This window comes from Panthera tigris, chromosome B4, assembly GCF_018350195.1.
Source record: "Panthera tigris isolate Pti1 chromosome B4, P.tigris_Pti1_mat1.1, whole genome shotgun sequence".
Taxonomy (NCBI): Eukaryota; Metazoa; Chordata; class Mammalia; order Carnivora; family Felidae; genus Panthera; species Panthera tigris.
The window spans coordinates 42,746,360-42,865,216 of NC_056666.1; the positions used below are offsets into that span (position 1 = coordinate 42,746,360).

General features: G+C 43.1%; 3 protein-coding genes and 1 long non-coding RNA gene across 9 annotated transcripts; 2 read left to right on the forward strand and 2 right to left on the reverse strand.

Annotated features, from left to right (window-relative positions):
• Nucleotides 1–2,185: 2,185 nt before the first annotated feature.
• Nucleotides 2,186–8,087, reverse strand: LOC122240293. The gene is made up of 4 exons (XR_006219777.1): nt 8,020–8,087; nt 5,377–5,482; nt 2,314–2,410; nt 2,186–2,224 (listed from the first exon to the last, which is right to left on the reverse strand). It is a non-coding gene; the product is annotated as an uncharacterized LOC122240293 (long non-coding RNA).
• An 11,218-nt stretch (nt 8,088–19,305) lies between these two features.
• PHC1 (polyhomeotic homolog 1) lies at nt 19,306–40,125 on the forward strand. Its single transcript, XM_042991736.1, is given in 14 exon segments — nt 19,306–19,463; nt 20,902–21,012; nt 21,806–21,883; nt 22,419–22,568; nt 23,171–23,326; nt 29,876–30,371; nt 32,212–33,014; nt 34,046–34,193; nt 34,447–34,676; nt 35,236–35,350; nt 36,696–36,804; nt 37,038–37,188; nt 37,638–37,869; nt 38,991–40,125. Coding segments are annotated over 14 exon segments (3,048 nt in total). The 5' UTR covers nt 19,306–19,349; the 3' UTR covers nt 39,146–40,125.
• A 106-nt stretch (nt 40,126–40,231) lies between these two features.
• M6PR (mannose-6-phosphate receptor, cation dependent) lies at nt 40,232–54,183 on the reverse strand. Of its 5 annotated transcripts, none has more exons than XM_042991738.1 (7): nt 54,124–54,183; nt 46,143–46,322; nt 45,195–45,361; nt 43,249–43,358; nt 42,837–42,967; nt 42,164–42,290; nt 40,232–41,684 (listed from the first exon to the last, which is right to left on the reverse strand). In XM_042991738.1, the coding sequence occupies exons 2-7, from the start codon at nt 46,319–46,321 to the stop codon at nt 41,562–41,564; spliced, it is 837 nt and encodes a 278-aa protein (XP_042847672.1). In that variant the 5' UTR covers nt 46,322; nt 54,124–54,183; the 3' UTR covers nt 40,232–41,561. The 5 variants fall into 5 exon arrangements, with proteins under 5 accessions (XP_042847672.1, XP_042847671.1, XP_007089605.3 ...); XM_042991737.1 differs by lacking the exon at nt 54,124–54,183 and adding an exon at nt 51,270–51,769; XM_007089543.3 differs by lacking the exon at nt 54,124–54,183 and adding an exon at nt 50,735–50,913.
• On the forward strand, nt 51,157–86,229 carry KLRG1 (killer cell lectin like receptor G1). 2 transcript variants are annotated; one of them, XM_042991739.1, is made up of 6 exons: nt 51,157–51,170; nt 68,898–68,946; nt 72,514–72,618; nt 75,030–75,190; nt 84,568–84,668; nt 85,260–86,229. In XM_042991739.1, exons 3-6 carry the CDS (start codon nt 72,582–72,584, stop codon nt 85,369–85,371), a joined length of 411 nt encoding a protein of 136 aa, XP_042847673.1. In that variant the 5' UTR covers nt 51,157–51,170; nt 68,898–68,946; nt 72,514–72,581; the 3' UTR covers nt 85,372–86,229. The 2 variants fall into 2 exon arrangements, with proteins under 2 accessions (XP_042847673.1, XP_007089601.2); XM_007089539.3 differs by lacking the exon at nt 51,157–51,170 and having other exon boundaries at nt 68,739–68,946.
• Nucleotides 86,230–118,857: the final 32,628 nt, after the last annotated feature.

Here is a 118,857-nt window from a genome sequence, read left to right on the forward strand (position 1 = left end):
AGCAGGCTTCTCACTGTCAGCACAGAGCCCTATGTGGGGCTGCAAGATCATGACCTGAGCCGAAACCAAGAGTCAGATGCTTAACGCACTGAGCCACTCAGGCACCCCATCAAGAGATCAAGAGATAGGATTTTTTTTTTTAAGTTTATTTATTTTTGAGACAGAGAGAGACAGAGCATGAACGGGGGAGGGGCAGAGAGAGAAGGAGACACAGAATCGGAAGCAGGCTCCAGGCTCTGAGCCATCAGCCCAGAGCCCGACGCGGGGCTCGAACTCACGGACTGCGAGATCGTGACCTGAGCTGAAGTCGGACGCTTAACCGACTGAGCCACCCAGGCGCCCCGAGATAGGATTTTTTAAAAAAAATAAATGTTTATTCATTTTTGGGAGAGTGTGAGTGGGGGAGGGGCAGAGAGAGGGGGACAAAATCTGAAACGGGCTCTGTACTGACAGCATTAAGCCTGATGCGGGCCTCAAATTCACGAACTGTGAGATCATGACCTGAGTTGAAGTCGGATGGGCAACCGACTGAGTCACCCAGGAGCCCCAAGAGATAGGATCGTTCAAGAGTTTCCCTCCGATTCCTTCATATTCTGATCAAACCCTACTCCAGACATCATTTGTCCCTTTCTCATAGGAAGGACAACTCTTTGGACACCAGACTGGGGGGGACATCAGTACCCTTGAGTATGCAAAATCTTAGAGTCCTTATCACAACCTGCTTTACACTCTAGTCGTTAATATTAACAATTACAATATTTTTTTAATGCTTACAAGGACAATCAGCGGGTTATCTGAATTCTGCTCATTACTCAGTTTTCACAGCAACCGTGAAAGGGAGGTGAATCTCTCCTTTCACAGATAAGGAAAATGAGACTTACAGAGGTTCTGTTACACGACCATGTGCGTGGCAGAGATAGCTAGTAGCAGTCAGAATCTGAACCCAGATCTCAAAATTCATGTTCTTAACTGAAACACCAGATTTAAATAATATATATACCTGACAATGTTTCCCAATTATATTAAGTTCCTTGAAAGGAATCAATTTTGAGGCACCTGGGTGGCTCAGTCGGTTAAGCATTCGACTTTGGCCCAGGTCATGATCTCGGGGTTCGTGAGTTCAAGCTCCGCATCGGGCTCTGTGCTGACAGCTTCAGAGCCTGGCACCTGCTTCGGATTCTGTGTCTCCCTCTCTCTCTGCCCCTTCCCTGCTTGCACTCTGTCTCTCTCTTAAAAATAAACATTAAAAAAAATTAAAAAGCAAAGGAATCAATATTTTTGTTCGCCTCAGTATGTCCATAACGTTTAGCACAATACCTTGAACAAAGCAAATAATAAATCATGGGCAATATCTATTAATCCTTTAGAGGTTGTTATATTTGTGCAAAGAAGTACAGATCCAGGTATATGAATTCAGGTTTCATGAGGGATGCATTTGAACGTCATCAGAATAGACCACTACAAAATATGCCACTTTGGCCTAAGAATTATTTTGAGCTGATGGCCGTTTAGAAACAGCTGATGCAGAGCGCCTGGGTGGCTCAGTTGGTTAAGTGTCCCAGTCTTGATTTTGGCTCAGGTCATGATCTCATGTTTGTCAGGTTGAGCCCTGAGTCGGGCTCTGCATTGGCAGCATGAAGCCTGCTTGGGAATCTCTCAATCTCAATCTCAATCTCTCTCTTTCCCTCTCTCTCTCTGTAAACAAACTTAAAATAAAAAGGAAAGAAACAGCAGATGCCAGAAAAGCTCTCTATCCTTCCCCTCTCCCTATCTGCCTAAAATTAGGGCATCAATTTCCCTTTGTGAAGGTGTCCTCCTCCCCTCTCCCATACCAGGAAAAGGACAACAGACTTTTAATCACTGGACACCGTAAGAGGGGTACAGCACCGAGATGGGTCTGCACAAACAAACCTGACTAAAGTAACCCTTATTCGCCATTAGTTTCCCCCATACGTTTACCTTCTCACAATTTACCACTCCTAGAAACTCAAGCCCTTTTTTTCCTTTGTTTTATCCTTTCTTCACAAATTAATCGCCCTTTGGGGCATCTGGGTGGCTCCCTCGGTGAAGCATCCGACTTCCTCTCAGGTCTTGATCTCACTGTTCCTGAGTTCGAGCCCTGCGTCGGGCTCTGTGCTGACAGCTTGGACGGAGCCTGGAGGCTGCTTCGGATTCTGTGTCTCCCTCTCTCTCTGCCCCTCTCCCGTTCATGCTCTGTCTCTCTCTGTCTCAAAAATAAATAAACGTTAAAAAAAAATTTAAAAAAAAGTTAAAAAATGAGACTACCTTGGTGATAGATAGTAAAATAATCACCTTTGCCAAGACTCTCAAGCTGTTAGGCGACAGAAGCCATAGCCGCTTAGGACCACTGTTGTTGCTTTCTCTACTTGAGTTATCATTGCAAATCGTTCTCGGTACAAAAATGAAAGAACCATGAGTAATCACGTGACATCATAGTTGATGGCTTCAAAAAACTTAAACTTCTCTTGTTTTTAAACACTTTTTTTAATGTTTTTTATTTATTTCTGAGACAGAGAGAGACAGAGCATGAGCAGGGGAGGGGCAGAGAGAGAGGGAGACACAGAATCTGAAACAGGCTCCGGGCTCTGAGCTGTCAGCACAGAGCTGGACGCGGGGCTCGAACTCACAGACTGTGAGATCGTGACCTGAGCCGAAGTCGGACGCTTAACCTGCTGAGCCACCCAGGCGCCCCAAAACTTCTCTTTACTTACAGTTTAAACCTTTTGGGAAAATGGTTGAATCTAGCATAAAGTGGAGAATTACTAAAGCTAAACACACCTAGATACTTCTTAGGGGCAACACTTTCAAATGTCCCACGAACAGTCTTGATGCTAGAATCCACCAGTCTTGCTTTTTCATTCCATAATTTTGGTTTATGTGCAGAAAGCTCATTTATGGTCGAATAATCGATTTCTAACCCTAACCATCGTCTTGTAAATATATGATGTTGCTGTCAGTTCAGCGTAAATGTATTGCGACAAACCAAAAACATCAAACGTGTCTATTCAATTGATCATAGATCATCTTTCTATGGGAATTATAGCTTATCTTTAGTTAACAAGTGTCCATAGGAGAAATGTATGTTTCCTGTGTGTGTGTGTGTGTGTATTAATGGATGTGCATACGGATGGTTGGAAAGGCAGAAAGAAAAAATTTGAAAGATAGAAAAAGACAACTATAAAATTACAAGGCTTAGATAAGAAGTCATCAAAAGCACAGGTTTTTAACCATTTTGTCGCCACATTATGAATGAGGTGACATTTTCACATGCCATCCCTACCCTGACTTATCTCTATAAAGGGACCCAGGAATATGCCCAATTCTGGCATTAGACATTAATGTACCCACCTAAGAAAATACAGGGGCAGGGGCACCTGGGTGGCTCAGTCAATTAAGCATCTGACTCTGGTTTTGGCTCAGGTCATGATCTCACGGTTTTGTGAGTTTGAGCCTTGCATTGGGCTCTGCATGGGCAGCACGAAGCCTGCTTGGGATTCTCTCTTTCTCCTGCTCTCTCTCTGTCCCTCCCCCACCTGCACTGTCTCTGTCTCTCCCAAACTAAATAAATAAACTTAAAAAAAAAAAAAGAAAGAGAAAAAGAAAACACAGGGGCAAAAAAGCAAAAAAGAAAAAAAGGGAAAGAGAAGGAAAAAAGAAAAAAGAAAATACAAGAGTGCCTAGCTGGCTCAGCTGTAGAGTGTGTGACTCTTGAACTTGGGGTTTTGAATTAGAGCCCCATGTTGGATGTAGGGATTACTTTAAAAAATAAAATAAAATTGTAAAAAAGGAGGAAAAGAAAATAGAGACAACTTCTTTAGGTAGCAATTTTGCTATAGTTACTGAAATACCAAACATACGTGTATTTTGACCTACCAGTGACACTTTTTAAAAAAAATTTTTTTTAACGTTTATTTATTTTTGAGACAGAGAGAGAGCATGAATGGGGGAGCGGCAGAGAGAGGGAGACACAGAATCTGAAACAGGCTCCAGGCTCTGAGCTGTCAGCACAGAGCCCGATGCAGGGCTCGAACTCACGGACCGTGAGATCATGATCTGAGCCGAAGTCGGACGCTTAACCGACCAAGCCACCCAGGCGCCCCTACCAGTGACACTTTAAGGAACTTCTTTTATAGTTATGATTGCATCTGTGTGCACTGATACACGTTTAAGGATATTGTGATTATACAATGGTACAAATAACAAAAATGTTCATCAGTGTGTCTATATTGTATAATAACAAAAATGTCCATTCAATATCTCTACACAAGGGAATACTGTGCAATTGTTAAAAAAGAATATGGCAGCTCTACATATTCTCTTACAGGATAATCGCTAAAGTCTATTCTTATGTCAAAAAGCTTGGAGGTGGGGCACCTGGGTGGCTCAGTCAGTTAAGCGTCTGATCTCGGCTCGGGTCATGATCTCACAGTTTGTGGGTTCGAGCCCCGCATCAGGCTCTGTGATGACAGCTAGGAGCCTGGAGTCTGCTTTGGATTTTGTGTCTCCTTCTCTCTCTGTCCCTCTCCCACTCGTGCTCTGTCTCTGTCTCTGTCTCTCAAAAAAATAAATAAACATTAAAAAAGAAAAAGCTTGGAGGCACTTACGTTTTCTTTCTTTTTCTTATATCCTACATCTGTTATGTCAGTAAATTTGGTTGGCTTTAGCTTCAAAATATATTCAGGGGCACCTGGCTGGCTCAGTCAGTAGAGAAAATGACTGTTGACCTTGAAGTCATAAGTTGAAGCCCCACATTTGGGTGTAGAGCTTACTTTTAAAAAAGTACACACACACACACACACACACACACTTTTTAATATCTATATCTTCAATATCTGACCACTTCTCATCATTTCTACTGTTATCACTCTGGTCTATTGCAAATGCCTCCTAAAGGATCTACCAGCTTCTATCCTTGTTTCCCATGCCTATTCTCTTTAAAAAATTTTTTTTTAATATTTATTTATTTTTGAAAGAGAGAGACAGAATGTGAGCAGGGGAGGGCAGAGAGAGAGGGAGACACAGAATCCGAAGCAGGCTCCAGGCTGCCAGCACAGAGCCCCATTCGGAGGTTGAAATCACAAATTGTGGGATCATGACTTGAGCCCAAGTCGGATGCTTAACCAACTGAGCCACTCAGGCTCCCCTCTCATGCCTATTCTTAACACAAACAGCCAGGGTGATCCTGTTAAAAAGGTAAATCAGATCACATTACTCCTCTACTCAAATTCTCCCAATATTTCTCCATCAGAGTAAAAGCCAGAGTCAGATCTAATAATCTTTATTCCATTCCTCCCTCCCTCCTCCTCCCTCCCTGGCGCTCTCACACTTCTTTATCCCTCGTCTCCCGTTCCTCACCTCTGGTCTCCTTCTGGTCCACACACACTATGCTTGCTGTTCCGGTAGGGGAGGAAAGTGTTCTCTTTGACCCTCGTAGGGTCTCTGGCTGGGTCTGAAAGCCAAACTGACAAAGACAGAGTAACAAAGGAGAAGCATATAAATGTTCTGAATATAATTTTGATTATATATTATATATATATATATTATATATATATTATAAATGTTCATATATATTATAAATGTTCTGATATAATTTTGACAAGGGAGCCTTCATAAGGAAACGAAGACCCAAAGGAATGGTTACCCCTGAGGATTTTTATGCCAGGTGGGATGACAAGCTGACGGTCGAGGAGAAATATGATATGTCTGAGAGTATGATGTAATTGTAGTAAACTGGAGGGAACTCAGTAAGTCCTGTTCAGATTCCTCACAGCATCCCTTTGTCTTTGGAGATAGGGGTGTTCCTTTCCTTCAGGTATCGGGAAGGTGCCTCTGCCATGAGGCTTCTAAGACCTATTTCAAGGAAGAAGGCTCAGGAGAAGGTCAGAATGACATTCTTGTTTCTCTGGTTCTAACTCCTTCAGCTGAAAATAATCAATATGCCAAGGCGCCCTATTTTGGGGTAGTGCGCCCTGAACCCCATCGTTCTTCTAACACACTGGCACATAATCCTTGTGCCTGGAGCCCATATACGCATGACTGCCTCTGTCACTCCCTCTGGATCCCTTCTTAATGGCCATCTTGCCTATGAGGTATTCCCTCACAACTCTCCTTACATTCTAAGCCCCGCCCCCTAATTTTCCCGACCCCTTTCCATGAAGAGTGTTTTCTCCGTTGCCCTAGTCATCATATGACATTCTACAGATTGTGGATTTTACTCCTTTGTTGATCGCTCTTCTCCCCCACGAGAATGCAAGTTCCACGAGGGTAAGAATTTTTGTCCATTTTGTCTACCAATGGATGTCCGTGACAGAAGGAAATGGCTGTAAGTGGCTGTCTCATAGTAGGCCCTCAAACTGGTTTTGGTGCATACTGAATATGTGGATGAATTAGAGGTCAGTATGAACTAAAGAGAGCCGTCAAGGATAATTCTAAGGTGTGTTGCCTACATAAGTGGGATTGCCATTTTCTCAGCTGGGAAGGCTAAGCCAAGCAGATTTGCTGTAATGATTGGTCGTCTGTCACACACGCCTCTAGAATGCAGTCAGGAAGGAGACTCAGGGGCGCCTCAGTTGGCTAAGCATTTGACTTCGGCTCAGGTCATGATCTCACAGTTCATGAATTCCAACCCCGCGTTGGGTTCTCTGCTGTCAGCGTAGAGCCTGCTTCAGATCCTCTGTCCTCCTCTCTCTTTGCCTCTCCCTCGCTAGCGCTCTTTCTCTCAAAAATAAATAAAACTTTAAAAAAAACAAAAAAGAAGGAAACTCAGGCAGAGTGCTTTGACAGGGAGATCTATCTCCCCTATTCTGGTAACTCTAACAATTTCTTTACTCAGATTTATAGACGCAAATGCTCCCTGTCTGGGTGGTGGAAAAGATAATCCTTTTTTTTTTTTTTTAAGGTTTTATTTATTGAAGTAATCTCTATACCCAGTATGGGGCTCGAACTCATGACCCCCGAGATCAAGAGTCACTTGCTCCACTGACTGAGCCAGCCAGGTGCTCCTAGAAAAGATAATCAATCCTTAAGGTTACGGTTGGTGGTTCAGTAGGATATCAAGCAGTTTTGTATCCAACCCAGCAATCTTTTCTAGCATTCCTGTATTAAATTGACTGTAAACATCGAGCATCTCAAATGCACTTTGAGCTGATTTTAATGTCTCAGTGGTTCTCTCATTACTTAACAAGTTATAGAAAACATTTGACACGTGTTCATTTTATATTTGCATGAGAGTTATGATTCTACCTTTTTGAAAATTATCCTTTACTATCATTTTCACAGACCTGCAAAGCCACCACTCAAAATGATTCCTGGGCACTTTATTCACCGATTAGCCCAAGCACGTGATACAATAGATTCTCTTGTTGTTAGCAAAGAGGTAATGAAGTTGGCAGTTGGCTGGACTCCAGGCAGCAGAAAAGGTCTACCGTTAGCCACCGCATTTGACATACTGGTTAGTGGGTGTTAGTTCTCTACTGCTGCTGTAACAATTTACCACAACTTAGTGGTTTAAAGCAACACAAATTTATTACCTCCCAGTTCTATAGATCAAAGTGTGATATGCGTCTCACTGGGTGAAAACGGAGGTGTCATAGGGCTGTCTTTTCTGGAGGCTGTGGAAGAAAATCCATTGCCTTGTTTTTTCCCCCACTTCTAGAGGCTTCCTGCATTGCTCAGTTCACGGTCCCCCTTCCATCTTCAGAGCCAGCAATGGCAGGATGAGTCCTCTGTCTGTTCTGCCTGTCTCTTCTACCTCCCGCTTACACGTTTAAAGACCCTATTATTTGGCTCATTCAGATAATAGAGAACATTCAGATAATAGAGAATGATCTCCTTATTGTTAGGTCAACTGATTAGCAAGTTTAATTCCATCTGCAACTTTAATGTCCTTTTGCCATAGCATAACACATTCACAGGTGTCACGGACGAGGACATCTCTGGGATCATTATCTGCTTATCATTGGGAGAAGGGAGAAAACAATTTAGGGAAATAATACATACATCTCTCTTCTTTATTTTTTTGCTGAGACATCTCCCCAGTATCTTTGTGGATCAGAGCTGTATCCCTGGTTAACAAAGGCAAAGCAGGTCTTCCACTATATGTATTTACAGTAGCAAATGCCAAGTATCTTCATGCAAACATTTATGTGTGTTAAGCATTTTATTTATTTATAACATACATGTATTTTAATTTAAATCTTAGTTAGCTAACATACAGTGCAATAATGGTTTCAGGAGTAGAATTCAGTGATTCATCACTTACATACGCCACGCTAAGCATTTTATTTATTTATTTATTTATTTATTTAATGTTTATTCATTTATTGAGAGACAGAGAGAGACAGAGCATGAGCGGGGAAGGGGCAGAGAGAGGAAGACAGAATCTGAAACAGGCTCCAGGCTCTCAGCTGTCAGCACAGAGCCCGACGCGGGGCTCGAACTCACAAACTGCAAGATCCTGACCTGAGGTGAAGTTGGACGCTCAACCGACTGAGCCACTCAGGCGTCCCACGCTAAGTGTTTTAAATAGATCTTTTGCACTACTTTATTTTCATGTAAAAGATGTGATGAAGTCAGACAGACCTGAATTTAAATTCCATATACATATACATATATATATATATATATATACTTTTTTTTTAACATTTATTTATTTTTTGAGAGACAGAGAGAGACAGAGCATGAGCAGAGGAGGTGCAGAGAGAGGGAGACACAGAATCGGAAGCAGGCTCCAGGCTCTGAGCTGTCAGCCCAGAGCCAGCTGACGTGGGGCTTGAACCCACGAACTGTGAGATCGTGACCTGAGCTGAAGTTGGTCGCTTAACCAACTGAGCCACCCAGGCGCCCCTGAATTTAAATTCTAACTCTATTACCTACTATCTTCATGAACATTGAGCAATTTTCCTCACCTTCCTGAGCATTAATTTCCTCACCTGCCAGTTAAAGATTAATAGGAGGTAGCAAAAAAAGGTTTTTGAGAGGGTTGGACACAATAATGTATATGAAGCCATGAACAGAGGCTCTGGAGTATATTTTATTTTATTTTATTTTATTTTATTTTATTTTATTTATTTTATTTATTACTTTTTTTTAATCCCCTGCCCCTTCTAAGTATATTTTAAATCACTTTTTCCTTTTAGACTTCTTCCCAGGGGGATTACTCTCTTGGCCTAGGGTACATAACCCCAAAAGGAAATAAATCTAGTGCTTATTGTCAACATGGATTTGTACCCAAATCCTAGAAAAGTAGACCAAAAGGCACACTGGAAGCCCCAAAGGAAGTAATTTTTTTTTTAAGTAATCTGTACACCCAACTTGGGGCTCTAACTCACAACCCTGAGATCAAGAGTCACAAGCTCTTCTGACTGAGCAGCCAGGCAGCCCCCCAAGGAGGTAAATCTTGTACATAAGGAAGGGAATACTGTTTCCATATAAAATGTTAGTAATAAAGGGGATCAGAATATGCCACCACAAAATATACCACATTGGCATAAAGATTATTTGGAGCTGAAGGCAATTGAGAATTAACAGATGCCCTACAAGTTTTCTGCCTAAGATCCCCTCTGCACCCAAATTTATCATTCCTGAAAGCCCAAACCCTCTTTCATTTATTTATTACAAATTTTTTTTTTTTTAATTTTCTTTTTTTTTTCAACTTTTTTTTTTTTTTTTTTTTTTTTGGGACAGAGAGAGACAGAGCATGAACGGGGGAGGGGCAGAGAGAGAGGGAGACACAGAATCGGAAACAGGCTCCAGGCTCCGAGCCATCAGCCCAGAGCCTGACGCGGGGCTCAAACTCACGGACCGCGAGATCGTGACCTGGCTGAAGTCGGACGCTTAACCGACTGCGCCACCCAGGCGCCCCAATTACAAATTTTTTTTTAATGTTTATTTATTTTTGAGAGAGGGAGAGACAGAGCATGAGCTGGGGGGGGGGGGGGCAGAGAGAGAGGGAGACAGAGGATCCAAAGCGTGCTCTGTGCTAACAGCAGAGAGCCCGATGCGGGGCTCAAACCCATGAACCAACCGGGAGATCATGACCTGAGCTGAAGTCAGGTAGGTTCTTAACCGACTGAGCCACACAGTCACCCCTCTTTCATTTAAGAAGGGTATAGAAGCTCCTGAGTCTAACAGCTCCCTTGAGTTTTACTTCTTTTCTGTGAACTCTCATACAAATAAATATTAATAAAACTTTGTGCCTCTCCTCCTGTTTATCTTTTGTTCGTTTAATTCATGGACCCCCATTAAGAGAGTAAACATTTTTCCTCCTCAACGATAAATTCATTAAAGTCATTAGCATATAAACTCAATAACTCAATCGTGAGTTAATAAAGATGTGATGTATGCTGAATAAAAAAAAATAGTGATTTAGATGCATCTGATGATGGCAAAAATATGCTGGAAACTAATAATAATAGATCATACTCTGTGCCTGACATCATATGAAATAATTTATAAATGTTGCATTCATTTCCAACAACTACTGACTGCTATCCCCATTTTACAAAAAGAAAGTCAAGGCTGAGAGAAGGTACAATATTTGAGCCCAACTGCACGCTAATCATCTAAACTGGTGACTTTTATGTTATTGCCCACTCTATGCTACTCAAGGATGTGGGGGGGGGGGGAAGGTGTATCCATTTCTTCTGATGGAAATGCTGGACGGAATACTGAGCAGAACCAATCAATATGGTAATTTTAAATGTGTACTCTAAAGAAAGGAAGTAGGGTGGGTGTACTAGAGGAAAAAGTTTTCTTTAACCCTTTTAGGGGCCCTTGGCTGAGCCTAAAAATTAAATCGACAAAGACAGATTAACAGGAGAAGAGCATACAAGTTGTTTAAAAATGATCAGAGGAGGGGCGCCTGGGTGGCTCAGTCGGTTGGGCGTCCGACTTCAGCTCAGGTCACGATCTCACGGTCCGTGAGTTCAAGCCCCGCGTCGGGCTCTGGGCTGTTGGCTCAGAGCCTGGAGCCTGTTTCAGATTCTGTGTCTCCCTCTCTCTCTGCCCCTCCCCCGTTCATGCTCTGTCTTTCTCTGTCTCAAAAATAAATATACGTTAAAAAAAAAATTAAAAAAAAATAAAAATGATCAGAGGGGGCTCCTGGGTGGTGGCTCAGTCGGTTGAATGTCTGACTTCGGCTCGGGTTATGATCTCACAGTTCATGGGTTCGAGCTCCGTGTCGGGCTTTGGGCTGACAGCCTGGAAGAGCCTGCTTTGGGTTCTGTGTCTTCTTCTCTCTCTGCCCCTCCCCAACTTGCACTCTGTCTTTCTGTCTCCCCAAAATAAACATTTAAAAAATTAAAAAAAAAAGATTAAAAAAGACAATTTAGGTGATACAAACAGACTTTATTTAACACTTTGCGAAGTGGACAGAGAACTGCAAAATGGGGGCAGAAGGCAGCAAGATTTTAGAGGATAAAGAAGAAAAGAACAAGGAAGTAAGTATAGAGCCCAGAGTTGGTCTGGTGTTTGGGGATTGGCTGATTGGATATCCTGAGCTTTTGGCCTAGTGAAGCATTTACAGGGACATGAAATTTACCTAAATTTCAATCTGCTGACCCAACATCCCGGGCAGAAGAGACTCCATCTTGCCTAGAGATTTCTTTCAACAAAATTTATTTCTTTAATATAATTTCAATGTGACACGGGAGCCTTCATCAGAAAATGAAGATCTAAGGAAATAGAACAGTGTCTTTATGCTAGATTTGATCAAGAGTGAACAGTTGTAGAGGAATAGCATAAGGAGTGTGAGGTAATTGTTATAACTTGGGAGAAATTTTTTTAATGTTTTATTTATTTTTGAGACAGAGAGAGAGAGACAGAGCATGAGTAGGGGAGGGGCAGAGAGAGAGGGAGACACAGAATCAGAAGCAGGCTCCAGGCTCCGTGCTGTCAGCACAGCCCGACGCGGGGCTCGAACTCACGAACCGTGAGATCATGACCTGAGCCGAAGTCGGATGCTCAACCGACTGAGCCACCCAGGCGTCCCCAACTTGGGAGAAATTTAACAAGGCTTGTTCTTGGTGTCCTTTGTCCTCAGACAAGGATGCTCCTTTTGGCTCAGGGCACCTCTCACATGAGGGTTTTACCACCTGTTTTAGAGAAGGAAGAGGGAAGGAGGAGTTTAGAATGACTTTCCTGCTTCCTCCATTTTTCTCAAACTCCTTCCATTTGAAAACTCAGTGTATCAAGGTGCAATATTTTGGGGCAGTGTGGGTACTGGTGGTGAGGAATAAGAGATATTTTTATCTTTTAATTTCGTATATTTTTTTCAGTTGGGAGAAGGGCAACCATCTAGGAAATTAATTCAGTTAACCAATATTTATCGGACATCTTCTTTTTGGTAGGGATTATGAAATGTCCCTCTTCTACATTCAACTTTCAGCCTCCAGTTTTCTCCAATTAAAGCTGAGGAGCTTGGATAATTTTATTTTATTTATTTAAAAACAATTTTTTTTAACGTTTTATTTATGAGACAGGGAGAGACAGAGCATGAACGGGGGAGGGGCAGAGAGAGAGGGAGACACAGAATCTGAAACGGGCTCCAGGCTCTGAGCGGTCAGCACAGAGCCCGACGTGGGGCTCGAACTCACGAACAGTGAGATCGTGACCTGAGCCGAAGTCAGACGCTTAACCGACTGAGCCACCCAGGCGCCCCACTTGGGTAATTTTAAAGTTCTTTTTCGTTTTATAAATCTAAGAGTCCATAAATTCTTTTAACCTTCATTTCATCTTCTCCCCATTCGACTGTACTTATTGTTGTTTTTTTGGCTGTAGGTCACCAAGGACCATTTATTTTTTCACTTAGTAACACTTCCTGCAGGTTAAAAAGTCACATGTGACATGGTAAAAGCCTTCCTCTCTGCCTTATGATCTTTTTTTTTCCCTTTTCAAATTTTCACTTAAATTCTACTTAGTTAACCTGTAATGTAATACTGGTTTCAGGAGTAGAATTTAGTGATTCATCACTTACGTAGAACACCCAGTGCTCAACACCAGTGCCCTCCTTCATAGGCAGCACCCGTCTAGCCCATCCCCCCCCCTTTCCTCCCATCAACCCTCACCTCCCAACTAGACCTTAAAGTGGCATATAGAATGGTGGCGGGCTGGGAGGGGGGGTGTGATGTGTATATGGTGGTTCACATCTGCAAGTGGTGGTGTTTAGAGTAAAAGTTACGATTCCCTTTTCCCCCTACTTCCTCCAGTCCACGTTTGCATAGAAGCTGAGCGCACGGGCTTCCTTGCCTGGTGGCTTGTAAATAGATACATTCCAATGAGGCTAACACCTCCAGGGTTAAGGGCCTTCTCTTCCTCCACAATTCATGGCGCAAAGCTGGGTTTAGAAGGGTTGGAGGATGCTTAGTCTATGTTCAGTTGATATGCAAAATTAAATCGGCCTGCCTACTATTCTGTTGGCTTTAAGTTGTTGCCAAAGAGGTGAGTGAGTGCCTTTCACAACCTGATCTTCCTTATTTAGGTGAGTTTTCAGGGGGGAGGGCGTCTGCTTCGACCCGACAGATAGAACGCATTTCCTTTTCACCTGTTTAGGCTAATGACTTGCAGTGTTATGCAGAGTAAAGAAATTACTCAGCCTCTATTCAGGAGAACTGTTTGGTTTGAAAAAGAAAACACTAATTCCAGCAGAATCATTAAATGAAAATGAGAAAGCTTAGCAAAATAATAAAAAAAAAAAAAAAAAAAGAAGAGCCCGTTAAGGATTTTCTAGGGATTAACAGATTGTTTTGCTCCCTTTAGGTAGAGGCAAATTCTTCAGTACCGGTTCCCAAGTGGACTTAGTCCGTGAGAATGGTTTTCATATGGATGGAGGTTTTCCTTAATACCTCACTTTATCATTAATACATTTCTTTTTTTTTTTTTTAACCCTGAAATTTCCTTTGGAACATTGCTTAGACCCGCGCCTCGGGAAGACTGGTCCGTCTCAGAGGGAAATGAAGTTGAAAACGATTGTTGTGAAATATGGGGCACAAGCCTTCACATCAGAAGATGAAACTTCGGGCTCATAATCAATAACACATGGGCTGCGCTAGAGGATTCCCAGGCTAGATTTATAGCATTCCCCCAAATTACACATCATCACTACCTTATTCCCTAAGATCTTCAAAATGCGTAACTTTTAGGAGATGTAGGGGCTGGTGACCAGGAATACAAAAAATCTTTAGAGGCGGAATGCATCGATAAGCAGTAGGGGTGATTCTGTTTCACCTCCACTGGTGAAAATACTTGGGATATATCACAGGCCTTCTTTAGACACTTAACGGCACCGGTTCTCCCACGGAACCCACGGGAGCACTTGAGTAATGTTTCTTGACCCGAACGTCGTATCAGCTGAAAGTTGTCCACGGATACCACTTTTTCATTGGTGCCAGGAGACTCCGTTCAGGCTCAATATATCCACTGTTAAGCCTCCGCAAGAAAGCTTTAAACTTCTTTGACGTGCCAACAATCTAAGTTTGAATTAAATGACTAATGCTTTACCTAGTTTCTACCACTAGCGCTCTGCCAGCATCTTTTCAATTCATCCTCAGCCAAAGCCTGTCAACCATCCTGGCAACACACCCTTTCACCTCCCCACACCTCACGTCTTTGCTTTTCCAGTCCTTTGGCTGCCCTCCGGTTCCTTCCCTCACATACTTGTCTGGCTGGTTCCTAGAAGCCTGGCAGAGATTCGTCTCTGACATAAATCTGGCTGCCACGGATTAAGAGCCGGAGTCCAAACCACCTCCCCGAGCGCAGATCTAAATGGATCTCATTTATAAACAAAGAGAACACCTCTATTTTTTTTTTCTCGAAAAACAAATCATGCACTGGCTTTCAAAGGCGAGAATTAAGAGCGGGTGGACAGAGAGAAGGACAGACTAGACCAGAGGCTGGGGAAAAACTAGGAGGTAAAAATTGTTCCTGGATGAAGATAACCCCAGAGAAGGCAGCAGCCTTCCTTATCTATCCACCAGGGGTCCCCCAGCCTGCTGTAAAGGTAAGCGAGGGCAGTTATCTTTGTTCTGTGCCCTGAAGTAACCCAAGTTTCCAAAACGGGAGGTGGCACATAGTAGGTGCTCGATTAATATTTGCTGAATGTTCCCAAGGCTAAGAGGATTAAAAGCCCACCAACTGCTCTCATAAATAAACTGGCAAAGGCCACTGCCTCATCAAATGTTTAGCATCCCCAAATACAGCCCCATTGTTCTACTCTATACCCTCTCTTTATGCCTCATCCCTGATTTTTGTCGTTCTTTTGCATACACACTTGCACCCAAGAACACACGCGCGCGCAAAATCCCTGAAATGCCAGACTTAAATGTGTTGTTCAAAGCAAGGCTTATTGGGTTGCCGCTTTTAAATGAATGTCAACTCCTAATGGGTTCAGTTTCTGGGCAGCATTCTTTCCCGCCTTCTCGGAGTTGAGGTGAGGATTTAACAATCAACATTCTCTCTCCAGTGCCTCAATCTTTTTCTTTCCTGTTCTCTCCTCTCCTCGGCTCTATTTCCTTCCCCAGTCTGTCGTTTCTCTCGGGTGGTTGCCTCGCTTTCTCCCTCTTTGCCTGTTCGCCCCTTTGATCCTTTCTTTCTATCCCTTATTCCCAGAAGCTCCAGAAAATACCTCCTTTTTTCCCCCCTTTGCACGTCACTTCCCTCCCTTCTCCCATCTCCTTCTCCTAGTCGGTGAGAGTGAGTTCCCCACTAGAGGCCAGCACTTTCTCAGTTTCGTCCCTCCAACCGGCGCGCAGAACTCGGAGAGAAAGAAGGGAAAAAAAGAGGAGAAAGAGAGAGCGAGGGGGGGTTGGGGGGGGGGAAACAACAACCCCGGGGCCTAGAGCGCAGAGGCCCGGGAGCGGCGTCGTCATGGCAACGGGCGCCGGCAGGAAACGAGGGACGCGCGGGAGGGAGGAGGGGTGGGAGGAGGGCGCCGAGGGGAGGGGAGGGACGGGGGAGGGGTCCGGCTGCCCCGGAAGCACCTCCCCGCCAGCCCCCTCCTCCAGCCCGGCCCGCAGCCCCGGCCTGCAGCCCCCACCCTCTCGGCCCGGCAGGAAGTGACAGGCCCGGAGCGAGCCCCGGAGGCCTGGCAGAGCCGCGGCCGGGCCCGCACCCGGAGCGGCGGGAGGGGCGGGGAGCCGCGGCCGCGCCGGGCACCTCCCACCCCGCCCTCGGCGCCCCCGCCCCTCCAGGAAGGGGAGGAGGCGAGGGGAGCCCGCCGCGGAGGCCGAGCGAGCCCCCCGCCCGGCCCGGCGACTGGGGACCCCGGCACATGAGGTGGACGCCCCCCGGGAGCACTTCGGTGCGGAGCCGGGCGCGAAGGTAACCGGGCGGCCGCGGGCTGGGGAGGGGCAGGACCTCTGGGGGCTTGGCTGCGCGGGGATGTTTCTTCAGCCACCTCCGTCTGTGTAACGCCCCAGGTACCTCCCCCAGTTTCTTTCCCTGCCTACCTCTAGCGCTGAGCTCTGCGGTCCTTCGGCTCTGTCTGTCCAAGTCTTCTTGCTATTCATTGCGCTGCGCTTCACGCCGTGTGTCCGTCACCCTAGTTGCTTCTGACTGCTCATTTTCTCATTCATTTTTTCCTTCTCTGACTTTGGTTCTCCCATCCAAGCCTGCTGTCTAGTAATCTCCCTGCTTTGGATGGTCCGCTTGGTGCCTCGGTCTCCCAGTTCCTTGACTTCTGTCTGTCCTTCTCCTGCTTGGCTCCCTGCTATCAGTAAGCACATCTCCCAGCTCACTTGGGTCAGTTCACGCCTGGCACCGCTCTATCTGCCCCCTTCCCTCGGTGTCTTTGATTCCTCTTTGGAACCTCATTTTCATCAGGGTTCTGTATACAGCGAGCACCCGTGGGCGCTTACTTATTATCCCTGTTCTTCAGATCACTTCCATTTCTTTGGCACAGCCTTCTCCCAACCACCCCCTTCTCCTGCCGCCCTTCCTATGCCCGGTACTTTCTACAAGACGGAGTTTTATGTTTAGGGAAATTTATTCCCTCCAACTCTTGGCTCAATGGGCCCAGGATCCGGTCCACTTCACTATCCTTTTCTAGCTCCCCGCCAGAGGTCCGTCCTAAACCAACCCAACCCAATCCAGTCCATACACACCCAACTACTACGGTTCAGGGTGACCACAGTTGAGCTATTGTGGGGACCTCCGTGGATCAGCTTCTTGCTCTTTCTCTTCTGGCATGATTCTGAAAATGTAAATTCACTGTGCTTCCCAAACTTTTGGTTGTTTTCATTTTCTCTACTTAATTTTGCAGTCCCAACATTGATCACAGATGAACAGATTTACGTGGCTGAGATCCAGGAATCCTACTCTTGATGTCAGTTTCTCCTGATTTTATTCCCTAAGCTGGTCCCTTTCCATCTCTATTTTCCTCTCACACTCTGAAAAAAAATTACTCCGACTTCCATTTTAGGATCCTGCAGTTTATTAGCACTTCCCCCTATGAATGTAGGAATTAATGTATCCTCCAGCTAGTAAAGGGGACTCCTGTCTCTGAGTCCAGTGAACTAAGTCCATCATTGATCTCTATATACAACTCTGCCATGCTGCCTCTAATCCTTACCCACTTTTTTTTCTTCACATGCTGATAATGAGGATTCATGGGTCTGTATCTGTTGAGTGCTTTGATATTTTGGCGAAAGATGTGGGAGAAGGTAACCGGAGTTGAGTTGAGGCTGATAGGATTTCCCCTGTGTACTTCGTGGGTTATATCCATGTTTGCAGTGACATTTGCCACACCTACAGAGATGGGTAGAGTACTTGGGGGATGATGATGCGATCAGATGATGCCCTGAATGGAATACTGAGAAATCTCCCTAACTCTGTTTCCGGGGCCAAACGGTTTGATTTTGTCTCCCTTGTTTTGTTTTGGATGTAATCATTATGATCAGTCCATTTTAATAAAACTGTTGACAGGCCTTAGCAGAAATTCTGGTTTGATGTTTACATTCCTAAACCAAATAGTGCTTTGCTGACCTAACGTTTCTAGTGGCCCCGTGCCTCAGAGGTAGAGAATATAGTGTCCAGGCTTAACAAAAGAGAGAGAGAGAAAAAAAATAAGAATGAACCAAAAAAAGCCATATGGTCATTTAGTGCTGTTTAGAGGCCTATTTCTTATTTCTCATCTCCTGTCTCGTTGCTTGGTTCTTAGCACTGTTTTCATGTCTGTTTGCAAATTTTATCGTAGACCTCCCCCCTCACCCCTCCCCCCGCAGCGTAAATTCTGACTGCTTAATTAAGTGCACCAAAAAGTTGAATCTTACTTTTTTGAAGATTTTCATTGCTGTGTATTTAATCTGTTTCATACGTGGGAGTCCATTTGTGAAAATGATACAGTACATTCAACTGTGAAGATTTTTCTACAAATGGGGAAACTGAGGTATAAGCAGAGAAAGTGACATGCCCAGTGTGTGATTAATAGTAGCCTGAGCCGGAACCAGGAAGCTATTTGGGCTGTAGCCCAGTTCTACCTGCTGGTTTGTTTGTTTGTTTGTTTCAAGTTTTATTTATTTAAGTAATCTCTGCACCCATCCTTAAGCTCCGAACTCATGGCTTGACTCATGACTCAAGAGTCTGCATGGTCTTCTGAGTGAGCCAGCCAAGGGCCCCTCTGCCTTCCAGTTTTCTGACCTTCCATGATGCATTTAACATATCTGTATCTCAAGCCCCTCCTCCATAAAATGAGGACAATAAATATCAAACCCAATGACACTGCCTTAAGCACAGATTTTTTTGTTTGAGGAGGTAGCATGTGTTCATGTAAAAGACCTGATACTTCCTAGCACAACTTTAACCTCAGAAAACCTCCTTTCTGCAGTGATAATATGGGGATAATCCTGTTTACCTTAAAGCTCTGTGAAAAATAATGGAGATGAAGAGCTAGTCAGTGAGAGGAGGCACCTGGCGGCTTCTCAGTGCCTGGTGACCATTGTTAAGATGATGCTGATAATGACGTTGAGGATCCAGGCAAAAAGGAGATAACTGTTAAGTGGCTTGCGGGAATGTAAGGTAGCCTTAGCCTTAGGAGTCTTGAATTCTAGCCATTTGGTAGTTAGTGACAGTCCCAAGGGACTATGTAAAGGTTTCTTTTGAGACATCGCGTAGCTTCAAACGATGGTATGGGGAACATATGGTTGTGTATGTTGTAGATTTGGTAATTCTCAAAAACCCAAGGAATCATGGCTACTGGAAAGAAGAGGAAGAGTCTTCGATAGCTTGAATAATAACAAGAAATAATAGCGTGAGATCTGGTGTAAATTTTAATCCTTCGCTACTTTCCTCTAGGTCTTGAGTTAGAGCGCCGGCTTTGGGGACCCTGGGCCAGTATCATGGAGACGGAGAGCGAGCAGAACTCTAACTCCACCAATGGGAGCTCCAGCTCTGGGGGCAGCTCTCGGCCCCAGATAGCTCAGATGTCGCTGTATGAACGGCAAGCAGTGCAGGTGAGGCTCAACTCGGAGGGGCTGTGATCTGTGAGTCTGGGCTTGGGGTAGGCACGGGTGCTGGGGGGAGAATTGCTCTTAGCTCCTTTTCAGCAAACCGGGGCAGTTGGATTAGGTGACGACTAATGCCCCTTCCAGCCCTGAGAATCTTAGGGGTTTATAACAGTTTGACCAAGCAACCAGCGAATGAAATTCAGTCTTTAAACCATGGATTTGTATATCACTCAGTTCATGTAGCTAGATTCTGACTACCCACTTCTCTTTGTGGACTGTCAGGTTTTTAATATTTGGTCTTTCTTGTCAATCACCCTGAGTAATGGAAGTTTGAGACTCAGAGTTTTATTTTTTGATAAATAGTAGAATTCCACATTAAAAAAAAAATCTGCCTGGGAACGGGGCATTTTACGTAAAAGAGCTTGGTTGCTAGAATAACTATGCACATCATAAGAATAGTTCTAATTATTAAAGAATAAGAATACGGTAATATCCCAAAGTCAATACTAAAACTGCATTACCAGTAACATCCTTATAATGCCAGCTGTTGGAAAATTGTACTAATAGAATCTTTCACAAGCCCCCGTTTGCTCTCTTTTTCATCATTTTCAACTGCTTGGGGCTCTCTCACCGTTATTGTATCCCTAGCGTATGGTCTCTTATTTTTTTTTGTTCTCTTTAGTTTTTCTTCTTATTTTTGTTTTATTTATTTATTTATTTATTTATCTATTTATTTATTTATTTAAGTTTATTTATTTATTTTGAGAGAGAGAGGGTGGGAGAGAACTGGGGAGGGGCAGAGAGAGAGAGAGAGAGGGAGGGAGGGAATCCCAAGCAGGCTCTGCGCTGCCCGTGCAGAGCCCGACGCGGGGCTGCATCTCACGAACCGTGAGATCGTGACCTGAGCCGAAACCAAGAGTCAGATGTTCAGCCCACTGAGCCACCCAGGTGCCCCTTTGTTTATTTATTTGTTTCAATAAGCTCCACGTCCCAATCTGGGGCTTGAACTCGCAACCCTGAGACCGAGAGTTGCATGCTCTATACCTACTGAGCCAGGCTGATGCCTCTTCTTTTCTTTTCATTAATTGTTTTCAACTTGTCCAACCCTCGCTCTTTTCCTTACTACATCGCATGCTTCTCCACATTCCATTCTGGGAATTAAGAGTCCATGTGAGTTACACTGCTTTGCTTGTCTTTACCTACAAGACTAGAGCATGACAGAATTAATTGTTTCTCTATTTTTTGAAGACTGTGTGAACTTCCTAGTTCTCCTGTAAAAAGGGGCAACTCCGAAGGTTGTTGATTTCGCCACACTCCCCCTCTTCTTTTGTTTCTCTCCTCCTTAAACCTCCCTTTCCGAGGATCGCAGTCATTTGCATAGAATAGGAGTTCCAAGGGATTCTTTTCTGAGTGGGTTGGGTTGATCCTCTCTTTTTCCTCTTAGGCTCTGCAGGCCCTGCAGCGTCAGCCCAACGCGGCTCAGTATTTCCACCAGTTCATGCTCCAGCAGCAGCTCAGCAATGCCCAGCTGCATAGCCTGGCCGCCGTCCAGCAGGTGAGAGGTCAGCAGCCGGCTGGCCCAAGAGGGAGGGGGTAGGCGCTCCAGGTGGGTAGGGGCGTACCGCCTCCTCCACTAAGTCCGGGTGGCAACAGTGTCTTTTCTGCCTCCTGCCCTCCGGGAGGAGGACGAAGGGATCTCAGTCTCTGGGGTTGCAGTAGGAGCTGGGAGATAGAATGGCTGTGTTCTCGAACTGCGCTGTCCCGTATGGCGGCCACCAGCCGTGTGTAGCTAGTGAGCCCTTGACAACAGGACTAGTCCAAATGGTAACATTATGGATCGCAAGGTCTTCGAGTGGAAAAAAAATAAAGTAAACTGTCTGAGTGGTTTGTTTCTCTTGGTTATACGTTGAAATGAGAGATAGCAGCTTAAGTAAAATCAAAGCTTATTTTGTATCTTTTCGCTTTTCGAAAAGCATGCGTCCTAGAAAATTATATATGTGGCTCGCATTATATTTGTGTGGGACAGCCGCGGACCAGACCTGCGAGTGACTCTTGATACGATCTGATCACAGGTTCTTCCACCTAAGAGAAAGTGGGAGGAGGAGGAAGACAGATTACCGGATCTCCCCCCCCCCCCCGCCCCCGGGGGGAGTTACGTGGGAGTTATTAGGCTAGCGGTTGTGGTAATGCCAGCGTTATTGGGATAGCGAATATACTCTTCCTTGCTCTGTGGTAGTCTCTGGGTTCTTACCCGAAGTCTCGATTCCATTTTGCGCTGGCGCATAGAAGATTCCGAGTCTTCTCCTTCGTTGTCTCTGCTCTTTCTTGTTTCCTTTCCCCTCTAACAGGCCACGATCGCTGCCAGTCGGCAGGCCAGCTCCCCAAACAGCACTACACAGCAGCAGACTACCACCACCCAGGCCTCAGTGAGTACTGCCTCCTCCCACCAAGTAGCACCCTGTCCTGGGTCTTTGTCTCTGGGGTAAACAGCTTTGGGCAGCAAGTGGGGAGTGCTTATTGAGCCATTAATAGTATTCATCGCTCTGACGTAGAGAATGTCAGTAAAAGGGAAATAACTGACTTGAATCTATATAGGACCCTTAACAAGGAGGTCTAAGAGAGGAGGAAGAAAATCCCCGGGGGGAGAAGAGGAGATAACAAAGGGAAGGGACCGATCTCTGGACCCTTTCCTGAGACGTGAAGTCTGCTCCATTTTTGTTCCTTTTCCCTCCCAGCCGTTAATGCCAGTGGGTAGGGACTGGTTTCTTTACTTTGGTAATACCCTACAGTAGCTGGGATGACGGTTATGGATGGGAAAGTGTTATTCATTCCCGCCCCCCCCCTCCGTTCTGAAAATGAGATATTCTGCTCTTGACTGTGTCACTCTGAATTTGTCCATGGTGTGTGTTTCCTTTGACCCCCTCCCAAAGCCTTAGCCTGGTTCCTCTCTGTACCATGCAGATCAATCTGGCCACCACGTCGGCTGCCCAGCTCATCAGCCGATCGCAGAGTGTGAGCTCTCCCAGTGCTACCACTTTGACCCAATCTGTGCTACTGGGGAACACCACCTCCCCACCTCTCAACCAGTCTCAGGCCCAGATGTATCTACGGGTAAGCCACCAACACGACCACCATCTTTCCGGGGCATAACTGTGAGTGGCCCTGGCAAACAAAGACTTGAGTGAAAGCTATTTTACTTAATTACGGTTACCCCGATATGTTAAGACACACTGATCTGCCTCCTAGGCCTTACTTATGTGTAGAATTGATGCTCAGTATCCACGGGTAGCCTGCAGATTACATCGAGATCCTAAGTTAGATGTTCGCCTTAACATTTGACTCAAGGAGCGTCACGTGTAGTCCAGTCGTTAAACCTGTGGCTCAAGTACACAAACTAAGTGTTATCTCTTAGCCTGTCTACCTACTATATACATAAATACTTGTTCTGAAATCCTCATTGTCTCAACGTCTTTGATGTTTGACTCTTTGATATCAATCTGTAGTTTTATGTACATTCTAGGTTTCCTTCTGGATGACTCATCGCATATGGAGAATAAGGGTCTCCTGGGTTGGTGTGGAAAGGGGCAGGGCTTAGCAGTTTCGTATCTTCTGTTTATTTTGTCTTGTGGTCCTTCCCTTCCGTTTCTTCTGTCTTTCTTCTTTCCCTCTTGTTCTCTTTCCTTTGCTCTTCCTCTTCCTCCTCTCCTTGCCAGCCACAGCTGGGAAACCTATTGCAGGTAAACCGGACCCTGGGCCGGAATGTGCCTCTAGCCTCCCAGCTCATCCTGATGCCTAACGGGGCGGTGGCTGCAGTCCAGCAGGAGGTGCCATCGGCTCAGTCTCCGGGAGTCCATGCAGATGCAGATCAGGTCAGTGGCAACCACTTGACCTGGGGATGGGCACTGGGGAGGATGAAGGGAACGACCGCAGACCAGGGCCTGCCCTGCTACCCCATTACTACTTCTCAGGATTCTTTTCTCCTCCCCTTTTCTTAGTTTCTATAGAACTTGAATCCCTTATAGCCGATGAGTTACTCGAGTTAGGAAGGGAAGTAGATTTGACTGAAAACAGCCCTGTGGATCTGGGAAGCCTGTTCTCATCCCAGGGTAGATTTCCTTACATTCTTTTAGCCCTCTGTGGCTCAGTTTTATTCAGGAAGTCTTAATTCTCTTTCTTTGCAGTATTCTCTTCAAGATAAGAGAATCCTGCAGTTAGCTAGATGTGAAGCCAGCCTGGCTGAGTTGCTGAAAGAACGTTTGATTCCTTCTCTTCATGAGTTACGGTAGCTGCCCACTTTCGGCAGTGTGTTTCTACTCGCTGTGTGCCCAGTAAAGTCTTCCTCACCCTTGCTCCCCGTGCCTTATCCCCAAAATACGTATATTTATTTCGAGCATGAAGCTTTTGCTTCTTATGGATGGGATACCCACTGGGATCTCACAATCACTTTTTTCTTTCTCTTAGTTTGTCAGCAAGTAAATAGTGAGCTTGAGCTCTTTCTACTGATGTGCTCAGAAATATACTAGAGACTTTGGAAGATTGGAAAGCAATACAAGTCAAGTCTTCAAAGATCTTAGAGAACAAAGAAGTGCGAAGTAGATGGTACTAACTTGGAGGGACACATGAGTTTAGAGAAGAGTTGGCCGCATTCCTTCTCGGGGACTCTGGGGATACCTGAGTAGATTCTTAAAGGATGGATAGGATTTGATTCAGAGCAAGAAGAAAACTGAGAGAGAACAGGGTGTGTAAAGGCATAACTCCTATATGTGCCTGAGTTGGGGATGAGTGGATAAAGTGGAGACAACAGACCTGATGGCAGAAAAGGTCAATGGCAGGGAGAAGTCTGAAAAGTACCTTCATAGGTAGCAGGGGTCATGGCTGGCTGTTGAACAGCAGATTAATAGGATAAGGACAGTATTTTGGAAAGAATTTTCTAGGAACATGTACCTGGAGAAGAAAGAGAAATTAAGGAACCTAGGAAGAGGGGCGCCTGGGTGGCTCAGTCGGTTAAGCGTCCGACTTCGGCTCAGGTCAGGATCTTATGGTCCATGAGTTCGAGCCCCACGTTGGGCTCTGTGCTGACAGCGTGGAGCCTGGAGCCTGCTTTGGGTTCTGTGTCTCCCTCTCTCTCTGCCCCTCCCCCATTCATGGTCTGTCTTTCTCTGTCTCAAAAATAAATAAACATTAAAAAAAAAAAATTAAAAAAAAAAAGGAACCTAGGAAGAGATTCTTGGGAGTCAGTCACTAGGGTAAGACCTTTGTTTTAGACTATGGTAACAGCAGGGGGGTCCGAGGCTGAGGTTGTGACTTCGTATCCAGTTTTTTCATTTATCCGTCTATTTATTCATCAGATATTTGAGTGTCAGTATGTGGGGGGACAGAGTAGTGGTTGAAGACGTGAATCTGATATTTGGGTCAGAATGCAAGTCCATGACTTACTGTGTGACCCAGGCAAATGACCTAATACATTTTTGCCAGTTTCTTCTTCCATAAAATAGCTGTTGTTAAATACCTACCTCAGGTTGTGTTGAGGGTTTAAATGAGTTGTCGGTGTAAGTGCTCGAGCAGTGCCTGGATGCCGTGAGTGTTGAGACTGTTGGCTGTCATTACTATGTATCAGATATCCCCTGCCTTGTATGCCCAAGAAGATCATGAACATTGGACTGTTAGGGATCGCAAATCACTGAAGCACCAGACATTATAAACAAAGAATCACCTGGATGGTTTAATAAATAATTGATTCATGAGAAAAGCACGGAGTGCTCCGCAAACACAGGAAGAGACCTAATTTAGCCTTGGGATTGGGGTGGAAAGCAAGAAAGCCACCCTTGAGGGAGGTGTCTACCTGGAAGGAGAGTGGTGAAGACATGGGACACCTCATGTCCAAAGACCCTTTAAATCCAAAGAGGAGGGAAGGAGCTTTATACATGGGAGGAATTAAAAAAGATGGTGGGGACAGCGTTTGGGGTTTTTGGCTTTCTGCGAAGGGCGAGAGGACGCTGTGGAAGGATTTGAAATTTGCAAGTGACGTGGAGCGATTTGAGGTTTGTTCATTTGTGTGTTTCGAGATTATGTTGGCTCCTCACTGGTGAATAGACGGAGGTGGTGTCAGTGTGAATGTAAGGAGAACGACAGCGTTAGAACAGTCGGGGGGAAAGGTGGTGCTTGGATTGGGCAGTAACAAGGGAGAGGGACAGAAACGAACATATTGGAGAAAAACTTGGAAGGTCTTTGAAAACGGAAAACTGATTGCGTGGATGGGGGAGTCGAGGGAATGCCAGAGATGAGGTCTGACACTGCAGTGAGGTGGCTGCTCGGGCTACTTAGGGGATGAAGAATGTTGGAGAAGGGGATTGAGGGTGAAGTTCACCCTTTTGGATATGCCGACTTCGGATGTGTTTGTGAGTCACTGGGTCACGAGGAGGTCAGCAGTTTTGTATATCTGGTGCTGGAGCTTGGAGGGGAGGTCTGTGAGTTGGAGATAAACGTTCAGGAGTAGTAGGCGCATAGAACATTTGGGATTGTTGGGGAAAGGTATGGGTTGACAAGAGAAAAGCGTTCAAAGATGGAGCCCTGAGGGTTAGGACAGTGCCTTAGAAAGTGGAGCAGGTCACGGTCGAGTAGAGGGTGATGGACTGGCAAAGGGGAATAGGAGAGAGTGGCAGAGAAATAAGAAAATTTGGATTGTGTAGTGTCATTAAGACGGGAGCACAATGTTGGAAGAAGTGGTGAGAAGTCCTCTGTCAAGTGCAGTAGAGAGGGCAAGAAAGATAGAATCACTAATAGGGATCGAGAACCATTTCAGTGGAGTTGGTGGGGGGTGGAAGTCAAAGTAGTATGACTTGAGGGATGGCTGGATAGTGAGAACAGGCACAGCGCATGTGAACAGTTACTACCGGGTTGGCAATAACAGGAAAGGAAGATGAAGCCAGGGTTGGGACAGTGGGGTTCGGTTGTGACGGGAGGCAACCGTTAGTGGAAAGGTTGAAGAGACTGGAAGGAATTGATAGACTAATCTCCTTGAGAAGGATGAGGGGTGGGGCCCTGACTGTGGGATTTGATAGGAGGGAGGAAGGGAGAGCAGGGAAAAAGGAAGTGGTGGGTGTTTATGAGGGGGACGTATAGGTTTGGTGATGGAGCTCATGGAGGGTGCTCGTAATGGTTTTATTGTCTCTGCAGGGGTGATGAGGAAGAGGGGGACGAGCAAGTGGTTCTGAGGTGTATAGGGAGACTAGGACAGTTTTATTTATTTATTATTTATTTATTTATTTTTGATTTTTTTTCCCAACATTTATTTATTTTTGAGAGACAGAGAGAGACAGAGCACAAGCAGGGGAGGAGCAGAGAGAGAGAGGGAGACACAGAATCCGAAGCAGGCTCCAGGCTCTGAGCTGTCAGCACAGAGCCTGACGTGGGGCTCGAACTCCCGGACCGCGAGATCATGACCTGAGCTGAAGTCAGCCGCTTAACCAACTGCGCCACCCAGGCGCCCCAGACTAGGACGGTTTTAAGCAACCGTTATGGAAAGCTGGTTAGAAAAAAACTGTAGAATTGCCAGATCATATTAAGTGCCCCAGCGCCCAATCCTGATGATTCTTCTAAATCTCTTAAAATCTATCACTTCTTTACTGCTTGCCTGAACTCAGGTTCTTATTATTTTTTACCTGAATTACTGTACTAATTTTCTAATTGGTCTCTTGACTTCAGCCTTATCTACCTCTAAGCATCTTCCGTATTACTATCAGAATAAGGTTTTTTTTTGAGAGAGAGAGCGCATGCATGTGCGTGGGGGAGGGGCAGAGGGAGAGAGGATCTTAAGCAGGCTCCTTGCACAGCATGGAGCTTGACGCGGGACTCTATCTCATGGCGCTGAGATCATGACCTGAGCTGAAATCAAAGAGTAGGATGCTTAACCGACTGAACCACCCAGGTGCCCCCAGAATGAGTTTTTTTTTTTTTTTTAAGTTTATTTATTTTGAGATTTATTTATTTTGCACAAACAGGTGAGGGGCAGATAGAAGGAGAGACAGAATCCCAAGCAGGCTCCGTGCCATCAGCACAGAGCCCAGTGCGGGGCTTGAACTCATGAACTGTGAGATCATGACCTGAGCTGAGATCAAGAGTCAGTCGTTTAACCTACTGAGCCACCCCAGAATAAATTTTTTAAATAAGAAAATGTGTGTTGTTACTAACGTTATTTTAAATTGTCCTTCTGGTGTATCAGATTTGATAAATCACAATCCTTGGTTCATGATATACTGTCAGCAATGGTCCATTCATGGTCCACTTTTATGTATTTTCTCAGTATGTTTTCATGATGTAATAAGCAATCCCCAGTTCCACCCACTGCCTGCCCCTACCCATGGTCACAATCGTTCTGATTCCTAGGTCCATCCTTCCCTGTGTCCCTTTTCTTAATAGTTTTATTGTGCTTCCATTTCTCAGAAGTACTTGTTATTATGGAAAATTTCACACTTCGGGAAAAATAGTAAAAAACATGGAGCCCTATGTACCTACCAACCAGCTGCAACATTTGTCAACACATGGCCATTCTAGCCAGGCCCCTTCCCTCCACCTGTGGATTATTTAGAAGCAAATTCCAGATACCATATCTGATATATATATATATATATAATATATATATTTTTATATATATAATATATATATTTTTATATTTATATATATATCAGATAATATACATATATATTTGAGATATATATATATATATATATCATATATATATATTTACTTTGTAATTAAATTTAGAAAGTCTTTGGGTTGTATATAATTTTGGGGGAATACTTGTCCAGATCCGTCCATACTGTTGCATGCTGTTGTGTTTTATTAATATTGATTTCTATGTAGTATTCCATTGTGTGCATATACGACAGTTCATTCATCTTCTCTTCTGATAACGGTCACTTGGGTTGTGTCCAGGCTTTTGTTACCTGCGAAGAGTGCTGCTGTGAACATTCTTAGACATCAGCAAGCGTTTCTCCTGCGGAATTCCTGGATTAGGGGCTGTGTGAATGTTCAACTTTATTTTTTATTTATTTATTTTCTTCCCAATTTTTACTTAAATTCTGGTTAGTTTTAACATATAGTGTAATACTGGTTTCAGGAGTTGAAGAATGTTCAACTACAGGATATGATGCCAAACTGTTTTCCAAAGTGTTTGTGCTGACTTACACTTCTATCAGCACCATTTATTTTATTTTTTTATTTTTAAATTTTGTTTTTACGTTTATTCATTTTTGAGAGACAGAGAGACAGAACACAAGTGGGGGAGGGGCAGAGAGAGAGGGAGACGCAGAATCCGAAGCAGGCTCCAGGCTCTGAGCTGTCCGCCCAGAGCCCGACGCGGGGCTCTACCCCATGAACCGCGAGATTGTGACCTGAGCCGAAGTCGGACGCTCAACTGAATGAGCCACCCAGGTGCCTTATGTCGGCACCATTTAAAAGAATGGTTTCAACTGTAGATTTGTGTCTGTGTATTCTGCTTAATATTCTTCAGTGGCTTCCTGTAATCTGTTAGGTGCTCATCATTCCTCTCTTCATATTTTGGAGTACTTACTATGTCAGGCACTGTGCTAGGTGCTAGAAATGGAACAGTGGAGGAGACAGATCAACTTTGCGAACCGAAGTTCAGACTCTCCTAATTTTAATATACCAAGCCCTTCATAATCTGGTACCTTTCTACCTTGCCAGCCTGAGCCTACCTTCCTAGCTTCATTTCTTGTCACTCCTTCTAACTCCCCCCGCACATAACGAAATATTTATAATTTCCAGAAATGCTGTGCTCTTTCTTGGCTTGATGGTTTTCCAAATGTTGTTACCTATATCTTCAAACCTCCGCCTTCACTCTTACCTGTCGAGTCTCAGGTCAAACAAAAGACTTTTAGGAAGTCTTCCCTGATTTCCCTGGTCTGACTCAGTCTTCCTTCTCTGTGTTCCCATGGCAGTTTGTGCATATCTCTGCATAGTATCCTATGGCTATTGGTGATTTTCTGGTCTTTTCTGGTGGAAAGTACTCATTAAGAGGAGGGATCGTGTGTCTTTCGTCCCTGCGTTTCCAGTATCCAACGTAGTACCTGAAGCATAGTAGGTATTTGGTAGATGTTGAAGGAATGAATGGAGAGCAAAGGGAAAATCTGAGACATTTTGAAGGAATAAATGAGTGAACTTGCTGATGGGTTTGATAGTGGATGAAGGAAACCGAAAATCAAATGTGATTTGAGTCCCTCCCTGAGTGACTGGAAGGACTTTCGTGTATGTAATTGACAAGGTGGGGGGTACGAGTTTTGAGGGGGTTGGGGAATATCGGTGGCTATCCTCACTGCTACTGAATCATCATAGAAATCTTGACCTTAGTCCCTCCTGTCCCTCCCTTTTCAGTATATCTCTTTCTTCTTATCTTTCAGGTGCAGAATTTGGCAGTGAGGAACCAACAGGCCTCAGCCCAAGGACCCCAAATGCAAGGCTCTACTCAGAAGGCCGTTCCTCCTGGAGCCTCCCCTGTGTCTAGCCTCTCCCAGGCCTCTAGCCAGGCCCTAGCTGTGGCTCAGGCATCCTCTGGGGCTTCAGGCCAGTCCCTGAACCTCAGTCAAGCTGGTGGAGGCAGCGGAAGTAGCATCCCAGGGTCCATGGGTCCAGGTGGAGGTGGCCAGGCACCTGGGGGCTTGGGTCAGTTGCCTTCCTCAGGAATGGGTGGTGGTGGGAGCTGTCCCAGGAAGGGCACAGGAGTGGTGCAGCCCTTGCCTGCAGCCCAGACAGTGACTGTGAGTCAGGGAAGCCAGACGGAAGCAGAAAGTGCAGCGGCCAAGAAGGCAGAAGCAGATGGGGCTGGTCAGCAGAACGTGGGCATGAACCTGACACGGACAGCTACACCTGCTCCCAGCCAGACCCTCATTAGCTCAGGTAAGCTTGTCCCCTCTCGTAACGGCATCATTCTCTCAGAACTTGTTTGAAATCTTCAGAGTACGTTTCTTTGCCTTTTTTCCTGCTTCTCTTGGTCCTGGAGTAGTGGAAGGAAAGAAAATCGCATCAGTCTCGATCATATTCGTCCAGGGAGAGAGGGGGACTGGTAATAGAGCTAGATCGCGCCCTGTTTTCCACCAGGCAGCAATCAGTTTACAAACAATTGCTTCCTTCCCTTCTTAGGCCCTGAGTTTACCCACCCTACCCATTCATTTCCCCCGTTCTTACTGAATTGCCTCCTGTGTTGTAGGAGGTGTTAGGGATGTGTCTTTTTTTTTTTTAAGTTTATTTATTTTGAGAGAGAGAGCAAGAGCGCTAGCAGGGGAGGGGCAGAGAGAGGGGGAGAAAGAGGATCCCAAGCAGGCTCCGCGCTGGCAGTGCAGAGCCCGACTTAGGGCTCATTTACGAACCGTGAGATCACGACCTGAAACCGAAATCAAGAGTTGGACGCTTAACCGACTGACCCACCCAGGTGCTTCAGGGATGCATCTTTGAAAAACAGAGGCCTTGTCCTCGTGGAGCTTAGGATTTAGCTTAAGGGATGACTTCTCCTCGCACTGTTTAATGATGATTAGTTGGACCAGCCAGGGTAGAGCGGAGCACTTCGGACTAGCAAGCAGAGCACAGTTTAATATAGTCACCTTGTGATCATCTGTATCAATGATAAGGGTAAAAAAAGAATAAATAATATTAACCCCAAATGGTTTATACTTCTTTTATTTTTTAAGTTTTTTTTTTTTTCACTTTTTAAAAGATATTTGAGATAGTGCGCCCGCAGGGGCATGTGAGTGGGGGAGGGGCGGAGAGAGACTCCCAAGCAGGCTCTGCCCGACGTGGGGTTCGATCTCATGACAGTGAGATCACGATCTGAGCCGGTATCAAGGGTCGGACGCTTAACTGAGCCACCCGGGTGCCCCTGTACTTGCTTTTAGACTGTGGTTAGATAGAGTTAGATGTGTGCACCTTACTTGGTAAGGTTTATGTTTGCCTGCTTTGTTTCTAGCACTTTGGTTGTTGCTGTGTTGGGATGATTTACTTACAAAAAGTCAGGAGTTAATTATCGGCTGTATTACTAATATCTAGGTATTTACGTACCATAGCGCTTCTATTTCTAAAGGGCTTTTGTCTCACATACGCTCTCTGGACAATCTGGGAGAATATGGGGGTGGGGGGGTGGGATTGTCAGCTCCACTTGCAGGGGAGGAAACTGGGTAAAGTCAGAGATTATAGCTGCGACTCTTAAAGACCCCCACAGGTGGTGACCTAAACTGATGAGTCTGGAAAACCGAGGCATTCACCGGAAAATGTTGGTAATCTTTACCTCTGAGGACCTCCGTTCTTTCAGCGACTATTACGTCTTTCTCATGTGCCGGGCACTGGGCTGGGCTCTAGGGATGTAAAAAAAGTGAAGAAAGCGGGGACTCAACCCTTGAGGAGTCCAGTCCAGTTGCACAGAAGATGGGCCAGCCATTCTCCTTTGCTGGGTCCCACTAGCAGGATTTAGCATAGCAAAGGGAATAAAAGTTAGATGGATACAAGAACTTACCGAGGGCTCTCGAGTTCCTTCCTTGAGGTCCTTCATCCTAGACAGAGGTGGTAATGTCTGCCTCAGACGAAAGAGCGTGACCGAAGCGCTGTCTCGGGCCCGCCGCAGGTTAGATTTGCAGTCGCCGCGCGATACCAAGAGCAAGCGCGCTTTGGAAGGGTGGTTTTACTCTTCGTTGGTAACGAGGGTGATTTTCTGCTCCTCCTCTCCGTCCCGTTCGGGCGGTTCCTGCAGCCACCTACACGCAGATCCAGCCCCACTCCCTGATCCAGCAGCAGCAGCAGATCCACCTCCAGCAGAAACAGGTGGTGATCCAGCAGCAGATCGCCATCCACCACCAGCAGCAGTTCCAGCACCGCCAGTCCCAGCTCCTTCACACCGCCACGCACCTCCAGTTGGCCCAGCAGCAGCAGCAACAGCAGCAGCAGCCGCCGCCGCCCCCGCCGCCGCCGCCACCCCCGCCGCCGGCCACGACTCTCACTGCCCCTCAGCCACCGCCGGTCCCGCCTACTCAGCAGGTCCCGCCTTCCCAGTCCCAGCAGCAAGCCCAGACCCTGGTGGTTCAGCCCATGCTTCAGTCTTCACCCTTGTCCCTCCCGCCCGACCCGACCCCCAAGCCGCCCATCCCCATCCAGTCCAAGCCGCCGGGAGCACCTATCAAGCCTCCTCAGTTAGGGGCTGCGAAGATGGCAGCCACCCAGCAACCACCACCCCATATCCCCGTGCAAGTCGTGGGCACCCGGCAGCCGGGGACAGCCCAGGCGCAGGCTCTGGGGTTGGCACAGCTGGCGGCCGCCGTACCTACTTCCCGGGGGATGCCCAGCACAGCGCAGCCTGGTCAGGCCCACTTGGCCTCCTCGCCACCTTCGTCGCAGGCTCCTGGCGCGCCGCAAGAGTGCCCTCCGGCCTTGGCCTCCGGGATGACCCTTGCTCCTGTGCAGGGGACGGCACACGTGGTAAAGGGTGGGGCTACCACCTCCTCACCTGTCGTAGCCCAGGTACCTGCCGCCTTCTACATGCAGTCCGTGCACCTGCCGGTGAGTGCCATCTGATGGTTTTGAGGGCACGGTCACCTTCCAGTGGGCCTGGGGCTCAGTGGAAACAGAGCTTAACTTAGGAGGGGAATGAAGAGAAGAAGGGAGCCTGGGTGGCTCAGTGGGTTGAGCATCCGACTCTTGTTTCGGCTCGGGTCACAATCCTCGGGTTGTGGGATCGAGCCCCGTGACGGGCTCTGCACTGAGCATGGAGCCTGCTTGGGACCCTCTCCCTCCCTCACTCTGCCCCCCGACCCCACTCGCACTCCCTCTCTCTCTCTCTCTTAAAAAAAAAAAAAAAAGTTGGAAAAGTTAAGATACTGATATTTATCATTTAACCTTAACTTCTTCATTGGAAGCTCCATCTCCCAATACAGCCACACTGGGGTTAGGACTTATGAATTGGGAAGGAGGAGACCACAAACATTCAGTCCATAACAAATCCATAATTCATACGTGTGAGTGAGTGAGTGCACGTGTGTGAATAAGTTACTGCATCAGTTGCTCTGTTAATCATCATCTTGTTTCATCGGTGACCCTTATTTGTTACAAACCCTAAAACTGAAAAGGATACTGGTATTTGCTTCTTTTGTAAGGGAGACATTAATAGAAGGTTAAGGTACTGGTATTTATTCGTTCCTTTTGTAAGAGAGAGACATTAATGTATGTAATAGTCTGTACTTCATACTCCTGAGTTTGCTACCGAATTCATTCTGGGTTTTTGGATCTCTACTAAGTTAGATCAAGATAGCCTTGATCACTTAAATGGATCTTTGGAAAAACAGTAGTTCTCGGGCCAGAATGGATCCAGGGTTCTGAGGTCTAGGTCAGGGCTAAATGTGACGTTTTCTTTTGTCCTGATGTAGAAGATACACTTCTTGGGAATGACCAGGAATCTTAGTGTACCGTGGGGAGTATACCAATTGGGGAATCTGGAAATGAGAAAATTTTCGCCGGTATTATGGGAGTAATGGAGGTTCTTTATGCTCCTTCACTCATATATCTTGATTTCTTTCCTGTTCTTCACTTGATAGAGCAAACCCCAGACGTTGGCTGTCAAACGGAAGGCAGAATCTGAGGAGGAGAGAGACGATGTCTCCACATTGGGTTCAATGCTTCCTGCCAAGGCATCTCCAGCAGCAGAGAGCCCAAAGGCCCTGGAGGAGAAGAGCAGTCTTGGAGGTGAGTAGCTGACTTGTGCAGTGCAGAGATTAGAGAAATGTTCGGAGTGGGCCGAAAGATAAATCTGGTTCAGGAGAATACGGGAATACGGGCCTGAACTTGGATGAATGAGTGGATCCAAAAACAGGGACACCAGGGTGAATGCTCAGAGGTGAATGTGTATCATTGTGGAAGATCACACTGGCTTGGCGAACAGATGGGCCAGTTATGTCATCCCGGTCTGCTCCTTAGTCTGTCTGTGTTTGTTTTCCAGAGAAAGCTGAACCAGTGACCGGTGTGAATGCTAATACTCCAAGCAGTGAACTGGTGGCCTTGGCTCCTGCCCCGTCAGCACCCCCTCCTACACTAGCCATGGTGTCCAGACAGATGGGTGACTCAAAACCCCCACAGGCCATCGTGAAGCCCCAGATTCTCACCCACATCATTGAAGGCTTCGTTATCCAGGAAGGAGCAGAGCCTTTCCGGTGAGGGCAGGGCCATAAGGTGGGACTTTCAAGTGGAGACGTGGTCTGATTACTGTCTTTCCAAAGTCCGCTAAATTCAACGGTCTCAGAACTGTTTAATTACTAGAGAATGGTCCAGTTGTGTTGTGCGCATAGTGAGTTGTGAAGGAAAAGAAGGAAGGGAAGTGGGAAGATTATGTGTAGACCAGAAAAAATGACAATGTTGGGAGAGGAGAAGAAAAGGAAAAAGCTGTTCATGTTTAGCTCCACAAACTGGGTTGTATGAGAACGAAGAGACGTGTGGTGGAGAAGTTAAGGGACTTTTTCTAGGTTGCCAGCCCTTGCAGAACCAGGACCAGGATGCCGGTGTTCTGCGACTTTGGAAGGCAGAGGACAGCCGAGGTAGAAACCTGTCTCCCAGGGGCTTATGGGAGAAGAGCCAGTTAGGCACTCCTGATTGTCCTCTTGAACAGGTTTCCTTGCACCAGGGTTGGGTTAACTCAGAAAACCAGGCAGAGACGGCTGAGAAACGCTGGGGAAAGCTATCGAGAAGCAGAAGGGAGTCGGGCTGACTTCCCTGTAAACTTTGTCTGGCACAGGTGGGTTGTTCTCAGTTACTGAAAGAGTCTGAGAAGCCGCTGCAGACCGGCCTCCCGACGGGGCTGAATGAGAATCAGTCAGGTGGCCCCTTGGGAGGGGACAGCCCATCGGCTGGTGAGTATTAATTTAGAGACCCATCTGGGGAAGGAGGCTCACGGAGTTGTGTTTGACTCAGTGTAAAATAGTAATTATTTAAGGTGGGAATTATGTGAAGTCCATTCACACACAGCAACTATATTAAATACCAGAATGTGTAGAATCATACAAGAGGAGTTCCAGAGGATTAGGGTAGTTTTTTCCAGCTAACCTCTTGAATTATTTACTGTAAGGATATATTTTTCAAAAGATCTCAAAGAGGAGACTTCTCCGACTTTGGCTCAGGTCATGAGCTCATGGTTTGTGAGCTCAAGCCCCGTGTGGGGCTCTGTGCCGACAGCTCAGAGCCTGGAGCTGCTTCAGATTCCGTGTTTCCCTCTCTCTCTGCCCCATCCCGGCTTGTTCTCTCTCTCTCTCTCTCTCTCTCTCTCTCTCAGAAATAAATAATAAAAACATTAAAAAAAATAAAATAGGATACTTTTTGTAAAAAAAATTTTTATGTTTACTTTTGAGAGACATAGAGAGCGTGAGCGTGGAGTGGGGGAAGGGCAGAGAGAGCGAGAGAGAGGGAGAGAGAGGATCTGAAGCAGGCTCTGCACTGATAGCAGGGAGCCCGATGTTGGGCTCGAACTCCGGAACCGTGAGGTCGTGACCTGAGCTGAAGTTGGATGCTTAACCGACTGAGTCACCCACAGGCACCTCTAGTTCTCCTTGGTCTAGATTTTATACATTAAGTACATTAAGGACTCTGTTTACATTTCCCCCACGGCTTTTGTAAACTGTTGTTGGGAGAGGGATCTTGTATCTTTGTAGTTAGTAATTAGTTCCTCTGTCCTGCTCGCTAATGCAGTCTTATCTGAAATCTGAGAGTATGAATTAGGATAAAGTTTGTCTTCGGGGCACCTGGGTGGCTCAGTTGGTTAAGCGTCCGACTCTTGGTTTAGGCTCAGGTCTTGATCACACGGTTCCTGAGTTCGAGCCCCGAATCGGGCTCTGCGCCGGTGGCATGGAGCTCGCGTGGGATTCTCTCTCTCCTCTCTCTCTGCTTCTCCCCCACTCTTAAGCGCACTCTCTTTCTCAAAATAAATAAAGAAACGTTAAAAAAAACATTACAAGGAAAAAAAGGCCAAAGCTAGTCATCGAAAACGGAAACAGTCTGCCTTAAGTCCGAAGCCCAGGGACGTTCCTGAGGGACATACCTTTATGGTTTTGGATTCTGAACTTCAGGTTGTAGGGATTCTGACTTAGGTCGTGTAGCTCCGTGGGGGCAAACCCTGAGAGTGATTAGTCAACTGTGGGCCGCACGACGGTCTGAGCGGCAGCGGAACCGGTGACCGCTCTCCAGCGAGGCCTTGTTTTCCAGAGCTGGATAAGAAGGCGAATCTCCTGAAGTGTGAGTACTGTGGGAAGTATGCTCCCGCAGAGCAGTTTCGCGGCTCCAAGAGGTTCTGCTCCATGACTTGCGCTAAGAGGTACCACGGGCACCCCTTCCTCACCTTCTGCACCCGTTCCTCCGTCTAACAGGGCGCCCCCCCCTTCCTTCCCTGGGATCATCTCACAGCTGATCGTTCAATGAGTCTCCTTGCCTGTCTGCTGGCCCGTTCGTCCCCGAGTCGGTTCTTAAGACACCGATTCACGTTTAGCGAAAGGTAGCAGGGTAGTCTTTGTAGCACCTTTGACGTCCGGCGCGTGCCCTGACCTGTAGGTATAACGTGAGCTGTAGTCACCAGTTCCGGCTGAAGAGGAAAAAAATGAAAGAGTTCCAAGAAGCCAACTATGCTCGTGTTCGTCGGCGTGGACCCCGCCGTAGCTCCTCTGACATCGCCCGCGCCAAGATCCAGGGCAAGCGCCACCGGGTGAGCTGCCGGTGCAGAGCCGGCTCCCTTTCAAGTGGTCCTTTTTCCTTGGTCCTCCCCTACCGGGCGATTCCTTTGCCCAGGTGAAAGACAGCAGGAGACCAGAACTCATTTTTGCATTGATTGCATCACTTGAAATTCCAAGAGATCCTGACCTCTGGTCTCCTTTCACCTGATGACTGGTTCACGTATCCATTAATCTCGACATTACATTTGGGAAAACCCAAATTGTTGGAAGAAGGGAGAATCGAGGAAGTTATAGCATATACTTGAAAGCGACTTGAGAGTGGGCTAGTGACTGGGCATTTGCAAACCAAGTGCTGTTTTTTCACTCGCGGTGATGCTAGGTTTTCCTCTCTGCCCAATTATTGGCTCAAACCCCAAATGGGGCAGGGGGACACCTCACGCCCCGTATTCATGATCTCACTGCTTTGGGATTCTCTCCTTAGGGTCAAGAGGACTCTAGCAGGGGTTCAGATAATTCCAGTTACGATGAAGCACTCTCTCCGACATCTCCTGGGCCTTTATCTGTGAGAACTGGGCATGGAGAACGTGACCTGGGGACCCCCAATACGGTACCACCGACGCCAGAATTACATGGCATCAACCCTGTGTTCCTGTCCAGCAATCCGAGCCGTTGGAGCGTAGAAGAGGTGTATGAGTTCATCGCTTCTCTACAAGGTACTGAGGATCTATCTGGCAGAACCCGGATCCCATATAGGTTTAGTTTCCTTAGGTCACCCAGTGTGGGCCTTCGTGACAGGGAACGTGACTGACTCTTAAGCAGTAGGGACTGAAGTACGGTATGATGAAGGCTCTACTCTTGATCGTTGCCCAAGTTACTTGTCCACAGCCTGGTTTCTTAATTTCCTTCTGGGTTGATTGTCCTCAACTGTGTCAGCAGTCTTGCAGTGTTTGATTTTCACCTTCATGTTTCTTACCGATAATTTTTGGATAAAGTATATTTTTTGTGTGTGACTGTGATACCTGTCACGGATAGAAGACTTTTTCCCACTAAAGGGACTAGGAAATAAGGGGCCATTGTTAACTCCACACTCTTCAAGGCAGGATTGTTTATAAGCTACTCTGGAAAAAGGATGGTTTTCTCCAGAAAACAAAATCACTGTACCCGTTTTGCCATTTGTGTGAATTATGGGTCCTTAAGCAAAACTGCCACAAAGGCTCCGAACTTTGTTTTTTGCTATTATGAAAGAAAACAGGTCGATCTTGCTCCTTCCTTTTCCTCCTTGCTCAAGCTATTTGAATGAAGTTATTTCTATGATTGGACAACTTTGTCATTCTTCTTTTATCTGGGCTTTTTTAAATGTTCATTTTTGGGAGAGAAAGAGCGTGCAAGTGGTGGACAGGCAGCGAGGGAGAGAGAGGATCCTAAGCGGTTTCCATGCTGTGTATGCAGAGTCAGACGGGGGGCTTGAACTCACGAACTGCGAGATCATGACCTGAGCTGAAATCGCGAGTCTGATGCTCAACCGACAGCCAGCCAGGGGCCCCGAGGCTTTTTGTTTTCATATTTATTTTTTTAATTTTTACTTAAAAAATTTTTAATGTTTATTTATTTTGGAGAGAGACAGAGCATGGGCAGGGGAGGGGCAGAGGGAGAGGGAGACACAGGACCTGAAGCAGGGCTTGAACCCACGGACCGTGAGATCATGACCTGAGCCCAAGTCGGATGCTTAACCGACTGAGCCACCCAGGCGCCCGTTTTCATCTTTAGTTTCTCCCTCGTATCCTCGGGTGCCCCCATGTGGTTTCTCATGTGCATTCCCCCCATTTCCTTCTAGGCTGCCAAGAGATTGCAGAGGAGTTCCGTTCCCAGGAGATTGATGGACAGGCCCTTTTATTACTTAAAGAGGAACATCTTATGAGTGCCATGAACATCAAGTTGGGCCCTGCCCTCAAGATCTGCGCCAAGATAAATGTCCTCAAGGAGACCTAAGGTGGCCCTCTCGCACACACGAGCCGAAGGCAGACACTCTCCACTGTCCAGGTTATAACCTGGTAGCAGCAGACTTTACAGGGAAGAAAGAGCTGTTCCAATTACGTAAATCTTCTGGAGAGGGGATTACCGAGACAGGGAAGAAAAGTGCAAGAATTGGTTGCTGGTGCTACATGGCGGCAGCTGTGACATTTTCTCTGGGTTCTACCTTCATTTTTAAAAGTTACGGTTCTCGCTTTTTTCACTTCCCCCGATCCAATCTTTATAAAAAGAGGCAGTCTAGAGAAGTAGGACTGCTCCGCCTTATCCTGGAGTGGAGTACGTAGCCAGGGCCTCAGCTCTCCGGGAGGAGGAATAGACCGTGTGGAACCGTAAGGAAGTGGGTGGAACGCGGGTGTGCCTCTGCAGCGGGGAGAGCGAGGTGGGGTTTTTCTAGCTGGCGTGACACGAGCGGAGCGGCAAAATCTGGCGGCCCCTCTCTTCCCTCTGGACCGCCTGGCCGTGGCCTGGGGTCTTTGTCGTCGCTCCCTCAGTACTGAACGTTTTCTCCTGCGTTCCTGGCAGGGTCACCAGCACCCGCAGAGACTCGGTCGGCGTCATTCTGATCCGCTGCAGGGGCTAAAAAGTGTTGGGCACGCGTGTGGCTGTCATTCTTTCCGCATCCCCGTGCTCCCTTCAGTCTGTGTGTCTTCTACCCTCCCTTTCTTTCCAGTTCCAACTCTGCTCTGTCCTATAGCTTTATTCAAACAGGAGTGTGTGGGGCTGAGGTCAGGAGTGTAAGTACCTGCCTTAGGCGCTATTCCTTATACAACAAAAATATTAAATATTTTTTTCCTCCTCAGTAAAAGGATAAAAATTGGTCTCAGTTGTCTCTTACTCCATTCCAGTGTCTCTACCCTCTTCTTTCATACAAAAGACTAGGGCAAGTTGTTTGTTTGTTTTTTTAATCTTTTAAGTGTTTTTGTACAAAAGAATGTAGTTTCCTGGTTTTTTTTTTTTTTTTTTTGCATTTTTAAAACACCAGGTGTGGGGGAGGGATGCAAACAAATAACAAAAAAGATGTTTTTATAACATTATTTTCCCTGTTTTAGAAAGAAGAAAAAAAATCATTCCAAAAGTATTTAAAAGTCCAAAGATGAAATAATTTCATTTTCTTCCCTAAAGGCTATAAAAGGCCCCTGCCTGTTGACTCCGTCCTCTTGTGTCCAGTGGAGCCATGTTACTCTTCACTGGCCCAAGTTCACTATCACAGAAAGATCGGGCCAGGCTTGTGGGCACATGGCCTAAACAAGAAAGTGGAAGCATCAGAGGATTCCAAACCTCCCCCCACAGAACTGCTGTGGGCAAGAAGGTCCTTCCCTGAGCCAGAAGGGACAAGCGCGGCAGCATTCCACACCCAGAGCACAGGATGGCAGAGCCCTAGATGTCCCACCTCTGCTTTCATTCCCTTTCCAGAAGATTTTGGGGGGTAGGGTTGGGTGGGGGAAGGTCGACATGCCTGCGAAGAAAGTGCAACATACTTAGAAATACCAGTAGAGGGAAACATCTTAGAAGAAAAGCTCTACCAGCTTTTACTGCAAGTGGGAGAAGAAAGCCAGAGGACGTCCCACTACAGGTAAACAGACTTCCTTTTCTGGAACCCCTGTAGCACACGGGGTCTGATTCACTTTCCCTTTTCAACAGACTAGACTTCCAGCCACATGGGGACTAATGACCATGAACCCACAATCCAGGGCCCAGTTCCAGCTAAAAGGTCACTCCAATGCCAACAACTGCTGGGATAGTATTTTATAATCCTCTAAGTGGGAAATGAATCCTCTTCCCCATCCTAATCCCAGAGGTGGGAGAAGTCTGCAACATCTCCGGGCTCAGACCAAATGGCAATACTTGGATTGCAACCAAATGATCACTGTAGAGTAGTTCCAAGCAGCAAGAGATCACATCCAGATTCTCATGGAGACCACTGTAGGGTGCAGAGTAACGGCATGAAAGCAATCAAACCTTGTATAAATAATGTTTCTTGCCTTTTTTTTTTTTTTTTTTTAATTAAATCCAGTGTCTCAAAAACTTGTGAAAATGTGTTTAAAAAGGTCAGGGAGCCTGCCACGCTTTTTTGCTCACTCGGACTATCCTATTTGTACCTTCTGACACCAAGAGCTAGTGTAATAGCCTCTTTTGCACAGGCCCTATCATTTTATCTCTGTCCTGTAACTGTACCTCTCTAGAGGAAAAACAATCGGGGAAAAAGGAAAGGCATTTCTGCTAGTGAGAAGAGAATGCAAATCAAAAGCAAACTGGAAAGCAAGAGCAATATTAAGGGTGGGATGAGAGACTGGAGTGGACGCTGCTTAAGAAATCTGGCTGAGTATGCTTTGGTTTGGGGGACTGAAGAAGCAGCTGGGCATTTAAAGTGCAATCACATTGGTAATAAATGATCATCCCTTTCTTCTGACTCTTCCCCCAGCTGATCATCCCCCACACCACGATACGCAGCAGGCACATTTCGGGGTTTAGAACGGCACACAAAGTCACAACCATCCTGTAGAGAGAGAAGCAAAGGAAGAATGATAATTTGGAATAACCAACTTTAGTTTGAGGCAAAATGTACCCGTGGGCTAAGAATGTGGCAAGAACTAGGTTTCTTCACGGATGATGAGAAAACCTAGATGCTCTAAGCATCAGCCTGAATTGAATTTGGGGCCAACCGGAGAAAAATTCTAATCACGTCTCATCTCGCCATCTAGGCCCCTGCAAAGCTTTCTCAGATGCCTAAATCTAAGCAACGGTGTTGTTCTCCCAGCCACGTCTTTGGCAAAGGCCAGGCACTAAGATGCTATGCTACTTACTGCTTTGTGCTAGGGCCAGCAGGTACTTTGTACTGGGTTTGCTGGGGCTTTTGTAGTTTTAGCACCCAAAGTCCTGTGTCTCGAGAGATCCCTCAGTGTGGGTAAACCGAGATGGCTGGTGACTCAATCTTGTATGCAGGCTACAGACTCAGCCAGCAGTCCTGTTACTTACTGCTACCAGGTTGCCAAGATCTTGCCAGAAGGCGAGGTGAGGAAACTGCTCCATTCCCTTGGCTCCCACCACCAGTCGCTGGTATAGGAACCCCCCGATGACGTAGACTGCGACCAGTGATGCAAACCTGTTGAGGAATAAAGACCTCTCTGCTTAAGGACCAAGGAAGAGTAAAACTTCAATAATAAAGATGATCTTTGTATTCACTAGCTGTTTCCTAGGCTGTATTCTGTAAAAATGGGGAAAAAAAGGGGGGAGGGGGAGGGTTAGCTGCTTTAAAAAGCCAATTAACATTGTCTAAAAGCAAAAGGCTCAGAAAAAACAAGACCCTCGTGTATGACTCTCACCTAAAGCCAAGAATAGTTACAGATCTACAGTTCCATTTCTCCCAAAGTTCTAATAGTCTAATGGGATAGATTTAAGAAGAGTCCGGTCCTCCTGTAGGGGGATAAAAAGCACCTCCAAATGCAAATACTTATTAGGTGTGAAACATTACATCTCGTTTTGAAAAAAACTTGCATAGTCAGAGTTTAAAGAGGATTTTCATGCGAAGCTCCCCGCCCACCCCCCCCCCCCCGCCCCCCAACACAATTTGTATCTAAAAAGCACCAAGGAATTGAGTTGAGAGGAGAAAAAAAGGACTGTTTGGACTGATAGAGGACAAAGCACTCACGTGACTAGTAAGATAGAACCCACACTGAGGCGGGAGGTCTCCGGGGCACAGGCCAGGCTGCTGTCCATCTCGAAGAGGTAGAAACAATCTTGGACTTTGCCTCGCTCCTCAGACACAGGGTTAAAATTGTCCTGATGACGAAAGGCCAGAACGCAACAGTTATGTGGTGAACGGTTTCCTTTGGGCTCTTATTAAAAAAAGAAAAAAACCCACAAGCCAAAAAAAACAGTTGCTTTCTCTTGGTTCAATAACCTATTTTCCACATATAATGGAAGACAAGGTGTCTGTGATGCAGGGTGACACCAGACTTCTGATCCATCCCAGTGTTATCTCGTCCCCTCTGGAGACTCTCCCACCTTGGGTCAGTCCCTTGCATGTGCTCTCTAGGCCCGTGTGCCCCAGGACGCCTCACCGCTAGGGTGTGTCGATTGCAGGAGATCATCACCACTGCACGACGCTGCTCCATGCCACAGTGTCTGTCGTATTCATCACCCCCTTTATAGGTCAGCATGATCCAATTACCTGAGAGAGACAAGGAAAATGGAGTTTTGGGGTGGGGGGAAAGCAGAGGCAGGCCTAGGTACTATGGTAGAAAGGAATTGAGAAGTTCAATGAAACTGGTTTTAATTCAAATAATCCTTATCAGTATGGGCTCTGTATACCAAATACCAAGCTAAAACTGGCTTCTTTGTAACAGCTTTGTGTTCCCTTAAGACAACTGAGATCCAGATATTCATATGATAATCTTAATTTTCCACAATAAAAGGCAGGCAATTGATAGTGAAAAAACAATTATGACCCACACTGTGACAATGATTCACATTTTCGGAACACCTGCTAACATCAAAAGAGGTTCCATAAAATTACTAGCTGGCAGGGGAATGCCTACGATTTAAAATTAGCCACAGATAAATTCAAAGTGGATGACTGAAAAAAATTTTAATGTTTATTTATTTTTGAGAGAGAAAGAGAGAGAGAGAGAGAGAGAGAGAGAGACAGCGAGCAGGGGAAGGGCATAGAGAGAGGGAGACACAGACTCTGAAGCAGGCTCCAGGGTCTGAGCTGTCAGCACAGAGCCCGATGTGGGGGTGTGCGACCCCCAATTCCTAAATGGCGAGACCATGACCTGAGCAGAAGTTGGACACTTAACTGACTGAGTCACCCAGGCACCCCTCAAAGTGGATGATTTTTAAGATTGGGAGCCATTTATTCTTTATTTTTTATTTTTTTTTCAATGTTTACTCATTTTTGAGAGAGCGTGCACGCCCACAAGCAGGGGAGGGACAGAGAGACAGGGAGACACAGACACTAAAGCAGGCTCCAGGCTCTGAGTTACCAACCCAGAGCCCGTGAGATCATGACCTGAGCTGAAGTCGGATGATTAACCTGCTGAGCCACCCAGGTCCCCCCGTTTTTATTTTTTAAAGCTTATTTATTTATTTTGAGAGAGAAAGAGAGCGCAAGGCACGGAGGGGCAGACAGAGAGAATCCCAAGCAGGGTCGGCACCGTCAGAGCAGACCCCTATGCCGGGCTTGAATTCATGAACTGTGAGATCATGTCCTGACCCGAAATCAAGAGTCGGACACTGAACTGACGGAGCCACCTGGACACGCTGCCATTTCTTCTTTAATGTTTACCACATTCAAATTGCTTTTGCAAAATATCCTTTGGTTTACCGGGTGAACAAGGCAAAAGATTCCGCTTCCAATTTTACATACAAAAAACACAGTAAGATGAAATGATTCTTCCAAGTCACAGGACAAGTAAACATAAGCTGGGTCAAAAACCCAGTCTTCCAACCCCGAGCCCTAAACTCTCGATGTCGTTTTATTATATTACTGATAGGAGCAAATGCCTGCACTGGAAAATACAGTCATCCACTTAAGGAGGGAATCAGACTACAGGTGCTCAAAGAGTCCTTTCGGCAATAATGATTTTAGGACTTATGAGAAACATAACCACCACACCACAAGTTGGTGGGGAAGTTTTTGTAGACTGGTTTGCAAAAAAGCTTAACTTAATCTCTTAAAATTTAACTGGCAGAGTTGGACTATTTCAATGCGAAATGGTCACGGTTGGTATTTTCATGACTAGCATGAAAAACGCATTAAGCTACAGAACCCCAGCTAGACTCTTCTTTCTGCCGAAGCTTTTCATTAACTTTAAAACAAGCACACAGAGGTCCTGAGCCATGGCTCCAGAGGAGCTGGGGAACTAGGTATCCTGTGGTTTACAGTCTCAGGTGAGCTGAAGCCCACATGCCGTAGGATGCTCCAAAGACACTGAGAAAGGCTGACGTATACAGGACTGTCAGAGGGATTGACTTGGGATCAATCAATCAACAGGGAGACTCTTACTTCCATTGAAGATGTGGGTCTCGTTGAGTCTCCCTACCACTGTCTCCTTGCCGTTACTTTTGTTGATCTGCACCAGGCCTGCCCCAGAGGTACGGTTGCCAGCTTCTCGGCACACCCTGAACATGTAGATATATGTATCTGGGCCCTGGCCCACAGTGCTCTCAAAGCTGCAAGGAGAAGCGTGGAGAAAGAAGGAAGAGGAGAGTTACTGGCTATCAGCCTTAGGACAGCGGCCTCTCTTCCTTTAACACCCGTCCCCCGAAAGTGTGATCCATTTATTTATTTGATGTCACAACTAAACGTAATAGTGAATAACATTCGTCGCATCATGCGATATCCATGAATCATGAGATATCCACGTAAGAGTGAATCATATTTACTGAATCATGAGACAATCCTAATTGTTGATGATGACTGATTAAGACACAACACTCAAGACACCTAGATATTCTAGAACACCCGTTCTAGATTATGCTGAAGTGTTAGTTGCTATTTCCCTGCGAATAAGGATCTGTGTTCACAGGAAGTATCCCTTGTCCCTTGAAGATCATTTCCAGATTTATACACCTGAAGATTCCTAACAGTTAAGATGATGTGTGTAGGCCTCAATGTTCATCTGATTCTTCTAAAGTCCCACTAAATGGAGGTATCAAATAATGCTTTTTAATTCCTACAAGTTGGTCTCTTGGATCCAGTCTCGGAAATAGCTACCCTTCTGCATAAGAGAACTCCACATTGCTAGTAAAAACTGGGCTGAGAATTTGCTCTATATCATAAAAAAAAAAAAAAAAAAAAAAAAAAAGGCAAGCTATCATGGCCAAATAAGACCAATACTACTGAAGTTCAAGTTAGAACCGTCTCCCAGAGGAGGTTCTTATACACGTATTCCCTCCGTACAGAGTAGTAATATGAGAATAACGTCAGTAAGTGGAGGAAAAGACCCTTTACCTTTTGTTATACAGTGGTTGCAGCCTCTTCAGTAGAGCCAGCTCTGTCTCTGACTCTCTACCCTTGTCTCCCACCAGGTCACAGGTTTTTTCTTCTGTCTGCCAGGATTCTCTTACTGCCACAGCCAGGAGCAGTGGCAGGAGCAGTCCAGTCCTCCAGCAGCTGCAGAAGGGGAACATCCTTTTGGGAGACGGTGTGTGTGTGTTGAGGAAGCGGGGTAGGATCAGGAAAGAAGGGAGAGAGAGATAAAACACAGCAACGTGCAATAAGTGAATGTGTTTTTGTTTTTACCGTTTTATCTCCCGTCCGTCACTTATTTTACGCTAGTCAGTCTTCCTCCTTACCAGGAAGTTGGGGTTCATTTTCTCGTGTCTGCTTCAAGCTTTTGGCTTTCACCCATTATTTTTTCCTGTCCTTTAATGTTCAGAATTGGATTCTTAATCTCTAGGTTTTTTTTCTTTTTAAAACTTATTTTGCAAGTCTTTTCCTAGCAGACTCTCTTGCCTGACACCGTTGCTCACCTCCTGTCCTGCCTGGGTGCCTTCAGGAAAGGGGCACACTGTGTGCTCAGCAAAGAGGACGGCACTGGCCTTGGTGAAGAGTCAGTGTCTACGGATGGTTGCTGATGATTTCGGCATAGGTGTGCCCTACAACAGGAATGTCTCAATTTCCGAGGCGATTTACCAACTCCTCAGCTCTACGGAGAAAGGCGTATTTTCCATCCTAGAAACTGTCAGAAGGACCAACCAATGGCCTAGGAAATACCTAGCTGACACCAAGGAATGGTAGTGGGATTCTTCAGAATGTCCAAGATTCTCTGGCACATGCAACAAATAGTACATCTTAATATCTTTGTGCCAAGAGCACCTGTAATAGGAAACTCATACAGACATGTAGCTTTCTGTGTCATTCACAGGTGAGTCCTTCACAACAAACTCTGGGGGTGCGAAGAGTTGGAAAGGAAAGAACAAAAAGGAATTACTTAATTATGACAACTTGGGTGGAGACATCCTTGCTTCTTTACGCTTTTGTGAAAAGTTACATTGCGGTATCTCATATTTAAAGTTTAATACTTTAATACAGTTCATAAAAGCTGCTTCAGGGGCATCTGGGTGGCTCAGCTGGGCTCAACTCTTGCTATCGGCTCAGGTCATGATCTTGCGGTCATGAGATGGAACCCCCACGTCGGGCTCTGCATTGAATACGGAGCCCGCTTGGGATTTTTGCTCTCTCAAAATAAACAAAAATTAAAAAAAACAAAAACAGGGGCGCCTGGGTGGCGCAGTCGGTTAAGCGTCCGACTTCAGCCAGGTCACGATCTCGCGGTCCGTGAGTTCGAGCCCCGCGTCGGGCTCTGGGCTGATGGCTCGGAGCCTGGAGCCTGTTTCCGATTCTGTGTCTCCCTCTCTCTCTGCCCCTCCCCCGTTCATGCTCTGTCTCTCTCTGTCCCAAAAAAAAAAAAAAAAAAAAACAAAAAAAAACAAAAAACAAAAACAAAAACAAATAACAAACCTGCTTCAACCTGTGACCCACCCTAAGAGAACACTCAAATTTTCACTTAACACTTGATAAAGTCCAGTTGAAAGTTATTGAGAAAGATGTAAAACAAAGAAAGAGACTCGAACACTTTGGGCCCTAACTTCTCCTATCAGTAGTCAGGAGCATCCACCAGTCTTCGTTCATATTTGCCCTAAGAATGATGAATGGAGATAAACACAGCCACAGCACCTAAACCTTGACATTTATCTACTTTGATGTCTCAGGTCTGAAAAAATATTTGGTCACTCAAACTATAGGAAGAAGAAAATTCATGAGGTCAGAGACAGAGTGGTTTGAAGAAGTCTTCCAAAACCCACCTCAGGCTCTACATGTCACAAATCCCAAGAGTTTCTAAATGTCCAGGACAGTTGTCTTTGTATCCTCCAAATTGCTGGCAATTCTTGGGAATCACTAAGTCACTTTCCAATTCACCTGTTCCTTGTACTGTTCTAGGAATGGAAACACATGGCTCCGTTTCCCAGACGCCTTTTCTCTAATCCATCCCCACACCCAAGGACATTCTGATTTACCCTTGCAGAAGACTTCACTCTGGTATCCATTCTTAGCTGATGATCATTCAGGCCACTGCTACTTGTTAATTTCATAACTCTCACTGTTATGGTACAAAGATTGAATTCTTCCAAATTTTCCTCACGTATAACAGCATGCTTCCATACCACAAGTCTGAACTTTGGTTAATATGCTAGGCAGGATTAAATGGGTACTAAGAAGTTTAAAAACAGGAAAATGGAAGCTCCGAGCCCTGAATTTTCTCTAATCCCCTAAACCAACTTACATCTGGCCTTGTGTTCTCCACGTTCCACTAGGGCAACAACAAATGCTGGGGAAGTTGTCTTGTCTCTCTGACTCTGTACTATTTCCAACATCAATTCACTGTAGTAATATTAATAAAATGTTTCCATAGAATAATTATCACCAGCCATAAAGTCTGAGGCCCCATACACATTTAAAGCACCAATAGGAAACTTAATAGAGTGCCTGCCTTCTACTGTTAAAGGCACTTATCATGCATTAACTAATTAGTCCTTACAAAAACTCTACGCAGTGAATACAATTGTTGTCTTTATTTTACAGATGAAAAAGGTGAGGCACAGTTAGTGGATGGACCAGAAAAGTCTAACTCCAGAGCTCACGGTCTACACTGGACCACACGTTCATGTTACCTCCTTTCACATTAGTTTTCTGGGGATCTGAGTCGGCAGCCAAAGCTCGGCTTTCTTTCTGACAAAGCAGGGGGAAGTGACTCCTCACACAGTTCAGAGGTTGGAATAAAGAACTCAAACCTCAGACTCCTGCCTTCCCTAAATTCATTGCTCAGCACACTATGTGACCAGCTGAGTTCTTAAAAAAAAAAACTATTAATAAGAGACTCTTTTCATGGGACTGATTGAACATGCCATTTTCCGTATATGGTCTCAGGATCTAACTTAAAATTTCAACATTCTGGACTTTTGAGATTTTTTTTTTTTTCCCCAGGACCAGTTTTCTGGAGGGATGCTCACACAGAAGGCTGTGTCCTTTGGCCTCAGAATCAGTTATTTGTTAACAGTTAATGATTTCTCTTCCCAAATTAGAACAAAGAATAGGATGAAGGGTTAAACACCCTGAGGTCTGCAATAGTTGAGTTGAACTCTCTTTCATTTGCTTATTGGTTTAAGAAGTTAGGATGTCAAACTTACATTATTCTCTTTTCTGTGTAAGGTTTATCTGTATGTTTGAACTGCTTCTTTTGATTCAGTGGCAAATGCTCTAAGTGTTTTTAATCTAGATCATATTTTGGCAATCTTCACAACCCAGAAGAGCAGGTATGATTTCTCTCATTTTACAGATGAGGAAACTGATGCTTACAGAGGTTAAATGATTTGCCCTAGGCTGTCCAAGTATTAAACATGTATGAAATTAGTGGGACAACCTGGAGGATTCATGGCACAAAGCTACTTGCTGGCAATTTTCTGGAAAGTACAGAGGGGCCAAAGTTTGTTAGGAAGAGTATAAAATCCAAGGGCTGCGTACTTCCCTTTGAATGTGCTACAATTAGATTCTTGAGGCGCCATAGTTTGTCTAGAGACTTTGGAAATAAAGAGTAGGACTTTTAAGATTTTGAAAAATCCCCTTCAATTGTCCTGTTCTGGGACAGATCTATTTCGGTAATGCAAAAAAAAAAAAAAAAAAAAAAAAAAAAAAAAAAAAAAAAATCTCTTTAATGGGATGTTCCAATGACGGAGGCAGGAATTGGGAAGCAGTTCACATCGCTGGGGCTCTGTCCCACTCTTTCCCACCCCTCAAGACTAGCCACGAGCATTTTCCACTTTTCAGTGGAATTTCTACTTTCTGCTCTCTGGCTCACTCCCGAGGTAGCAGCCCTTATCGCCTGTCTCCAGCAGCCTACACCGTTGGAAGAGCGAACCTAATTAGCTAAAAGGCCCAACGCTGCAAAGCCTTAGAGAAGTAGCTCTGTGTCCCAAGAGCGGAAGCTCCCTACAAAGCGAAACACTAGATAAGCCCTCCATGAGCTTCTCCGTATCACACACGCATCCCCTTCAAACTTCTTCCAGGGTTCTAGAAATTCTCGTTCCGTCTTCGTCTCCTGACTTTCCAATCGCTTAGGGCCGTATCCTCTCCAAATGATGCCACTTTGACTTCCTTCTCGATGCAGGCCAAAAATTCCTTCCACAGGTAGCCAGTAATCCCTCAAACGACTCCATACCTAGGGTCCTTCCTTTCTCTGCTTTCCAATACCCGTCAATTCCCTCTCGGGTCTGGGTAGGTCTTTTCTCCCTCGCTCCCTTCGGGACTCGTAACTCCCTGCCCTCACGCCTGCGCCTGCGCCTGCGCCTCCACGCTGCCCTAGGGCTCCTTAGCTGCATTTTGGGCTAGAACCTTGGCCAAAGCTGACTTCGGGATCCCAGCCCCTGTCACGGACGCCGAGGTGTGAGCGCTCTCCAGGTCCTCTCCTCCTCCACGCCCCTCATACTCACGTGTCACGGGCAAAGGGAGTAGCCAAGGCGCAGAATCCCCGGCTGAATACCTGCCTGGGGCTGGGAGACAGGGCCAGCGAGGGGCCAGCCGCAGACCCCCGACCCACAACTCGTGTCAAAGGCCAGCGTTCCCCAAGACGCCTCGCTGTGCACCACTCCGGGAACCGGAAACAGGAAGCACCAGGCGTCCTCTGGGCAACTGCTCCTCCCACTAGACCCCGCGGCATGTGACCACAGAACCATTTCGCCCCTTTCCCCTTCCCGGTCTCCCGGCGGATCCCAGACTCTGATTGGCCAGGATCCGGGCATTTAGCTCCGCCCTTGTCTTATCAACTCCAATCCCCATAGAGATTTTCAAGTTGGGTTCCACCTTTTCGGGTCGCCTTTCTACCAATGGGGCCCCAGAATCCCGCCTCCCGGCCTCTCGGCTCGCGGAGTCACGCGCGGTCACGCGGGGTCACGCGCGGTCACGCGCCAGGCCCGCTCCCCGGTAGGTCCCCAAGCGGACCGTACGTAAGAGCGGGCGGCGGAAGCGGAAATATGGGGAGGGGGCTGTCGGCCAGGCCTCAGTGGGAGCTGTAGTTCTCACCGCAGGTTTCTTCCTCTCCGCGCTTCCCCAGCTCGCTTGCCGCCTGCGGGAGGCGCTGTTTCGCCGTCTGCCGGCCCCGAGTCGCGTTGTCTCCAAGCCCGGCGCCTAGAAGACCGTGGACAGCGACTGGGTCGTGGTAGTCCTGGCATTCTTCACGACACCTTTGTTCTTTATTTCCTTTCTACAGCTTAGTACCTTGGGGTCTGTTGTTACCGATACTGTTTTTGTTAACAGTGTCATCCCGGTGTCGTGGCGTTTTGCGTGGAACACCGCAACCAGTTCAGTTCGCCAAGAGATCTCTTGGCATTTTGCGGTCTCGTGGCCCTTTGCGTGATGAGCATTCTGTAACCAGTTCTGTTCTCCAACCTGTCCCGCGTTTCTGGTGTCCTGGGGAAAGAGCAGGTCAATGTTAGTCTTTGTGCCTTTGCCAAGATCCTCTGTGGTTTCCCTCGTGTCTGTCTTATTCGTCGCTCGGGGAGGTCCTGCGCGTTCCTAGAACGTGGTTCAAATGCTGTTTGCTCCGGTGGTGTCCCGGCTCGACTCTCTTCGGAATAAGTAACTCTTTCTAAATGCACACTTGTTGCCCATCCCCGGTTTTAGCGCGTTTTCATGCCGCTGTGACTCCTACGTGGCTTTTGTGTGTGTCCCTCCCCCTCCCATCTTTGCGGATAGAGACTGGATTTTGATTCGTCATTCTCCTCGCCAGAGTTAGCACAATGTTTTGAATCCAATAGTAATAGAAGCTAATACGTGTATAGTTCTGCAGTGCCGGCACTGTTGTCCGTGCTTGAAGTGGATACTGATTCGCTTAGTCTTCACAAGTAACCTTGAATTTTAAAGCTCCTAGAGGCTAAGTAACCTACTCTGGGTCCCGCAGCTATTTAAGTTACGGTGTCAGTATTCAGTTCCCATAATTTAGGCATTAATTAGATATGCATATAGTCTTCAGAGTCCACGCTCTCAAGCAGTACATTGAGTGTGTAGGATTCTGTTTGTTTATTAATTGGTGCATTCAGTTCAGGCAAGGTGGGTTGGGTTCAGGTGTGTTCTCAAAAAAAATAAAATTAAAAAATTAAAAAAAATTTTTTTTAACGTTTATTTATTTTTGAGACAGAGAGAGACAGAGCATGAACAGGGGAGGGTCAGAGAGAGGGAGACACAGAATCTGAAACAGGCTCCAGGCTCTGAGCTGTCAGCACAGAGCCCGACGCGGGGCTCGAACTCACGGACTGCGAGATCATGACCTGAGCGGAAGTCGGCCGCTTAACTGACTGAGCCACCCAGGTGCCCCCCAAATTTTTTAACAATAAAAGTAATTTGTAATCAGAAAATACAGAGAACATGTTCTCCATTTCCTTTTTAAAAAAGATTTAATATCCTCAAATGTTTCTCCATATCACTAACTTTATAAATAAACTTTTTAATGGTTGCGTAATACTTAGGTGTATGGATTGCTGCTTGAGCAAGTCCATTAGAATTAGGTATTTATTTCTATTGAATTGCTTTTATCAGTTCATTCAACAAATATTTACTGAGCAATATACTGTTACAGATTTGGGGGGTGCGGGGTGGGGGAGACAAAAATCCCTTTTACAATAAGCTTTCATTCTGGAACTGATGTTCATTTGTTGGTGAATTCAGAAATCTTGCCTCTTGGTCATTGCCTAGGGCCGCATTGGACTGGAGGGAGGGAAGGGTGCATGTTGGAAGTCACAAAAGGTCCAGCAATGCAGCTGAGTAGGGTGAATAACTTGTCTTCTGTAGGAGTGAGAAGGAGGGAGAGACTTCCCTTTCCCTCCACTCACAACTAACCTGGGTTACTTCCCTGCTTCTCATGCTTCAGTGCCCATTGTGGAAACTATCTGTGCCAGGGACAAAAACTGAAATTAGCAGTTCTTTTTTGCCTTTCGGCTCTGCCTGTCTGTAGCCGCATCATTAACAAGGACACCCTCCGGCACGTAATACCCACACCCACACCCCCCTCCCACATACAAGGTAAATTGCTCAGTTTGTTTAGAAAGCAGTCCTTTAGCAGTTTTGTGCTAAAATCAAATGCGCAAAAATACCTCCTGTGTAGTATAAGCAGAAGAAGGAAAGGTACTTGAAAGATCTAGTACCCCTCATCCACGGGGGATATATTCCAAGACCCCTAGAAACTGCAAATAGTACTGAAGCCTGTGTTTTTTCTTATACATACATACCTATGATAAAGTTTAATTTATAAGCGAGGCACAGTGAAAGAGCGGACCTACGCCGGCCGACTCCATCTTGTTCTGTGTCCTCCACCTTGAGTGACTATGTCCCCGACATGCCCCCTTTCCGGGCAAATTGCAGAACCACGCCTCCTCCCCTTGAGTAACCTCCCGCTCACCCGTTCAAACTTCCGAATCAAAACACGCCCTGCGACCTGCGTAACAGGACTCCGACCCTTCCCCAGCCAATCGGCTGAGGCCGCAGCCATTACCTCACCAACTGCCCTTAGACCCCTATAAAACCTTTGTGCTTTTGAAACTCGCTCTCTCTCTCCGGTATCTCACCGCTGTGTTGGTGCAGGTAGGAGATTGAGCTTGAGCTAGCTCGAATAAAGGCTCTTTGCTTTTGCATCAGACTCGGCTCCCTGGTGGTCTTTGGGGATCACGAATTCTGGGCATAACAACAGTACGACACTAACAACAATAACTAATAATAAATTAGAGCAGTTATAACAACATATGAATGTGGTCCCTGTCAAAATATCTTACCCGACTGTACTCACCCTTCCTCTTGTGATGGTGTGAGATAACATGCCTACATGATGAGACGGAGTGAGGTCAATGACATATATATTGTGATTTGATGATAGATTACTACTGACCTTTTGCTGATAAGTCAAAAGAGGATCATTTGCTTCCAGGATGTGGTTGACCTTGAGTAACTGAAGCCATAGAAAGCGAAACCATGGGTTAGGGGAGACCACTGTATTCTGAATTCTTCCTTCAATTTGTTGCTTTGAGAATTCTCCCGGGTGTGATTTTTGTTAAATCTGAGCTGGAAGCTTGGTTGGGAATGGCTTTTTAAAATTTCTCAACAGCTTCCTTCAGTTATGAGTTTTGCGTTACACGTGTTGCTCTGGTTTCACTATCAAATAAATCCTACCTGCTCACAATTTTCTGATCTACTCAGGGATTTTTTTTTTTATTTATTTATTTTGAGAGATAGAGAGCCGGGAAAGGGCACAGAGAGAGGGCTCCCAACCCTCTCCCAACCATGAGGTTTGAACTCCACGCTGTCAGCGCAGAGCCTAACACGGGGCTCAAACCCACGAACTGTGAGATCATGACCTGAGTTGAAACCAAGAGTTGGACGCTTAACTGACTGAGCTACCCAAGTGCACTTGCTCAGGGATCTTTGAAATTCGTTTGGTAGTTTCTCAGTCCTGATATGCATGTATTCGACTTGCCATCTTGAACTAGATTTCAGTTTTGAATTTTTATTGATGACTTCTTTTTAAAATATTTAACATATTTCAAGGACTCAGTGTATTTTTTTGGTTTTGGTAATTTGCATTCTTTTTTTTTTTTTAAAGTGTTTATTTATTTTTGGGAGAGAGAGGGGCAGAGAGGGAGAGAATCGCAAGCAGGCTCTGCTGCACTGTCAGTACAGAGCCCTATTCGGGGCTCAAACCCATAAACTTGAACCGGGGGATTATGACCTGAGCCGAAGTCAAGAGTCAGAAGCTTAACCAACTAAGCCAGCCAGGTGCCCCTTGTTTTAGAACTCTTGTATTCCCTTTACCCGGATTTGCCAGTCCTTTACAAGTTGCCCCGTTTGCTTTATTAGTCTCCTCCCACCCCACACTAGTTTATTTTGAACAATTTGAAAGTTCCCTATTACCATTACGCACATCAGTGTGTATTTCCTCAGAATAAAGACATTCTTTTACCTTATCACTGTGTAATTGTCAAAATTAGACACTGTACCATTGATACAATATTATTACCTAATCCATGGTCCATATTCACATTTCATCCATTGTCCCAGGAAATATGCTTTATAATTATTTCCCATTCCCCAACCACAGAAGCCAAGCAGGGGTCACACGGTGAGGTTAGTTGTCATTTTTACCTTATTTGCCCGTGAAATTTTGAAACGTACATGTTACTTAAATTGTAGAGTGTCTCTTATTTTGGGTATGTCTGATGTTTCCTGATGATTATATTTAGGAATGAATTTTTTCAGTAGGGCTAAGAGACAAGTGATGTGTTCTTGTATCAGTTGGGATCCAATTGGAAGACAGATACCACACCAGTGATTTTAAGGAAACAATTAATGTAGACTGGTTTTCTAGTAAATCATTACTAAGAGGAGGCAAACAAGGACTCGAAGTTATAGAAATTACACAGAAGTAGCAACTACAGGATGCAGCTACTACTTCTGGGCTGAAGAAGAGTTAAGGAAGTACCTTAGAAACTTAAAGGAAGTGCTCCCTTCCCCAACCACAAGGTAGAGATTCAGACCTCTGAAGAGAGGGTGTGGTTCCTGCCGCAGAATGTGCAGCCCACTGATAAGGTAACAGATAAATTGCTGGAGGGCGTGGGTTGATTTTGAACTGGTAGTGGGAGCCTCTTTATGGTGGCTCCTTTGTCATTTTGACAGGTCCCATCATTGTTTGAGCCAATTCTTTGCTTTTGGGTACACAGATATTCCATGTTTATCTTGTGTTTTAATTACCTTAGAATCAATCGTTTCTTCAAGGCAGACTTGTTCCATTTAGTGGAGAATGGTATTGAGAAAGCAAGATGTGTTTCTTGCTACTTATGGTGACTGCTTTAATGCCCCTTAGCAGACACAGGAAATCAATGTATCTTTCCAAGAGTGAGCAACCAGGCTCCCATCGTACTCAATATATTTCACCTTTGTTCACGCATAAGGAAACACAGAAAGTAGTTTAAAATTTTTTTTTAATGTTTGTTTATTTTTGAGAGAGAACGCGCGCGCGCACACACACACACACACACACACACACACACACACACGGGCGCGCGCATGAGCAGGGGAGGGGCAGAGAAAGAGAGAGAGGGAGACCAGGCTCCAGCAGAACCCAACATGAGGTTTGAACCCAGGAACTGTGAGATCATGACCTGAGCCAAGGTCAGATGCCTAACAGACCGAGCCACCCAGGCACCCTGCAGAAAGTAGTTTCATAACCGATAAACCATACTGTTGTATAAAGCAAGCCTACTAATTAGAGTTCAATGTTTGTTTAAAGTTTCATTTTTTTGTTGTTGAGGTAAGTTTTATAAATAATAAAATACACAACTCTTAACTATATAATTCACTAAAAAAACTGTCAGCAAATAAAATTCAGAAGTGGTTTATAAACCACCCAGGAGCAAGGTGATGTCTAATTTTACCATTTCTATTCAACACTGTACTGAAAATCCTAGACAGGACTGGAAAGGGACACAAGGAAATGTTCCTGGGTGACGAAAATCTAAATCTTGATTACAGGGTGGTTACCACTTCAGGTTTCTTTTGTTTACTGTTTGCATGTATCTTTTTCTGTACTTTCCTTCGACCTGTTTGTGTCATCATATCTAAAGTGCGTGTGTTATACACAGCATATAGTTGCGTTTTTTTTTGTTTGTTTTTTGCTTTTTTTTTCTCCTTGTGTTACAACCTCTGCCATTTATTTGATGTGTTTAGTCCATTTATGATGAATTCACTTATTGATGTGGTTGGCTTTAGGTCTATCATTTTGCTATTTGTTTACAGTCTGTCTTACATGTTTTATTTCCCTTTGTTTCTTCTTTCCTTTAAAGAAATTCAGGGGAAAAAAGAACACCATCTTTTATATGCACCTATATATTTACCATTTCTGTTCTTCAGTCTTGTAGGTCTAAGTTTTCATCTCGTGACGTTGCTTTTAAGTATGAAGAGCTTCTTCGAGCATTTCTGGTCGCGCTGGACTGCTAAACAGTTCCATTTTCTTTATATAAAAGTGTTTTTTGGGGTTGCCTGAGTGGTTCAGTTGGTTAAGTGTCCAGCTCTTAATTTCTACTCAGGTCATGATCTTGCAGTTCCTGGGACTGAGTCCCAAATCGGCCTGCTTGAGATTCTCTCTCTCCCTTTCTCTCTGCCCCTCCCCTGCTAGTGTGTGCACTCTCTCTCTCAAAATAAATAAACTTAAAAATAAAGAAATTAATGAGGTGCCTGGGTGGCTCATTCGGTTGAGCGACTGACTTTGGCTCAGGTCACGATCTCGCAGTCTGTGAGTTCGAGCCCCGCGTCGGGCTCTGTGCTGACAGCTCAGAGCCTGGAGCCTGCGTCGGATTCTGTGTCTCCTCTCTCTCTGCCCCTCCCTTGCTCATGCTCTGTCTTTCTTTCTCTCTGTCAAAAATAAATTAACATTAAAAAAAATCTTAAAAAAAATGAAGAAAGAAATTAAATTTTTAAAAAAGTCTTTTTTTCTTCTTTATTCTTGATGGATGTATTTGCTGGATATAGAATTCTGGACTGGTAGCAGTATTCACCTCACACCCCAGATTGATTCAGGTATAATTGACATATAACTGTGCAAATTTAAGGTATAAAATGTGATGATTTGACATGTATGTATACTGTGAAATGATTACCATAATAAGCTTAGTTACTATATCCAACACCTCACTTAATTACTTTTATTTTATTCTTTTTTTTTTTTGGTGTTAAGAACATTGAACATTTACTCTTAGCATATTTCAAGTATACAGTCCAGCATTCTTAACTGTAATCACTGTGTGGTACATTACATCTCCAGAACTTACTCATCTCATAACTGGACGTTTATACCTTGTGACCAACGTCTCCTTATTTCTCCCCCCCTCAGCCCCTGGAAGCCACCACTCTACTCTGTTTCTCTGAACTTGGGGTTGTTTTTTGTTTTTTGTTTTTTGTTTTTTTTTTTGATTCTACATATAAATGAGATCAGGGGCGCCTGGGTGGCTCAGTCGGGTAAGCATCCGACTTCGGCTCAGGTCGTGATCTCACAGTTCGTGGGTTCGAGCCCCACATCGGGCCCTGTGCTGACAGCTCAGAGCCTGGAGCCTGCTTTGGATTCTGTGTCTCCTTCTCTTTCTGCCCCTCCCCTGCTCGCCCTCTGTCTCTCAAAAAGAAGTAAACATTAAAAAAAATACATATAAATGAGATCATACAGCATTTGTTTTTCTCTGACATTTCCCTTGGCATAATGCCCTCAAGGTCTGTCCATATTGTCATAAATGGCAGGGTTTCCTTCATTTATATGGCTTAATAATATTCCACTGTATCTATATACCACATTTTCTTTGTGCATTCATCCACTGAAGGGACCTAGGCTGTTTCCATGTCTGGACTATTGGGAATAATGCTGCAGTGAACAAGGGGGTGTAGATACCTCTTTGACATTGTGATTGAATTTCCTTAAGCTACACACCCAGAAGTGGAATTGCTGGATCATATGGTAGTTCTAGTTTTAATTTTCTGAGCAACGTCCGTATTGTTTTCCATTGTGGCTGTACCCACGGTATTATTATCTTACCTTTGAAAAAATGGCAGGGGTCCTGGGTGGCTTAGTAGGTTGAGTGTCTGACTTTGGCTCAGGTCATGGTCTCCTATCGGGCTCGCTGCTGTCAGCGCAGAGCCCTCTTTCGACCTTCTACCCTCTCTCTCTCTCTCTCTCTGCCCCTGATCTTCTTGTGTGTGCTCTCTCAGAATAGAATAGAATAGAATAGAATAGAATAGAATAGAATAGAATAGAATAGAATAGAATCATTTAAAAATGGCATTCCGTTGTCTTTCTCCTTCTTGGTTTCTGATGAGAATTCAGCTACCTTTCATGTCATTGTTCCTCTTTGTTAATACGTTGTTTTTCTCTCTCTGCTTGCAGTATTTGCTTTTTATCTGGCTTTCAGCAGTTTTGTTATGATGTCCTTAGGTGTGATTTTCCTTGTATTTATCCTGATTGGGGTTCGTTGAATTTCTCCTATCTGACCATTTCGCACTAAGTTTGGGAAATATTCGATCATTAATTCTTCAAGTTCTTTTTCTGCTCCACTATTTTCTCCTGTATTTCTGGGACTTCACGTACAGGCATTGATGTCGTCCCACAGGTCACTGAGGCTCTGTTTATTTATATATTGTTTTCTTTATATTGGGGTAATTTCTAGCCATCTGTCTTCACATCCCACTGACCTTTTCTTCTGTCCTCTTCAGTGTGCTGTTAATCCCATTCAGTTGGGTTTTTTAATTTTAGTTTTTTAAAATTATGGATATTATTCTTTTCTGACTTAGAATTTTACTTGGCTCTTTTTTACAGTTTCTATTTCCCCACTAAGGTTCTTCATCTTTTTATTCACTGGGACTATATTTTCCTCTTGCCTTTGAGCATATTTATATGGCTATTAAAGTCTGCTAATTCCAACACCCATGTCATCTTAAATTTCTTTTCTAGTTTTTTACTTTTCTCTGGGCTGTGACCCACGTTTCCTTATTTCTTTGCGTTGTAATACTCTTTTACTGTATGCTGGAAATTAAATATATTGCATTATAGGGAGTCGAGTTATGTTGTCTCCCTTAAGTGAAATTTTTATTTGGAAATAAAGTCATATTTATAGAAAAGTTTCAAAGGTGGTACATAGCATTTTTTTCATACCCTTCACTCCATTTCTTCTAATGTTAACGTTTTAAGTAATTGTACTTTTGTCAAAACTAAGTAATAATAACTGCTCTATTATTGACTAACTTTGAATGTCACCAGTTTTTTTATTAATGCCCTTTTTCTGTTTCAGGATCTAATCCAGGATATCCCCTGGCATTTAGGTGTTTTTTTTTTTCTTTAATTTTTATTTTTGAGACAGAGAGAGACAGAGCATGAGCGGGGGAGGGGCAGAGAGAGAGACACACGCACAGAATCCCAAGCAGGCTCCAGGCTCCGAGCTGTCAGCACAGAGCCCGACACGGGGCTCAAACTCCTCAACCGCGAGATTGTGACCTGAGCCGAAGTCGGAAACTCAACCGACTGAGCCACCTAGGCGCCCCCAGGTGTTTTTGGGTTTTTTTAAGAGAGAGAGAGCTCCTGTGCATGTACGTGCAGTGGGGTAGGGGCAGAGAGAAAGGGAAAGAGAGAATTGTGTAGGCTCCATGCCCGATGGGGAGCCTAACGTGAGGCTTGATCTCGCGACCCGTGAGATCATGACCTGAGCTGAAATCAAGAGTCGGTCACTTAGCTGACTGAGCCACCCAGGTGCCCATGCATTTAGGTTTTATATTTCCTTAGTTTTCTCTGGTCTGTGGCAGTTTCTCAGTATTTCTTTTTCATAATGTTGATATATTTAAAGGGTACTACTCAAATACTTAGTACTTCTCAATTTGAAGTTACCTGATTTTTTTTTTTTTTTTTAATCTTTAGACTGTAACTATGGGTTTTGGTACAATGTACCACAGTAATTAAAGTACCTTTTTCATTGCATCATATTGGGGGTACATGATAGCAACAAGACTTATTACTGGTGGTTTACATGATTAACCCTTTTTATATGATAAAGGTTGTGTTTGCCAGGTTTCTCCAATGGAAAGTTACTGTATTCCACTACCCGTATGTTATTCTTTGGAAGTGAGTCACTAAGTCTTTCCAACGCTTAAGAGGAAGAGAATTAAGTTGAATATCATGATGGGGAATGCCTGCATATATTATGTGTAATCTCTGTATGAAAGATTTATAACTTCTTCCTCATTTATTTATTTATTTATTCAATCATGTATTTTAATTAGTGTGGATTCAGAGGAGTGATATCACCATGATGGCAGATTAGGAGACAGACCCCAGTCTCTGTCCCCTCCCTTCCCCCTCCAAAGAAGAACAATTAGACGGTTATCACTAATGAAAATATCTCTGAAAGATTCTAGGAGGCCACTTAGGAAAGCATCAGCAACACAGTGGGGCAAAAACACTTGAGAATAACCACACAAAAAAGGTAGGAAGAACAGTTCCATCACCCACATATATACAATCAACTAATTTCTGACAAAGGCATCAAGAATAAACGATGGGGAAAGGATGGGCCCTTAAATAAGTGATGTTGGGAAAACTATATCCACATGCCAAAGAATGACATTGTACCCTTTTTTAATACCATATATAAAAGCAACTGAAATAAATTGAAGACTTAAAAAGTAAGACCTGAAAGGGGTGCCTGAGTGGCTCAGTCAGTGAAGCTTCAGACTTCAGCTCAGGTCATGATCGCACAGTTCGTGAATTCGAGCCCCGCGTCGGGCTCTGTGCTGACAGCTCGGAGCCTGGAGCCTGCTTCGGATTCTGTGTCTCCCTCTCTCTCTGCCCCTACCCCACTCGCTCTCTGGTTCTGTCTCTCTCTCAAAAATAAATATTAAAACAAAATTTGAAAGGAAGACCTGAAACTGTAAAACTCCTGGTAGAAAATGTCAGGGAAAAGGTCCTTGACGTTGGCCTTGACAATGTTTTTTTGGAATGTGCACTAAAAGCACAGGCAACAAAAGCAAAAATAAACAAGGGAGGCTAGATCAGATTAGGTCGTTTTTGCCCAGCAGAGGAGACAATCAACAAAATGAGTGAGGATATAAATTGGTACAGCCACTACCAAAAACAGTATGGAGACCCCTCAAAACATTAAAAATGGAACTACCACATGATCCAGCAATCCCACTTCCGAGTATATATCCAAAGGAAGTAAAATCACTATTTTATTTTATTTTATTTTATTTTATTTTATTTTATTTTATTTTATTTTATTTTATTTTATTAAAAAAATTTTTTTTAACGTTTTATTTATTTTTGAGACAGAGAGAGACAGAGCATGAACGGGGGAGGGGCAGAGAGAGAGGGAGACACAGAATCGGAAGCAGGCTCCAGGCTCTGAGCCATCAGCCCAGAGCCCGATGCGGGGCTCGAACTCACGGACCGCGAGATCGTGACCTGAGCTGAAGTCGGCCGCTTAACCGACTGAGCCACCCAGGCGCCCCTAAAATCACTATTTTAAAGAGGTATCTGCACTGTCACAGTGCACTGTCATAGTAATCATAATACGGAACAGCCTTAGTATCTGTGGGTAGAGAAAATGTGACATACAGTATAACCTTGGATTGTGAGTCACTTGTTCTGCAAGTGTTCTGCAAGATGAGCAAACATTTCTAATAAATTTTAACTTGATGAACGAGCAATGTCATATGATTACAACTGAGCCAATGGTTCTTCTCTCTCTCTCTTGCTGTGGGATTATGGGTGATGGTGTCCCGTGCTCAGATGCTCAGTTTCAGGCCGAGGTGTTTTTCAGTGATTTTTCAGCACGTGGAAGGTGCCCATAACTGAACACTAGTGTATTTTTTGTCACTTCAAAGCACCTATGGACAGTCCTTTAGTTTTCCATACCAAGAGTAAGTTTAGGAACGCTTTGCTTTTTCTAGGTCAGGCTGCCTGCACATATAGACCCTTTCCTCCGCTGCCTTATTGTCAGTTACATTAAATACAGTACATGACAAGAGTTTATTCATACTGCCCTGTAGTCAACACCCATGCAAGCATATACAGTGGCCCCCATGCAGAAAAAGGTTGGAAATAAAGGCGGTAAGAAAAAGGAGATGATTACGGTGGAAGTTAAGGGAATTATCGGGAAGTATGAACGAGGTACGTGAGTGGCCAAAATTGGAAGATTTTGTAAAGAAGTCTATGTCTGCATCTTGTCAGCAGAGGAGGAGGAGGAAAAGGCGGAAGGAATCCCTCACTTCAAATGAGATTAGGGAGATGTGTCAAATGTGGGAAACAGTGCAAAATTGTGTAGAAAAGCACCACCCAAATAAAGCTGGAGTAGTGCGAGCGATGTATCTGTTTAACGACAATGCAGCATCACATTTCCCCGAAATCCTCAAAAGGAGGCAAAAGCAAGTGTTATTGGATAGATTCCTTGTTAAAGAGGCACAAAAAGAAAGATTCCATTGAGCCAATAGATAACAGTGATTCCATTAGTGATAGTTAAAGTTGTCCTACACAATAACCCTCCGCTCTCTTGTCTCCTTCTCACCAGCCACGAAGGTTTTCAAAGGTAAGTTCAGGTTAATTTGTTTATTTTTTTTTATATTTTGTATGTTCTTTATTATTTTGTATTCTATTACAGGATTGTAATCATTTTTATATGAATATTTTTTGGGTTGTGGAATGGAATCATCTGAGTTTCCATGATTTCTTATGGGGAAATTCTCTTTGATATACAAGTGCTTTGGATTACAAGCATATTTCTGGAACAAATTATCCTCACAAACCAAAGTTTTACAAACGTATGTGTGTGTGTATGTGTGTGTGTGTGTATGATATACAAAATTATTCAGCCTTAAAAAAAGAAATCCTGCCATTTGCAACAACACAGATGAAACTAGAGGATATTATCTATGTGAAATAATCCAGACCAGAAAGAAATTTCTCATATCACTATTGTGGAATCTAAAAAAAAAAAATGTCGAGTTCATCATAACAGAGTAGAATGGTCATTAGCAGAGGCTAGTGAATGCGGGAAAAGGGGAGACATTATTGATCAAAGGGTATGAATTTTCAGTTATAAGATGATTAAGTTCTGGAGACCTAGTGTACATATAAACAAACTGGTCTGTCTGTATAGTGGAATATATTCAACAATAAAAAGCAATGAATTATTGATATATACTACAAACACGGATGAGTCTCCTTTCATTCACAACTTGGGAAAGATGCAAACTAATCTACAGTGGTAGAAGGCAGATTAGTAGGTGCCTGGGTGGTGCAGTCAGTTAAGCACCTGACTCTGGATTTCAGCTCAGGTCATGATCTTACGGTTTGTGAGTTTGAGCCCTGTATTGGGCTTTGTGCTGATGGTGTAGAGCCTGCTTGGGAATCTCTTTCTCTCTCTCTCTCTTTCTTAAAATAAATAAATAAACTTTGTTTTTATAAAAAAGGCAGATCAGTGGATGCCTAGAGAAAGGTGAATGGGAGGGGCAGAGGAGTAGTACAGAGTGCACAAGTAAACTTTTAGGGGTGATGAATATGTTTATTTCCTAGAGGGTGGTGATGTTTTCACTGGTGCATGCATGTATGTTATTTATACATCAATAAAGCTATTAAAGGGGCACCTGGGCGGTTCAGTTGGTTAAACCTCTGGCTCTTAATTTCTGCTCAGGCCATGATCTCACGAACCGTGAGATGGAGCTCTTCATCGGGCTTTGAGCTGACAGTGTGGAGCCTGCTTTGGATTCTTTTTCCCTCTTTCTCTGCCCCTCCTTCTCTCCCTCTCCTTCTCAAAATAAGTAAATAAACATTAAAAAAATTAAAAAAACAGGGACACCTGGGTGGCTCAGTCGGTTAAGTGTCCAACTTCGGCTCAGATCACGATCTTACGGTCTGTGAGTTTGAGCCCCGAGTCAGGCTCTCTGCTGACTGCTCGGAACCTGGAGCCTGGATCAGATTCTGTGTCTCCCTCTCTCTCTGCCCCTCCCCCTCTGTTTCTCTGTCTCTCAAAAATAAATAAACATTAAAAATTTTTAAAAATTAAAAAAATATAAGCTATTAAGAAAATAACATAGGGGTGCCTGGGTGGCTCAGTCAGGTAAGTGTCTGGCTCCTGATTTCGGCTCAGGACATGATCTCACAGTTCGTGGGTTCTAGCCCCGCATTGGGCTCTGTGCTGGCAGTAGGGAGCCTGCTTGGAATTCTCTCTCCCTCCCTGTTTGCCCCTCCCCTGCTCTTGCTGTGTGTGTGTCTCTCTCTCAAAATAAAAAAAATAAACATGAAAAAAATTATTAAAAAAATAAATGAATAAAAATAAAAACATATACTCGGGGGATGCCTGGCTGGCTCAGTCAGTAGGGCATGTGACTCTTGATCTGGAGGTCGTGAGTTCAAGCCCCATGTACAGTGTGGAGCCTACTTACAAAAAGTAATAAAATGAAATGAAATAAAAAAATGTATACACTTGAAATTTGCTGAGAGAGTAGATTTCAAGTGTTCTCACCACCCCCCGCCCTCCCACACGAATGGTAACTATTGGAAGTGTTGGATGTGTAAATTCGTTCGCGGCAATCATTTCACAATGTTTATATCAAAAGTTCCACATATATATGCTTTAAGTATATACAATTTTAATTAAAGATACATGCAGCTAAAAAATCAGTGAGTATGAATTCATAGCTGTTTTTTCTTTCTCTGAGTTATAATCCCATACGGTTTATTCATTTTCTTGCCCTAATTGTTTCATTTTTGGCCATCGGGAGCATTGTCAGGTTGGTTCCCGTGTCCTTCTGACATGACCTCATCTTGCCTTTTTTTTTTTTTTTTTTTTGGTTTTAGTTTTTGAGTACCTCCTCCTTTTCTAGCACTAAAAGATGCTCCAGGCTTATCTTGGATTTTCTGTGCCCTGACCCTAGAATTAGTCATTTCCTCAAGAGGCCCTGTTCTTATGTTGCTGCCACAGCCACCTTCTCCTCCTCTTTCTTCTTTGTCTTCAACCATCTTAACCATTTAAAAAAAATTTTTTTTTTAACATTTATTTATTTATTTATTATTTTTTTTAATGTTTATTTATTTTTGAGACAGAGAGAGACACAGCATGAACGGGGGAGGGGCAGAGAGAGAGGGAGACACAGAATCAGAAGCAAGCTCCAGGCTCTGAGCCATCAGCCCAGAGCCCGACGCGGGGCTTGAACTCACGGACCGAACTCACGGATCGTGACCTGAGCTGAAGTCGGACGCTTAACCGACTGAGCCACCCAGGCGCCCCAACATTTATTTATTTTTGAGACAGAGAGAGAGAGAGAGCATGAACAGGGAGGGTCAGAGAAAGAGGGAGACACAGAATCTGAAACAGGCTCCGGGCTCACATAGCCCGATGCGGGGCTCGAACCCACGGACTGGGAGATCATGACCTGAGCCGAAATCGGACTCTTAACCGACTGAGCCACCCAGGCGCCCCAAGCATCTTAACCATTTTTAAGGGTGCGGTTCAGGAGTGTCAAAATGTTCAATGTTACAGACTTAGTATTTGTGTCCCCTTCCACCCCCAGAGTCCTATGCTGAAACCTTAATCTCCAGCGTGGCTTTATTCTTTCTTTCGTGATGGGGTCTTTAAGGAAGTAATTAAAGTGAAATGTGGTCATCATGGTGGGGCCCTGATCTGAGAGAATTGGCATCCTTATGAGAAGAGCCACCAGAAAGCTTACTTGCTAGCTCTCTTGCACACGTGCACTGAGGAAAGGCCATGTGAGACCAGTGTAAGAAGGACAATGCTGCCCCCCCCCCGCCCCCCCCGGGGGGAGTTCTCACCAACTCTGCAGGCACCATAATCTTGGACTTCCTGTGTCCGGAACTGTGAGCAAATAAATTTCTGTCGTTTAAGCTACACCGTCTGGGGTCTTTTGTTATGAGAGCCTAGGCAGACTAACACAAGCCTGTTCACACTGTTGTACGACAGATCTCCAGACGTTTTTCATCTTGCCGCACTGAAACTCTAGAACCATTAAATAGTCCCCCACTTCTCCCTCCCCCAGTCGCTCCAGCAATCACCACTCTATTTTCTGTTTCGATGAATTGACTACTGTAGAGACCTCATATAAGTAAAATCATAGAGTATTTATTTGTCTTTTTTTTGTGTGTGTGATGGGCATATTTCACGTATCATAATGTCTTCGAGGTCCATCCATACTGTAGAGTGTGATAGGGTCTGCTTCCTTTTTATGATTGAATTATATCCCATTTTATGTATAGACCCCCTACGTAAGGGCGTCCGAATTTGTTCTCACAGGCAGCTAAATTACTGGTAGAGCTTTTTGATTCTGGTCAGCACCACACCGCCCCTCAGCAGCGGCTTGCAGGGTCTCGTTCTCTGTTTGTGCGGCCCACCTTGACCATGGTGAATTCCCATGTGGTTTTTGGGGCACCTCTCTCTGTAGCCCTCTCTTGCCAGTTACCCTGCCCTGCACCCCCCAGCCACAAACACAGCTCAAAACTGTGCCTCTCTGCCTCTTCCACTTAAACTGCTGCTCTGTTTAGAATTTGTTGTCCTGCTTTGTGCCAGAAGGTGGCCCTGGGTAGAATGCCGGTGACCCCAGTGCTCGCCTTGTATATTCCGTTCTCTCTGGGATCGCGGTGCTGCCCGTACTCCTGTGCCTGAAAACAGTTGCCTCGTGTAGTTTGTTATACATAGTTTTTTGGCTGAAGAGCAAGTCCAGTCTTACCCTTGTGGGAAGCAGAGCTATGTTAGGTTTTTTGTTTTTGTTTTTTTTTAGATTTTTAAACGCTTTTTTTTCTTTTTTTTTTTTAATTTTTTTTTAATGTTTATTTATTTTTGAGACAGAGAGAGACAGAGCATGAATGGAAGAGGGTCAGAGAGAGAGGGAGACACAGAATCCGAAGCAGGCTCCAGGCTTTGAGCTGTCAGCACAGAGCCCGATGCGGGGCTCAAACTCACAGACCGCGAGATCATGACCTGAGCTGAAGTCAGACGCTTAACTGACTGAGCCACCCAGGCACCCCGTTTTTCTTTTTTTAAGTAATCTCTGTGCTCAACGTGGGGCTCAAACTCATGACCCCAAGATCATGAGTCGCATGCTCTACCAACCGAGCTAGCCAGGTGCCCCACAGCTATACTAGTTTTTATTAATATCCTCTCCCTGCTTCTCTTTCCTCTCTTCTCTCTGTATACGTTATGTTTTGGCATACTCTTACGTAGAGTTTCAATTCCATTTCTGTTTTCCCTACTTTGACTTTTTATTAACGTTTCACCTATTAGAAATACGTTATTCACACTTTAGTATATATTTATGCAATTCATTCCCCCTTTTGTAGTTGTTTTTGAATATAAAAATACGAGAACAAGGAGAGAAAATTTAATGGAATTTCTGACCCTGTGACGTGTAAAGACTGAAGCACAAGTGGGAAGATGTTTGGGGGCACGTGGGGGGTGGGTACAGCATTTTCACAAAACATGTATCTGGGAAGTAGTTCATTTTCCCCATGATGCCAGGCACATACACCCAGCAGTCCATTTCTCTTGTCATATGTCACTAACCAAAGACTCCAAGAAACAATGAAGTTGGTCCCATTTGGCATGCATCCATTTTCTCAAAAGGAAATAAAGCAAATACAAAATCTGTAACTAAGAACCACTCTCGTTTTCATTTGTTTCCATCGCTGAAATTGCTGGACTTCAGAGCAACTTTTCCTTGTTGTAGAATTATGTGAGATGGGAGTCAATTTAATATGTATTTAATGAGTATCTAGAGCATATGGTAAGGCAGAAAAAAAAAAAAAAGAACAACCGAGTTTAGAATATTAATTTCGTAGGCAGCTCCAGATTTTGAATCATTTCCTGAAACATTACTTCTGCTTATGTCATGCTGGACCATTTTTTTTTCTTGAGAAAAAAAAAACAACTTGAAAACCTCCAAATTTCCTGCTAACAGTTAAGACATTGGGCTGTTTCCTTATTGACATGTGCCTCTTCATACTTCTATAATTTTACTCTCTCGATCGCTTCTCAGCCTTTTGGCCAAGATCAAGTGTATAATTTTACTCTCTCAGCTGGATGTGAATGACATTAGATAAAGATGATTGACAATGATATTTATTCTGTATTACAGTTGTCTACTGAACCTCCAGCCCAGAATGACTACAGACCACAGGAAAAAGGTGAGTTAATCAAGTTAGTGTGCAAAACCATGGAAGTGACCTTAGACTAAGGAATGAATGGGATGCAGAGTAGGTTTAGAGTTGAGGATGCAGAAAAATCGAGGGCAATTTGAAGGGTAATTTTGGTTCAGTTGGCAGTGCAGACTTGAAATATGAAAATCTGCTCTATGGTCAAGGATCTGATCTTAGCTAGGTCTCAGGTACATTTTTTTTTTTTTTTCCCCTAACTGTTCACTTTTGTGAAACATCTGTGAAACCCAAGCTAAGGCAATTCTGTTACTCTTTATTGCTCCTGAACTAAAGCAAGAACTTCTTTAGTAATGTTTGGAGTAACCTTGGACCAGCTGTTTAAATTCTAAGCATCTCTGTTTTGTTTCCTGACTACGAAATCAGGAGAAAGACACCAATAATGTTGCTAATGGATAGTAGTAAGAGTTTCTTAGGAAAGAAACTGACTCACATGTCTAGATCCCCATCCCCCCCAGTATTGTGCCCGAATGGTGACAGGGGTAGGAAAAAGGTATCAAGAATACTGCCGATAAATATTCAGTGACTCTTTGGGGATTTGAGGATGAAAAAGACATTTTTACTTGGAGCCCTGCGAGAACACTTTCTGAGACAGGCAGATAATAGTTAAGAGCGAAAATTAGTATTTGACTTTATATCTTAGGCAATAAATTCCCACAAAGTAGGTTTTTTAGTAGAGCTTAATAAACTTTCTCTCTTATTATTACAATTTTTAGTGTGGTTCTTTGAAAGCATTGCTGTAATTTGCTAAACGATTCTAGTATACTTGGACATTTAGGTTTATTTCTCATACTATAAATTATATGGCATTGAACGTTTACATTTATATATATAATTCTGTCTTCTGGATTATATGTGTACTGATTTCTAAGGAATAGAAATGTTAAGGCAAAGTAATCTATATACTAATGTGTGAGTGCAAGGTCACACAGTGGTAAGCTGAAACCTGAATATAATTATCTTGATTTCTAGGCAAGTGGTTTTTTATTCATATACAGTACATATTGCACATTCTTATTTACTGCCACTATGTTCCTTACCACCCTAGCTTTCCAGGGTGCTCTCCTTGGGCATAGGATAATAGATGAGGAGCTTTCAAATGACATTAAAAATCTCTGTACAAAATTATTACATGTTTATTATAGAAAATAGGGGAAAAATGAAAGCAGATACAAGAAAATAAAAATCACTAATAATTTCACATCATGGCGATAGTTACGATTACTATTTTGATCTATTTTTGCCTGTCTATACTGAGCCTACTCTATGTCCTCTACTAAGAGGCTTTTAATATGTATGTTTTTAAAGTAAATTAAAACACATTTTAAATTCCGCTTAATTTCTTGAACTGGGCTGTGGTTACACAAATACAACCGTGTTTTGATACCATTTTTCATTTTGCATGACATCTAAAATCAACATTTATTTTATTAAGTATTTTACTATAGTGCAAGTGTATTTTTTCGTGTTTTTGGGTGTGTCCGTCCAAATATTTATCGTGCAGAACTCTCTCATTTCATTTTTATTTATTTATTTAAATTTCCTTTTTTTTTTTTTTTTTGGTATTTATTTATTTATTTTGAGAGCGAGAGAGAGCACAAAAGGGGTGGAGAGAGAGAGGGAGAAAGAGAGAATCCCAAGCAGGCTCCACACTGTCAGCGCAGAACCTGATGCGGGGTTCAAACTCACAAACTGTGAGATCGTGACCTGAGCCAAAATCGAGAGTCGGGTGCTTAACCGACCGAGCCACCCAGGCACCCCTGAGCCCTCTCATTTTAAAGATATCTCTCACCATGAATTTCTTTCTTTTAAGAAGTTCGGAATGCTTCATGGATATACACACATGTCTACAGGATAATTTGTCTAAAATTTAAGCGGTAAAGTGAGACCCCAAGTAGAGTTAATTTCCAAATTTCCAAGTTAAAGACGACTAAATAAAGGGATCAAACGTAGCACTTAAATTCCTAACTTGAGACATTTTTGTTCTTTACACTAACCCATACACTGTCAGACTATGAAACCGCTGCGATTTTGAGATAAAAGTTTGGGTTAAGAAAAATGTGCATTTTCCAAAGGGAGGAAAGTACCATTCTTAGACATAGGTTATATGTAACCTAGTTAATATGGAGTGGTGCACTATTCTTAAACATATCAACCTAAACTCATTGTTCTTTCAGTACACTTGCTGCTGACGCGAGCACAACCCATTGTGCTCTCAGAAACGACAGTTTACAAAGCACTTCTGAGATGTACTTTATTTTATTTTCATTTAAATTGTAGCTACTTAAATTTTGACTGGGTAATACCCCACATGGTTCCAAATTCAGAAGGTGCAAAAGAAAACAAGGTAAAAACGCCTCCCTCCTATTTCTATCCTCAGAGACCTAATTCCCCTCCCTAGAGACAAACAACATTATCAGATTCTTGTGTCTACTTTCAGAAATACGAGCATACGTTGTTCTGTAAAATATTTCTTTCCCTTACCTATATATCTTGAAAACCACTCCGTACCTGTAAAAAAAAAGCATGTCTTTATTCCTTTTTTAGAATATTCGTTTTACGGGTATATCAAAATGTATTTTAAAAAAGAAAATGTAGTTGACCGGTCTTTTATTGGTAGCCCTTTAGATTGAATTTAGTTGTTTTCTTCTGCAAATACTATTGCCATGAATTGCCTTATAAATACGACACTTTGCACATGGGTGAGGATCTGTGGGAAAATATCCTCCAAGAGAATTTGCTGGACCAAAGGATAAATGCCTTTGTGATTTTTGTAGACATTGCCAAATTGTCCTTCAAAGTGGTTGTACCAATTAATATTTTCACTGCTAAAGCATGAGATTATATAAGCCACAATTTCGAAAGAAAAAAATATTCTGTTTTTTTAAGTTTAGTTATTTATTCTGAGAGAGAAGAGGGGGGAGGGGCAGAGAGAGAGAGAGGGAGAGAGAGAGAATCCTATGTAGGCTCTTTGCTGTCAGCACAGAGCCCAACTGGGGGCTTGAACCCAAGAACGGTGAGATCGTGACCTGAGCTGAAATCAAGAGTTGGACGCTCAACCAACTGAGCCACCCAGGCGCCCAAGAAGAAAGTATTCCTTTTTTTTTTTTTTTTTTAATGTTTATTCATTTTGAGAGAGAGAGAGACAGAGAGAGACAGAGACAGAGAGCACGAACAGGGGAGGGATGGAGAGAGAGGGAGACAGAATCCTAAGCAGGCTCCAGGCTCTGAGCTGTCAGCACAGAGCCTGATGCGGGGCTTGAACTCAGACTGTAAGATCATGACCTTGGCTGAAGTTGGACGCTTAACCGACTGAGCCACCCAGGCGCCCCAAGAAGAAAGTATTCTTAACTTAACAAATGTAATATGTTGTTTGATAAAGATGTGGGTTGTTACTCTAGACTTTAGAGCAAGTCCCTGATATCCAGCAAAGAAACTAGGCCAGATTTGTTCAAGACTTCAGATATCCTTCCTTGGCCTTTTCTTTTCCTTCAACCTTTATTGTAACTCAGGATTTTGTTTTGGGTTCTGTGCTTGCAGTTTCTTCTCCCAGGTCCCCTCTCTCGCGCCATGTGGCAATAGCTTTGGGACTTCTGAACGCCCTTCTTATGTGTTTGCTGCTTGTCCCGTGGATTCTGTGCCAAGGTGAGTACTAACTTTAAGTGAACACCTTTTATTTTACCTACTGTTTAAAAAGTTTATTGATTTAAGTAATCGCTACACTCGACACGGGGCTTGAACTCAACGACCCTGATGTCAGGGGTCTCCATGCTCTTCAAGTTGAACCAGCCAGGTCCCCCTATTTGACTTATTTTGTGTTATAAAAGCAACATAACATAACGGAAATTTTGAAAAAAGAAAAGTAATGCCAACAAAATAAATCACCACTTGTATAAACGACATTTCCTGGGTACAGTCCCCTAGTCTTTGACTACAAGCATTTATGTAAATGTTTATTCTTTTAACAGAACTTCTGTCAAGTCCTCTAAAATCTTCCCCACCTTTTTTCTTTTTTTAAAGTAAGTCTGAGTGTAGTTCTGATCATTATATGCTTGTAATTTCATATATTGCTTTCTAATTTTATATTATATCATAAACACTTTCCTACCTACTACCATATTTATCATGATAATCAAATTATAATTATATCATTTGGGTATTAATTTTGTATTCATTGTGCTTGACTTTTCACATAATATATCCATCAAAATTTAATTAAATATATTCTGATTTTTTTTTCCAATTAGACTGCTTTCACATTTTCTAAAATGAAATTTTCTAGATTTAATTCTTCTAGGTCCTTAACTGTGCTGATCCAGAAAGCCCTTGGTTTACTGTCTCACAGTGCAGAGTTTTGACTTAGGTTATGTTATTGAGATGATCGTTAGTGACAGATTGTTATATACAGACTTTATCCATTAGGACTCTAAGGGTTCATCCCTGGGACTTCTACCTCAGACCCAAGTCTTTTGACAGAAAGAGACTCCAAGGGAAGTTGGGAATTTTCTCATTCATTCTGGGAAATGCCACAGTTGTGCAGAAAAAGCACAAATCTATAAGGTTCCAACTTTATAGCTTGATCCCCAGAACCCTATATGGGTCCCCTGCTAAGCCACAGAAAAGTTGTCCAATGTTGACATTGAAAAGTACTGCCTTCCCTACTTTTAACTCCCCAAATCTACACTAGATATGTAACCTATTAAGCAATTCTATATCCACACATGTGCTCATTTGACATAATGGCTCACGCTTGCCTACTGTGGAGTTGTGCCTCTGCAGAGTTTATACAAATGCATTACGTGGAAGTAGAAAATCCATAGAATTATGGAATCTTGGCTGAAATTACCTTGAAAGCTTGCTCAGTTCCCTTTCATTTTCACAGACCTGTAATCGAACCATTTTAAAGGGGTGAGAGTGTTCTGTATTTAAAAGAGTCCTGTGAGGGGCTCCTGGGTCGCTCAGTCTGGTTAAGCATCTGACTTCGGCTCAGGTCATAATCTCACGGTGCGAACACAGAGCCCGGAGCCTGCTTCAGCTTCTGTGTCTCCCTCTCTCTCTGTCCCTCCCCTGCTCTCTCTCAAGAATAAATACACATTAAAAAAATAAAAAAAAATTTTTTTTAATGTTCATTTATTTTTGAGACAGAGAGAGACAGAGCATGAATGGGGGAGGGGCAGAGAGAGAGGGAGACACAGAATCGGAAGCAGGCTCCAGGCTCTGAGCCGTCAGCCCAGAGCCCGACGCAGGGCTCGAACTCACGAACCGCGAGATTGTGACCTGAGCTGAAGTCGGACGCTCAACCGACTGAGCCACCCAGGCGCCCCTCAAAAACATTTTTAAGAGTCCTGTGAAGAGAATTGCGTTCACTTTTCACTTTCGCTCTTGATATCCATCTCTATTGGAAACATTTTTTTTTGATAAATTATTTTGCTGAAGTATAAGTCTTTTGTCTGATATCCAGTGATGATAGATCACTGGATATTTGTGCCAAATATTTGCGTTTGTGCTAAAAGAGAAAACCTCTATCTTTCACTCTAGGTAAGCTTGCCTTTTCTAGCTTCTGTCCTTTTCTTTTGACTCAACCTGGGGTATCAGGTTGAGGTTAGGCATTCTGGAAGATTCTGCCTGATTTCAGCCATGTATATTATGCAGCTACACAATGTGTGCACTGAACCTACGTAGACAGGCACTGGTACAGATAATGTGGATGCATCGTTATTTTATACAGTGTGTGTATGGCATGAGGGCATAAAGACCTCTAGCGCAAGTAAGGTACTCTGTCCACGGTCCTCAGCCAGGTTGTATGTGTTTCCCTACCTGCTTCTTTAGTCATAGTCCCATGCCTGTGTCGTGGAATGGACAGGAGTAGTGATGGAGTTGGGCATTGCGAGGTTTTTAGTTTGAGGCCATGCACTGTTGTGTGTTTCTCTAAACCTTAGTCTGAAAGACGGTGGGGCAGGGAAGACAGTGGGGCCGCCATATTCTATTTATCTCCCATTTCATCCCCGGGGCCAAGTGGTCTATAAAGATGTGAACCAGGTCCTCTTCCTTTCCAGGTTCCACTCGTGCCAGTTGTCCTAGTTGCCCAGACTTCTGGGTGAGGTATGGCGACTACTGTTACTACTTCTCAGTGGAGAAAAACAACTGGGATTCTAGTCTGGACTTCTGCTTAGCTGAAGACTCCCATCTCCTTATGCTTACAGGCAACCAGGAAATGGTAAATGAAAACACTTAGCAAACGTAGGGGTTTTTTTTTGTTGTTGATGAGTGCTGCTCCAGTGTATCATGTCTCCTCTTTTGAGGAACAGAAGGAACATTCTTCTCTTTCTCTCTCCTGCTCTCTCCTCTTTCTCCTTCCTCCTCCTCTCCCCCTGCCTCCCTCCTTTTCCTTCGTATTCCTTACGCTTTCTCTCCCTGACCCAGCAACCCTCAGGTGTGGACACCTAGATGTTTGCAGACTCAGGTGTGTGTGTAGGTGTGTGTGTTGGAGGAGGAAGGATGGTGAGTATTACAGACAGGAATTAGGCCTGAAATACAGGTCGAAGGAAAAGAACGCATTAGATCTAGAAACAGATGGGTCCAGCACCCAGGAGGCATCAGAGTCCTATGAAGGAGCTGGTGGAATTTCGAAGGGCGTGGGGGAGAGAGATGATGGGGGACAAAGAGACAGTGGCGAGGGCTTACATGCCTTTTTCATGAATTTCCCTTCATTCATTGGAATCCAGTAAGTTCCAGGCTAGGAGACGGTTGGGAATGATGGGGAGGGCATGGGGAGGAAGCAGTTCCAGAAAGCTGGGAAAGAAGAAAGGGGGGGGGGGCGGGGATCTTAACCTCCTTGCAGGGCTAAGCTGGGCTAACCTCCACTTCCTTCCTACTGGACTCTCAGATCCTTTCTGTCCACCCAGGAGTCTCCGGGAGGAGAGCTCATTGTTAACCCTAGAGCAGCTCCAGGTAATAGAAGGAGTTGACATCCTGAGGTAACTTGAAAGCCTGACGCAGGACTCGAAGCCGCGTACCACGAGGTCGTGACCTGGGCCGAAGTCGGGTGCTTAACCGACTGAGCCACCCCGGCGCCCCTGATTTTTGTGTGGTGATAATTGTTTTACGTATTCTCTTTTGGGTAGAATCAAGTCCCAGACAACAGTTTGTTCAGAATTGAGCTATACCTGTGGAAATAACGTTGTGTGGTGACACACACTAACTACTTTGGTAGCATTGCATACCACGTAGAGCTGTCCGGTCACCATGTTGTACATCTGAAGCTAATGTCACATCGGGTGTCAACTATACTTCAAGTTAAAAAACAAAAACAAAAGCATTCTTTCGGGAAATTCAGGGAGGTAATCATTCTGACGCTGTTGAAGAGAACATATAGTCCCTACATTTTTCTACATTCCTATTTTGAGAAAAGACGGAAGCATCTAGATTCCTTGTTTTCCGTCAAATGAGGAATGCTGTCATTCCTCTGAAGTTCTGCGTGGACTCTAACTCCAAATCAGTCTCTGTCTGTGACTTCCCTTTCTTGTATGCCTTTGCCAAACCACGTGGCAGAATGCACCGGGGTCTATTCATGAGATACAGGAGATTTTATGGGCATCTGATAATAATAGCCTTGCTTTCTGGGCCTTTTGCAGCAACCGCTGTTCTCACCATGATATAGCTGCAGCGGAGGACGCGAGCTGACTAAAGTCAATAGCAGAAGTGAGCAGAGAGCTTGCAACATTGCAGGGCAAAGACTGGTAAATAGAGTAGTGAGTCATAATGCGAGACCCTGCCACCGAGAAGTGTGGTATGGCAGCTATTATAAACGAGACATTGTGGTAATGAGAGCTGAGGAGGAAAAGGGCAAAGGCACGGAATATCTGGGGCTTCGGGATATTTCTATTTCTGCACGCTCCCCCGAAGGAATAGAGGGGGTATGAGAGGGATTTTTGTCTGTCTTTACTTTCCTTGAATCCTGCCTCTGCTGTTGAGTGAGCTGAGCAGAGTTAGATGGGCTACATTTTCAAAACTGGCTTATTTTCTCTTAAGGCCCCTTGTTTCAGGTCCGCGCTAGAGAGGGTAGAAGGCCCCTAGCAGATTCAGTAGCAATCACCGGGAAGTTTCGCTTCTGACATTCCTGTGGAACCTTGCTTGATTCTCGGGTCTCTTTTTCTTGCCCCCAGCTTTTGTCAGATTCTATAGAAACAGAATCTGGCTTACCCTTCTGTCTTAGATCAGTTACAGCAAAGTGAATAATAATAATAATAATAAGAAGAAGAAGAAACTAACATAAACTGAGGCTTTGCCAAGTGCCAGATATTTTGTGTATATTATTCTCAATCTTCATAGCCCATCCTACGAAGTCAAGTTCAACATCTCCATTTACTGATGAGTGCGTACTTGATGAATAACAGTTAGTGAACAAGTAGAAGCCTACAAATCTGGCAGACCTACACCGTTTTTTTCAGAGTCGGATTTTAAACTCCATGTCAGCCAACCTTTTGAAGTCACTTACGGGATTATTGTATTGGATGGCTTCCGGATCCATCCTGTGTGTGCTGAAGAATGAGATGACTTTTCCTATTGTCTTCTGTGCCTTTTCTTTTTCTTTTTCTTTTTCTTTTTCTTTTCTTTTTTTAAATGTTTATTTAGTTTTGAGAGAGAGAGAGAGCAGGAGTAGGGGAGGGGCAGAGAGAGAGAGGGAGACACAGAATCTGAAACAGGCTCCAGGCTCTAAGCTGTCAGCACAGAGCTGGACGCGGGGCTCCAACTCATAAACTGTGCGATCGTGATCTGAATCGAAGTCAGATGTTTAACCGACTGAGCCACCCAGGTGCCCCATTCTGTGCCTTTTCTATTCACGTTCAGAAAAGTATTTGAATTTGAAATCCGGAACGTACATTACGTGACTCTTAGGATTGAAATATATTTTTAAAATTTTTACTATTTTTTTATTTAAAACATTTTTAATGTTTATTTTTGAGAGAGAGAGAGAGAGTGAGCATAAGCAGGGGAGGGGCAGAGGTGGGGGGGGGTGGACAGAGGATCTGAAGCGGACCCTGGGCTGATAGCAGAGAGCCCAATGCAGGGCTTGAACTCATGAACCGTGAATCATGCATGACCTGAGCTGAGGTCGGCCACTTAACCAACTGAGCCACCCAGGGGCCCCTTAAATATATTTAAAGTAGTGAGATGCTCACTTATTATCTCTTTTTTCTATCTTGCACTTAAACATTTTATTTTTGAGAAAGTAATTACAAAATGGAAATGGAATTGCTCTGTTATTTCGGTTTTCCGTTTACATTATGGCACTTCCTCTTTGTTCTTTTTCTTGCTCTTTGAATTGCTCTTTAGATCTTTAGATATATCCAAATTCTTGATTTTTTTTCATTAGGCTCCGTTTTTAGGATGTTAGCATTTGTTTCTTATGGTTGTTGGTGTGTTATTTTAAAATATATTTTGACTAGAGCTTACCCGGTGGGAATACTTTGGTTTCTTTAAGTCTATCCTGATGCCCCTCACCCTGTAATACCTTTCTCCCTCATTACCATCATTGGGGATTATATCATCAGACTCTATTCTTTTAACAACCTCTCATTCAGCTTTAACCATCGGCCCTCTCAGGGTTTGTGACTTTGAGATTGTCTGTCTTCCTCCCGAACTGTTAATACTAGCTTTTCCTATATTTAGGGTTTGCATCTAAATATTCTCAAGATTTCCTTCTTTGGATACTGAGGTACAAACACTATGATATCATGGGCACTCTCCCTCCTATTTTAAAGTAGAATCAGGTAACAGAAAGTTTAAAAAAAAATTTTTTTTTAATGTTTATTTTTGAGAGAGAGACAGAGTGTGAGTGGGGGAGGAGCAGAGAGAGAGGGAGATACAGAATCCGAAGCAGGCTCCAGGCTCCGAGCTGTCAGCACAGAGTCCGATGCGAGGCTAGAACTCACGAACCGTGAGATCATGACCTGAGCTGAAGTTGGACGCTTACCGACTGAGCCACCCAGGCGCCCCGGAAAGGTTTTTTATAGTTTTTTTAATAGTTTTTTTTCAGACAGTCTTGAGTTCGTTTTTACTACATTGCTTGCTAGCTGTGTGAAGTTTCCTTAACCTCTTTGACTCTCAGTTGCCTCAGGTACAAAGAGGAAAAACTTTCCAGAACTGTTACGATATTAAATGAGAAAATCTGTGTGGAAGTTCCTTTACCGTAGTAGGAATCACTTAATTTTAGTTTTTTTTTTCTTTTCCAATTCTTTAACGAATTCTCCTTGTCACAAAATAAAGCTCAGCATCACAATAACTTTTATTTTTCTCTTCTGCCTCCCAAGACATGAAATTTCAACAAATATGTATCACAAAGTAAGTTGTGACTTGTTGAATTGAATATGTTCCTTATGAGGAGATATGAAATATGTTTGAAGACTCAAAGAAATGGCTGGAAACACAGGGTTGATGGTAGGAGAACTGTTTTGCTCTGGAGATGCCGATAGTCTCGTAATGTCTGTGTTTTTTTGTCACCCTTCCTTCATAAACAGATTGAGCAGCAGTTGTGACCTTCACACCAAAAGTGTAGGTGTGGTAGACAGTTAAGATATCTCTCGCTATCTTTGTTTTTTTTTTAACATTTTACAAAATTGTGGTAAAATATGCTTAACGTAAAATTAACCATTTTGACCATTTTCAAATGTACAATTAAGTGGCATTAAGTACCTTCACATTGTTGTGCAACCGTCACCACTGTGCATGTCCAGAACTTTTTCATCGTCTCAAACTAAAATTCTGTACCCATTAAACAATAACTCCCCGTTCCCTCTCCCCCCACCCCCCACCCCCCAACCGCTGGGAACCACTGTTCTTTTTGTGTCTCTGGATTTGCCCATTATGTCCTTTCATATCTGGCTTATTTCACTTAGCATGCTTTCAAGGTCCTTTCAGGCTGTGGCATGTGGCAGAATTTCATTCCTTTTCTGGCCAAATGGTGTTATGGTGTTCCATTACATGGATATACCACGTTTTGTTAATTCATTCCTCTGTCAATGGGCAGTTCCAATATCTTTTGAATATTGTAGCAGGGATAGAGTAGTAATCAATAAAAATTCTTGCTATTGTAGTACTTACTTTTGGAGGAAAGACAGACAACAAACAAGTGAATAAATAAATTTGGTGATATACGCCTTGAAGAAAATGAAACCGTGTAATAGTGAATGTAGGTACTACTTTAGATTGGCCAACTAAGGAAGGCCTCCCCAAGGAGGTAGCATTTGAGCTGAGACCTAGGCCTGAATGACAGCCATGTAAAAATCTAAGGAAAGGGTATTCCAGGCAGAGGGAAAAGCTACATAAAGACCCTAAAGTAAAAATGACCTTGGCATGTTAAAAGAATAGAAAAAAGTTTCAGGTGACTGGAAGCTAGTAATTGAATAAATGCTTGGCAGGATCTAGATCGTGTAAAACCTTGTAATACATAGTAAAGATTTTAGATTTTATTCTATGTGAAAGAGGAAATCATCAGAGAGCATGAATCAGGGGCACAATGTGATCTTATTTATTACTAGAAGGGGAGTGCCTCCTATAACGCGGAAGTTCAGCACTAGGAGAGAAAACTTGGATGCGTATTAGGTAAGGAGCGTTGGGTCAGCCCGTTCACCCATGTGAACTTTTTTACCCTTCTAGATAGAAGAACAGGATAATTCTAGTGTATCTTTCAGGGCTTTATTTTATAACTTGAAAAAATCTTTGCGAATATCTGAACTAAATCCTCTTAAGGAAACTCCAACTCAGCCAGATTAAGCAAAGTTTTCATCTTCAGAGAGCAGGGACAAAGCTAACGGTAGTGTATTGTTTTTGTTTTGTTTTCCTAAATGCTGCACTGCATGTCGAACCTTTCAAGTGAATTAGGAATGAATGCAGAGGTATTTTGTAAACCTTAAAGTACCGTATGAATATAGGACATAATTGTCTTCAGGATACTCTGCCCCGAGAGAAAAAAGTTATCACAGGAGATGGATTATTTGGGAAGGAAGTGTTGAGAAACAACTTTTACAGATTTTTCAAGCGCTTCATCTAGAAGCTACTCCCACCACCATGTTTCTTCAGTGGAAACTAAGCTTGAAATCCGATGAAGAGAAAATAGAAGTTATTCGGAAGCGGGAAATAGCACAAAGGCCTTGTTCTGTCTGTTATGGACGGCATGTTTGTGTCTCTCAAAAATTCATACATTGAAATACTAATCTTCAACGTGGAGATATTTGAAGATGTAGTCTTTGGGAGACAATTAGATCATGATGGTAGGGCCCTCATGATGGGATAAGTGCCCTTATAGATCTTGTCTCTCTGCTCTCTGCCATGTGAGCCTACAACTAGAAGATGCCCATCTGCAAATCAGGAAGCAGGCCCTCACCAGATGCCAGATTTGCCAACACCTTGATCTTGGACTTCCCAGCCTCCAGAGTTGTGGGAATTAAATGCCCATTGTTTAAGCCACCCAGTCTATAGTGATTTGTTATAGACCATCTCTTTTAATGTTTTTAGTGGGGATGCAAAGAAACCTTATGCTTCTCTTTGCTTTTAGAAGAGAAACTCTTGGGGCACCTGGGTGGCTCGGTCGGTTAAGCGTCCGACTTCGGCTCAGGTCATGATTTCACGGTCCGTGAGTTCGAGCCCCGCGTCGGGCTCTGTGCTGACAGCTCGGAGCCTGGAGCCTGTTTCAGATTCTGTGTCTCCCTCTCTCTCTGCCCCTCCCTCACTTGGACTCTCTCTCTCTCTCAAAAATGAATAAACTTTAAAAAAAAAATTAAAAAAAAAAAAAAAAAGAAGAGAAACTCTTTATTTGTGCCAGTGATAGTCTCCAAGTAAGTAAAGGGGGCTAATCCAGACCCAGTTAAGAGCAGAGTCCTTGAATTCTTACTCCTTAGCAACCATCTTCCAATAAAAACAAGGACATCAAAATGGGACATCTAGCAGTATAGGAAGAATCACAGAGTTGAAATTTCTTAGTAGAAACTGGCGTCTTCGTAGTTGTTGGATAAAGAAAGCATATTTTCTTTAAAAAGCATTCATCGAATTCAGCTGCGATTAGAAATTATTGATACATTTAAATGAAAAAAATTATATATCTAATTTGGAGGAAAATTAAGAAGTTTAAAAATGTGTTGTGTTTTTTTTTTCCTGAAACCTGAAGCAGAACGTAATTTTCTTTGATTTCTTTTCAAAGATATCTAGAGGAGGTTTTTCAGATTGCCTGAAGGAAATCTAGGAGTACTCTGCTATCTTGGGTCTTCCCCAAGATGGGCTTATAAATAAGCCCAGGTGTTAGGATATCTGCCTTTATATATCATGAGAAACAAACATGATATATTAGCTTTAATAAACATTCTTATTCATACGTCAGCTTGTTCTGTACAACATTGGCATCCCAAGAAAGTCAATCATACTGGAATCTAATGTTATAATATAAGCTTAAGCAGTCTTCTTGGCCTATTTTATCAAAGAGAATGTCCAGTTGCCTAGCATGCTGAATGTACATGTTTCTTGGCACATCCTAGGAGTCTCATGGTTTTTTCAGGGCTAGAGAAAGCACATTTTATTAAACCAAACCAACCAAGTAACCCAACAAAACCACTAAAACACAAGATTCCTGGGAACAAAATAGAAGGGAGGTCTCATTTGAAGCCTTCTTATTAGTTTTACATTTTCTTTCACCAAGGATTTGTAGTGACCTCAAGGATTAAGAATAAGAAGTAGAGTATAGAGGGGCACCTGGGTGGCTCGGTCAGTTGGGTGTCTGACTTTGGCTCAGGTCATGATCTCATGGTTTGTGGGTTCAGGCCCCGCATCTGGCTGTGTGCTGACAGCTCAGAGCCTGCTTCAGATTCTCTGTCTCCCCCTTTCTCTCTGCGCCACTCTCCCCTAAATAAATAAATAAGTGTTTAAAAAAAAAAAAAAGAAGTATAGAGAGGATGCCAGGTAATCATCTCACTATACATACAATATTTTCTGGACACACAGAGATATCAGTTATCGATGTCCCCAGATGCTACTGCACACATTTGTACTTGCCCACCGCTTGTAACCCAGACGCTTTGGTATCTGTTAAGACACATATGAATACCTTTGCATATTCATTCGTACTCTGAAACATACACAACTCTTGAGCTCCTTATTTGATATGTAACTTTCCCGTCAGTAGGCTGGTCTTACAGTTACGTTGGTCAGACTTACACTTTTGTCCTTCCTGCTCCTGAAGAAACATAATACTTGTCAACATTAACGTCACACTGAAAATTCAGCATCACAAGACAAATCTCTGTAACAAGAGCAGCTTGCAAAGCCGAGGTGTTGTTTATTTATTGTAAAGTATATTCATTACACTAATACCAAATCCTACACCAGAGTTAATGTTCTGGAATTTGTCCTTCATTTTATTCCACTTGGAGGGGCCTATTACCTTAGAGTGTAAGCTCCTTCATTTGAATGTCAGACTCTACAGAACAAAGAATGTTTTATCTCTGTTCTAGTGGTTGCATGGGACATACGGGTGGAGCCAACTTGAACTCTACCTGACGCTTGTTTTCTTACGAGCCGTTTTTATTTTTCTTGTCATATGGAAAATTGATGAGGTCTTGGAAAATGCGAGTGTAGTGTGGAAAAAGACAAGTATGTTGCTACAGGCTTAATAATAATTTATGTGTTAAATGAGAATGAGAAAGATGACTGCTTCCATAGTGGTATTTAGCTTTTCTTCTATTAGGTACTCTACCTAATCAAGTTATAATGGAAGGCAGAGATGTGTCATATTTACCTTATCTTTCATGTTATAAGAATGCAAGTACAGACATAAAGTTTAATTCTGGGAAATGCTCCACTCTGCAACGCATCTCTAGAATTAAGGGCTTATCGAATTTTTTAAATATTTATTTATTTGAGAGCGAAAGAGAGAGGGCAAAAGCAGGGGAGGGGCACAGAAACAGGGAGAAGGACTGTGCACTGAGTGCAGAGCCTGATGTGGGACTCGATCCCATGAACCGTGAGATCACACCTGAGCTGAAATCAAGAGCTGGACGTTTAACTGACAGCCACCCAGGTGCCCCTAGAATTAGAATTTAAAAGAGAAATTAGTTGTTTGGAGTAGGTGGTGGTCTTAAGCAGCTTGAACTGCTAACCAGAGTATCACTGGGTGGTTTAAACCACAGACATTTATGTCTCACAGTTCTGGAGGCTGGGAAGTCCAAGATCAAGGTGTTGATGGGTTTGGTTTCTGGTGAGAACCTTCTTTCTGACACGCAGACAACCTCCCTTTCATTGTGTCCTCTCCTCGTGGAGAGAGACTGAACTCTGGCCTCTTCTTACAAGGAGGCTAATTGCATCAGTAGTGAGGGCCCCGTGACCTCATCTGAACCTAATTACCTTCCAAAGGCCCCACCCCCAGGTGCCATCATGTTGGAGGTTAGAGCTTCGACAAATGGGTTTTGAGAGCAATAAACATTCAGTCCATAATAATGGTAATGAGAGGGTGTGTAAGGAATAATTGTTTGATCATGACACTGAATCTCCTCTTTGGTGTTCTGCGTTTTCTTATCTTTTTCCATCACCTTGAATCTCTCTTCTCAGAGCCTGCTTCAACCTCTCCTCAAAGAGGACTTTTATTGGATTGGTCTGAGGAACAATTCTGGCTGGAGGTGGGAAGATGGGTCAGCCCTAAACTTTTCAAGGTAAGGGGGTTCAAGACAATGAAAGAAAAAGAGAAAATGGGAAGAAAAATTATGTGACTAGGGAAATAGATCAAGGATAAGAGAGGAAGAGGAGAGGAAAGGGTAAGGAAAGGAAATAGGGAACAAGGAAGGAAATGAACAGTGGATAAGAGCAAAAAAAAAAAGGATGACATTTTATTTATTTTTTAATTTTTTTATTAAAACATTTTTGTTTAATGTTTATTATTTTTGAGAGAGAGAGACAGGGCGCGAGCAGGGGAGGGGCAGAGAGAGAGGCAGACACAGAATCTGAAGCAGGCTCCAGGCTCTGAGCTGTCAGCACAGAGCCCGGCGCGGGGCTCGAACCCACCAATGGCAAGATCATGACCTGAGCTGAAGTTGGGCACTTAACCGACTGAGTCACCCAGGCGCATATCAAAGATGATAGTTTAAAGGGAGGCTAATGAACAATTTTTATTCTGCTGTTTTGGGAGTCGAGAAAAGTGGGAACTGAATAGGGAGAAAGAACTTGCTCAGTTTTCATCCCTCATGTCTTGCTAGTCCTTTACTCTCATGTTACCTTAATTGATTGACTTTTTTGATTTCTTACAGGATTATTTCAAACAGCTTGATACAGAAGTGTGGTACCTTCAGCAAAAGTGGTTTCCTAGGCTCTAGCTGTGAGGCTCTTTTACAGTGGGTCTGTAAGAAGGTCAGACTTTGATGGGTGGATCTGTCATATGGCTCCCTAAAAAGGGGGAGCCAGCCTCTGGGTGCTGGGATAGTCATGAGTGTATATTTAGTGAAAGCCGAACCTTCTAGAACATGGCATTAGATGTAAGATTAATGCAATTTCCCTGGGACTGATGGTTTATTGCTGGACTATCTTTGAGAACAGTTAGATATTAACAATTTAAAGATCAGATCTAGGAAAATTTGTGAAAGAAAATATTGTTTTAGTACTTCTCACAGTAGTGACTGATGCTGCCTTCTTCACCCCCATTCCCACCATCTCTGTCAAAAATGTACCTTTTCTGTGTTATGGTCTGAAATAGTCCGACGATATCCATGCAAATATATACTATTGCTAATGTGTTACAGAGTTTTGATGTGTGCTAATAGGCTGGCATGTTACTTATCCCTGATAATATGTTTTTCTTCTAACAATGGCCCTTTGCAAATAAAGCTTTATTCTAAAGGATACTGCCAATAGTGACAAGTAGAAAGTGGATAAAAACAGGGTGATGCTTTCTGCTTCTCAGCTCTCTACCACTTAGAGACTTGGCCTTGGCTGAATTTAATTTTTCTGGGTATGCATAAATGTGGATGAATAAACCAATGTATGACCATATTTTTCCATATTGTGAGTGCGTGATCCGCATGCTAATTTCACAATCATGGTCAGTCTGATAGAGGAAAATTTACAGAAGCAGTTTATGTGCTTGATTCCCAAATTAGGCACGAATGCCTCAAAAATAAAGAAAAACTTTATTATTTCTCTTAAGTATGGTTTGGACATAGATGAGGAGAGAAGGTGCTGTTTAAAGATGCAGGAATTTACCCAAGGGATACAGGAGTGCTGATGCATAGGGGCACTTGTACCCCAATGTTTATAGCAGCACTCTCAACAATAGCCAAATTATGGAAAGAGCCTAAATGTCCATCAGCTGACAAATGGATAAAGAAGATGTGGTTTATATACACGATGGAATACTACTTGGCCGTGAGAAAGAATGAAATCTTGCCATTTGTAGCAACGCGGATGGAACTGGTGGGTATTATGCTAAGTGAAATAAGTCAGGCAGAGAAAGAGAGATACCATATGTTTTCACTCATATGTGGATCTTGAGAAACTTAACAGAGAACCATGGGAGAGGGGCCGGGGGGCAGGGAGGGGAGGAAGTTACAGAGAGGGAGGGAGGCAAACCATAAGAGACTCTTAAATACTGAGAACAAACTGAGGGTTGACAGAGGGTGTGGGGGGAGAGGGGAAGGTGGGTGATGGGCATTGACACTGAGGAGGGCACCCGTTGGGATGAGCACTGGGTGTTGTATGGAAACCAATTTGACAGTAAATTATATTTAATAATAAAAAAAAGATGTAGGAGGGAATACTAAAGGGGACCATCAGTCTGTACTGTCAATGACACCGAGTTGTAATCTCTTGTCTTTCTCTTTCATAGTCTTTTTTTGGGGGAGGGGGGGCAATGGACTGTATCTTATCCACCATTGTATCCCACACACCTAAAATAGTGCTTGTATCAGTGAATATTAAATAAATAAATGGACAAATAAAAAATAAAAATTAAGATATTCTTATTCTGGTAGTTCGTGTTCGCCCATGAGTTAATTAGAAGAATTAAGGGCAAGAAACACAGTATATTCTAATCCTTCCCTAACTCCCCCCCCCAGGGTATACATTCGGTAGCTGACTCGAAAAGGGCAAAGAGTCAGGTTAATCTAGATATACTGTTCACAGAAGGAAGTGGTGGAAACAAACTCCCATCTCCTTATGATCTCTTACCTTTGGCTCTGGGTTGGAGGGGGGTGTCTCTTGATTATGAATGTGATGGTAGTGATCCCACTTGGTTAAGGATGTAATGATAATGATTCCACTTGGGCCCCCATGGCTTGGCTCCTAAGGGGCGCACAATCTCATTTACTTATTCAAGGACAAACCAAGGAGGCCGGTGCACTCCTGAATTCTCCCCTGAGCAGGAGGCATGTGGGCAACTCTTTTCCGTGACAAGGGTTCAGTGTTCTTGCAAAGATTTCTCACCACCTCTCATCAGAATTGGATCTAGTTCACTGCTCTTTCTCCCTTTAGGATGTTACATTAGAAATAACTTACTTATTTATTCCCTAATCTTACTCATGAGGGGCCATGGGGCAGTTATTAATGCAATCCTTCTACCTTGCCTTGTGAAATAAAGTTTGGTAAAACTATTACAAACTAACATTTTTCTTTTTTTAATTTAAAACAAAAAAAAATTTTTTTTTAACGTTTATTCATTTTTGAGAGACAGAGAGACAGAGTGCAAGCAGGGGTGGGGCAGAGAGAGAGGGAGACACAGAACCCGAAGCAGGCTCCAGGCTCTGAGCGGTCAGCACAGAGCCAGATGCAGGGCTCGAACCCATGAAAGTGAGATCATGACCTGAGCCGAAGTTGGACACTTAACCAACTGAGCCACCCAAAGCCCCTCTTTTTAAAATTAAAAAAAATGGGGCGCCTGGGTGGCTCAGTCAGTTGAGCGTCCGACTTCGGCTCAGGTCATGATCTCATGGTTCGTGAGTTCGAGCCCCGCACTGGGCTCTGGGCTGACAGCTCAGAGCCTGGAGCCTGTTTTGGATTCTGTGTCTCCCTCTCTCTCTGCCCCTCCCCCATTCATGCTCTGTCTCTCTCTGTCTCAAAAATAAATAAACATTAAAAAAAATAAAATAAAAAAAATGTTTATTTTATTTTTTATTTTTTTAATTTATTTTTTTTAAGTTTATTTACTTATTTTGAGAGAGACAGAGATAGCACAAGTGGGGGAAGGGCAGAGAGAGAGGGAGACAGAGAATCCCCAGCAGGCTCTGCAGTGTCAGCATGGAACCTGACGTGGGGCTTGAACCCGTGAATCCTGTGAAATCATGACCTGAGCCGAAATGGAGAGTTGGATGCTTAACAGACTGAGCCACCCAGGCGCCCCCATTTTTTATTTTATTTTTTATTTTTGAGAGAGAGAGAGAGCGCGTGCATGAGTAGGGGAGGGGCAGAGAGAGAGGGGGAGACAAGGAATCCAAAGCAGTCTCCAGGCTCTGAGCTATCAGCCTGACATGGGGCTCGAACCCACGAATTGTGCGAACATGACCTGAGCTGAAGTCGGATACTTAACCAACTGACCCACCCAGGCACCCCTCTTTTCTTTTTCTTTTGCTCATCTGTTCGTTAAATTCCACATATAAGTGAAAATTTCACATATGAGTGAAATCATACGGTATTTGTCTTTCTCTGGCTGACTTATTTCACTTAACATTATACTCTCTAGCTCCATCCATGTTGTCACAAATGGCAAGATTTCATTCTTTTTATGGCTGAATAATATTCCATCGTGTATATACATACCATCTCTCAGTTGACGGATTCTTGGGCGGCTTCCATAGTTTGGCTATTGTAAATAATTCTGCTATAAACATTGGGGTGCATGTATCCCTTTGAATAATATTTTTGTATTTTTGGCGTAAAACCCAGTAGTGCAATTGCTGGATCATAGGGTAGTTCTATTTTAAACTTTTTGAGAAAACTCCATACTGTTTTCTACAGTGACTTCATCAGTTTGAATTTCCACCAACGGGGTTCCTTTTTCTCCACAGCCTTGCCAACACTTGTTTCTTGTGTTTTTGATGTTAGCTATTCTGACAGGTGTGAGGTGATATCTCATTGTGGGGTTTTTTTAAATATGAAATTTATTGTCAAATTGGTTTCCATACAACACCCAGTGCTCATCCAGCAGGTGCCCTCCTCAATACCCACCTCATTGTGGTTTTGATTTGTATTTCCCTGGTGATGATTGACGTTGGCCATCAGTATGTCTTAACTGGAGAAATAAATGTCCGTTCATGTCTCCTGTTCATTTTTAAATTGGATTATTTGTTTTTTGGGTGTTGAGTTGTATCAGTTCTTTATGTATTTTGGATACTAACCCCTTTATCGTATATGTCACGATATCTTCTATTCAGTAGGTTGTATTTTAGTTTTGTTGATGGTTTCCTTCGCTGTGCAGAAGCTTTTTATCTTGATGAAGTCCCAATAGTTCATTTTGCTTTTGTTTCTTTTGCCTCAAGAGACCTATCTAGAAAAGTGTTACTGTGGTCAATGTCAAAGAAATTATTGTCTGTGCTCTCTTTTAGGATTTTTATGGTTTCAGGTCTCACTTTAAGGTCTGTAATCCATTTTGAGTTTACTTTTGGATATGGTGTAAGAAAATTGTCCACTTTAATTCTTTTGCATGTAGCTGTCCAGTTTTCCCAACACTGTTAAAAACATTCAGATGTTTTTTTCTTCAAAGGTGTTCAAGATAAATAAAGCAGGAAAAGCTAACAATCTGATCAAATGTACGGTTCAAAAATGTCTTTTGGTATTTAACAATAAGACCTAGGAAAGGAAACTACAGAGTTACCTTAAATGGGATGAATAAGTTACCATGGCAAGTTTCTGGCAGTAGTAAAACAAAAACAAAAAATTAACTCTCTTGATCATATAGATATCGCCATGAAAAATTTTTTTCAATCTGTACAAAAGATCTTTCTCCACATATCAATTGTTTCTTATGATTTAATTGTTGTCTGTGTGATATTCAACTATTTTTTTTTTTATGCACAGAGATTATGTTTCACAACTCTTACCCAGATGAATACGGCACTTAGTTCAGACATATCAAGCCACAGGTTTCCCCTCCCCTCTAACCAAGCTATCAAATTTCTGTCTTAACTAATTCAAAAATATTAAGTGGTGAGAGATCCAGGTCTATAAATGTACTAGGTACAAGGAGGGTACTGTGTTCAGTCTGGACTTTGACAAAGGAGTAATATTCCAGGGAACATAGAACAAATAGCCAAAAAGAAGGAAATCTTGCCATTTGCAATGACACAGATGGAGCTAGAATGTATTATGCTGAGCAACATAAGTCAGTCACAGAAAGACAGATACCATATGATTTCACTCGTATGTGGAATTTAGGAAACAAAATGTGTGAACATATGGGAAGGGGGGAAAAAAAAGAGAGAGAGAGAAGCAAACCGTAAGAGACTCTTAATGATAGAGAACTACTGAGGGTTGATGGAGGGAGGTGGGGGGAGAATGGGCTAAATTGGTGATGGGCTTTAAGGAGGGCACTTGTGATGAGCACTGGGTGTGGTAGTGATAAATGACTTAAATTCCACTCTTGAAACCAATATTACACCATATGTTAATTAACTAGAATTTAAATAAAAGTTTGAAAAAAAATTCTCCCCCCCCCCAACCCCCAATAATAGCACCTTTAAAAAAGAAAACAAGGCGGCGGGGGGGGGGCCTGGGTGGTTCAGTCAGTTAAGTGTCCAACTTTGGCCTAGGGCATGATCTCACGGGTTGGTGGGTTCAAGCCCGGCTTCATGCTCTGTGCTGACAGCTTGGAACCTGGAGCCTGCTTCGGATTCTGTGTCTCCCTCTCTCTCTGCCCCTCCCCTGCTGTGCTCTCTTTCAAAAATAAATAAACATTAAAAATTTTTTTTTAATGGAAACAAGGGGCACCTGCGTGGCTCAGTCAGTTAAGCGTCTGACTCTTGGTTTAGACTCAGGTCATGATTTCACAGTTCCGTAAATTCAAGCCCTGTGTCAGGCTCTGTGCTGACAGTGTGAAGCCTGTTGGGATTCTGTCTCTATCCCTCCCTCCCTCTCTCTCTCTCTCTCTCTCTCAAAATAAATAAATAAACTTAAAAAAGATTTAAAAAATAGAAAAGGAAACAAAAACATAACACATTTCTCTTATGACTGTGTAATTTTCACTAGAATCTATACTTCTCAGAGCAGCAAGGACTTTTCAATCTATGAAATGTCACTAATATCTATAATCAAATACAAGCATAAAATTTAAGAACTAAAAACATCCTCGAAAGAAATAACCACTTAACGCTAGCTCCAACACCATTTATCGAAGAGATGTTTTTCCCCGTTGAATATTCTTGCCTCCTTTGTTGAACGTTAATTGACAAAATAATTGTGGGTTTATTTCCGGGGTTTCTCTTCTGTTTCATTGATCTATGTGTCTGTTTTTGTGCCAGTACCATACTGTTGGATTATTACAGCTTTGTAGTATATCTTGAAATCTGGGGTTGTGATACCTCCAGTTTTGTTTTCCTTTTTTAAGATTGCTCTGGCTACGTAGGGTCTTTTGTGGTTCTATACAGATTTTAGGATTGTTCTAGTTCTTTGAAAATCCTGTTGGTATTTTGATAGGGATTGCACTGAATTTGTAGATTGCTTTGCAGATTTGTAGGGTAGCATGGACATTTTAAGAATATTTGTTCTTTTTTTTTTTTTTTTAGATTATTTATTATTTTTTTTTTAACGTTTTTTTTTTTTTTTTTTTTTTTTTTATTTATTTTTGGGACAGAGAGAGACAGAGCATGAACGGGGGAGGGGCAGAGAGAGAGGGAGACACAGAATCAGAAACAGGCTCCAGGCTCCGAGCCATCAGCCCAGAGCCTGACGCGGGGCTCGAACTCACGGACCGCGAGATCGTGACCTGGCTGAAGTCGGACGCTTAACCGACTGCGCCACCCAGGCGCCCCAGATTATTTATTATTTTTAAGTAATCTCTACACCCAAGGTGGGGCTCGAACTTACAACCCTGAGGTCAGCGGTCACATGCTCTACTGACTGAGCCAGCCAGGTGCTCCCAATAGTTATTCTTCCAATTCATGGAATATCTTTCCATTTGTTTGTGTCATCTTCAATTTCTTTCATCAGTGTCTTGTAGTTTAGAGGACAGTGATTAGAGTCCCTCAAACTCCTCGGTTCAAAGGTCATCATCTTCATTAGTCCATATTTGCCTCCCTTGCAGTCCATTTACACTTCCCCTTTGTCCTGCATCCCTACTTTCATTTATCTTTCCTCCACAGGAACATACTTTGATGTTTGGTATATTCCTTCAGCTTGTTTTATACGTATCCGTATAAGCTATGTAGTGTTCTTTGTTTCATATTTAAATAATAATTTTTATATATTTCATTGTTTTACTTTTTCCATGAGCATTATATTTTTGAGATCTATTCAGGTTGTACTATGTACATGTAGTTCATCCTTTTAGGTGGCACATGAACCCCATTTTATATATCCATTCTTTTAATGATGGACACCCGGTTTGCCTTTGTTTCCCCACTATCACAGTGATGGGATAGATATTCTCTTCTATATCCCTCCTCCAAAGTCTTCCCCATCTTAGGAAATGGCCCTGCCTCCATTCTGTTGTTCAGGTTCCAACCTGAAGAACTTGCCTTCCCCCTTCCTTCCTCCCTTCCTTTCCCCCTCCCTCCCTTCCTTCCTTTCTTGTCTTGTCTCCTGTTCTCTTTCTTTTCTTTTCTTTTCTTTCTTTCTTTTTCTTTCTTTCTTTCTTTCTTTCTTTCTTTTTTTCTTTCTTTCTCTCTTTCTTTCTTTTTCCCTTCCTCCTTCCTTCCTTCCCTCCCTCTCTTTCTTCTTTCTTTCTTTCTTTCTTTCTTTCTCCCTCCTTCCTTCCCTCCCTCCCTTTCTTTCTTTCTTTCTTTCTTTCTTTCTTTCTCCCTCCTTCCTTCCCTCTCTTTCTTTCTTTCTTTCTTTCTTTCTTTCTTTCTTTCTTTCTTTCTCCCTTCCTCCCTCCTTCCTTCCCTCCCTCTCTTTCTTTTCTTTCTTTCTTTCTTTCTTTCTTTCTTTCTTTCTTTCTTTCTTTTTCCCTTCCTCCCTCCTTCCTTCCCTCCCTCTCTTTCTTTTCTTTCTTTCTTTCTTTCTTTCTTTCTTTCTTTCTTTCTTTCCCAAACTGAAGAGTTTTCTGATGTATTTATTTTTTGACCTCCAACAAATTTATCACCTCCACCAGCAAAGTATATTCTAAATCTAATCTCTTCTTTCCATCTCCACTTCTAACTCCAGTCCCAGCCTCTGTCATTGTTCATTAGATGACTGTGACAGCTTCTTTTGTTCCTACCCCCTTTAAAAATAGTTTTATTGAGGGGCACCTGGCTGTCTTGGTTGGAGGAGCATGCAACTCTTGATCTTGGGGTTGTGAGTTTGAGCCCCATGTTAAAGAGTAAAATTTGATAAGTTTTGACATATGTATATGCCCATGAAAATAATGTCACCGTAATCAAGATAGTGAAATAGCAATTATCCTGAAAAGGTTCCTCAGGCCTTTCTGTAATTCCTCCTTTTCTCTCCTCCCTGTCACCCAACACTCCCCCATCTTCAGGAAACTTTGGTATACTTTATGTCACTATAGATGAGATTACATCTTCTAGCGTTTTACAGTACATAGAGTTTTACAGGGTCATTAAGTATGTGCTCTTTTTTTTTCCCCTGTCTTTTTTCACTCAGAATAATTATTTTGAGATTCATTCGTGGTGTTGTATGTATCAATGGTTTACCCTTCTTTATTGCTAATATTCCACTATATGGGTGTGCCATAATTTGTTTATTCATTCACTTATTGATTGACATTTTGGTCGTTTCAGTTTGGGGCTGTTTAAAAAAAGCTGTTATGGGTGCCTGGGTGGCTCCGTTGGTTAAGTGACCGACTCTTGATTTCTGCTCAGGTTGTGATCTCACGGTTCGTGGGATTGAGCCCTGCCGTGGGCTCTGCACTGACAGTGTGGAACCTGCTTGGGATTCTTTCTCTCCCTGTCTCTCTGCCCCTCCCCTGCTTGTGCACACATACACCCTCTCTCTCTCAAAGTAAATACAGAAACTTAAAAAAAATAAAAATAAAGTTGTTATGAAGATTTGGGAACAAATCTTAGTATGGACACAGGCTTTCTTTTCTCTTGAGGAAATACTTAGGAGGTGGAATGACCAGATCACAAGGTAGGTATATGCTTAACTTTTTAAGTAACAGCCAACCTCTTTTCCAAAGTGTTTGTACCGTTTTGTTTTCCAGTCAGCAGTGTACGAGAGTTCTATTTTCTTCACCTCCTCTGTGATATTTGGTACAGTCAAGTCCTTTTAATGTTAGCCATTCTAGTAGGTACTCAGTGGTATCTTGTGGTTTTAATTGCCATTTCCTTAAAGGTCAACGGTGTTGAGCCTCTCTTCATGTGTTTATTTGCCATCCATATATCTTTCTTTGGGGAAGTATCTGTTCAGATATTTTGCCTATTTCTTTGTGTTCTTGTTGTTGAGTTTTCAGCATTCTTTGTATTCTGGATCCAAGTTCTTACTACATAAACACTTTGCAAATATTGTCTCCCAGTTTGTGGTTTGTCTTTCCATTCTCTCAACAAGGTGTTTCAAAGAACAGAAGTTTTTAATTTTTATGAAGTCTATTTTACCAATCTTTGTATTACAGTTTGTATTGCTTGTATGTTATTTAAGAAACTTTTGTCTAGTACAAGTTCATAAAGATTGCCTTACATTTCCTTCCAGAAATTTCATAGTTTTAGCTTTTGCATTTAGATCTGTCATCTATTTTGACCCGACTTTTATAGATGATATGAAGTGTGGGCTGAGGTCTTTTTTTTTTTTTCTTGTTATAAAAGCCTAATTGTTCCAGCCCCATTTATTGAGATAACTATTCTTTTGTCATTAAGTTCCTTTGATACCTTTGTGGAAAATCAATGAAATGATTATATTGGCCTATTTTTGCATTTTTTCTTTTGTGCCATTTATTTGTATGCTTATCCTTTCGTTTCTACCTCACTGTAATTTGATAGTAAGTCTCGAAATCAAGTAGTGTAAACCTCCAACTCTGTTTTTCTTCTTCAAAATTGTTTGAGTTGTTCTAGGTCCTACGATTTTTTTCTTGTAGATCTTAGATAAATATTCTATTCCTATGTTATTTTGTACATGTTTGAATATATCAGGTTGAATTGTTGGTCCAGTGGATACTTTGTTCACACGGGCCTGCTAATTTTTTAAAAAAAAATTTTAATGTTATTTATATTTGAAGGAGAGAGAGACAGAGCGTGAACAGGGAAGGGACAGAATCCAAAGCAGGCTCCAGGCTCTGAGCTGTCAGCACAGAGCCTGACACGGGGCTCAAACCCACAAACTGCGAGATCATGACCTGAGCCGAAGTCAGATGCTTAACCGACTGAGCCACCCAGGCACCTCACAAGGGCCTGCTAATTTAAACTCTCGTGCAGTGTATGAAGTAAAGTGACTATTTCTCTATATCATCATCAGGCAAGGGTAAAGGGAACCACAGGCTCCTTATGATCACGACTTTTCACTCCTGGATCTATCGTCCTGTGAGTTTTTACTTAGGAGAAGGTCTTCCAGGTTCTTCAGATTGGAGCATCTGTAAGACAAAGCTAGGAATGACCTTTGATAGTAATGATCTCTCATAACAAAACCTTGATGATCGTAAAGTCTTTGTTCCCGTATGAGTAATGAGATGGGGAAGGAAATGAAGGCGAGGGGAGAACACTCCTGGCACACAGGACAAAGTGTGAAAAGAATGTGATAAACACTAAGGAAGGAGTGATTTTCAAGGTGGAGGGAGCATTCATCAGTGGTTTGGTTGGCATTTTATGCTAAAGAGATGTAATGTAGCACAACGACAGAAGAGCATTCCATGAAATTGGCAATGTGGAGGTCATTGTCCATCATTCTTTATTAGTGTGCTGGTGAAAGATATGAAATTGCAGTGAGCTGACAGACAGGAGGTAAGGAAGTGGAAACAATGAGTTTAGATATTTCTTTTAAGAAGTTTTGTTACGGACAGAAGGAAAAAGATAGCATCTATATAAAGGCCTGTAGGTTGTGCCGATATATTTTTACATATAGATAAGAAAGAGTAACTCGTGTTTATAGCTTCCAACTTAGTTGAAAGAGAAAAGAGATTAAAAATGCATGCAACACCAGGATCCTTGAGGTAGTGGATGACTATGTGAGCCGATGCACAAATGGAAGAAATAATTTTGGGTGGCAAGAGTATCCCCTTTCCTACGGAAGGTGGAACGATGGAGGAAGATTCCAATGTTTGTGTAAGCGACAGTAAAGGAAATGTACTGGTGAACTCCATTTTCTCGGTGAAATAAAGGACAAGGTTATATGCTAAGTATGAAGGAGAAAGTGATAGGTTTGGGATCTATAGAAGGCAGAATTTTGGAATTTCTACACAGGGAAGAGAGACATCTCCCTACAGACGCAACATTGCCGGTCAACACCGAGAGAGGCAGGAGGCCACACATTTTTAGTGATTTCAGCCCACATTGTTGCCTGATTATTGAGAGCAGCCCATGTCAGACTAGTTATAATAACAGAGAAGCCAAATGGTAGGGATGCTGGAGCGTGGCAATTTTACAGGGTGGTTTCAGGGGAGAAAAATGGTGTCAGGAAATAGAAGTAACCAGAATTACATAAGAAACCCTGAAGTGAGGGACGTGCTGGATGGGAAAAGATTTGGGAGTAATAGTACAGGAGATGAGATAACTAATACAGTGAACATTGTTGTACGCGTCTCCTATTTCCCTAGAAGAGATTCCGAAAAGTGAAAGTCATGGGCCAAAATGTAGGCCAAATTGAAAATTTTATTTTTTTTAATTTATTTTTTTTTATTATATGAAATTTATTGTCAGATTAGTTTCCATACAACACCCAGTGCTCATCCCAAAAGATGCCCTCTTCAATGCCCATCACCTACCCCTCCCCTCCCTCCCACCCTCCATCAACCCTCAGTTTGTTCTCAGTTTTTAAGAGTCTCTTATGCTTTGGCTCTCTCTCCCACTCTAACATCTTTTTTTTTTCTTTTTTTCCTTCCCCTCCCCAAATTAAAAATTTTAATAGATGCTACCAGATTAGTTTATAAGACTGAAACAGTTTTACTCCCACTAGCAAGGGATGAGAATACTGGTCCTCCCTTCTTCTCAGCTGCACATGTTCTCAAAATTTTAGATTTTAGCAAATTGTCATTATTATTATTATTACAATATTATTATTATTATTATTATTATTATTGTCTTTTCCATCCGTAGGCACTGTGTATACTCAGAATGACCTTTTTGTTAGTCACATGTGTTGCAAATGTTTTCTTTCTACTTTTTTTTTTTTTTTTTTAATGTCATGGGGATTTTTTTTTTTCTATTCATGCATTTTAAGTTTTAGTAAAGTCAAATCTTCATTTTTTCCCTCCAGTTGTGGATTCTGGTTTTCTACTTAGAATCTCTTACATGGGATTATACATACATTTTTTCCTAATAAATTTATATTATTATTGTTATTTTGTTTTACATTTTATTTTTAAGTTTTTGTTTAAGTATTTATTCATTTAAGCAATCTCTACCTCCAATGGGGGGCCCAAACCCACCATTCTGAGCTCTTCTGCCTGAGCCAGCCGGGCGCTTCTGGTTTTACATTTTACATTTTTTACGTTTTATTATGTTTTTACATTTTATTTTATTTTATTTTATTTTTTATTTTATTTTAAGTTTATTTTACTGTGAGAGAAGGGGAGAGAGAGAGAGACAGACAGACAGACAAACTGCGAGTCAGGGGAGGGGCAGAGAGAGAGGGAGAGGGAGGAATCCTAAGCAGGCTCCACACTGTTAGTGTTGAACCTGGAAACCCCGTGGGGCTCAAACCCCCGAATCATGGGATCATGACGTGAGCCGAAATCCAGTCACACACTTAACCAATTGAGCCACCACGGCGTCCCTACCTTTTAATAATTAATTCATTTTTGCTGTTTTGGGTCTCCCTTAGAGCAGACTGAATTCTGGGCCAAAATCCTGGATCATTGTGAGGGTCTCAGAAACAGGTCTGAGGGTGATAGTGACAAGGAGGAACAGACGAAAAGGAGCCATTGGTTTTTTTTTATTGTTGTGAAATACACATAACAAAATTTCCCGTGCTATTTTCAGGTGTACAGTTCAGTAGCCGTAATTGCATTCACAATGTTGTGAATCTCTTCAAGGCTCCATTTTTATAGGATGAGGAAATCGTGGTCTGGAATCAGCCAGGGGAGCAGCAGCAACAATGCAGGCTTTCCTCTCCTCACCACTTCCTGCCTCCCCCAACTTTGCAGGACGCGGAGCAGCCTCATTTTGCGAGGACATCGGTTTTTCTAAAAACAGTTGTTGGGCAGTTAAGATAAAGAAGGGTGGGAACATGGTGCCTCTGGGCGAGTAATAGAAGGTAACCTGTTTCCAGGGTGACCGGGATTTCAGCCAGCGCTCCAGATAGGATTTACCAGCAGGGGCAGCGAGAGGATGGTCCGATTGTGGAGACCCAGGTCAGGACTGGGGCAAGAGTGGGCACAGGTACCGATGATCCGGTGTCAGACCGGACACCGATGGTGTCTCCTACCGGATCACTCTTCCTGTTTTTGGCCTGGTCAGTATGCTGTTCCTGCCAGCAGTAAGATTCTAAAGGAATGTTTATACAACTGCACAGAGATTTAGGTACAGAGAACTTTATTACACTTCTACAGTAGGAAGAATCAGAAATGATTCAAACGTCTACCAGTATTGAAATGATTAAATAAATCCTGTTACCTCTTGCTTTCTTTCGGTAGACCAGATCTTTTAAAATGAGAATGTTGTGGGTGCGCCTGGGTGGCTCAGTCCGTTGGGCGGCCGACCACAGCTCAGGTCATGATCTCGCGGTCTGTGAGTTCGAGCCCCATGTTGGGCTCTGTGCTGACAGCTCGGAGCCTGGAGCCTGCTTCCAGTTCTGTGTCTCCCTCTCTCTCTGCCCCTTCCCTGCTTGCTCTCTGTCTCTGTCTCTCTCAAAAATAATAAACATTAAAAAAAAGAGAATGTTTTTTGTTTTTTGTTTTTTGCCTGGATAACTAGAGAACAGCCATACTAATAGACCAGGAGAAGCCAGTCATGATCTGCCAACAAAACCGTCAAGCTAGAACCTCAGGGAGGAATTACTCGGGCTCCACAGTGCTGCTGTTCCCTTGGACTTGGGCCTTCGGCAGAGCCCATCCCCATCGGAGGATTAGTCTGGTTGGGCTGTCGTGGGAATGCAAATTTAGACCGCAGCCGGATTGCTTCTTTATGCTTTGGATTGCTTAATGTGCCTTCTCCTTTCTCCCCCCTTTAAAAATCTATTCTCGAAAGTTGCATTTTCTTCTTTTGCCCCTAAACATAGGTCCTCTCTGTCTTTTTGAAAAGGCTACATCTTTGGTCACATGGCTATAGAGTTAGTAAACTTTACTGCACACATTCCAAATTTTGTAACGGATGGCAACACTAACGTGTTGGCCTATCTCGGCTAACACAGCTGTTGTGGACCGGGCTGCCCTTACCATTTTGGCCCCCAAACCAGCTGTTATTTACGTGATCTATCTCCACAAACTGGCTGGAATGTTCTCTGTAGATCCCTGGGAGGAACTAGGAGATGGTTTTTGTTTGTTTGTTTGTTTTTATTTTTATTTTTTATTCCCCGCCCCCCCCCCCCTGCTTAGTTCTTTCTGGTTTTTTTGCTTAGCTAATTTTTCCTTAGTGCAAGACCCTGTGTGACTTGTAACATCTCACTGCCGCTCACTGTGATGGGTATACAGTGCTCAAACACTTTCCTGAAACCTGTCAGTTATGCTGGCTCTTTCTATGCCAGAGGTTATGTATATTTTTAGACTGTGCCTTGTCTCTACCTGAGAACTGTGGGAACATACTGGGAGGAACGCCAATGCTGGAGTTAGTAAGACAGACCTCTATTCAAATCCTTTTTAGAATAATGGCTGTGTGACTTCAGGCAAAACGCTTAACTTCTCTGAGCCTGGGTTTGCCCAGCCCATGTGATCATTCCATCTAAAGTAGCCAGTCTCCTTGCTGTCTGTGACATCCACTTGTTGAGTTCCTTCCAAACTCTTGTCACCGTCTGTGCTTCCCTTTACGTGTTACTTCTTTGAAATTATTATTTACTATGTTTTGCAGATGTGCACGCTCACAGTATAAAATGCAAAAGTTACGAAGGGATCGTATCTGTGAAAACAAGGCTGGCCCCACCTCTGATTGCCACATCACTCACTTCCATTCCTTCTCGAGTTCCTTTCCAGATGTAATCTTTCCATACACATGTACGTGCTCACACACATACACACACACACACACACACACACACCTCTCAAGTCATAGAATAGTATACACACTGTTCTGAACTTCACTCTCCCCGCCGATTAACAATATATCTTGAATCTTTTTATGTTCATACTCATAAGAACTGCCTCCTTTTTAATGATTGGATAGACTTCTGTTTTACGGCTCTAACAATTTAGCTAGTCTTCTATTAGTGGAAGTTTAGATCACTTCCTCTTTTTTGACTTTACCAACAATGCTGCAATGACTGTTTATCTACAGGCATCCGGGTGCCTGGGTGGCTCCGTTGGTTAAGTGTTGGACTCTTGATTTTGGCGCAGGTCGTGGGATCGAGCCCCGTGTTGGGCGCTGCACTGAGCACGAAGCCTGCTTCCTCTCTCTCTCTAAAAAATTTTAAAAAATAAGTGAACTGGGTAGTCTACAGGCATAGTTTTGTGTCTTTGAGTGTTTGTAGACGTGCCAAATAGCTCTATGTAAGTCTGCGGATTAATAGTCCCACCAGCAATATATGCTAGTCTCATTTTCTCATTACTCTTCACCAGTGTAGTTTTTTCAATAAAATATTTTGATCTTTGCTAATTAGAGAAGGGAAAAATATTTTCCTCTTGTGGTTTTAATTTGTATTTCTCTTGTTAAGAACTACAGAGAGCGTCTTTGCACCTGCTGAAGGGGCATTTGCGTTTCCTTTCTTGTGAACTGACCATTCATAGCCTTTGTCCTTTAAAAAAAAATTTGGGGGGCGCCTGGGTGGCTCAGTCGGTTAAGCGTCGGACTTCAGCTCAGGTCACTATCTCGCGATCTCGCGGTCCGGTGAGTTCGAGCCCTGCGTCGGGCTCTGGGCTGATGGCTCAGAGCCTGGAGCCTGCTTCCTATTCTGTGTCTCCCTCTCTCTCTGCTCCTCCCCCATTCATGCTCTGTCTCTCTCTCTCTGTCTCAAAAATAAATAAACATTAAAAAAAAATTAAAAAAAAATTTGGATGATTGATCTTTTCCTCAATAATTGTGAGAAAAAAGTTCTTTACACACTGAAATAATTAGCTATTTGAGTGTGATACAAGCTAAAACTATTTTGTCTTAGTTCATCATTTTTCTCTTGTATGTGATGGGATTTTTTTTTCCTTGTTAAAAATTTGGGAATTTATTTATTTATTTATTTACTTAAAGGGAGAGAAAGTGAGTATGAGTGGAGGAGGTATACAGAGAGAGGATCCCAAGCAGGCTCCCTGCTGTCAGCTTGAACTCACAGACCGTGAGTTCGTGACCCGAGCCGAAATTGAGAGTCAGATGCTTAACTGACTGAGCCACCCAGGCACGCCGAAATTTGGGATTTTGTATATCACATTTATCCTCCTTTTTTAAATGAATTCTAGCTTTTATAGCATTTGAAATCTTTCATTCTACATTCTAAGATTAAATTGGGTAAAGAAGAGTACAAGACAGCTGACTTCTAGTGGAACACATAATTATGGAAGCATCAAGAACAAACTGGAATCAGCCTTGTTGTGGCAAGAAGGATGGAAAAATTGGTGCACCTGTAAGTGAAACGTTGGAGAGTGCAGTGATTACATGTTTGAAGGCTCACCCAGGAGGCTTTAAGAACCACTGTCCAAGGGGACAGATGTTCACTGACTCATGAACTCATCAAATATCCCTAGACTCAGAAACAGAGCCACGAGTGGAAAACATTGTGGAGAGACTAGAACAGCCTGGGGATGTCCTTTCAATATATATATATTTTATAATGTTTATTTATTTTTTAGATAGAGAGCGTCAGTGGGGGAGGGGCAGAGAGAGAGGGAGGGGAGACAGAAGATATGAAGCAGTGAGCCCGATGCAGGGCTCGAACTCACAAACCATAAGATCATGACCTGAGCCAAAGTTGGACGCTCAACCGTCTGAGCCACCCGGGCGCCCCTGGGGATGCCCTTTAAAGATACAAAATTCTGGATAGAAGTTTACCTACGAATAATTGATTTTTTTTTGAATAGTTGATTTTTGTGAGTACAGAAGCTTACTCAGTAATGAGAGTAGTAGAATCTTAGAGAAAGACTTCTTTCTGTGGTCTTGAAACTTGACCCGAAAGCTAAAGCTGAGAATGGTGGGGGACGAGAAGTCCTGTATTCTAAAGGGGGGCCTTAGACACACCCCGTAGGACTTTCCAAACTGGCTTAGGGGCAATTACCAACAGCTCATCAGGGAAAATTAAAGACTGATTACGGGCAAGTTCTTTGAGGCAATGTGTAGATGAGCAGATCGCTGGGGTATTTCACCTCCCACTCCACTGCAAGCCAAGTGAGAGGGGGAACCAGAGGCACCCAGGAGACATTGGGTGCTGCTTGTCGGAGGTGGGAGCAGAGGCTGACTTCCTGGTGCTATGTTGCTCACCAATGGAAATGTGTGGGTTTGTGGCTGTCTGGGGAGGAAGAGAGTGCTTGGAAGAACTTGACCCAAGTTCCCCATTATGGAGGGTGTAGAAACTCTTACCTGAATATTGATTAGAGAGGTCTGATGGTGGGAAGCTTGTAGAAATTGCCCCAGAAGATGAGGGAAGGTGGTGCAGCTTCAGTGGATGAAAGCTGACCGCAAACTCACTGTTTGTTGAGTTGGTATATGAGCTCCCTTGAACCCAGAGGAAGCAGAAGGTCACGGGATCTGAGTTACCTACAAAGGGCTTTATCCAAGAGGACTTCCTGCCAGGCTCAGACCCCAGGAGAAAGAAGTCCTGTAGAATGGTTCACCGTAACTTGAGAGTTAAGGTAAAGACATAAGAGTCCTTCCAGAGAGCATAGCACCTGGATCGGGAAATGATGCAGTGCAGAAATTCCTCAGGGGCGTATCTCTCTGTGCACAGGATCTGCTGAAACCCACGGAAGTGTCCCATGAGGGATAACTCATCTTTGGGCACTGTGTCAGGGTTCAACAAGAGAAGCAGAGCTGGCAGGAGATATGCATCAAGAGATTTATTGCAAGGAGTTGGTTTACCCAATCGTGGAGCTAACTGGCAAGTCCAAAATCCATAGGGCAGGCTGTCAGGAGGGGTGGGCTAGAACACCCCAGCAGGGCTGAAGCTGCTGTCCACAGGTGCAATTTCTTCAGCAGGGAAGCTTCAACCCTGCTCGTAAGGCCTTTCAACTGACTGAATCAAGCCCGCTCGGATGATCCATGATAATCTCTCTTACTTAAAGTCAACTGGTTATAGACTTTACAGTTTTCTAAATGTTTATTTATTTTGAGAGAGAGAGGGTGTGCAAGCAGGGGAGGGGCAGAGAGAAAAGGAGAGAGAAAGAATGCCAAGCAGGCTCCATGCTGGCAGCCCCCAATGCGGGGCTGAAATTCACCAACTGTGAGATCATGACCTGAGCTGAAATCAAGAGTCAGACGCTTCATGGACTGAGCCACTCCAGGCGCCCCTGGTTATAGACTTTAATTACCTAACATACCCTCATAGCAACATCTAGATTGGTGTTTTGATTGAATAACTGAGGACTGTTGCCTAGGCAAGCTGACACATCAAACGACCATCACGGGTATCTTCTACACAGAATGATGACCAGGTAACATCGGTACCAGTGACAACTCAGCCCAAGGCCGATTTCGAGGCTACTGAATGAAAGATGTTTTTAGTGGCCAGTCAAGGGTAGAATATTTTCAATCACTAATGGAAAGAGCATCTTCTTATTACCTCAATTCTAGGAATATTCATGCATTATTTTTACCTGACTTGGATGCAAATAGTTTATTTGTGACCAGTCATTCCCTTTGTCACTGTACATTTTCAAGATAGAGACCTAGGATCATTTGATTAGCAAGGTTGCCTGTACCCTGTATTCAGGTTACTGCCAGTCATGTGAACTAGCCTTAAAATGATAGAGTGAGTAAGGAAGAAAAGAATGATAACATTCAGTAGCAAGGAAACTGGAAATATCAGTAGTAGGAGGTTCCTTAATAAAAAAAGGAACAAATGAGGGTAACACAGACACATCATATTCTTAATAAAAGGTGACATTTGATTATAGGAAGTTAAACTTTATTTTTTTATTACTGTTTTTTTAATGTTAATTTATTTTTGAGAGAGAAAGAGAGAGAGAGAGAGAGAGAGAGAGAGAGAGATACAGAACATGAGCAGGAGAGGGGCAGACACAGAATCGGAAGCTGACTCCAGGCTCCAGGCTATCAGCACAGAGCCCGATGTGAGGCTCAAACCCATGAGCCGTGAGATCATGACTTGAGCTGAAGTCAGAAGCTTAGCCGACTGAGCCACCCAGGTGCCCCTGGTTATGGGAAATTAAACTTTAGATAAAGCAGGAGAAAGAGGAGAAGTGGGGTAAAGTGCTAAATCTTGTTATCATTTAGAATGGTTCATAATTCCATACGCATAATTTCAGTATGTGGCACAAAATCATCACAGAGTCACAGACACAATGCTAACTCCCCAGACCTTTCCTGTGGTTGCAGTGCTTAGCGGGAACTATATAGCATTGAATATGTTCATTAGAAAAAAAAGGAAACATCTAAAATCAATCATGTATGCTTCCACCATAGGAAACTTGCAAAAGAAAAGCAAATTAACTCCAAAGTAAGTAGAAGAAAAGAAATAATAAATATTCAAACAGAAGCAAATGAAATTAAAAACAAGAAGTCAATAGAAAAAAAAATCAAAAGATCAATAAAATTGATAAATTTCTAATCAGGCTAATCAAGAAAAAGAAAGTAGACACAAATTACTATCAGAAATGAAAGAGGCAACATTATAACAGATTCTATGGGAACTAAAAAGATAATCAAGGAATATTATTAATAACTTCATGCCCATAAATTTAATAACATATGAAATGGACCAATTCTTTGATAGATACAATCTACTAAATCTCTTATATGAAGAAATCGATAATCTGACTAGGTCTATATCTATTAAAGAATTTGCATTAGAAATGAATAACCTTCCAAAACAGAAAGCACTAGGATCAAACTGTTTCCACTGGTGAATTCTACCAAATGTTTAAAGAAGAAATGATACAAATTCTCTGTACTCTCTTCCAGAAAATAGAGGGAACACTTCCTAACCCATTCTATGAGGCCAGAATTACCCTAATGCCAAAACCTGAGAAAGACATTACAGGAAAGGAAAACTAAATACTCTGTCATGAACAAAAATGCAAAAGTCCTCAACAAAATATTAGCAAATCAAATCCAACAATGTGTAAAAATAATTCTACACCATGAAAAATGGGATTTATTCCAGATATGTGAACCTAGTCCAACATTTGAAAATCAATTAATGTAGTTCTTCATGTTAACAGGCTAAAGAAGAAAAATCATATGATCATAACAATACATGCAGAAGAGACATTTAACAAAATCCAACACCCATTCATGAGAAAAGCTCCCACCAAACTAGAAATACAGGGAACTTCTTCAACTTGGTAAAGGATATCTACAAAAAACCTACAAGCTATCATTATACTGATGGTGACAGACTAGATGCTTTCCCCTAAAATTCAGAATGAGACAAAGATGTCCCCTCTAATTATTCCTATTCAACCTTGTCCTGTTAATCCTAGCTAATGTAATAAGACAAGAAAAGGAAATAAAGGTGTACAGATTGGTAAGGAAGAAACAAGACTATCTTTGTTCACAGATTACGTGATTGTCTATATAGAAAATCTGGAAGAATAGAACCTTGAGGGAAGTTTGGTCAGGGTTTTCTGGGTTTTGATTAAAAAAAAAATTAGGCAAATAAATTTGAGAAGGAAGAAAACCAATTAGGAAACTAAAGTTTATGACTGAAATGACTAAACGTTTTAACAGTAAAAACATATCCCAGACAAAACAATTCCTCCAGGCTGGGCAGAAAGAGGTCTGTAGATTTCTTGCAGGTTTTAGAGGGAAGGTTTCCATGGAACACCTGGAAGGCTGATGCCAGGCCCAGCCACTTGTTCTTTGTCAAATATTCCTATCCCTATGAATGACAAGGAGGCCACAGAGTGGTCGATCTAAAACAGTCATGTCGACTACAGACAGATGATTGCAGTAGGGTGCAATACCTTCATCCTGCATTAGTTCCCCACGATGTCTGAGATACATTTCTTGTAGTCCAAAATATCTGAGATAAATTTGTAGTCCAATGGGGATGAGGCGTAGAGTCACATTTCATTTATTAGAAAACAAAGAAATGTAATATTTCTCATAGAATACACTGATTCTAAGAAACACCCCCTGTCCTCATCCCAAATCAGCCATATCCAGCATTGTGAATGTAATTCTCAAGACTATACTTTCAGGGATCATTTCTATAGTTTGTGAATGTAATTCTGCCCACGGAGAAGGACAATTCGTTCTAGGCACCTTATTTTGTTACCTTCTTGTTTTAAGTTTCCATAATTATTTTATTTCTCTTTTTTCCTCTTCCCTTTGCCTAACTTCTTAATTTTTGTTTTACATGTTTTTTATAATTAATAAGGAAGCAGTACTTACTTTATAAGCTTTGCTGCCACCCTGTGGCTAATTTTCATTACTGTACATGAAGAGAGGGCATCCCCACACTTCTGCTAGGCCATCAGAAGAGGGACAATGGTACAGGAAGCACGTTAAAAAAAAACATTGCAGAACATCCAACATGGTCTTTTACCATAATGCTCAGGATCTTAGTCACGAATCTAGTACATGCTATCGGTGTCTCTTACGTATAAGTGTTTGTCCTTTAAAATCTTGTTAGTCTGAGTCCAACCTTATTTCAGTGGTTCCCACTCCTCATCCTCATCATATGGCTCAATACAAATTTGAGAATTCTTTGGGTCCCGTGAAAAATGCCATTGGTATTTTGATGGGGAGTGCACTGAATCTGTAAATGACTTTGGGTAGTATAGATATTTTAACAATATTGATTCTTCCAATCTGTGAGCACAATATACCTTTCCATTTCTTTGTGTCCTCTTCAGTGTCTTTCATCAATGTCTTAATAGTTTTCAGTGTGTTGTTCTTTCTTCTCCTTGGTTAAATTTATTCCTAGGTATTTTATTCCTTTTGACGTAGCTGTAAGTGGGATTGTTTTTCTTAATTTCTCTTTCTGATAGCTTGGTATTAGTGTATAGAAAGGCAACCAATTTCTGTGTGTTAGCTTTGTGTCTTTCAACTTTACTGAATTTATTTATTAGTTCTAATAGGCTTTTTTTCCCCATGGAATCTTTAGGGTTTTTATATGTAGTATCATGTCATCTGCAAATATTGACAATTTTACTTCTTCCTTACTACTTTGGATGCCTTTTATTTCTTCTTCTTGTCTGACTAGGGCTAGAGCTTACAGTACTATGTAGAACAAAAGTGGCAAGAGTGGGCATACTTGTCTTGTTCCTGATCTTAGAGGAAAAGCTTTCAACTTTTCACTATTTAGTATGATGTTAGCTGTGGGTTTGTCACATATGGCCTTTGTTATGTAGGCATATGTTCTATTTATACCTGCTTTGTTGAAAGTTTTTATAATAAATGGATGCTGAATTTTGCCAAAAATTTTTTTTCTGCATCTTTTGAGATGATCATACGATTTTTATCCTTTGTTTTGTTCACTGATTGATTTGTGCATATTTAACCATCCTTGTATATCTGGAGTAAATCCCACCTGACCATGGTAGATGATCCTTTTAATGTATTATAAAATCTGGTATGCTAATATTTTGTTGAGGATTTTTGCATTTATATTCATTAGGGATATTGGCCTGTAATTTTCTTTCTTTCTTTCTTCCCTTCTTTCAGTGTCTTTGTCTGATTTTGATATGAGGGTATACCTTGAGGCAAATGAAAATGGAAACACATCCAGAATCTATGAGCCACAACAAAAATAGTTCGAAGAGGGAAGTTAATAGCTATGAAGGCCTACCTCAAGAAACAGGAAAAATTCCAAATAAGCAATCTACCTTTACACCTGAAGGAACTAGCAAAAGAAGAACAAACAAAGCCCAGAGTTAGTAGAAGGAAGGAAATAGTAAGATCACATAGAAAGAAATTAAATAGAGAATAAAAAAAAAAAAATAGAAAAGATCAATGAAACTAAAAGCTGGTTCTTTGAAAAGATAAACAAAACTCATAAGCCACTAGCAAGACTTATCAAGAAAAAAAAGAGAGAGGGCCCAAGTAAATAAAATCAGAAATGAAAGAGAAGTTACAGCTGACACCACAGAAGTACAAAGGATCATGAGAGACTATTAAAAGCAATTATATGCCAATGAATTGGAAAAGCTAAAAGATATGGATCAATTCCTAGCAATGCACAATCTTTCAAGACTGAATCATGAAGAAACACAAAATCTTATTAGACCAGTTACAAGTAATGAAATTGAATCAGTAATTTAAAAACTCTCCAAAAAACAACGATCCAGGACCAGATGGCTTCACCGGTGAATTCTCTGAACATTTAAAGAAGAGTTAGTGCCTCTTCTTGAATATAATTCTTTTTAATTTTTTTTATAAGTTTATTTATTTTGAGAGAGAGTGCATGGAAGGGGCAGAGAGAGGAAGAGAGAGAGACAGAGAGAGAGACAGAGAGAGAGAGAGAGAGTATCCTAAGCAGGCTCCGAGGTGCGGAATCCTATTTCGGGCTCGAATCCACAAACCATGAAATCGTGACCTGAGCCAAGATCAAGAGCTGGTTGCTTAACTGACTGAGCCACCCAGGCGCCCCTTAAATATAATTCTAGTTGGATATGAACAACAGGGCTTGCTAAAGGAAACAAACCTGGCTACGGCTAAGAATGAGATTCATCAGATATGCACCCTGTAATAAACATCTGCTCTGCTGATGAAGGAATTAGAGGAGTTTTCCAGAGAGCTTGTGCTCCTCTCCTAAGGTGTATATTTCTGTGTTATCATTCAGTTTGAAGAATCTGAGATCAGCCAAAAAAAAAAAAAAAAAATGCTTTTTGTATTTAAGGACGACTGGCTTTGAGAGCAAAATGAAGCCTGGAGGCATGGAATGTGAACTGCTTACCTGTGTTGCAGGGGACACTGTATTCAACAAAAACTGCCTCATCTGAAAGACACAACAGGAGAAAGGCATGAGAAAGGGAGCTTCAGTGGGACAGGGTTTCATGGGGAGGTTTTGAAGGTGTTAGGACTGCAGACTTGACTGAATCGGGAACTGCATCATTGTGGAAATAGCTATCGGGGGCAATAGACAAAAATGGTCCAGGAATTTCCATTCTTGATAACAGGGACATAATCCCATTTTCTGGGGGAAAAAATAAAAGCCTGTTTCTACTAGAGTGATTCAAGAAAAGTACGGGGGGGGGGTAGTTGTAGTTATGCATGCTTTGGGTTTTCTTTCGATATTGGCTTCTCTTTTCCTTCATGGTATTTTCTTATACTTTCCTCCTGGTCTGAAATACTCAGGAAGTTCTCCGCTAATCAGCATGATCCACACACTTCATTTTTCAACTCAAATTTTACTTTCTTTGTTTGCTTTTCCGTGACCACTCAGGCTATAGTTCTCTCCCCATCTCCGATTTCCTACTATAATTATTTGTGTATGTCTCTAGGGTTTTATTTATGGCTTTGTATTGTTATGTTATCATGTGAAGGAGATTTATATGTCTCTTTGCCTGTAAACACTTCATTGTAAAACTCTTAGTACCTTGCAAAATTTTGCATGATGGATAGGCTTATGTTGTGGGTTGTATTTGTAGTGGTTTTGTAAGGCGAGGTGGTAGGAATAAGTTATGGGTGACAGAATAAGTTGAAAACAGGACCTACGTACAATTGTCCATCACAATCTAATTTCTTTATTATGGATTGCATTTATTTAGGGTTCTTAGTCCTCTTTACTCACCTGTCTTGTCATAATCGTAGACTTTCATGACAGCAGGTTTCAGGTCTCTTATGGGGATGGCTTGTTGAAGTATGAAGGAAAAGCTCAGGGTCTGATTGGTAACCTGCGAAAGGAAAGCAAGAATAATCCAGAACCGGAGAGGCCTCATTTCTCTTTCTTTAGTGTGATTCAGTATTCATCCTTTGAGGAACAAAGGATTTTTTTTATTAAAAATTTTTTTTTCTCATGTTTGTTTATTTTTGACATAGAGATGGATGGACAGACAGAGCGCAAGCAGAGGAGGGGCAGAGAGAGAGGAAAACACAGAATCCGAAGCAGGCTCCAGGCTCTGAGCTGTCATCACAAAGCCCGACGTGGGGCTCTAACTCACAAACCATGAGATCATGATCTGAGCTGAAGTCGGACACTTAACCGACTGAGCCACCCAGGCGCCCCAAGGAAGAATTCTTAGTTGGCTGATAGCATTCGATCTCAAGCCAATTATGCTTTCTAACAGCTCACGTGCATGAATGGTGGTACGGATTTTCCAGTAGGAACCTGAGCAACTAGAGAATGGGTTTTTTTTAAAATAAATAGTGTACCAGTTTTTTTTTTTTAACCCATTAAAACAATTACTATTTCCTCGTAATGTCTAATACATGGCTCTGCTCATAGGCAGAGATAAATTCTTTTTACCGGCAGACTCTATCCATATTAATATTTTCTTTTTCTAAAGTTTATTTATTTATTTTGAGAGAGAGAAGGAGAGGGAGAGAGCGAATCCAAGCAGGTTCTGCACTGTCGGTGAGGAGTGTGATATGGGTCTTGAACTCACGACTGTGAGATCATGACCTGAGCCGAAGTCAGACGTTTAACCGAATGAGCCACCCAGGGGCCCCCACGTTAATGTTTTCAAATATCTGAAAAACATCTTTCAAAGCGTAAACATACATGTACGAAATCAGAGTGGTGTTCTTGTGTTGCTAATGAAATCAATAACATTACTTTATGATAAAATGGACTATGATTAATACATCTAGACCGATCATCTTTATCTATCTATCTATCAATCAACCAATCAACCAACCATGTATCTATCATCTGTCTAATTTTTTGTATCCGTGCATGTTAAATGAGATTGATATCACTGATCAACTCTTGGGAATGCTTCCTATCCTTTTTTTTTTTTTTTTATGTTTATTTTTGCGAGAGAGACCAAGAGAGAGTGTGAGCCAGCATGAGTGGGGGAGGAGCAGAGAGAGACAGATACTGAAGATCTGAAGTGAGCTTTGCTCTGACAGCAGAGAACCCGATGTGGGGCTCGAACTCACGAACCATGAGATCATTAATGCCGAACTCAGACGCTTAACCGACTGGGCCACCCAGGTGCCCCAACACTTCCCATCCTTCGTCGTAACTTTCGACAGGGCTTCTAAATGATCAGGCCTGTTTGAGGAAAAGAGTGTTTCCCTGAAGTAAATGGAAATGCTCATATTGCCATACTAGTATGAACAAATCCATGCCCACTGGCCTCCCCAAGCCCCCTTGCTCCTGACACTCCCAAGCTCCAGGGAAGCCTGCAGTGGGGAAAGAGAATTTACAACATTATCTTATGGAACAGAGAAGACGTGCTTTCTCAAAAGGCTTTCCTTCTGATTGCTCTTCCCATATCATGTACTTCCCAGGTGAAGAGACCCACCTAAAAGGACTTTCCACTTGGATGTGTTAAGCAAGGCTGCAGGGCCCTTACCTGTTCCACATAAATCAACACATTGTTGTTCCTCGCTTTCTCCTGCCAACGTGGCTAGATCGTTCAAGATGAGGAAAATGAGAGAAATCCCCAATGTCAACTGAAGCCCTTCAGTGCTAAGAGACAAGTAGACCGTGGGACTGAAGTCTGTATTAAAAAAGCTGAGATTAAATGTCTTTAAATGAGCGTGAAGATATTTGTCCAGTAGAATGGAAACATATACAGGAAATTGTGAATACCAGTACTTAGACACAAAGGTAAATATTCCTATGACTAAGAAATAGGTATCCCTGGCTTTTGTTTAAAGGTATCCTTTAACCAAAGGATAAAGGGAGAAGTATCCTCAAGTTGGATAGCGATTCATTTGAGATTATCTATGAAGGTATCTTTCTCTATTCTAACATTGATCTCAGCTTTCTCTGAATTCTCGCGGTATTTAAAAACTATACCAACAATTTTGGTGCTTAATTATATCTTGTCCTTAAATGTTATTTGATAGCTTCAGTTATTGTTTTTTTTTTTTAAATTTTTTTCTTTTAGTATTCTTTAACATTTATTTATTTTTGAGACAGAGAGAGACAGAGCATGAACAGGGGAGGGTCAGAGAGAGGGAGACACAGAATCTGAAACAGGCTCCAGGCTCTGAGCTGTCAGCACAGAGCCCGACGCGGGGCTCGAACTCACGGACCGTGAGATCATGACCTGAGCCGAAGTCGGATGCTTAACCAACCAAGCCACCCAGGCGCCCCTCTTTTAGTATTCTTAACTAGAATGTAGGCTCAATTAATCCCAACATCTTTCTTACAATTCTTGTATTGGAACCTAACACAATGCTAACCATACACTTGGTCGCAGATAAATTCAGTTTCCTTAGATTAGGCCCAATGTTGCCCTGATGCACGTTGACATGGTGAGAATGTTGTTGGTATAGCCTTATGCTAGGGAGACAGAAAATTCAAACACCTACCATCCATTTACCATTTTCACTGTTGGTTTCAGGGGAGTGAAATCAGATACTATCTTTACATCGGCGATTGCCTCGTTGGAGGCTGCGTGGCTTCCTGTCTAGCTGTAGACCCAAGAAAGAGAAGAACCAGGCCTCCTGATATGTTGAATCCTGCTCTCCTTTAAGGTCCACCACAAGCCTTTTGTCAAGTAGCTTTTTAAGTAGCTTTCTCTACGTAGCTTTCCTAACTGCTGCCTTGTCCTCAGTGATATTTCCATCCTTAGAAATATATAGTCAATGTATTTTTATAGACGGTATCAGTGGTTCTGAAAACTGACTATATAACAGAATCAGCTGCAGAACTCATGAAAATATAGATGCCTGGGCACAGCTCCAGAAATACCGAATTAAATCTCTGAGGGGGGAACCTGGAAATATCCATTTTTAAATAAATTTTACAAAAGAGGATAACTAGATTTTAGAATCTCTGGTATCTACTACTGCCTTGAAACGTACACATTTTAGGTTAATGATTATCTTTTTCTTATGTGCAAATGACCTTCACAACTAGACTATAGATTCCTTTAGGTAAGATACCTATCTTATTTATATTCCCCACAGCTTCTTGAATCTATTTTTGCTTAATTAATGTAACTCACTTTTATAAAATACATTTAGCTTATTTGTCTTTTGACGATGGGCCAAATCGTGAATATTATTTTTTTCTTTTCGTCTGGGAGCCATTGGATTTTCTTTAAAAAAATTTTTTTAACGTTTATTTTTGAGACAGAGAGAGACAGAGCATGAACGGGGAAGGGTCAGAGAGACAGGGAGACACAGAATCTGAAACAGGCTCCAGGTTCTGAGTTGTCAGCACAGAGCCCGACGCGGGACTTGAACTCACGGACCGCGAGATCACTACCTGAGCCGAAGTCGGACGCTTAACCGACTGAGCCACCCAGGTGCCCCCGGATTTTACTTTTAGGTAATCTTTCCACCCAGTATGGGGCTTGAAATCACATCCCTGAGATCAAGAGTCACACGCTCCCCTGGACTGAGCCAGCCAGGTGCCCCAAGACCCATTAGATTTTGTAATTGTAGCCAGAGTCACCTTTTCTGTTCCAAGTAAAGCTTTTGAAGAATGCTAGTGAATTGTGAATTATTTTTCTGTAGAAAACTAGAATTTTATTTTATTTATTTGATTTGAGAGAGAGAGAGAGAGAGAGAGAGATTGCACACACGTGAGCAAGGGAAAGGGGCGGAGGGAGAGACAGAGAATCTCAAACAGGCTCCATGCTAAGCACAGAGCCCAATGTGGGGCTTGATCTCACAAACCTGGGATCATGAATTGAGCCAATATCAAGAATTGGATGCCCAACTAACTAAGCCTCCCAGGTGCCCCTAGAAAACTGGAATTTGAAAAGAAGATTTCCTTTGGAGATAAGGAAGAATGAGTTCACATTGAAGTACTTTTGAAAGTATTATTGAAAGGACTTGTTTATTCTTCAGCAATCGTTGTGGGTAATAAAAGAATCCTAGAGGTAGACAAATTAGGCCCATAACTGTACCAATTCTTCATTGTCCACATTGGTGAAGACAGTTTTTTTTTTTTCATTGACGAGGCAAAAACGTAACGACAAGGATTACTTTAGGTCTTCCTGAATCTATGTACTCGAGAGTTCTAGGTGCGAATATTTTCAGGGCTAGATAATACAGACAGATATTTTTACCTGACTTCAGTGAGATTTGGAAACTTATGTGGGTTTTAGGTCCGTCACAAGTTTGGGGTATTGCCTGTGCTTGTAGACTGAATGCAGATTCCTTGCTCTCCAAGAAAACCTTGTATTTCAGAGCTATCTGTGGAACATTATGAATAGAAAGTGTTTCCCATCCAGAGGACCATTCGATGGGTCACAATTCCATTTCTCCCGATGTGCCCTTTTGTTGCCCATGTAGGAATAAATAGAGTTTCCATTTTCAGGAGGAAGGATTACAATCGAACCTCTCCAACTTTCCATGAGAATCTTACCTGAATATACACACATCCTTCCTGTGACAGGTTTATTTTGCACTGCCCCACCCCCCTGCCCCCCCTGCCCTGAGGACTGTCTGGTAATGAGACTCGAGGTAGTAACAAGAGGTTGGTATTCTCCAATTAGAATTTTGTGGAAAATGTTTTTGAAGACTGAATAGTCGCCAAAGCAGCTTTCTCAGTCTGACAAAAGTGGTTCCTCCGTGTCTGGAGAAAGCATGGTGAGCTGTCAGCCCAGAGCCCCACGCAGGGCTCTAACCCACAAACCGTGAGATCATGACCTGAGCTGAAGTTAGACGCTTAACCGACTGAGCCACCCAGGCACTCCTAAATATGTGCTTTTTAAAGAGTGTTTTGACTTTAGGGTCCCTTGAAATCCCATATGAATTTTAGGATGGGTTTTCCATTTTTGCACAAAACACGATTGAAACCTCGATAGGGGTTTCGGTGAATCTGCCTATAAATTGCTTTGTCATTTAAAAAATATATTTTCATTTTTAACCATAGTTTTAAATTCTTAAAGAAACAGCATCGCTTTTCCTCGGTCATTGCATGGATGCACGTACATATAGTACTCAGTGCTGAAGTATTTGGGGGAGGAGTGGAGAGTTAAAGTCTCTGTGAGCCACCTGGCTTGTCCTCCCCAGGAAGTCTCCAGCACCCTGGCTTCCTTGGGTGTCATTCACTGCCATTTTATTGATTTGTTTTGAGGTTTAGTTTTTTAGTGCTTAGTTATTTTTGAGAGAGAGAACACGAGAGCACTATCAGCACAGAGCCCAATGTGGGGTTCCAACTCGTGAACCGTGAGATCATGCCCTGAGCTGAAGTCAGATGCTCAACCGACTGGGCAACCCAGGTGCCCCCTGTTACATTTTAATTAGGTAATTACGTCACCAGTTAGACATCTGTCTCTCCTGCTGGGCTGTAGCAGGACTTCCTCCGATTTCTTCCCCTGTGCACCCTGAGTACCTAGCACAGTGTCCTGTACATCTCAGGAGCTGATGGGACGGAGGAACCTGAAAAGGTAGGGGGAACGTGCGGGACCCGACAAGCCAGAAAGAACCATTGGACTAATGTAATGGGAAGCCACCAAAGGGCTTTAGACAAAGAAGAGTTACAACCAAATGTGAATTTTCCGGGCGCCTGGGTGGCTCAGTTGGGTGAGCGTCTGACTCTGGGTTTCAGCTCAGGTCATGATCTCACCATTCGTGAATTCGAGCCCCACCTCGAGCCCTGTGCTGTCAGGGTGGAGCCTGTTTGGGATTCTCTCTCCCTCTCTCTGCCTCTCCCCTGCTTGGGCTCTCTCTCTCTCTCAAAATACATAAATACACTTAAAAATATGTGAATTTTCCGAAGAAGACTTTGGCTGCAATTTGGTGAGTGGTTTGGAGACACGAACGCTCTGGAGGGCACAGCAGCTCTTAAGGTGGGAGGTGAAGGCAGCCTGGGTGAGGGTGAAGGCCATGAGGATGGGAGGGAGGCTGTGAACCTTTTACAGGAGGGAACCTGCACAATTAGAGTTTGGAACGGGATCATTTTGGATCCCGAACCATTGGCTGCTCAGTGCTGGCTGGGCGTCAGAGTCCTACAGCGCGAGGCCCAGGGGATCCTGGGAGGAGTTGTCCCACAGCCCCCAAGCCTCAGACCTATTGCCCTCCTCCCCCTGCCTTGTTGGCAGAACAAATGTAAGGGCATTAACCCAATTACCTGCATTTTCCAATATATTTTTAAAGTCTCAGCTTTCTGTCAACGCTACTCAGGAAATTGGAGAAAACGATTGGATTCCTAATTGTAATTTTTAAAGCAAGTAATTTCAGATTTGCTTTTTTTTTTTTTTTTTTTTTTTTTAAGAGAAGGTGTGAGTAGAGGACGGGCAGGGCAGAGGGAGAGGGAGAGAGAGAATCTTAAGCAGACTCCACACTCAGTGCAGAGCTTAACATGGGGCTCCATCTCATGGCCATGAGATCATGACCTGATCGAAATCAAGAGTTGGTCGCTTAACTGACTGAGCTGCTACCCAGGCACCTCTCAGCTTTGCTTTCTTGTGGTTAACTGCTCTCCGGGTGTATTGTTACCCTTACTCAGAAACGACCTTGAGCGTCTCCATTTTTGCATAGATTTCCCTTGAAGAAGTCATGGGATTATTGACAGGCTTTAAAAGATCGTTTCAATAAAGAGCTACCATTTAAGTTTTGAATGTTTTTGTGTGTCAAGAACTAGATTAAGCACACTGCTCGCAGCTATCTCCTGAGGTAGTCGCTGTTTCTAGGCCCATTTCGCAGATGAACCGGAAGTGACTGCTGGTTCCAGCCGGCACCGCTGTGCCCAGTGAGGTCCGTTATGTGGAGGACCTTTGGCTTTTCATCCTCATACACGCTTGTGGAGGCTGATAATATTCTCCTTTTATACAGATCAGAAAACTGAGTTGTGAGAGGCAGTAAGTGCTGGGTAAGATTACATAGGTGCTAAATGCCAGAGCTGGATGTTGAGACCATCCCGCTTTCCACATCTTTGGAAACCTATGCTTTTCCCACCACACCACGCTGAAAATTATATAAAATATGGAAGGGAGGTGATTCTCCAAAGAGGGAAACCCTGACCACTTCACCGTTAGGATAATCATTTCTTCCCTGTGTTTTTGGAAGGACTTTAGCTTGGTCCTGGGTATCGAATTTGTGCTGAATAAATTTTGTGCTCCCTCAGCCCTGTGAGGTTTTCAGTGAGAGGCCTCCGCAGTGATATTGCAGCTTTGCAAGTGGTTTGGAATTCATGTAGGGTCGAGAGGGGGAGGCTGGAATGTATGGAGTTCAGTGATAGCTTTTATCTTTTACTTTTGCCCAGTCCAGAGTTAGAGCTCAGAATGTTTGAACTTCAAAGTCCTTTAAAGCTCTTAGCTGAGGGGCGCCTGGGTGGCTCAGTCGTTAAGCGCCCGACTTCAGCTTAGGTCACAATCTCGCCGTCCGTGAGTTCGAGCCCCGCGTCGGGCTCTGTGCTGATGGCTCAGAGCCTGGAGCCTGCTGCCGATTCTGTGTCTCCCTCTCTCTCTGCCCCTCCCCCATTCATGCTGTGTCTCTCTCTGTCTCAAAAATAAATAAACGTTAAAAAAAAAAAAAAAAAGCTCTTAGCCGATACCATCCAAGCTTCTGTCAAACCAACCCAAATGAAGATGAGGACTCCTAGGATTATTCCAGAGACCTCTACAAGCTCTTGAAGTTTCTGCTCCTCTAGCCACACAATAAATGATTTCGATACTTCCCACAAAGAAAATGTAGAGATCGGATATTGTGGGGATGCTGATTTCTGCCTCTGAATTGCTTCTTGAGTTTTCACCTATGCTTTGATCCTGGCTCAAAGTTCTGGGGGAAAAAAAATGCTCCAATATAACACTCCTATTTGGGCTGCTGAGTTCTATAGATTTTTTATTTTAGAAGGACTCGTTTCTGATGTGTCACCCCTTCAGCATTTTTCAATCTGACATCCTTTATTGAAACCGATCACTTGTATCAATCAATGGCAGATTTGGTTCTGAGGCCATGTAATCCCAGTTGAGGTGAAGTTCTAACTAGTTATGCTGCCTCCCAGTGTAACTTATCCAACATTGTATTTCATTATTTCCCTTTAATGTGGGAAGTCTTTTCTAGTCGAGACAGTCTTATTCTCTCCTAAAATGCACTCTGGCTTTTTCTTAGGGTATTCCTGTAACCAAACACCCTTCCCACTCTCCTAGTACATAATCCTTCTCCTGAAGCCCCAAGTGAAACCTACTCAGACCAATATCCCGGTAACATTTATTTTTTTATTATTTAATTTAATTTAATTTAATTTAATTAATTAATTAATTTATTTTTTTAAACGTTTATTTATTTATGAGACAGAGAGAGACAGAGCATGAACGGGAGAGGGGCAGAGAGAGAGAGAGACACAGAATCGGAA

Bases quoted from the DNA above. Each gene is read 5' to 3' on its own strand.
- KLRG1 (XM_007089539.3), top strand. From the start codon at position 68,865: ATGATTGACAATGATATTTATTCTGTATTACAGTTGTCTACTGAACCT. The intron at 68,947-72,513 runs GTGAGTTAATCA...CTGTGCTTGCAG, and splicing joins CTACAGACCACAGGAAAAAG to TTTCTTCTCCCAGGTCCCCT. The intron at 75,191-84,567 runs GTAAATGAAAAC...CTCTCTTCTCAG, and splicing joins TTACAGGCAACCAGGAAATG to AGCCTGCTTCAACCTCTCCT.
- M6PR (XM_007089542.3), bottom strand. From the start codon at position 50,907: ATGCCGCGGGGTCTAGTGGGAGGAGCAGTTGCCCAGAGGACGCCTGGT. The intron at 42,291-42,836 runs GTGAGTGCTTTG...ATTCCTCAACAG, and splicing joins GGTTCTATCTTACTAGTCAC to GTTTGCATCACTGGTCGCAG. The intron at 41,685-42,163 runs GTAAGTAACAGG...CTCTCTCTACAG, and splicing joins ATCTTGGCAACCTGGTAGCA to GATGGTTGTGACTTTGTGTG.